This window comes from Chiloscyllium plagiosum, unplaced genomic scaffold (assembly GCF_037043375.1).
Source record: "Chiloscyllium plagiosum isolate Xiang-an unplaced genomic scaffold, Cpla_swu_hap1 HiC_scaffold_151, whole genome shotgun sequence".
Classification (NCBI taxonomy): Eukaryota; Metazoa; Chordata; class Chondrichthyes; order Orectolobiformes; family Hemiscylliidae; genus Chiloscyllium; species Chiloscyllium plagiosum.
The window spans coordinates 206,336-350,514 of record NW_028270290.1 but is presented as its reverse complement, the minus strand read 5'-3'; the positions used below and the strand labels follow the sequence as shown (position 1 = coordinate 350,514).

At 44.2% G+C, this 144,179-nt stretch overlaps 1 protein-coding gene and 1 pseudogene across 1 annotated transcript; one reads left to right on the top strand and one right to left on the bottom strand.

Annotated features, from left to right (window-relative positions):
* The first annotated feature begins 36,724 nt into the window (after positions 1–36,724).
* On the top strand, positions 36,725–80,060 carry LOC148133972 (NACHT, LRR and PYD domains-containing protein 3-like). The gene is made up of 7 exons (XM_087985716.1): positions 36,725–38,025; positions 45,072–45,238; positions 49,874–49,944; positions 56,779–56,872; positions 58,264–58,338; positions 78,619–78,710; positions 79,953–80,060. Exons 1-7 carry the CDS (start codon positions 36,725–36,727, stop codon positions 80,058–80,060), a joined length of 1,908 nt encoding a protein of 635 aa, XP_087841842.1.
* Positions 80,061–99,126: 19,066 nt separating this feature from the next.
* Positions 99,127–140,599, bottom strand: LOC148133971 (beta-1,3-galactosyl-O-glycosyl-glycoprotein beta-1,6-N-acetylglucosaminyltransferase 3-like; annotated as a pseudogene).
* Positions 140,600–144,179: the final 3,580 nt, after the last annotated feature.

Genomic DNA, 144,179 nt, shown 5'->3' with positions numbered 1-144,179 from the left:
TGTGCAATTCTCATCCCCCTGTTATAGGAAGGATATTATTAAACTAGAAAGGGTTCAGTAAAGATTTACTAAGATGTTGCCAAGAATAGGGGGCTTGAGATATAAAAATGGGCTATTGCATTGGAAGGTGAGGGGTGATCTTATTGATGTTTAAAAAATCACGTGGGGCATAGATCAGGTGAATGACAAGGGTCTTTTCTCTCGGGTGAGGAGTTCAAACCAGGGGGGTATATTTTTAAGGTGCGAGGAGAAAGATTGAAAAGAAGATGAGGGGCATCGTTTTGACTAGTTCATGTGTGGAATGAACTACCAGAGGAAGTGATGGATGTAAGTACAGTTACAATGTTGAAAATACATTTGGATAAGTTCATGAATAGGAATGTTTGGCGGGATATGGGCCAAGCACAGGAATGTGGGAATAGTTTATGTTTTGGAACATGGTCAGTGTGACCTGGTTGGTCTGAAGGGTCTGTCTCCGTGCTATATGACTCAATGACTACATGACATTATGGTAGGCAGTCAAAAGACACGTTAGTCTCTGCACATGCTCACGGACACATCAGGGGGAAGGGTGTGTTGTCTACCTAACATCAATTGTTACAGCTAACCTGAGAATGCAACTTTTAAAAAAACGTTTTGTGATTTACACATGAGAGAAGTGAAACTCAGCTCCCTCTATCCGGGAATTAACTCCCCCAGGGATGGAGCATAGCCAGAGTCACCACAGTGGGATTAGAGGGATGGGGGGAGGAAGGGAGGGTGGAGGTGTGAGAGGATGCAGCAGGTAAACAGTTTTATCCAGTCTGCCTTTGTCTACTCCAACTTTGCATTTTATCATCTTGGAATGAAAGCCAAATGTATTTTCAAACTGATCAAATTCCTTTTGTCTTTGGGGTTTACTCCTGATCAATGTGAAAGGCTCAGCTTGAGATTGCCAGGAATCAACACAAGGAAGAGAAAGGAAACAAAGTAAATTATTATTGAAAATAAATGTGCAATCAAAACACACATAACTCTTACAGTATGTTCTTTCCTCTTTCCAACAGGAAACTACTCATGTGTTTTAATTTGCCCAGATGTGTTGCTCAGAGTATTCAGTGAGGAAGAGTGGACAGTCATTCCTGTTGTTCATTTCCCTCTCTGGCCTGCAGTGAACGATTACACCTAACACCATACCATTTATTTTTCTCCCCACTTCACTCACTGAGAATGGATTACTTGGGATAAATATAGCATTTGTGTACATTTAATTTCTCTTTTGGTTTTGCTTTTGTTGTCCCACTTCCTACGAAATTTTTGCAATTTGCAATTTGCAAACAGCACTTTACACTGGCTTTACCCCTCCAATCTCATTCACTTTGCTCCTCAGATGGAGTCATTCCTTGCCCATGAGGAAAGGAGTGTTATCATGTTGCTGCTCCTCCTTCTCCTTTCGGTCCATTCGTCACGTGGACTCCTCGTTCTGTTACCTGCTGCACCTAATGTTGGATTGATTCATCAATTGAATTATTGTTCTAACTGGATACGTCATGGCGTACTTTAACTGGTCTCTGAAATGTTTCTGTGTCACCACATAAATAAGGGCATTTGTGCAGCAACTTAAGTTCCTCAGCATGTATCCAATCTGAACAAAAAGACGAAAAGAAACAGAATCCAAGAAATAACCAGCATTAAAGAAATATAAAATATGCAACAACCAGAGAAGTATGAAGCTGGCAGATATGGCAAAGAGTACAATCACAGAATTCTTCCTGCTCTCTACCTCTGGATCATTCTCTGTTTTTCTCTGACCTCTCAGTTCCTTCCGCATCTTAATGGCCTCGAAGATGTGTCTGACAGTCAGAATGTTGATAAAGCCAATAAAAATGAATGGGAACATTGGTGTTAAAAAAGTCTCCAAATATTTAAAACTTGTCCACCGAGGGTCGTTATAATAACCAGGCCTGAAATAACAGTACCATGGAACATTGTTGACCATCTTTCCAGGTCTATACACAAAGGAGTTGGGAATATTCTTCAAACAAAAGAAGATGCAGATTGTTGCTAGAACCCTGGTTGCAGTTTTCCCTGTGCAGTACTTAGTTTTCATCTCATGGAAACAAATGGCGACAAATCGATCAAAGGAAAAAGCAACGGTGAACCACGCAGAACAATCAATGCTCAAGTGGCTGAGGACATAGAGAACGGTACAAACAGGAGTGATTTGCAGGAAACACGGTGGATAATAATAAAGTTGAAATCGGCGAAGGATGATATAAACAACAATGAACAGTAGATCTGACGTTGTCATGGCCACCAGATAGCGAGTGCTGCATGTAGAAAGGCCACATTTGCCCCGAGCTAAGATTACAATCACCACTAGACTAACTGTAAGAGAAAGAAAAAAGGGACTTGAGGTTATTAATCAAACATTCTCTTTGCCTGAGCCCAGACTGTAAGTAATGACACAAAGATAATTGTTGTTCCATGTTATATGAAGTTTAAAGAATCTGAACCATATCATCGCATTCTCTCTAAATGAATCATTTGCACATTTAAAGGACATAGGGAAGAACATGAGCAGCAGATTACTCACAGAAACATAGTCATATACTCAAGGTGTTTTTGGTTCAGCAGCAGTCAATTTCATCTGCTTTCCGGGTTACTCTGACTGGCTGGCATTACCCATAAGCCCATAGCACCCACACAAAGACACCAGGGATCAGTAAAACAGAATAGCAGACACCTAATATGGACATTGATCACAACATTCCTCTATTTGGTTTTGGAATCTCCACAGTTCAGTTTACATCCAGAATTCGATATCCACACTTTATGAACCATAGGGCTGGGCATTTAATCACAATATGGATGAACAAATGATAGGGTATTGAGTCCCTTTCCCATGAAGGTATTCAGCAGTGAATCCAATCACCATGCCCCAGGTTGGATATCCACTTTAATCAGAAAAACTGCAACATTTGTCCAAGATAGTACAGCACAGCCCTCATGCAAATAAAATCTGAATCCCCACAACACTGGTCATGGTAACACTCTGGTTTAAAAAGCAGACACTTTATCTGGGATGAAGCAAAGCTTCCTGCCTGATGTCGAGGCCTATGCTCCCAAGCTTCTCTCCTCAGCCCTCTCCTAGTGAATGGAGATTCCCCCTCTCAGATTCGGAGTGAATCCTGGGGCTAGAATACCCCACAGTTTACCCAGCATTCTCCATGGAGTTCACTAGACTTGTACCCACAGCTGTGGATTGCAGACTAATAAATACTTATCAAAATTGATAGTCAAAGACAAAATAACATTCTCAAATGAATGCACCTTCACAAAGACCATTATTGTTTGGGGAACATCAAAGTGTAACAGCAACAAAGGGCAATGAAGGAAATATCCTGTGGACAAAGTTGTTTGATCCTCTGTGGGAAATCTGCTGCCACAACACTCCAGACCTTAGAGTCTGTCCTATTAGACACTGTACCACGGTACTGTGCATCATTTTACAAACGGCACACTGACATGTCTGTTCAACAATCAAAGAATTCAACAATACACTTCATAATTGGCCTCCAGTTCTCAACAACCCTCCCAGTGATCTGTCCTCACAAATACGATGCCGTCACACATCCACTGACTGATGAAAACACACAAGACTGTCAAACTCATCCTTGCTGACCATCACTTATCACTCCTGATGACTTGAGTTGATACGGCATGATGCTGGAAAAGGTACAGCAGGTCACGCAGCATCCCAGGAGCAAGAAAGTCCATATTTTGGGCATGACTTCCCCCACCCCACCCCCCAACCTGCCCACAATGGAATAGCACCTCCCGCAAATAAAATCTGAATCCATGCAACATTGGTCACTTTAACTGTCCTGAAGAAGGGTCCTGCCCAAAACCTTGACTCTATTGTTCCTCGGATGTTGCCTGACCTGCTGTGCCTTTTCCATCACCATGGTCTATCTGCAGCCCCCATTGTCTCCTCATTTCTAATGACCTGTTGAACCCACCCATTACCCTGCTGTATCTGAGCTCCCATTTGGAGCGAACTGCCTGATCAAGATCCACCAACACAATCCCTTTCCATCAAGGAATGGGAAATACTAAGTGTCACTGAGAGGTGGGTTGTTACAAAACCCATCTGACTTATAGCAGGCTGTGAACTACCACAGAGAGAGGGTGGTCTTCCAAAACACTTTCTAGACCAGCCAGGGCTGGTGCTCAGCCAAGCTGCATCAATGTGGCCTCAGTGTAAACCCATTCTGCACAGTATAGGGAAACACACAATGCTGCACATTACTGTGGAGCCTCCGAACTGACAATCTATTCACTTTAAACTCACTAAATGAGGATACTATTGTCTGCCATCAGGATTTGCTTTGTTAAATGGAAATATAATAATTTATCAGTTGTCGGTAGAAATCAGGATAATTCAATGCAGAGGTTTATGTAAGTTAAGTTGTTGCAAGACCTACCAGGAACACCAACGACAGCGAGGATGGTCTCGTACACTCTATAGATCCTTTCCCTGAGAAGATGCATTTCGTTGTGTGTGGTACAACCTTTCCCTTCCTGCTGCCCGCTATGTTCGAAATCAGAGAATTCTCTCAGAGATGGAGCTGACACAGTTCCAGAGACTTTATTTTATATTGTGAGGTATCTCCACTGGGAAACTGTGATTACACCTTCAATTTTTTTCACATAATTTTGAACAAACAAATTATGACAACAGGTTTATTTTAATGATGTGATAGCATTGAGATTTACGTCTGTATTCGAATTCCCCAAAGACTGGATTAGTCTGATCCTGTTAATTCTCAGGGAATCTACTTTGGCTTCAAGCAACAGTTCTTGCAAATTTCACTCACCATCAGTCCCATCAATATCTAGCTACCTTTTGATGATGACCTTCATTCTACTCAGACATTCAATACCTCGTGTTGGAGAGCTTTTGGAGAGCTGTTCCACTGCACACTGTTATCCCACTAATTTCCTTGTTAATTCAGTTATACGACTGATTTGGGAAATTCTCTCTGTGAATGAGCACTCTAATACAGAACCTGAAGCTGGTACCGACCACACCAACAGCTGGAACTTCCACTCAGTCACATTTACTCAAAACAAATTATTACATCCAGATCAAATTCATAGAATGATGACATCATACAGGACTGACATGGCCCTTCGCTCCATCGAGTCTGTATCTCTCAAATCACACTCAAAGCTATACATGGCTGGAAAATGGGAAGCCTTCACAAATGAGATAACGAGAGTCCAGAGAGAATGTGTTCCTGTTCGGGTGAAAGGCAAGGCTGGTAGGTGTAGGGAATGCTGGATGACGGGAGAAATTGAGATGTTGGTTAAGAAAGAAAAAAGAGACATATGTCAGGTTTGGACAGCAGAGACCATGTAGGCATATATTTAAGAGGGAAATCAGGAGGGCCAAAAGGGGACATGAGAAAGCATTGGCAAATAAGGTCATAGAGTCATAGAGATGTACAGCATGGAAACAGACCCTTCGGTTCAACCTATCCATGCCGACCAGATATCCCATCCCAATCTAGTCCCACCTGCCAGCACCCGACGCATATCCCTCCAAACCCTTCCTATTCATATACCCATTCTAACACCTCTTAAATGCTGCAATTGTACCAGCCTCCACCACTTCCTGTGACAGCTCATTCCATTCACATACCACCCTCTGTGTGAAAAAGTTGCCCCTTAGGTCTCTTTTATATCTTTCCCCTCTCACCTTAAACCTATGCTCTCCAGTTCTGGACTCCCCGACTCCAGGGAAAAGACTTTGTCTATTTATCTTATCCATACCCCTCATAATTTTGGAAACCACTATAAGGTCACCCTTTCACCTCCGAAGTTTCAGGGAAAACAGCCCCAGCCTGTTCAGCCTCTCCCAATAGCTCAAATCCTCCAACCCTGGCAACATCCTTGTAAATCTTTTTGGAACCCTTTCAAAAGGGTTCCGATAGGAAGGAGACCAGAATTGCATGCAATATTCCAACAGTGGCCTAACCAATGTCCTGTACAGCCGCAATATGGCCTCCCAACTCCTGTACTCAATACTCTGACCAATAAAGGAAAGCATACCAAACACCTCCTTCACTAGCCTATCTGCCTGCAACTCCACTTTCAAGGAGCTATGAACCTGCACTCCAAGGTCCCCTTGTTCAGCAACAATCCCTGGGACCTTACCATTTAGTGTACAAGTCCTGCTAAGATTTGCTTTCCCAAAATACACCACCTTGCATTTATCTGAATTTAAGGAGAATCCAAAGGGATTCTATAAATACATTAATGAAAAAGAGTAAATGGGGGAGAATTTGTCCCCTCAAAGATCAAGCAAAGCAGCCTATGTGTGCCCACAGGAGATTGGGGAGATACTACACAAATATTTTGCATCAGTGTTTACTGTGGAGAAGGACATGGAAGATATACAATGTGGGGAAAGAGATGGTAACAGCTTGAAAAATATTCATATTACAGCAGAGGATGTCTTAAAATGCGCAAAGGTGGATAAATCCCCAGGATGTGATCAGGTGTAACCTAGGAGTTTGTGGGAAGCTAATGAAGTGATTGCTGGGCCCCTTGCTCAGGTACTTGTATCATTGATAGTTACAGGTGTGGTGCTGGAAGACTGAGGATTGGCTAATGTTTAAGAAAGGTGTTAAGGAAAAGCCAGGGACTATAGACCGATGAGCCTGATCGATCATGGGCAGGTTGTTGGATGGAATCCAGACGAACAGGATTTACATTTATTTGGAAAGGCAAGGACTGTTTAGGGATAGTCAACATGGCTTTGTGGATGTGAAGAGGATTGATCAGGGCAGAGCAGTGGATGTGATCTACATGATCTACTTCAGTAAGGCATTTGACAAGGTTCCTCATGGTGCACTGATTAGCAAGGCTAGGTCTCATGGAAATCAAGAAAAACTAGCCATTTGGATACAGTACTGGCTTAAAGGTAGAAGACAGAGGATGTTGGTGGAGGGTTGCCTTTCTGACTGGAAGCTTGTGACCAGCGATGTGCCACAAGGATCAGTGCTGGGTCCTTTGTTTTTCATCATTTATATAAATGATTTAGATATGAACCTGGGACATATAGTTTGTAAGTTTGCAGATGAAATCAAAATTGGAGGTTACCTCAGCATACACATGATCTTGTTCAGATGGGTCAATGGGCCAAGGAGTGGCAGATCGAGTTTAATTTAAATAAATGTGAGGTGCTATAATTAAGAAAGACAAATCAGAGCAGGACTTATACATTAATGGTAAGGTCTTGGGGAGTATTGCTGAACAAAGAGACCTTGGAGCGCAGGTTCATAGCTCCTTGAAAGCCGAGTTACATGTCGTGAAGAAGGCATTTGGTATGCTTTCCTTTGTTGGTCAGATTATTGAGTATCATAGTTGGAAGATCATGTTATGGCTGTACATGACATTGGTTAGGCCACTTTTGGAGTACTGTAAGGAAATCTGGTCTCCCTTCTATCGGAAGGATATTGTGAAACTTGAAAGGGTTCCAAAAATATCTACAAGGTTGAAAGATTTGAGTTACAGGGAGAGGCTAAATAGGCTGAGGTTGTTTTTCCTGGAGCATTGGATGTTGAGGGGTGACCTTATAGAGGTTTACAAAATCATGAGAGACATGGATAGGATAAATGGACAAGGAATTTTCCTGGGGTTGGTGGAGAGATTTCAAAGAGACCTAATGGGCAACGTTTTCATGCAGAGGGTAGTGTGAGTTTGGAAGGAGCTGCCAGAGGAAGTGGTGGATACTGGTACAATTACAACATTTACAAGGTATCCGGATGGATATATGTACAGTAACGGTTTAGAGGGATATGGCCAAGTGCTGGAAAATGGCACTAGATTAATTTAGAATGTCTGGATGAGATGGACCAAGGGGTATATATCTGTGTTGTACATCTTTATGGTTTTCTCTCTCTCTCACACACACACACGTAAATAATGTTTCTGCTTTTCTCCATAATACCTTCCTTTGCATGGGAAAACAGCTCACTCCGCTCATCTGTAGTTCATTTAAACTTGGTACTGAGCGAATTCACTCACCGATCTCAAACTGGGTGATGTCACAATCGTTCAGGTAGGATTCAAGTTCATGGAGTTGACAGCCCTCACTCAGTCAGTCTGTATTCATATTTTCTCGAGACCAAACAGAAGCAAACTAATATTACACTCAATGAGAAATAATAAAACTTAAATATTTATTTCATAATTGGGACAAAAATGTCAAGTTGAATTCTAAATCAGCCAGGAGGCCATCCATCGAACTGGCTCATATTCAGATACATCCCAAATCTTATCGTGGACCCGGGTCAAATCCTATCAATGACAGATGTCAGAACTTCAATTTAATAAACATGTGGAATTATGACTCTAATGATGATCACAAAACCCTCGTCAATTGTTGTTAAAACCCATATGGTTCTCTAATGCCCTTTAGGGATTAGGGCTGTCCTTGTCTTGTCTGGGCTAAATGTGACTCCAGACCCACAACAATTGGTGCGGTTGGTGGAGGTCAGCCATCTAAGCTCCAGGCCCTCACAGCAGGAGGTCCTCAAGATTGTATCCTAGCCCTAACTATCTTTAGTGACTGTGTAACTGACCTTCCCTCAGGCAGAATGTCATGGGTCAGAGGGTTCGCTAATACTCACACAATGTTCAGCAGCATTCTTCCCTTCTCAGATACTGAAGCACTCCATGTGGCTCTGCAGCAAGATCCTGGCAACTTCAGCTCCTCGGAAACGGTGTTAGGGAAGTGGAGCCGGAGCTGGATGAACTTCGGATCAATTGGGAGGCTGAGGGAGTAATTGAGAGGAGTTACAGGGAGGTAGTCATACCTCAGGTTAGGGGAATGGTAGGTGGATTACAGTCAGGAGCCGGAAAGGGAACCGGCAGACAGTGCAGGGACCCCCTGTGGCCATTCCCCTCAATAGCAAGTATACTGTTTTGGATACTGCTGGGGGGGATGACTTACCAGGAGTAACACATGGGGTAGAGGACTCTGGCGTGGCGTATGTCCCTGGTGCTCAGAAGGGAAGGGGGAGGAGGAGCAGAACATTAGTCATTGGGGACTTCATAATTAGGGGGAATGATAGAAGGTTCTGTGGGAACGAGAGAGACTGACGGTTGATGTGTTGCCTCCCAAGTGCCAGGGTCCATGATGTTTCTGATCGTGTTTTCGGTATCCCTTAAGTGGGAGGAGGAGCGGCCCCAAGTCGTGCTCCACATAGGCACCAACAACATATGTAGGAAACGGGAGGGGGATTTCAGGCAGAAATTCAGGGAGCTAGGGTGGAAGCTTAGTGCTAGAGCAAACAGAATTGATGTCTCTGGTTTGTTACCCATGTCACATGCTCGTGAGGTGAGGAATAAGGTGACAGAGTATTTGAACATGTGGTTATAGGGATGTTATAGGAGGGAGGGTTTCAGATACCCGGATAATTGGGGCTCATTCTGGGGTAAGTGGGACATCTACAAACAGCATGGTCTACACCTGAACCAGGGCACAGGATTATTCACACACAGCATTGACTAGCACATGGCCACAGGATTAATGAACACACTGTCTTCAACATTTGCAAGTCACAGGATTAGTCCCACATTGTATTGACCATTCTCAGGCCGCAGGATTATTCACACACCGTATTGAACATCCTCAGGCCGCAGGATTATTCACACATAGTATTGACCAGCATACAGCCACAGGATTAATGAACACACTGTCTTGACCATTTACAGGTCACAGGATTATTCCCAACAGTATTGACAATCCTCAGGCCACAGGATTGTTCACACACAATATTGACAATCCTCAGGCCACAGGATTATTCACACACTGTATTGAACATCCTCAGGCCACTGGATTATTTACACATAGTATTGGCAGTATACAGACCGCAGGATTACTCACACACAGTATTCACAATTCACAGGCCACAGGATTACTCAGACACTGTATTCACAATCCTCAAGCCACAAGATAATTTGCACACAGTATTGAACATTCTCAGGCCACAGGATTACTCACGCACTGTATTCACAATCCTCAGGCCACAGGATAATTCGCACACTGCATTGAACATCCTCAGGCCACTGGATTATTCACACACAGTACTGACCATCCTTAGGACACACGAGTATTCACACACAATATTCAATATTCCCAGCCCACAGCATTATTCACACACAGTATTGATTGGAACACGGCCACAGGATTAATAAACACACTGTCTTAACCATTTACATGGTCACAGAATTACTTCCACACAATATTAACTATCTTCAAGAAACAGGATTGTTCACACACAGTATTGAACATCCTGAGACCACAGGAGTATTCACACACTGTATTGACCATTCTCAGGCCACAGGATTATTCCCACAAAGTATTGACCATTCTCAGGCCGCAGGATTATTCACACACAGTACTGACCAGCATACGGCCACAGGATTAATGAACACACTGTCTTGACCATTTACAGGTCACAGAAATATTTGCACCCAATATTGACCATCCCCAAGCCATAGGATTGTTCACACTCAGTATTGACCGTCCTCAGACCACAGAATTATTCTCACACCGTATTGACCATCCTCAGACCACAGAATTATTCTCACACAGTATTGACTATCCTCGGGTCACAGGATTGTTCACACTCAGCATTGACCGTCCTCAGACCACAGAATTATTCTCACACAGTACTGACCATCCTCAGACCACAGGATTCTTCACACACAGTATTGCCCATTCTCAGGCCACAGGAGTAATCACACACGCTATTGACTATCCTCAGGGCACATGATTATTTTCACACTGTATTGACCATCATCAGGCTACAGGAATATTCACTCACAGTAGTGACAATTCTCAAATTGCAGGATTGTTCACACGCAGTATTGATGATTCACAGGCCAGAGCATTATGCATACATGGCATTGATCATTCACTGTCCAAAGGATTATTCCCACACAGTATTAACCATCCTCAGGCCAAAGGAATATTCACACACAGTATTGACGAGTCACAGGCCACAGGATTATTCCCATACATTATTGACTATTCTAAAGCCATAGGATTATTCACACACAGTATGGCTGTCCTCCGGCAACGTAATTTTTCACACAATGTATGGAGCATTCTCAGGCCACAGGATTATTCCCTCACTGTATTGAATATCCTCGGGCAGCAGAATATTTCACACACACAGTATTGACTATCCTTCGGTCCAACGGTTATTCCTACACAGTATTGACCATTTTCAGTCCACAGGATTATTCACACACAGCATTGACCACCATAAGGCCAGAGTATTAATGAACGCACTGTCTGAATCATTTACACATCACATGATTATTTCCACGCAGTATTAACGATTCTCAGGCCACAGCAATGTTCACACACAGTATTGACCATTCACAGGGTACTGGATTATTCACACACAGTATTGACTAGCACACGGCCACAGGATTAATGAACACTCAGTCTTCAACTTTTGCAGGTCACAGGATTGTTCCAACATAGAATTCACAATCCTCAGGCTACATGATTATTCACACACAGTATTGACCAGCCTACGGCCACAGGAGTAATGAGCACACAGTCTGATCATTTACAGGTCACAGGATTATTCCCACACAGTATTGACCATCCTCATGGAAGAGGAAAATTTACACAAAGTATCACCATCCTCAGGCCATGGATCATTCACACACAGTATTGACAATCCTCAAGCCACAGGATTTTTCCTACACAGTATTGACCATCCACAGGCACCAGGATTATTCTCACACTGTATTGACCATTCTCAGGCCACAGGATTATTCACACTCAGTATTGACAATTCTACGTCTACAGGATTACTCACACATAGTATTAACCATTCACAATCCACAGGATTATTCACACACATTATTGACCAACCTCAGGCCACAGGATTATTTACACACTGTGTTGACTGTACAGAGGCCACAGGAGTATTCACACACAATATTCAACATTCCCAGCCCACAGGATTATTCCTACACAGTATTGACAAACATACGGCCACAGGATTAATAAACACATTGCATTGACCATGCAGTACAAACAGTACTGAACATGCACAGGCCACAGTTTATTAACACCCAGTATTGACCATCCACAGGCCACAGTTTTATCATCACACAGCATTGACCATCCACAGGCCACAGGATTATTATCACACAGCATTGACCATCCACAGGCCACAGGATTATTATGACACAGCATTGACCATCCACGGGCCACAGGATTATTATCACACAGCATTGAGCATCCACAGGCTACAGGATTACTATCACACAGCATTGACCATCCACAGGCCACAGTTTTATCATCACACAGCATTGACCATCCACAGGCCACAGGATTATTATCACACAGCATTGAGCATCCACAGGCCACAGGATTACTATCACACAGCATTAACCATCCACAGCCCACATTATTATTCACTCACAGTATTGACCATCCTTAGGCAAAGGGTTATACACACACAGTACTGACGATTCACAGCCCATAGCATTATTCACACACAGTATTGACTGCCCTCAGGCCCCATTATTATTCACCATCCTCCGTCCACAGGATCAATACTCTCACACAGTATTGATCATCCTCAGGTCAAGGGTTATTCATACACAGTATTGACCATCCTAAGACCATAAGATCATTCGCACACTATATTGACCAACCGGAGGCCACAGGTTTAATAAACACATTCTCTTTACCAATTAACAGGTCACAGGAATATTCCCACACAGTACTGACAATCCACAGGCCACAGGATTATTCACACACAGTATTGACCAGCATATGGACACAGGATTAACGAACACACTGTCTTGACCATTCACAGGGTACATGATTATTCCCACACAGTATTGACTATCCTCAAGCCACGGGATTGTTCACACACAGTATTGACCATCGTCAGGCCATAGGATTATTCACACACAGTGAAGACCATCCTCTGGCCACAGGATTGTTCATACACAGTATTTACCATCCTAAAATCATAGGATTATTCACACAGAGTATTGACCAATCACAGTCGACAGCAATATGCACACACACCATTGACCATTCACAGTCTACAGGATTATTATCACACTGCATTGACCATCCACAGGCGGAAGGATTATTCACACTGTGCATTGACCATTTACAGTCCAAAGGATTATTCACACACAATATTGACCATCCTTAGGCCAATGGTTATTCACACACAGTATTTACAATTCACAGGCCATAGTATTATTTACGCACAGTATTGACTGCCCTCAGGCCACAGGATTATTCACACTGTGTTGAATATTCACAGTGCACAGGATTATTCACACAGAGTACTGAATAATCTCAGGCAACAGGATTAATTACACACAGTATTGACTATCCTCAGACCAAGGGTTATTCACACACAGTATTGACCATCCTCAGGCCACAGGATTATTCACACACTGTATTGATCAGCCTACGTCCACAGGATTTTTGAACCTACTGCTTTGTCAGTTTACAGGTCACAGGATTACAGTTTACAGGTCAAAGTATTGAATATCCTCAGGCCACAGGATTATTCCCACACAGCATTGATCATTCTCAGGCCATGGATTATTCACACACAGTATTGACAATCCTCAAGCCACAGGATTATTCCTACACAGTATTGACCATCCTCAGGCCACAGGATTATTCACACACAATATTGATGATTCATAGGCCACAGCATTATTCACACAGTGTATTGACCACTCACAGTCCAAAGAATTATTCACACACAGTATTGACCATCCTTAGGCCAAGGGTTATTCACACACAGTATTTACGATTCATGGGCCATAGGATTATTCACACACTTTATTGAGAATTCACAGTGCACAGGATTATTCACACACTGTATTCACAATTCTCAGGCCACAGGTTAATTCACACACTGTATTGACCATTCTCCATCCACAGGATTACTCACACAGTATTGACCATTCACAGTCCACAGGTTTACTCACATGCAATATTGACCATTCACAGTCCACAGCATTTCTCACACATACTATTGACCATTCTCAGGCCAGAGGACTATTCACACAGTATTTACCATCCTCAGGCAACATACGTTTTCACACACCGTATTGACCAACCTCAGGCCACAGGATGATTCCCACAGAGTCTTGACCATTCACAGGCCACAGGATTATTCACACACAGTATTGACCGTCCTCAGTCAACAGGATTTTCCCCAGACAGAATATGACCACACTCAGGCCACAGGATTATTCACACAAAGTATTGAACATCCTCAGGCCACAGGATTATTCCCACACAGCATTGATCGTTCTCAGGCCACAGGTTATTCCCATAAATGAATGATCATTCTCAGGCCACAGGATTATTCCCACACAGCATTGATCGTTCTCAGGCCACAGGTTATTCCCATACATGAATGACCATTCTCAGGCCACAGGATTATTCACACACAGTATTGACCACCATTCGGCCACATCATTAATGAACACACTGTCTTGAACATTTACACGTCACAGGATTATTTCCACGCAGTATTGACGATTATCAGGCCACAGCAATATTCACACACAGTATTGATCATTCACAGGGCACAGGATTATTCACACAGTATTGACTAGCATAAGGCACAGGATTAATGAACACTTTGTCTTGATCATTTACAGGTCACAGGATTGTTCCTACACAGGATTGACCATCCTCAAGCCATGGATTATTCATGATTATCCTCAGGCCACAGGATTGTTCACACACAGTATTGACCATCCTCAGGCCACAGGATTGTTCACACACAGTATTGCCCATCCTCAGGCCACAGGATTGTTCACACACAGTATTGCCCATCCTCAGGCCACAGGAGTAATCACACACGCTATTGACTATCCTCAGGGCACATGATTATTTTCAGACAGTATTGACCATCATCAGGCTACAGGAATATTCACTCACAGTAGTGGCCATTCTCAAATTACAGGATTGTTCACACGCAGTATTGGCGATTCACAGGCCACTTTTACAGGTCACAGGATTGTTCCTACACAGGATTGACCATCCTCAGGCCAAGGGTTATTCACACACAGTATTGACCATTCACAGGCCAAAGGATCATTCACAAACTGTGTTGACCAATCTCAAGCCACAGGGGTATTCACACACAATATTCAACATTCTGAGCCCACACGATTATGCACACACTTTATTGACCAGCATGTGGCCACAGGATTATTCACACACTGTATTGATCATTCTCAGGCCACAGGATTATTCACACATTGTATTGACATATGTCAAACCACAAGATTATTCTCACACAGTATGGACCACCCTCAGGCCAAAGGATTATTCACACACAGAATTGATCATCCTCAGGCCACAGGATTATTCTCACACAGATTGACTATCCTCAGGCCACAGGATTACTTACACACAGAATTGACCAACCGCAGACCACAGGATTATTCTCACACAGTATTGACCATCCTCTGGCCACAGGATTATTCACATACCATATTGTCCATCCACATGCCAAGGGTTATTCACACACTGTACTGGCCCCACAAAGTGGGAGTGTTAGAGGTGCTCGGAGAAGCAAACAGAGATGTGGAGTGTTGTTGCGACTGGAAAAGGGTCTGAAAAGGATTTTACAGTGACAGGGTGGACTCTAGTTATTGCGAAAAACTACAGAAATAGTGATTATTGTACTGAGTGTGGGATGAGATTATTGAGATTCGGCATGTTATCAAGATTGGAGCAATTTACAAATAGGAAGAATCATCAGTATTGGAGTAGGGATCAAATTAATCGTGGGATTGTGGGCGGGGTTAAGGTGACAGAAGTAAGAACTTTTCTGGGAATTACAAGCATTCAAGGCCCTGGCACAGATGAGTTGGACCGAAAGGTATGTTTCCTTGCTGAATGACTCCATCCCATGACAAAAGTCAACGTGATAGGGGGAAATATAGAACAGAAAGATCCCAGGATTCAAAACCATCTCCTTGGGGGAGGCCTGCTTTCCCCTCTGTTGTACTGATCCTCACTAAGACAGCACAGGCCTGGATTGTTAATTGTTAACTTCCTATATTGACATAGGAAGGCTCAATACAGCAGAGATGAAAGTAAACAAGAGAGTGGGGATTGAGCCTGGGACCATCACACTCTGTGTTCACCCTTCAACTCTGCATCTATGTCATGTCCTCCATACCAAAGATCGATCACTGAAATGCTCTCTGCTCTGTTCACTGGGAGTGGTCCTATCTCGCTGCAGGATTTCTTGAAGGCTCCAGGTCTCTCTTCCCTCTGAATGAAATGTATCCCAATCTGCTTTGGGAGGTAAGGGAGGAGATTGCTGGGGCCCTGGTGGATATATTTAATACATTGCTGACCACGGATGAAATGCCGAATGACTGGAGGATCGCAAATGTGGTTCCTTTGTTCAAGAAGGGCAGCAGGGATAGGCCAGGAAATTACAGAGCAGATAGGTCACCCCATTAGAGGAACGATGTGTAAGATTTGGAAAGGGTTCAGTGGAGATTTACAAAGATGTTACCTGATATGGAGGGAATGTGATATGAGGAACTTGAAGCTGTTTTTGTTTGATAGAAGACGTTTGAGATGAATTATTTGAGACATGAAGATAATCAGAAAGTGAAATGGATTGGACAGCGAGAGCCTTTTTCCTCAGATGGTGATCTGAGGGCGGATAGCTTTAAATTGAGGGTGAAAGATATATGACAGATGTCAGAGATAGTTTCTTTACTCAGAGTAATAGGGGCATGGAACAAACTGCCTGCAACAGGAGTCGATCTGCTAACCTTAAGGGCATTTAAACGGTCATTGGATAGTCACATGGACGAGAATGGAATAGTGTTGGCTACTTGGGCTTCACATTGGTTCCACAGGTTGGCACAACATCGAGAGCCGAAGGGCCGGTACTGTGCCGCCATGTTCTATGTTCTAGAGGGAATAAACATAAGGTGAGAGGGGAAAGACTTAAAAGGAATTGGAGGAGAACATTTTTCACACAGAGGATGGTGCAGGTGGTAGAGAAAAGAACAATAACAACATGTAAAAAAGATTTGGGCAGAAACATGGAGAGGAGAAGGTTTGAAGGGATTTGGGTCAAATGCAGGGAAACGCGACTCGGTCAGGGACTCTGGTCAACATGGACTAGTTGGATCGAAGGAACTATTTTCGTGCTGCATGACTCAGTCTCCTCCTCCAATAACTGGAGACAACCGAGATAAGGCATGTTGTAGACACTGGAGCAAATTACAGCGATAGGGATAGTAATCTGGAATGCAGTACGTTTCAAAAACGTGGAGTGACTGTTGGGATAGGAGGAGGTTACAGAGATACAAACTGTTATCGGAGTTAAACATTATTGAAGACACCAGTCCACAAGACATGCCATAGGTGCAGTGTTGGAGTGTAGGACGTTTTAGTACAACAGAACTTAAAGTAGGGGTGGGGATTGTGCGTGGGGTGGGCCTGTACTGTATTCCCCCTCCAGATCTGTATCGATGTCATGTCTTGTTAACAGAGGTTTGGAGCCTTCTCATTCCTCTCTTCTCGGTTATCGAGACTGGATGAAGTTATCAGTACTGAGGGTTGCAGAGTTATCAAGGACTCTTCAGACTGGCCACGGTTACCGGCAGAGAGAGTTGTTCAGACTGGAAGAGGTGACAGTCATCAATAGGATGGTACACATTCACGGATGATTTTAGTGACTGCAGGAGGTTACAGAGTTAAGAAGGCTAGTAGTGATGGGAGGAGGTCACAGAGATAGATAAGATTGCAGAGATTGGCCGGGGTTACAGATCTGGGGAACGGTCACGTGGCTTCATAATTTACACAAAGGGGATGGGCAGGAAAGACAGTGGGAGCTGGAGGGGTTTATACAGATAAGGAGGTTTATAGGGATGGTAGAAGGTTGATGGGAGTGAGGTGCTGTAGGATAGGATGGAGGAGTGCTGTGGGGATTGGAGAAGTTTGCAGTGATATCATATGATGGAAAGGCATGAGGAAGGTACACAGATGGGGCGATTGGTAAGGGCTGGAGGATATTAAAGAGACAGGGTGGGCTGTAGGTACTGGACATTTTGACAGAGATAAGGATAAGGTAGTGTTTGGGGATAATGACCATAATTCTATATGTTTTGAAGTCATGATGGAAAGAGCTAAGGATCATGCAGAAGTTGTGTGTGTAAATTTGGGGAATGACACTTATCATTTCATTATCACTATCACTGATCATTATTACTAGCATTAGACAGGATTTGAAAAATATAGACTCAGAGGAACTATTTGCAGTCGAGCCTCCAATTGGAAAAAGGGAGTATTTTCAAATGATACAGTTAGAATTCAGGGCCAGCGTGTACCATGAACAGTGAATGACAAAGGCACCAAGTTCAGCGAATACTAATCAAGTGATGTTGTGAGTTTGGTAAAGAAAATACAGTGCAATAAAACCAGGAGAAGCCCTTCAACAACTATAGAGAGTGCAAGGGGATCCTTAAAAATGAGGGGCACTCAATGGCCATGAAACCTCCTTGGCAGACACTAGTAAGGAAAAGCTACAAGTTATTTTATGATGAGAATCAGAGTAAGAAGATTCCCAGCTACAGAGTGCGGCCTGTTGGAAACCAAAGGGACGATCTGCGCATGGAGCCAGAGGAAGTAGCTGAGGTCTTCAATGTATGCTTCCCATCTGTATTCACACAGGAGAAAGATACTGTAGCCAGGGAATTCAGTCGGGATGTGAGACTCGAGAACATGTTCAGATCATAAGGAGGTATTAACTGCTTTCACAGGCATAAAGGGGGAGAAATCCCCAGTGCCCAATGAAATGTATTGCAGGCTGCAGTGGGAGGTAAGGGAGGAGATTACTGGGGCCCTCGTGGATCTATTTAAAACTTTGCTGGCCACAGGGATATTAGGTAAAAATTGGGAACAATTCTGAGGGACAAGATGTATCAACATTGAAAAGGAAGGAATAGATTCAGGACAGATTTTGTAAAGGAAAACCCTGTCTGATGAATTCAATTGAGTTTTTTTGAAAAGTTATCTAGAAATATTTATGTGAGCAGTGCAGATGATGTGGTTATCATGGTGTTCGGTAAGGCCTTTGATAAGGTCTCAGCCCAACTGGAGAAAGGAGCGAAACCTGACATCCCCTTGGGAAACAAGGTAGGGAATAGGACTGAGGTGTTAGTGAGGGAGCACTTTGGCAAAGTGACCGCTATTGTATTAGTTTGAAAATAGCTTTGCTGAAAGACAGGCCTGGTCCAAAAGTTAAAGTTATAAAATGTGGCAAGACAAATCTCGATAGTATTAGACATGAACCTTTTGAAAAAGTTGATTACAGAGTTTATTTGCAGGAAAACGGAATTCTGGCAATTGGGAATATTTTAAACGTGAGATAAAAGGACCGTTCAGCACCAGCATGTTCCTGTTAGTGTGCAGCTCAATGCTAGCAGCTTTCGGAAACACTGGCGGTCTACTGAGACTCTGGTCAAAGAAAAGGGGGCACATGTCAGGTATAGCCAGCTGGATCAAGGGAATCCCTGAGGAGCATAGGGGCTGTAGGAATACTCCTCGGATGGAAATCAGGAATGCAGAAAGGGGACATGAAATAACTTTGACAGATAAAGTTAAGGAGAATCCAAAGATATTCTACAAGTGTATTAAGAGCAAAAGAAGAGCTGGGGACAAAACCAGTTTTCTTTATGATCAACAAATCCAACGATGTGTGAAACTATAAGATCCTAAACAAATATTTCACTTTGGAGCTTACTGTGGATAAGGTCGGGGGCGGTCAGGGAACTAAACATTGTTTGGCCAGACCACTATTGGAATATTGTGTGCAATTCTGGTCTCAATGCCATCGGAAAGATGTTGTGGAACTTGAAAAGGTTCAGAAGAAATGAATAAGGATGTTGCCAGGATTGGCAGGTTTGCGCTACAGAGAAAAGCTGAATAGACTGGGATTATTTTTACTTTAACATGGGACGCTGAGGAGTTATCTTAGAAAGGTTTCATAAAATCATGATGAGCATGGATAGGGTCAATAGATAAGGGACTTTTCTCCAGTCGTGGGGGGGTGGGAGGAGGGGGGTGAGTCCAAACCTAAAAGACATAGCTTTAAGTTGAGAGGAAAAGATATAGAAGGGACCAAAGGGACAGCTGGTTCCTGCAGAGGTTGGTATATGTATGATATAAGCTGCCAGAAGAAATAGTGGAGGCTGACAGAAATATATTTAGCAGACATCTGGATGTGTATATAAATCGGAAGATTTTAGAGGGATATTGGCAAAGTTCTGGCAAATGGGATGAAAAACGTCATGGTGGAGTTGGACCAAAGGGTGAGTTTCCGTGTTGTACATCTCAATGACTCCATGTCCTGAAATGAGTCCACATTATAGAAGAGGCGGTGTTGGAAGTTTTAAAACATAGAGGTAGATAAATCCCCAGGACCTGATCAAGTGTATCTCAGAACATTGTGGGAAGCTGGGGAAGAAATTGTAGGGGCCTGAGCAGTGATATTTGTGGCATTCTGGGCAGTGATGGAGATTTTCTGAGATTACAAAGGGATCTCGATGAAATGCGTGAATGGCTGAAAAACTGCAGATGGAGTTCAATTCGGGTAAATGCGAGGTAATGCATTTAGGTTACAACAAACAAGGGGTCGAGCTTTCACAATTAATGGTAGGGTCTTCAGTAGTGTTGTACGCCTTGGGGTTCAGGTACGTAGTTCTTTGAAGTTTGCCACAAGGAGAGACAGGATGGTTATAAATGGTACTTGCCTTCAGTGCTCAATCATTCGAGTTTAGGAGTTTGGGAAGTCATGTGTAGATTGTACAGGACATTGGTAAGGCCTGTTCTGGAATACTCTGCCCAGTTATAGGAAGGATATTAAGCTGGAGAGGGTTCAGATCACATTTACCAGAATGGTGATGGGTATAGAAGGTTTCAGTTATAAAGGAAGGTTGTACAGTCTGGGACGTTTTTCACTTGAGCCTGGAGGCTGAGAGGTGACCGTATAGAAGTCTACAAAATAAGAAGCGGTATAGATAGAGTTAATGTGACTTGTCTTGTCCAAATAGCAGGTCATTTTAGGACTAGGGGCTACATTTCTTAAGGTTAGAAGGGAGAGATTTAAAATCAGAAAACATGAGGAGCAAACTGTTACAGAGTGTGTTTTGTGTGTGGAATGAAATTTCCAAGGAAGGGGTGAATGTGTGTACAATTACAATGCTTAAAATATTAGTACAGGAATAGGAAAGGTTTGAAGGGATGTGATCCAGGAACAGGCAGGAGGGACAAGGTTAGTTTAAGATTATGGTCGGCATCAACCGAACAGCTAAATTCCATGCTGTATGACTACATGATGATGAAAATAATGCTGTGGCCTTATTTAAGAAAGACTGCAAGGGGAAGCCAAGGAACTGCAGACTGAGCAGACAGAAATCAAGGATCGGTAAGGTGTTGGAGATCATTCTGAGATGTAGGATTTACATGCATTTGGATAGACAAGGATTGATTACAGACAGTTAGAGTGGCTTTGTGCGTGGGAAAACATGACTCACAAACTTGATTGATTTTGTTAAATATGTGACCAAAATAGACAGATGAAGTCAGAGCAATAGACATTGTTTATGACTTCAGCAAGGCCTTTGACAGGGTTGAGCAGGGTACACTGGTTAGTAAGGTTAGATCACATGGGATCAGCAAGAGCTAGCCAACTGGATACACAATGGGTTTGATAGGAGGAGGCAGAGGATTGTTGTTCAGACTGGAGGCCTCTGACCAGCAGTGTGCTGTAAGGATTGATGCTGGGGCCACTGTTGTGCATCAACTACATAGACAATTTGGGTGAAAATATCGGAGTCACTGTTGTTATGCTTGTGGATACCAAAATTTGTGGTCTCCTGTGCAGTAAATACAGTTATCAAAGGGGATCATGATCAACAGGGCCAATGGGCTAAGGAATGAAAGATGGAGTTGAATTCAGGTGTTGGGTTTTGTTTCAGCAAACCAGGGTAGGGCCTTGGGCAGTGTTGTCGGACAGAGAGAGACCAAGGGCTGCAGTTACATTGTTCCTGGGAAGTGACATCACAGGTGGACAGGGAGGGGAAAGCACTCTTTTTTGGCACACTTGCTGTCATTGGACAGCGCTTTGTTCCACACATTGGACAAAGCACCGAGTGAAGAATTGAAGCTATTTTACAAGATGATTAGGGGGTTAGATAGGGTAGACAGTGTGAACCTTTTCCCACGTATGGAGTCGGGTATTACAAGGGGGCATAGCTTTAAATTAAGGGGGGGGTAGATATAGGACTGATGTTGGGGGTAAGTTCTTCACTCAGCGAGTCGTAAGTTCATGGAATGCCCTGCCAGTAACAGTGGTGGACTCTCCCTCTTTATGGGCATTTAAGCGGGCATTGGATAGGTATATGGAGGATAGTGGGTTAGTGTAGTTTAGGTGGGCTTGGATCGGCGCAACATCGAGGGCCCAAGGGCCTGTACTGCGCTGTATTCTTCTATGTTCTATGTTCTATGTAATATTGCCCTCAATATTTGTCTTGGACATAGGAGGCAATGGGTGACCTTATCAAAGGTTTGTAAAACCATGGAATGTGAATAGGCAAGGGTAGGTGAGCCCAAAACTGGAGGGTATAAGCAGGAGGTGGCAGAGCAAAGATTTAAAGAGGGAGTGGAGGGACAACATGATCCACAGAGGAAGGTGCAGAGACAGAACAGACTGCCAGAGGGAATGGTAGAAACAAGTACAATTACAACATGGAAAAGACACTTGGGCAAGTACATAGAGAGTAGACGGTTTGAAGAGACATGGGCCAAACGCAGTCAAACCCGACTCGTTTAGTTTCGGAAACCTGGTTAGCATAGACAGGTTGGGCTGAAGGGTCTGATTCCATGCTGCCTGACTCTATGTCTCCAGTTATTGGAGGAGGAGACAATCTCGACAAGGCATGTTGTGGAGACTGAAGCAAGTTACAGAGATAGGGATGGTAGTCTGGAATGCAGTACGTTTCAATTATGGGAAGGGACTGTAGACAGGGGAGGAGATGACAGAGCTAAGAGCTGTTATAGGAGTTAAAACTTATTGAAGACACTGGTCCACAAGAAATGCCATAGATATAGTGTTGGGGGAAAATACACAACAGAGAAATCCCAGGCAGCATTCCCACCCTCTCTTGGGAGGCCTGCTTTCCCCTCTGTTGCCCAGGTGCTCACAAAGACTGCACAGGTCTGGACTGATAACTGAGACATTCCCGACACTGTCTCAGTACAACAAAACTTACAATTGGATGTGATTAAGCCTAAGGTGTGTCTGTACTGTACTCCCCCTCCAGCACTGTATCTCTGTCATGTGTTCTTAGCCAATCTTTGGAGCCCTCTCATTGCTCTCTGCTCTGTGCACCGTGAGTGATCTCACCTCAGTGCAGGATTTATTGAAGGCTCCTGATCTCCCTTCCTTTTGCCTCTCTGGCTGACCAACCATCTTCAATGAGGTGATGGATGAGACACCCAGCAGTTGGGAAGTCTACTGAGTCAGGAACTTCCTAAATACCTACAGGAGACAGAGAAATAGACAGACTCTGAAATTAGGGTGATGGAAACAGATGGAGAATGGTAATAATTGTCAAACTGAAAATCTCGGTCTCCATCATTGTGAAGAGTCTGCTAGCAGGGGGACGGCAGTGGGAAGTGGATTCATTGTCAGGGTTTAATGACACGATAGGAACAGGGAGAGGTAAAGGTGCTGGAGGTGGTGAGAGAGTTCCAGAGAGTGGCCAGGACCTGAATGGTGTTACAAAGCCAGTAAGGATTGCTGCAGCTGTGAGGTGTGTCAGAGGTAAGGAGGGACATATGTATTTTTATTTATTCTGTCATGCGATGTGGGTGTCATTGCCTAGACCAGCATTCTTTGACCCCATGCTAATTACCCAGAGATTGCTGGGGCCCTGGTGGATATATTTAATACTTTGCTGGCCACAGGTGAAGTGCTGAATGACTGAGGATAGCTAATGTGGTTCCTTTGTTCAAGAAGGGCAGCAGGGATAGGCCAGGTAATTACAGAGTAGATAGTCTAACAGCAGGGGGAGGGAAATTATTGGAAACAACTGTGAGGATGAATCAACACTTGCAAAGGTAAGGATCAACTTGGTTTAGTCATCACGGATTTGGCAGAGGTTGATACTGTCTGAGGAATTCAGTTCAGTTTTTTTTTGAAATGGTGCTTAAGTATATTGATGAGGGCTGTGCAAATGATGTGGTTTACATGGACTTGACTAAGTCCTTAAACAAGATCCAACATGGAAAGCTGGTCCAAAAGGACTGAGTTCCAAGACAAGTTGGCAAATTGGATGCAAAATTGGTGGATAGCATACTTTCACCAGTGGATGTACCACAGGGATCTGTGCAGGAACCATTGCTGGGTATTCTGTCAAATAATAACTTTGAAGTGAAAGCAGACAGTATCAAGAGTAGGTTTGCAGATGACATGAAAGGTAAGGGTGTTGTTCACAGTGAGGAGGATGGTCTCCGTCTGCAGTCCGATGTCAATCGGATGATAATCTAAGCAGAATTTAGTTCTGATTGAAGTGAGGTACGATAAGCGAAGAACAGACATAATGAACGGTAGGTCCTTGCGGAGTACTGAGGAATTCAGGGACCTTGGTGGACAAGTCCATAGATCCCTGAAGGTGTCAGCACAGGGAGAGAGGGTGGGAAGGGCATCTCAACTGGGAGCAGGAGAGGGACCCATATCCTGGTGGAGTGAATTGATAGAGCTGCTTGAGAGGACATAACCTAGTCTGGCAGGGTGTTGGACCTTAAACAGCCGTCAGGTCAGAAAGAAGATGGTACACAAGTTAAAGAGAGTGATTTCAAAAGACAAGGCAGGCAAGAACATAGCAGGAAATGGAGGAAAACTGGTTATTAAACTACATGTATTTCAATGCAAGGGACCTGACAGCTAAGGAAGATGAACTCAGGGCATGGACTCGAACATCAGACTGGGAGATTATAGTTATCACAGAAACACAGCTGAGGGAGGGGCAGGACTGGCAACTCATTGTCAGGGATTGCAGGAAGCATCGAAGGGGAGGCAAGAGAGGATGTGTGGTGGTGGGTTTTGATTACATGAATCATCACAGCAGTACTTAGAGAGGATATTCCTGTGGGAATTCCCAGTGAAGCTATGTTAGTGGAACTGAGAAACAAGAATGGGTCATCACTTTGACACGACCATACTGCTGACGCCTAATAATCAGTGGGAGACTGAGGAACAAATATGAGAAACTGAGGAGCTTAAAAATGGTCTGAGGAGAGCCAGGAGGGGGCACGAGAAAGGCTTGGCAGAACAGATTAGGGAGAACACAAGTACATTTTACACTTAGGTGAGGAATAAGAGAATGGTCAAAGAAAGAGTAGGGCCGATCAGGGATAGCATAGGGAATTTGTGTGTGGAGTCTGAGAAAGTTGGGGAAGCCCTAAATGAGTTTTTTGCTTCTGTCTTTACGAAAGAAACAAACTTTGTAGTGAATGAAACCTTTGAAGAGCAGGTGCGCACGTTGGAATGGACAGAGATAGAGGAAGCTGATGTGCTGAAAATTTTGTCAAACATTAAGATTGACAAGTTGCCAGGCCTGGACAAGTTGCCAGATTTGTCCTCGACTGCTTTGGAGAATGAGAAATTCAATTGCTTCGCCACTTACGAAGATCTTTGCATCCTCGCTCTCCACTGGAGTCGTACCTGAGGACTGGAGAGAAGCAAATGTAATTCCTCTCTTAAGAAAGGAAATAGGGAAATTCCCGACAATTACAGACCAGTAAGTCTCACATCTGTCATCTGCAAGGTGTTATAAAGGATTCTGAGGGATAGGATTTATGACCATCTAGAAGAGCATGGCTTGATTAAATGCAGTAAACACGGCTTTGTGAGGGATAGGTCATGCCTCACAAACCTTATCGAGTTCTTTGAGGATGTGACTAGAAAAGCTGATGAGCGTCGAGCTGTGGATGTGGTGTAGGTGGACGTCAGCAAGGCATTTGATAAGGTTCCCCATGGTAGGCTCATTCAGAAGGTCAGGAGAAATGGGAGACAGGGGAACTTAGCTGTCTGGATACAGAATTGGCTGGCCAACAGCTGGGGTTATTTTCCCTGGAGCATCGGAGACTCAGTGGAAATGATTCTGCCAGTTACATGCATTTGCAAAGGCAAGGATTGATGAAAGCTAGTCAGTACAAAGTCAGGTCTCACTAACTTGATTGCTTTTGTTGAAGTGGTGACCATACATTGTCTACACTAAAGTCAGCAGGACCTTTGACAGGGTTTAGCATGATATACTGGTTCAGAAGGTAAGGTATAACACTTTACCTTTGTGTTATAAAGCTTCTATCACCACCTCTTCTATAACATGCACTCTTTTCAAGTCATAGAGATGTACAGCATGGAAACAGACCCTTCGGTCCCAGTCGTCCATGCTGACCAGAAGATCTAAACAAATCCATCTCATTTACCAGCATTTGGCCCATGTACCACTAAACCATTACAATTCATATTCCCATCCAGATATCTTTTAAATGTTGTCATAGTATCAATATCTGTTCTCTCTCAGTTCATTTCATACATGCATCACCTTATGCATGAAAAAACTGTTCCTTCGGTCCCTTTTAAATCTTTCCCCTCTAAACTTAAACTTATGCCCTCTAGGTTTGGACTACCCAATCCCTGGGAAAAGACCTTGAATGTTTACCCTATCCATACCCCTCATGTTTATATAAACGTCTGTCAGGTCACCCCTCAGTCCCAGTACCTGATTAACTGTAAGACAGCGATGCCAGGAAAGAAATTGTGGAGCCCCGAGCAAAGGTATTTGTAACATTGACAGCCACGTGAGATGGGCTGGAAGTTTGGAGGGTGGAATAATTGACAGTGAAGGAGGTTTTCTAAGATTACAAAGGGATCTTGATGAGTGAATGGGCTGAAAAACTGTAGAAGGAATTCAATTTGAATAAATGCAACCTAATAAATTTGGTAAAACAAACAAGGGTAGAGCTTATATAATTAATGTTAGGGCCTCGGTTAGTGTTTCAGAGCAGAGTAATCTCTGGGTACATAATTCTTGAAGTTTGCAACACAAGATGGATAAGGCAGAGCTTGGCATGATTGACTATTGCACAGTCCATTGAGTGTAGCATTTGGGACGTCATGTTGAGATTGTACCGATATTGGTGAGGCCTCTTCTGCAACACTCTTGTCCATTCTGGTCACCCAGTTATAGGGAGGATATTATTCTGCTGCAAGGGGTTCAGAAGAGATATACCAGATGTTGCTGGGTATGGAAGGTTTGAGATGTGAAAAATGGCAGGATATGCTGACTCGTTTTTCATAGGAGCCTGGAGATTGAGAGGTGACCTTATAGAAGTTTATAAGATAATGAGAGATATAGATAGACTTAATGGTCGCTGCATTTTCCCCAGGATGGGGGAGTCTCAAGAGAACGGGCCACATTTTTAAGGTTAGGGGAGAGAGATCTTGAAAAGAATGACATGAGGGTCAAATTGTTACACAGAGGGCGGATTGAGTGTGGAATGAACTTCTTGAGGAAGGGGTGGTACAATAACAACGTTTTTCAGACATTTTGATAAGTACGTGAATAGGACACATTTGGAGGGATATGGGCCAGCAACAGGCAGCTGGGATGGGTTTAGTTTGAGATTATATTTTCTACCAACTGTAGGGTCTGTTTCCATGCTGTACAACTATGACAAGAATATAGTTTTGGTCATTTTTTGGGAAACGCGTTGATGGAATGCGAGGGAACTAAAGACCAATTAGCCAGATGTCAGTGATAGTAGGTTGTGGAAATGATTCTGCCAGTTACATGCTTTTGCAAAGGCAAGGATTGATGAAAGCTAGTCAGTACAAAGTCAGGTCTCACTAACTTGATTGCTTTTGTTGAAGTGGTGACCATACATTGTCTACACTAAAGTCAGCAGGACCTTTGACAGGGTTTAGCATGATATACTGGTTCAGAAGGTTAGATCCACATGGGATCAGGGAAAGCTAGCCAACTGGATACAAAATTGGCTTGACAGTTGGAGACAGAGGGTGGTGGAAGGGGATTGTTGCTCAGACTGGAGGCCTGTGACCAGCGGTGTGCTATAAGTGTCGGGGCTGGGTCCACTGATTTGTATCATCTACATAAACGATTTGATTGAGAATATAGGAGTCATTATTAGTAAGTTTGCAGATGATCAAATTAATAGCATCGTGCAGTGAATATGGTTATCAAAGGGACTCTTAAACAACGGAGCCAGTGGACCAAGGAATGAAAGATACAGTTGACGTATGGTGTTGGGTTTTGTTGAGACAAACCAGGGAGGGCTAACACAGTTAATGGTTTGGCCCTGGACTGTGTTGTCGAACAGAGAGAGACCAAGGGGTGCAGTTACATTGTTCCTTGGAAGTGACATTGCAGTTGGATAGGGTGGTGAAAGCAGTATTTGACGCACTTTCCTTCATTGTCCAGAGCGTTGATATGAATTGGAGACATTTGTAACATTGTCCTAAATATTTGCCTTAGGCAGAGGAGGCTACGGATTGACCTTCTAAAAAGATTTATAAAACCATACGGGGCCTCAGTAAGGTGAAAAGCCAAGGATAGGTGAGTCCAAAGCTAGAGGGTATAAACAGGGGGTGAGAGAGCAAGGATTTAAAGAGGGAGCTGAGCAGCAACATTAGTCACAGAGGATGGTGCATAGACGGAATGGGCCACCAGAGGAAATGGGAGAAACGTATATAATTACAACATGGAAAAGACATTTGGAGAGATACATGGAAAGGAGAAGGTTTGAAGAGATAAGGGTCAAACACAGGCATATGTGACACGTTTAGTATAAGAATCATGGTCAGCATTGATGAGTTGGAGTGAAGGTTCTGTTTCCGTGTGTTTTAAAAAAATTCTCAAGGTCAGGTTCGTAGGAGAGTAGTCTGACACAGAACAAACGACCAAGAGGCGAGTCTGCTAGAATATGAGCATTTTATTCCCCGCAGCGTCGCCACAACCAGGTCTCATACTTACAACGGGTCGGGCTTATACTCACTCTACATGTTACCGGAACTGGGAGCCGTCAGTTCTCGTAGAGCGGTTGCCAACAACCCACGCTCGGCGGTTAAACATAACCCCGGAGCAGACTCTCGGGTCTGGCTTATACTCACTCTACATGTTACCGGAACTGGGAGCTGTCAGTTCTCGCAGAGCGGTTGCCAACAACCCACGCTCGGCGGTTAAACGTAACCCCGGAGCAGACTCGCCTCTTGGTCGTTTGTTCTGTGTCAGACTACTCTCCTACGAACCTGACCTTGAGAATTTTTTTAAAACATTTTGGCGCTGCGAGCAGGGTCAATCGCAATTGAGGAGAGATTTTGATACAGAACAATGTTTTGGAAAAAGACTAAGAAACCAGAAGAACAAACTGTGGAGGTCCCGACCGTCCCGGGATGGCATGGACCGTGGCATGACGTGGCAGTTTGTTTGAGAAATGGTGGGGGGCGACCGGAGGAACCCCAGGGTCGCTGCTGTCCACCCTTGAGAGGATCCCAGTCCTGCCGAAGAACCCCTTGCCTGGGGTACAGCGGGGGATGTGGGCATGTGCTGCGGCTTGTAGACAACCGTCAGACAAGCGCCAAAAAGCTGAAGCGGAGTTAACAGAATTGAATGGGATTGAACTGAATTGAACTGAAGTGAATCAAATTGAAATTGAATTGAAATGAGACGGAACTGAATTGAACACAATTGAATTGAACTGAACAGACCTGAACTGAGCTGAATTGAACTACACTGAATTGACTGAACTGAAATTAACTGAAACGAATTGAACTGAATTAAGCATAATGTAACACATGTATTGGGCCAAGCAGTGGAATGTGGTGAAAGGGTTAAAATTATGTCCCAATACATGTGTGAATCTAACCGGAATGGAAGGTGTTGCTTAGTCCCGTGTGAATCTTATTACACTCCTTCCGGTGTGAATCTTCTTATCTGTATGTAACCAGAATGGAATGTGTTTTTTAGCCTTGCTCTGCTGTTCACATGAATGTTTAGATCTCGAAAAGAGTATATCAGCTGGAAAGGTCTCCAGTTCGGTTGAGTCTGCTCCGGGGTTGCGTTTAACCGCCGAGCGTGGGTTGTTGGCAACCGCTCTACGAGAACTGACGGCTCCCAGTTCCGGTAACACGTAGAGTGAGTATAAACCAGACCCGTTGTAAGTACGAGACCTGGTTGTGGCGACGCTGCGGGGAATAAAACACTTATATTCTAGCAGACTCGCCTCTTGGCTGTTTGTTCTGTGTCAGACTACTTTCCTGCGAGCCTGGTCCTTGACCTTGAGAATTTTTAAAACACCGTGCTACATGACTCTGTATCCAGTTAAAGAGGGGGAGAATACTGAGATAAGGCATGTTGTAGGCACTGAAGCAAGCTACAGCGATAGAGATGGTAGGCTGGAATGCAGTACGTTTCAAATTAGTGAAGTGACTATAAGGAAGAGAGGAGGTTACAAAGATAGCAACTGTTATAGGATTAAAAAAATTATTGAAGACATTGGTCACCAAGATATGACATAGATTCAGTGTTGCAGTGTAGTTAGTCTTAGTACAACAGACCTTAAATTATGGGCAGTGATTGAGCCTGGGGTATGTCTGTATTGTGCTCCCCCTCCAGCACTATATCTATGTCATGTCCTGTTAGCTGATGTTTGGAGGCCTCTCATTGCTCTCTGCCCTGTGCACTGTGAGTAATCTTACCTCACTCCAGGATGTATTGAAGGTTCCAGATCCCCCTGTTCTTTGTCTCTCTGGCTGACCAACCATCTTCAATGTGATGATTGACGAGACACCCAGTAGTTGGGAAGTCTATTGAGTCAGGACCTTCCTGAGTATGTGTAGGAGACAGACAGAATGGGAAATTAGACTAATGCTGTGAGGGTTACACATGGAAAATGGCACTGTATCACACAGAGATCTGGAAAATCTCAGTTTCCATCCCTGGCCTGTGCTGCTGCATCTCTCTGGAGTGGAGAATTCTGTTGGCTCAGTATCTGGAGATCCTGAGCGAGAGACACTGACAGAGGCAGCAATTAGACCCACACAGTGAGGAATACCACATGGAGAGAGACTGAGTGATATCACCAGAGTGCAGCAAGTTATCAAGATCAAACAATTGTGTTGGAAGAACGGGTTTAGCTTCATGATGCACTGGTGTCAGTGTTCAGGGATGGGCAACCATCGAGCAGGTGAAGTGATGGCCGAGTGGTATAACTGCTCGAGCATGAATCCAAAACCTCAGCTAATGTACAGGGGAGAAAGGTTTGAATCCCACCATCAGAAATGGTAGAATTTGAAATCAATAATGTTAAAAATAGTAATTAACAATCCACATGTAAGTATGAGACCATTGCTGATGTACAAAAACCCAAACACTTGTCCTTCAGAGATGGACATCTACACATCCTGACGTGGTCTGCACTACATAACCATTCCATCGAAACAGACAAAACCTCAACAAGAAACTGACTCCTGTCCCTCACTCAGGACAAAATGGATCATATTAGATTATGAGGCAAACAAGATCAGCAAAACGTGCTTAAAATCCAGAAGTGAGAGCGGGCTTTAAGAGTAAGTTTTAAAGGAATCGCAAAGGGTCTGCTCGCAGGAGGAGGGCAGGTGGAACGTGAATCATTGTCAGGGTTTAATGACGTGACAGGAACAGGAAGAGATGAAGGTGCTGGAGGTGGTGAGAGTGTTACAGAGAGTGGCCAGGACCTGAACGGTGTTACAAAGCCAGTACGGATTGCTGCAGCTGGAGTGGTTTACAAAGATAGGGAAATTGGAGGGAGAGGATCAACCAGCTGCTCATCCAAAATCAAGAAGACATACAGTATGCTTGCCTTCATTGGACGGGGTATTGAATATAAGAGCTGGCAAGTCATGTTAAAATTATACAAGACATTGGTTTGGCCACATTTAGAATACTGTGTACAGTTCTGGTTGCCACATTACCAAAAAGATGTGGACACTTTGGAGAGGTTGCAGGGAAGTTTTACGAGGGCGTTGTCTGGTCTGAAAGGTTCTAGCTATGAAGGGAGGTTGAGTAGGTTAGGTTTATTTTCATTAGAAAAAAGGAGATTGAGGGGGTGCCTGATTGAGGTTTACAAAATCATAAAGGATATAGACAGGGTGGATAGAGATAAGCTTTTACCCAGGGTGAAGGATTCAATAACAAGAGGTCACGCTTTCAAGGTGAGAGATGGAAGGGTTAATGGGGATACACGCGGTAAGTACTTCACACAGAGGGTGGTGGGTGTCTGGAGCACGTTGCCGGCAGAGGTGGTAGAGGCAGGCACAGTAGATTTATTTAACTTGCATCTAGACAGATGCATGAGTAGGTGGGGAGCAGAGGGATACAGATGCTAGGAATTGGGCGACAGGTTTAGACAGTACATTTGGATCGGCTTAGGCTTGGAGGGCTGAAGGGCCTGTTCCTGGACTGTAAATTCTCTTTGTTCTTTGGAAGCACACACGTTGAAAAGGCAACACTTCATGCAGTTGCAGTGATGTTAATATTGTGTCTGTTGGTGAGCTGAAGGATATTTATGACTTCAATTATTGGAGTTTCATGATGTTATCAGAACTAGTTACCCAAATTGCCCCAAATACCATAATGACCATTGATATCCTTTCAATTCTTACTGCAATAAAATCCTAGCAATTACAAACTTTTCAATGTTTCCTACAAAATTTCTAATCTATTGTTTTGGATTTCCTTTTTGTTTCTTTGGATATAGCAGTGAAACTAGTCCACTTTTAATGTCGGAATTCATCGAAGGTGTTGTGGTTCTAGCATCAAAGGCAATACACAACAAGCTATTAAAGTGACAACATGGATCTCATGTTCACATCATAGTTCAAGTGTTATGGATTCAAACCCAAACCCCAAAACTTCCAATATTGTAGAGTCCAATTTTGTTTATCACATGACTTGTTAACTGCAAGTTTCATGTCACATCCAATAGATTCCTCTATTCCTGAAGAAAGGCTTTTGCCCAAGACATCGATTTTCCTGCTTCTTGGATGCTGCCTGAACTGCTGTGCTTTTCCAGCACCACTCTAATCTAGAATCTGGTTTTCAGCATCTGCAGCCCTTGTTTTTGCCTACTACTAATGTCTCCCTCATAGTTCTTCTTCACAAGTGGAGGCAAGGTCACATCAGTGTGCTGAGATGAATATTCTTCACCAATCGAACATCACAATTACGACACTGCTGTTTATCATTTTCTCTCTTTCATTGTTTTCCTTTCTATTTCTTCTTTTTCTTGTTTCTTTCTGGTTTATTTCATTGTTCTTCCTTTGTTTCTTTCTTTCCCATCTTTCTTTTTCCCTCATTTCCTTCTTCAATTCATTCTTCCATTCCGTTCCTTCATCTATTGTTTCCCTTTTCCCATTTCCCTTTCTATTTTACCTGTTCTTCTCTTTTATTCCAGTATATCCATAATCTGTCAGAGCATCAACAGAGAAAGGAAGCAACAAAACATCTTCTGAACACAGTGACCAAAACCAATGGCTGCAGAGAATGAATATTTTGGGAAACATTGGTGAAAATGCAAGAATGAAAGCCAAAACTGAAACTCATTCTGAAAGAAATTCAGAGCAGAGGTATTGTACAGTCCAAGTATTTCTAGCAATCAAACATTGTTGCCTCTTTAATGGTGAGGCTGCCACACACTACTAATGAAATGAAACATCTTTCCCAGGTTTTGACTTGCTTTATAATGCACACATCGGAGAGATGGAAGGAGAGCTATCAGATCACCTCAAAAGTAAGTTAAAATAAAAGTAATCGTTAATCATAAAAACGTACCGCATTAATTAAGTTCTAACATTTTATTTGTGTCTCACAATTCATCACTGAAAGGAAACAAATTCTCCAAATTATTACTATGAACTGTTTCTATAAAATACAATCCAAGTTACAACACGAAGCAAATCAACTGGAACTTGGGCATGGACAGTGTTCCATCTGCCACAAATTATATGCCACATGTGTGATATTGAGCTTTGTCAGAAATTGCTGAATGCTCATTTTGATTTTCCCAGCTGCTTTGGAGCAGACTGAACCCAACCTTCCAGTTTTAGATGCTGAACCACAAAGTCACATTCAGTTTTGCAATTCAGTTGGTTTCAAAATCTTCCCTGGTACTTTGTCAGGCCATTATTTCTTTTCCCTTCAGTCACATCAGGGTCTGAAAAGAAGTCTTGCTTTTACTGTCAATACAAGGCCGTCGGGTGCCTTAATGCAAATCTAAATCTCAATATCGCCAGAGTCTCGGAGTCTACAAAGTCTGTATTGGGCTGGAGTCACATAGAGCTCCAGACCCAGTTAAAGCTTAAATCAAATACATGACAGACTGAGTAAAGATGATGTCATTTATAGGATCACAATTGGTTCTAGACTAGTTACTGATGAAGTCAGATCTGATGAATACAGAAGTTAGAGTGTGGTCCCATAGTGTGGATAGACTGAACTGATATGTATGTACTGGTTGAAGAAGGTCTTGAATCATATGTCGGCTCCACCTTGGGCAATGACTTGAAATGCACATTGACCTAAAGAAGGTGAGGATATGGGTCACGTATAGAAACAGAATCTTTAAACATTCAAGTGTCATATTTCTACCGACTGCATATGTACTAGAGTTCAACATGTATCAGATTGCACACATGTTGTTTGGGCATTGAATGAAGGCACAAATAGGGCTACAATGATATTAGCTTGACCTAATTGATCAACCAAGACTAGATAAGGAATTGTTTTTCAATAAGTCACATATCCCAGAAACACATTTCTACACACAGTGCTGAAACATTGGATTTGTGAAGAGCCCATATTTAAAATCTTACTAACGTAGAGTGGCTGTGTCAAAGACTGTACTCAATTGTCTTGCCAGGCAATTAGTTGACTTGGAAACATATTTAGGCTCATATCGAGATAAGATTTGCTTCGTCTATGTCTCAAACTTGTTAAAACATGAAATCAAAAAAGGGGTCAAGCTGGGTACAGGTAGATTCACATGAAGATTCAGAATAGACAGGGAGTCCATTCACATACAGTCTTAGTCTGTACAAGGAGAGGTTTCAGCTTTCGCACTGAAATGGACAATGAGTTGATAAAATTGGTGGAAGATCCCAATGTGATCCTTATTCATCGGCAGTGTTATTTTATAATTATAGTTCACATAGCACATTTAATTGTATCACTGGTTTGTCATCCTGTTCCCAACATTAAGCATTGAAAAAGTGAGTGTTATGCACACTCCCTATTCAGCCAGTGGGCCATACGTTTACATTAGGTATAAATTGTCTGAGATTGAAGCTGAGATTGAATTGTCTGAGATTTGTGGGCGGCACGGTGGCACAGTGGTTAGCACTGCTGCCTCACAGCGCCAGAGACCCGGGTTCAATTCCCGCCTCAGGCGACTGACTGTGTGGAGTTTGCACGTTCTCCCCGTGTCTGCGTGGGTTTCCTCCGGGTGCTCCGGTTTCCTCCCACAGTCCAAAGATGTGCAGGGTCAGGTGAATTGGCCATAATAAATTGCCCGTAGTGTTAGATAAGGGGTAAATGTAGGGGTATGGGTGGGTTTCGCTTCGGCGGGTCGGTGTGGACTTGTTGGGCCGAAGGGCCTGTTTCCACACTCTAATCTAATCTAATCAGATATCAATCTTATAAACACTCTGATACTATCTCCACTGGGGACAACAGACAAAACAAAAATGAATACAGTAAATAATAATAAATGAACAATGTGATAATATTTGGCTTCTCACATGTTCCAATGTTAAATTCTCCTCAAATGGAGATGGAGATGATGATAGAGTGGAGGGGCTTGTCTGTTATAATGTAAAATCTACTATAATCCATCTGATTCTCCCCAATTTATATTTAATTTAATTCAATATTTATTCGGCAAGATTAATTTCTAGCATGGCATAGTAAAATTTGGATTCGACTCACATTTTATATTGCTACCCAACTCAAACTCCTCCTTGCTTCTCGTTAATTGTTTTAATGTAGTTAATTAACAAATAAGAACAATACCAACATAATTTTGATCATTGTCATGAAAGGTATACAAGATCAACACAAGCAACACCTCCTCCACCAAACCGAGCATGTGGTCAAACACACCATCAAAGGAGACAGCAAAATAACGACCATTTCCCTCGCTGATCGATATACAGAGCTTATCATTATTTTCACTCTGCGTGAACGGAGACTAGTGGAACATGAGCTCCTTTCCAGAGGCAGGGAACATGAAGAATGGCAGCGGAAGTACGTCACCAGTGAACTTGAAAAAATCCGGATTGATTAATTATTCAGGAGCCGTTTTGGCCACTCCAGCCTGTCTAGCACCACGGTGGTTAGCAGAGTGGCTGGCATTGGTAAGACAACAATGGTGCAGAGGATGGTCCATGAATGGGCAGCAGGAAACCTCGATCCTCAGTTCCAATTTGTTCTACATTTCACATTTTGAAATCTTAATGCCATCAACAGAGCCGTTTCTCTGACTGAAATGGTATTGGATCAGTACCCTTATTTAGAAAAGATAATTGAAGATATCTGGATGAAACCTGAATATCTTCTCTTGGTTTTTGATGGATTAGATGAGTACAAACACCAGATTGATTTCACTGGCCGTGTGGCTGGTGATGTCTCTGCGAATGACTGTGTTGCGCCTGACTGCAGATGTGAAGTTTTTGAAATGGTGCACTCCCTGGTACAGCAACAGCTGCTCAGAGGTTGTTCTGTGCTGGTTACCAGCCGGCCGACTGCCCTTGACTCATTGGAAAAGGCCAATGTCAACCTTTGGGCTGAGATCCTGGGCTTTCTTGCTGATGAAAGAAAAGAATTTTCCAGAAAGTTTTTTGGCAGTGAGCAACTTGCTACCAATGTTTTCAAACACATAGAGGAGAATGAGATCATGTACACCACGTGCTACAACCCTTCATATTTTTGGATCATTTGCTCAACCTTAGGTCCACTCTTTACACAGCTGAAGTGCAAGCAATCTCTTCCCAAAACCATCACTCAACTTTTCTCCATCTACCTTTCCAATCTGTTGGACAACCACAAGCGAGATGTTGAGGACCAGCGGATGGTTTTACAGCGACTCGGGGAGTTGGCTTACCAGGGAGTTTCGAAAAGGAGAATTGTTTTTAATGAGAATCACTTCATTCAGCATCAGCTGCAGTCCAGCAAATTCAATTCAGGATTCATGATGGAGATCTTGGAAAGGGATGACACAGCTAAAAACATTGTGTACACATTTCTACACTTTACCATCCAGGAATTCTTGGCTGCCCTGGCGCAGTATTTGAGTCCAAAGCATCAGAACGTGGTGGAAATGCTTCACTGTGCCTTTAAGAAGGATGATGGTTGGTTTGAGATTTTTATTCGATTTTTAGTTGGTCTTTCAACACCCACTTCATCCCGAAATCTGGAACCATTCCTGGGTCCGCTGTCTCATTACACGACCTGTCAGGTGATAGACTGGCTGCAGGCCAATGTTCAGGCAGAAATCAAAAACATGGACAGAGTCACTGGAAAGAGGAAACTGCTGAACACATTCCATTATTTGTCAGAGTCTCAGAATAGAGCTTTCGTCCAGAAGACCATTGGATCTGTGGAACGTTTGAACTTTGGGGACTCCAATCCAAAGAATGCACTGAGATTGAACCCAATGGACTGTTTTGTAATGTCTCATGTTGTACAACTTTGTGAATCAGTGATGGAGTTGAATTTGGAGAAATGTTATATTCAGGAGGAGGGGATCAAACGATTGGCCTCTGCAATCCACAAGTGCAAAGTTCTAAGGTATGTATTGATCCGGGTGAAATTAGATAACATGTCTGCAATGACCCATTGATTTTCTCTTATAAATTCCACCTGATATGAATTTCATAGAATCTCTACAGAGCAAAAAACGGTCATTTGGACCATCTAGTCTGCAACAACCCTCTGAAGTGCATCCCATCCAGACCCCTCCCCTATCCCTGCATTTCCCAAGGGACATGAAAGGCTACAGAAAAGATTTAGAAGGATGTTGCCAGGGTTGGAGCGTTTGACCTATAGGGAGAGGCTGAATGGACTGGGACTGTTTTCCCTGGAGCATTGAAGGCTGAGGGTGACCTTATATATAGAGTTTATAAAGTCATGAGGAACATGTTTAGGGTAAATAGGCAAGGTCTTTTCCTTGGGATCTGGGAGTGAGAGGGAAAAGATTTAAAAGCTACTTAAGGAGCAACTTCTTCACACAAAGGATGGTGTGGGTATGGAATGAGCTGCCAGAGGAAGAAGTGGTGGAGGCTGGTGCAATTACAACATTTAAAAGGCATCTGGATGGGTATATGAATAGAAATCATTCAGAGGGATATGGGCCAAATGCTGGCAAATGTGATTAGATTAATTAAGGATATCTGGGCGACATGGATGAGTTGGACCAAAGGGTCTGTTTCCTTGTTGTACATCTCTATGACTCTATAACCCATCTAGTCTGCACATCCCTGGAAACTATGGGCAATTTAGCATGATCAGTCCATCTAACCTGCACATAGTTGACTGTGGGAGGAAACTGGAGTACCCAGAAGCAACCCCCGCAGACACTGGACGAATGTGCAAACTCCACACAGTCATCCAGGGGTGGAATCAAACCCAGATCCCTGGTGCCTCGAGGAAACAATGCTAACTGTTGAGCCACTTATCACTATAGTAGCTGAATCACAATTACTATTCGTTTTTTTTTGAGAGTCAAGGAGTTTTCCATGCTTTTTATTTATTTTTAACACTACTACTGCATTGACCTTGATACTGAGTGCTCTAACTATAACAAAAAAAAGCACCAGGCTGACTTAGTTGGTCTTACACTGTGAGACATTCAAAGCCACAAGGAGTCTGGCAGAGTCTTTAACTAGTGCTATGACAAGGAAACAAAGAACCGAGCCAAATCATCGTACCTCTGTGTTCACAACAGAGTAAAATTAAAACCTTCAAAGATTTTAACCTCAGCAATTCCTAACCAGGCTTTATAACCAATCGCAGACTCTGTTGATAATGAAACCTAGATGGTAGGTTAATAACTGAAACAACAAAAAAAAGTAATTTATTACCAATATAGGAACTTTAGCAGAGCAAACTTAAACAACAACGTTTGAAACCAATAACCTTGTTTTCAGGGCAATTCACACAAAAGACAGACAGACAGACAAATAAACACAGTGAAGGGATAATTAAAATAAAGTAACAAAACTGGCCAGATTAAGTGGTTTTCATATCTGACTCTCAATGTATATTTGATGGTTTCTTTGTTAATTTTCTGAAGATATCGATCTGTGCCACCTTTGAATTCACTCTGAGGACTGAAATTCTGAAATAAAGTGGAAGGTTAGGCAGGGAGCATTTAAATCTTCATGCTGTAACATCAATAGCTAAATTCATTCTCTCAAAAACACAGTCCCAAACACCAATTTAAACTGTGATCTATGCCTATGTTTGATCATTTCGTTCCCTCCCAGAAACAAATGGAAATTGCTGTTCTGAGGAAAGCTCATTGGACCGAAATATATCTATCCACAGATGCTGCCAGACCTGCTGCACATTTCCCTCAATTTTTGTTTTTGTTTCTGTTTCTTATGTCCAGTATCCACAGTTCTTTTGATTTTATGTTGTATCCCAGGCTTGTTCACAACAATTCCCAGGTACTGGCCTGGTCAATTCCCAAACATTTCTTATCTGGTTCAATGTGCTGCTCTCCCACTGTGCTGAAACATCTACAGGATCCTATTGATCAAGAGCTAACCTGCCATTAACTGTGAGACCCCACCTCTGAACAAAGAGCAGCTTGTTTGTTGTGCTGAAACACAAGTTGCTGTTCCCAATCCAAAGATCATTTCCAGCTCATTGCAAGTTCACAGCTACAAAAGTTGGCGAAGGTTTGAACACTAATCCTAAGAGGCCCTCAATTAAATGAATAGACCTGGCGTGTGACTGAACACAGTTCACTGACAGAGAATAGCAATGGAGATCAGGTGGCAAATCAAACTGTTGAACCCAACCTCTGTCACCAATTGTGTGCCATTGCAGAGATGAATATCATCCTTTGTAGTTTACTTTTACAAACCAAAGCTAATCTGATAATGTATTTGACCCAACCATTCACTAGATAAATAGTAAGTGAATGCTGTACCTAGTTCAATGCAGAATACGTTGCTAACACAGCAAGGCTGCCATTCATGTATCTGAAACTGTTACGGGTGAGGTCAGGGTGGGTTTGAAATAGAGGTTCAACAGTCTGTGATTTACAGGAGGCATGATCTGCCCTTTGTGGTAGCACAAAATTCACCATTCACCTCAGCAGCAGGGAGATTGGGCAGCTCATCACCACATATTTTATATGACTGTTGGGATGAACGATTATCCATTCTGCTTGGAACTGAAAACATGGCTTGTGTATTGGTAAATGCATCAGAGAAGCAGGAATTTATTGATTGATTGATGTCTATAAGTCTTTTTCTTTGTTGTGTTATCCAAGCAGGGCAATAATGCCTCACAATTAACCAATGCTTTTACTCTTTGCTGGATTACATATGGATGAGTTCAATGGAATATAATTGCACAAATGTTTTTAAAAATTGGATATAAGACAATCAATTTTCTGTCTTGCGTTCAACTTGTCATAGAGTCAAATAACATGGAAACAGACCCTTTGGTCCAACCAGTCTATGCTGAACATAATCCCAAACTAAACTAGTCCCACCTTCCTGCTCCAGGCCCATATCCCACCGAACCTTTCCTTCTCATGTATTTATCGAAATATCTTTTAGAGTCATAGAGTCGTAAAGATGTACAGCACGGAAACAGACCCTTCGGTCCAACCTGTCCACGCCAACCAGATATCCCAATCCAACCTAGTCCCACCTGCCAGCGCCCAGCCCATATCCCTCCAAACCCTTCCTATTCATATACCCATCCAAATGCCTCTTAAATGTTGCAATTGTACCAGCCTCCACCACATCCTCTGGCAGCTCATTCCATACACGTACCACCTTCTGTGTGAAAAAGTTGCCCCTTAGGTCTCTTTTATATCTTTCCCCTCTCACCCTAAACCTATGCCCTCTAGTTCTGGACTACTGAACCCCAGGGAAAAGACTTTGTCTATTTAGCCTATTTATGCCCCTCAATTTTGTAAACCTCTATAAGGTCTCCCCACAGCCTCCAATGCTCCAGGGAAAACAGCCCCAGCCTGTTCAGCCTCTCCCTATAGCTCAGATCCTCCAGCCCTGGCAACATCTTTGTAAATCTTTTCTGACCCTTTCAAGTTTCACAACATCTTTCCAATAGGAAGGAGACCAGAATTGCACACAATATTCCAATAGTGGCCTAACCAATGTCTGGTACAGCCGCAACATGACCTCCCAACTCCTGTACTCAATACTCTGACCAAAAAAAGAAAATCATACCAAACGCCGCCTTCATTATCCTATCTACCTGTGACTCCACTTTCAAGGAGCTATGAACCTGCACACCAAGATCTCTTTGTTCAGACACACTCCCTAGGACCTTACCATTAAGTGTATAAGTCCTGCTAAGATTTGCTTTCCCAAAATGCAGCAACTCGCATTTATCTGAATTAAACTCCATCTGCCACTAATTGCACCCATATCCACCACTTCCTCAGGAACTACCCTCTGAGTTTAAAAAAATTTCTTCTTGTGACTTTTTTAACTCTTTCTCCTCTCACCTTAAAAATGTGCCCCTCGTCTTGAAATCCCCCATCCTCGGGAAAAGACACCTACCATTTAGCCTTTTTATACCGCTGATGATTTTATCACCCTCTGAGGTCACCTCTCAACCTCTTATGCTCCAGTGGGAAAAAATCCCAGTCTATCCAGCCTCTCCTTATAACTCAAACCTGCCATATCAAAGCTTCCTGGTAAATCTTTTCTGAACCTTCTCCACCTTAACAATATTCTTCTTTTACCTAAGTGACTATAACTGGACACGGTATTCCAGAAGAGGCCTACCAATGCAAACTTCAAAGAATTATGTACCTGAATCCTAAGCTCCCTCTGTTGTACAACACTGTCCAAAGCCCTCCCATTAACTGATTAACCTCTCCCCAAGTTTGTTGTATCAAAATGCATTTATCTAGATTGAACTCCATCTGCCATTTCTCAACCCATTGACCCATTTTGTCAAAATCCCTTAGAAAATCCTCTTCTTTACTATGCCACCAATTTTGATATCATTTGCAAACTTACTAACCATGCCTTCTGTATTTTCATCCAAATCGTTTCTATAAGTGACAAACAAAAGACAAGCCAGAACCGATCGCCGTGGAACATCAGTGGTGACAGGCCTCCAAGTCTGAAAAACAACCCTCCATTTTGTTTCCTGCTGTTCAGCTAATTTTGTATCCAATTGGCAAGCTCTCCCTGAATCCCATGTGTCCAGTTTTGGGTTAAAATATATATTCTATTTCCAGGTCATAAAATAGGTAGTGAATAATGAGGCCATCTGGCCAATTATGTCTGCACTGGCTCCTTAAATGGCCTACACACTTCATCCTATTCCCTTCCTCTTCCCTCAAAGCTATCACGTTTTCTCCTTCAGGTATATATCAAATTCCTCTTTTCAGAGTTGTGCTGGGTTGTGCTGTCAATAGCCTTTCAGTTGGTGAACGAGTAACAGCAATTTACTGAGTAAAATATATGATAACTATACACCTCTCATTTTTCACCATTCAAGCAATTAATTTACTGTTTGAAATATATGTTTACTGGTCACCAACTAATTCAGTGAGAATAGTTATGCAAGATTTAAATCTGCTTTCTAATACTGCACAACACTATTCTATCTGCCCATGCCTCAGTGTGTCAATGAGAAACAATTGGATGGAGTTTCTGTAAGGTGAAGTTTATGTTATGTTAATCGGAGAGATTTCCCACTTCTTGATTGTTTTTTTTTCTTGGCTGTTAGGCTGAATGACAATAACATTGGAGATACAGGAGTCAACATTTTGTCTGCATCAGTGGCGCATTCGGAATGCAAAACAAAGCGATTGGAGTAGATAATCTTCCCAACATTAACCCCAAATTTTATGTGCAATGATTTGTGGCAAGTCAGGAATTTGCTGTATCTTTGGCATGACCACTGTTGAAAATAAAGGGGAAGGTGAGGACTGCAGATGCTGGAGATCAGAGTCAAGAGTGTGGTACTGGAAAAGCACAGCCAGTCAGGCAGCATGCGAAGAGCAGAATCGATGTTTTGAACATAAACCTTTCATTAGGACTCCTGATGAAGGGTTTATGTTCAAAATGTCGATTTTCCTGCTCCTCGGATGCTGCCTGACCGGCTATGCTTTTCCAGCACCACATTCTTCGATCTTGCTAGACTGCACCTGGAGTATTCTGTTCTGTTCTACACAACAAGTATATATTAGACTGCAATCAAATTTCAACAGGAAGATATTAGGGAGAAATTGAATCAGAATCTTTTTGTGGAAACTACGGTCACATGGTAACCAATGGAGATGTTTAAAATGCTGAATGATGGGACAGGGTCGTTAGCTAAAAAATCAAGGAAAGAGCATTATTTTAAAGTTACAGTTAAGCCATTCATTCAGGAGCCAGTTCAAACAACACTTCTTCCAACTAGAGAAGCACAATTTTCAGATTCTCAACAAAAAGAGTTGTTAAGTTTCAGAGAAGAAAGTAAAAAAGTTGTTATTTTTTTTGTTCAATTAATACAATTTGGCCTAAGCTGATGTGTTTACATCTCACGTTGTTACAATGCTTGAGGAGAGATGCAGGGCATCGAAGAAAAGAAGAAATGTCTCATGAAAAGGATTACATGGATCATGAACATAAGGTCTGAAGATAGATTGCAAACATTGGATCTGTCTCCATTAAGGAAAGGAAGCTGTGATGTAATTTGAATGAAGTATTAAAAATGATAATGACAGTGGAAAGAGTCGGTAGCAATAAATTGTTCACTGCCATGAAATGGTCAAGTATGTCAGCACAAAAATTCAAGAAATTGCCAAAAGAAGCAAGAACAATGTGAGATAATCTTTTCTGCACAGTGACTGGTTAAGGTTGGAATGTTGTACCTCACTCACCTCATGGCAGAGGCCGGTTCAACTGAAGTGTTCAAAAAGGAATTAAACTTTGGTCTGGAAAGGCCCAGTGCACAGGGATACGGAATACAGAGTGGCAGGAAGTGAATTGCTCATTCGGAGCCTCGAATCACCTCCTCCTGCACTGTACCCTGTTTGGTTCTGTGAGGCTGTAGGTACGCATATTCTTTTCAAAATTAAGAGCGATGTCTTTCAATTAAGGAATAATAGTGTTAAAGACTAAAAGCATTAAAGTTAATTGATTATTAGTTCGTCATTACTGAGTCAAATAAAATGAAAAGGAGGCTGATGGTTCAAGAGCTTTCTCACTTTTAGATTAGATGAGATTACTTACAGTGTGGAAACAGGCCCTTCGCCCAACAAGTCCACACCAACCCGCCGAAGCGCAACAGACCCTTACCCCTACATTTACACTTTACTAATACTATGGGCAATTTAGCATGGACAATTCACCTGACCCGCACATCTTTGGACTGTGGGAGGAAACCGGAGCACCCGGAGGAAACCCACGCAGACACAGGGAGAATGTGCAAACTTCACACAGTCAGTCGCCTGAGGCGGGAATTGAACCCGGGTTTCTGGCGCTGTGAGGCAGTAGTGCTAACTACTGTGCTACTGTGCAGCCCACTTTGTTATGATGATCCAATTATTGCTCTTCCTTCTCAGTAGAATTTCTTTTATCTTTTCGAGCTATGTTGAAAACTGATTTGTAATTATCAATCTTTAGTTTGCTGGATAACAATCTGACATTTGCTTGCATTGAAGACCGGAGGATGGCATTTAGTCAGAGCGAATCATTGTCAATGTTATATCTGGATGTAAATAAATTCACAGATGATTGCATTCCGAAAATGAGAAACTTCATCATCAACTGCAAGAATTTGGAGCTATTCAGTGAGTGCATATGTTAAAACATTAAACATTTCCATTGTATTGTAAACAATAATTTCCTTAAGTCATGTCCACAGCAAGTTCTTCAGGTGTGCTTAACATATTAATTCACCGGAACATAAAAAATCAGAGCAGCAGCAGGCCATTCAGCCCATAGACCTTGATCTATCATTATATATACCAATGGATAATTATCCAACTTTGAACCCGATTCCTGTTTTCTCCTGGATATCCTTGACCCCTTTAACCCTTAAGAACTTTATTTGCCTGGCGTTATAGAGATGTTCAGCATGGAAACAGGCCCTTTTGTCTTACTGTCCATGTCAAACAGATACCCCAAATTAATCTAGTTCAGATGGAGTTTAATTTAGATAAATGTGAGGTGCTACATTTTGGAAAGGCAAATCAGGGCATGACTTATACACTTATTGGGAAGGTCCTGGGGACTGTGCTGAACAAACAGACCTTGAAGTGCAGGTTCATAGTTCCTTGCAAGTGGATTCACAGGTAGATAGGATAGTGAAGAAGGCATTTGGTATGCTTTCCTTTATTGGTCAGACGACTGAGTATAGGAGTTGGGAGGTCATGTTGAAGCTGTACATGACATTGGTTAGGCCACTTTTGGAATATTCTGTGCAATTCTCGTCTCTCTCCTAGAGGAGAGATGTTGTGAAACTTGGAAGGGTTCAGAAAAGATTTACTGTTGTCAGTGTTGGAGGCTTTGGGCTGTATGGAGAGGCTGAATAAACTGTTTTCTCTGGAGCGTCAGAGGTTGAGGGGTGACCTTATAGAGGTTTATAAAATAATGAGTACCAAGGTTAGGGTAAGTAGACAAGGTCTTTCTCTGGGATGGGGGAGTCCAGAACTAGAGGGTGTAGGTTTAGGGTGAGAGGGGAAACATTGAAAAGGGACCTAAGGGGCAACCTCTTCATGCAGAGGGTGGTGCGTGTATGGAATGAGCTGCCAGAGAAATGGTGGAGGCTGGTACAATTATGACGTTTAAAAGGCATCTGGGTGGGCACAAGAATAGGAAGGAAATGGGACAAGCGCTGGCAAATGGAACTAGATTAGGTTAGGATGTGGAGCTGCCAGTGTTGGACTGGGGTATACAGAGTTAAAAATTACTCAACGCTATGTTGTAGTCCAACAGGTTTAATTGGGAGCACTAGTTTTCGGAGCACTGTTCCGGACAACCACCTGATGAAGGAGCAGTGCTCCGAAAGCTAGTGCTTCCAATTAAATCTGTTGGACTATAACCTGGTGTTGAATGATTTTTGGATTAGGTTCGGATATCTGGTCAGCATGGACGAGTTGGACCGAAGGATCTGTTTCTGTGCTGTACATGTCTCTGACTTGTTATGGACCGGGCCAGACGCCCTCAAAACATTTCAAGAAAGTAGTCCAGACACTAACATTGCTCGTTGTTTTAAGAAGGTGTAAAGTGGATATTCCAGGAGAGGTGCCACTGGTCAAACCACTTCATTTTAAACAAAACCAAATTTATTTACAAGATTACCCAATGAAATAGAAGCAAAAGAGAACCGAATGCAGAATAACCTCACCTATCCAAAAACCAAACAGACTTTACCTGTTGTTCCCTATACTTGCAACAATCCCCATAAAAACCTCATTGCACAAAAGGTAGCATCAAACACAGGGTCTTACAGGAGAGAGATGTCAGACAGAGAGGATCAGCACAAACCTGCTTCTTTCATGTAACTGTTTCTTGGATCAGCAGCCTCAAAACGCTACCTGTCTGCTTTCAGTGAATAGCCAAACTTCCAAAACCAAATCAAACCAGAGAAAAGCTGAGCTGGTGAAAGTGACCATTCTCCTTTCATTGCACAAATGTCTTTTAAAAATAAAACTTTTTGCTGGAGGCAGTATCTGTAGCTATAATTAAACTCACCGTAAAACTCTTCAAAACCCAAACCTTTTGGAACTTGTGTCTTTTACGATCTCTCTGGGGGGGGGAACAAAATCAAGTACAACAGAACCTTGTTAAAGGAGCAACATCATCACAGACTCTATTTGACAGCATTTGGCCCTAATCCCCCTCAACCCTTCGCATTCATGAACCCATCCAGAGGCTTTTTATATGCTGTAATTGTACCAGCTTCCACCACTTCCTCTGGCAGCTCACTCCAATCTCATACCATCCCTCTGTGTGAAAAAGTTGCCCCTTAGGACCCTTTTAAATCTTGCGCCCTCAACTTAACCCTATGCCCCCTAGTTTTGGTCTCCCCCAACCCTGGGGAAAACATCTTGTCTATTTGACCATACATGCCCCTCATTGTTTTATGAACCTCAATAAGGTCACCCCTCAGCCTCCCATGCTTCAGGGTTAACAGCCCGAGCCTATTCAGTCTCTCCCTCAAGATCAAACCCTCCAACCCCACCAACACCCTTGTAAATCCTTTCTGAACCATTTCAACTTTCACAGCATCCTTCCTATAGCAAGAAGCCCAGAGCTGCATGCAGCATTTCAAAAGTGGCCAAAGCAATGGCCTGCACAGCCACAACATGACGGACTAAAGCAAAGAAATACAGATAGTAGAAACCTGAAACAAAAGCCAAAATTGCTGAAGAAACTCAACAGGCCTGACAGCATCTGTGGAGAGAAAGTAAAATTAATGTTTCAAGTCCAGTGATTCTTCTTCACAGCTGACTCTGTTTCTCTCTCTGTAAACCTGCTGAGTTTCACCAGAAATTTCTGTTCTTTTTGAGAACAATATTTAACTTTTTCTTTCCAACCATTCAGTGTTTTAGCCAACAAACACTCTCTCTGACAGGGAATTTCACAGACTCACCTCAATCTGAGTGAAGACATTTATCCTCAGCTCAGCTCGAAATAGCCTACCCCAGATCCTTAGACATTGACCCTTGGTTCTGGACCGTGGGAACACCCTTCCTGTGTTTACCCTGACCTTTCCTGTTAGAATTTTGTAGGTTTCTAAAAAGTGCCCCATATTATTCTAACCTAAGTGAAAATAGTCCTAACTGATCCAGTCTCTCTTCATTCATCAGTCCTGCTATCCCACGAGTCAGTCTGGAAAACCTTTGTCGTATTCCTTCTATGCATGAATGTCCTTCCTTAGATAAGGGACAAAAACTATACACATGACTTCAGGTGTGGTCTCACCAAGGCACTGCATGTAGGCAACTAGACAGTCCTGTTCCTGTCGTTGAATCCTCTTTTTTTTCCCCTCTTTTTCTATCTCTCTCTCTCTCTGTCGCTCTCTCTCTCTCTCTCTCTCTCTCCCTCTGCCTCTCTCACACCCAGACACTCTTTGCCTCAGCATGCTATTCTCTAAGGGGTTGTGGGTGGGGGGGGGGGGGAGAGAGAGAGAGAGAGAGAGACTGTCACACATCTCCTTCTGGAATTTGTCTTTGCAAAAGAAGTCTGGATAAAGATGCAGTGGCCTTTGTCAAGGTTCGTCCTGAGCAGCTCCATGACACAAGACTCTGTGCTATACAGTCTGTTCCCCGGGAGCACAACGAGACAAACATCAACTGCTTCTGGAGGACCATCACCTTGCTGAAAGACACTCTTTGTTCTGCCTTAAAGTTGTTGATTATTAGTTCCCACCTGAATCACACACACTGCTGTTCACCCTCCCTTTCCAGGAGTTAATCCAGCTGTTCTTTGACACTGAATACTCAGCAATCTCCTTCCCTGTTCTAGTGATTCAACTCCCAGAATTTTCCTCAGTCACTTCTCACTACCACCCTCTGGTGGATGCTCTTCCTCCTGCTGAGCCCCATGGCCTCTGCGATTCCCTTCTCATTAAGTTGAAACAAGTTGTTATCTCTTATTGGTTCCCTTTGCGCGAGTTTCAGGTCTAGGCTGGTTGACAATGTCCTCATGAATTAACGAATTTGGTCCCATATGTTGCTACTGAGAATCTGATGCTCCCCAGTCGGAATCTATTCCTGAAGAAGGGCTCATGCCCGAAACGTCAATTCTCCTGCTCCTTGGATGCTGCCTGACCTGCTGCGCTTTTCCAGCAACACATTTTCAGCTCTGATCTCCAGTATCTGCAGTCCTCACTTTCTCCCTGTAAATATTAGTGCCAAAGTTGAAACCAGATATCCATCCCATTTTCATTCCATATTCATATCTGAAACATACATCTGTAACCACACATTATATATATCAATCAGTCAGAACTATTTAATGTCTTCTGAAAATATCTCTGGGCCAGACCAGGTAAGATTCCCAGATTCCCTTTGGTGATGGACATGAGTAAAGCAGTATTTACAGCAATTACTGATTTGGTTCTGCAATGGTGACTATGAAACTAACTTTCAATTCCAGATGGATTAATTATTTGAGATAAAATTCAGCCAGTTGCTGGTATTTGTACTCTAGGTCACTGCATTACAAGTCCAATGCGATTTCCCCCAGTCCAACTACATCCTCAACTTACATCATTCCCCAGTTTCTTAGTTTCTTACAGCACTGTGTGTGCAGCAGCTCATTAGATTCTCTCTCCCCCACCACTTACACCCATTTGTTACTATGTAGCTGCTCACAGTTTGATATCAAAATGTGTTTCCCAACTGGAAAATTATGAATGATTCTGTCATTTTAACTTGATTAATTGGTTGGTTCTTAATCATTAATTTCTTTCTTAGATTATGGAGGAATCAGTTCAGATGGAAAGAAGCAGCTCCGATCACTGAGAGATTGCAGGGCTGGTGTCCGAGTATTTGTGTGATCAAAGGATCAAGAACTTGCCAACTATTTGGACTTGATATTACTGAGAGGTGTATTTCTCTCACCTCTATCAAGTGAAACACATGAGATATTACATTGGCTCAAGAAAAACAATTCCTGGAATTCTGAAATAGAATGGGAATGATGTGGAGTATTCAGTAGCAGCTGGTGAGTGTTGGTGTGTGGGTGATATTCACCGTCGAGCACAGGGAGATGGAGCTGTGACTGTGAAGCATTTATAAAAGAGTCCGAGAGATCGCCATCATAGAAACAGGCCTTTCGGCCAATGTGCCCAAGCTGTCCAGTTTTCACCGTTAAACTGGTCCCTTTTGCTTGTGTTTGGTCCATGTATCCCCGTATCGAACCGTGTGTAAATGTTTTTTAAATGATGAAATTGCACTCACTTCCACCACCTCTGGCAGCCCATTCCAGACACTCACCATCCTCAGTGTAAAGGTAAGTGCCTCTCTATACCCTTTTGTATCTCTCCCCTTAAACATGCACCCCAGAGTTTTAGACTCCCTTGGGGAAAAGCTGCAGGCTACCTACCTTATCTATGCCTCTCATGATTTTATATTTTTCTGTATAAGGTCACCTCTGAATATCCTACGCTCCAGGGAAAAATGTTCCATCCTATCACATCTCTTCTTGCAGCTCAAACCTTCCAGTCCAGGTAACATCCTAGTAAATCCTTTCTGTCCTCTTTCTAGTTTAATAGTTACTTTCTATAGTAGAGCGACTAGAACTGGGCACAGTATTCCAAATGTAACCTCACTCATGTCAGAGTCATAAAGTCATAGAGATGTACAGCATGGAAACAGACCCTTCAGTCCAACCTGTCCATGCAGAGCAGATATCCCAACCCAATCTAGTCCCACCTGCCAGCACCGGCCCATATCCCTCCAAACCCTTCCTATTCATATACCCATCCAAATGCCTCTTAAACGTTGCAATTGTACTATCCTTCACCACTTCCTCTGGCAGCTCATTCCATACACGTACCACCCTCTGCATGAAAATGTTGTCCCTCAGGTCTCTTTTATATCTTTCCCCTCTCATCCTAAACCTATGCCTTCTAGTTCTGGATTCCCCGACCCCAGGGAAAAGACTTTGCCTACCTACCCTATCCATGCCCCTCATAATTTTGTAAACCTCTATACGGTCACCCCTCAGCCTCCGACGCTCCAAGGAAATCAGTCCGAGCCTTTTCAGTCTCTCCCTATAGCTCAACTCCTCCACCCCAGGCAACATCCTTGTAAATCTTTTCTTAACCCTTTCAAGTTTCACAACATCTTTCCAAAAAGGAGACTAGAATTGCATACAATATTTCAACAGTGGCCTAATCAATGTCCTGCACAGCTGCAACATGACCTCCCAACTGCTATCCTCAATACTCTGACCAATAAAGGAAAGCATACCAAACGCCTTCTTCACTATCTACCTGCGACTCCACTTTCAAGGAGCTATGAACCTGCACTCCAAGGTCTCTTTTTTCAGCAACGCTACCTGTGACCTTACCATTAAGTATATAAGTCCTGCTAAGATTTGCTTTCCCAAAATGTAGCACCTGACATTTGTCTGAATTAAATTCCATCTGCCACTTCTCAGCCCATTAGCCCATCTGGTCCAGATCCTTTTGTAATCGGAGGTAACCCTCTTCGCTGTCCACTGCACCTTCAATTTTGGTGTCATTTGAAAGCTTACTAACTGTACCTCTTATGCTCACATCCAAATTATTTATGTAAATGACAAAAAGTAGAGGATCCTTGTGGCACTCCAGTGGTCACAGGCCTCCAGTCTGAAAAACAACCCTCCACCACCACTCTCTGTCTTCTACCTTTGAGCCAGTTCTGTATCCAAATGGCTAGTTTTTCCTGTATTCCATGAGACCTAACCTTGCTAATCAGTCTCCCATGGGGAACCTTCTCAAAGCCTTACTGAAGTGCATATAGATCACATCTACTGCTCTGTCCTCATCAATCCTCTTTGTTACTTCTTCAAAGAATTCTTATACACCTGCAACAAGGCATTCCAACTCCTGTACTCCATGCTCTGCAATTTGTTCAATTGTACAATAAACCTGTTAGTTATTAATTATTTATTATTACCTGACTTCAGTTGTACATAAAGCTATATTCAATTTGTCATAAACATATGTTTATTACACAAACAACCATATGTTCAAGTGTGTGATTATTCCCAGCGTTAGACTTGATGACAGTCTGTTTGATACTGGGACAGAGATTGGTCAGCGCTGTAACTGTTCCCCTGTGGAAATGATAGGGTGTGCATTAACAGTGTGTGTAAAATCAGTCAGGATCAGGTCATATTTTGGAACCAGTGACCATCTGCACCTGTGCCTGTCCCACTCCCATCAAATATGCTGGAGATTCCGACACGAGCAGAGACCCCGCTAACAAAACTCTGAAAGAAATCACATTTGTAAGGGAAGATTAATTAAGTAATCTCCCTCCTAGCCCCTAAAAGGCCATTTTTTGATGCTCCCACTGCATTCACTGTAATTTCACTTTGACCATCTCTGGTTCCCTATCTCATGTCGGGCTGCAGGGTCGGGTCAACTTGTCAGTGTCCAACGGCCATTTTGTCGATTTGTCTGTTAAATATTTGCCTCTAACACAGATCTCCACAAGGCTCCATTCAGTCTTAGAGTTCAACAAATGGTGCATCGTCCAATGGTAAAGACTGGAAAGAACCCAGCACCTCATTGTGCACCCGTGTGTTCAATTCAGGCTGCACTCAGCTAAATATTCAAATATCAGTCCCCCACACTGTTGACTATGTATTACTGTAGACAATACAAACGTGCACTCTGCTAACTGTCCACATGTCATTGTCACACACTGTAGACAGCAATCACTGTTGGAAGTTCACACTTTGCACATTACAGAATGTCCGTATATTAGTTATCAAATATTACAGATGTTGCATTACTGTAGATATTGTATTACTGTAGACAGTACATACGTTGCACACTGTGGACTGTCCACACATCAGTTATCTCATACTGTAGACATTGTATTCCACGTCAGCACTGTAGCTGTACTGGCACACCTTTATTAGGCATGTGACAATTTTTAGAGACTGATGTTGTCAGGATGCACAACCTTTGCAGTATACAGTGCGACCAGTCAGGTGATGGCAGCTTAGTGGAACAGGGAGGGTTGAACCAAGACTCAGTGTGGGATATCCAGTGACCAGGACCCAGTCCGTGCCATCCCCACATCCACACACAAACGTCTTTCTCTGTCAGACTGACTTGTTAGAACCAGCCGAGATTGCTGCAGATCTGTTCCAGTCCCAGAGTCACAGCTTCTTGATGCTGTTCAGACTGAGCTGGAGGGAAAGGAATTGCTGGACCCTTCCCTATTCCAGCAATTATTTCACACAATTCCCACGGGATCGACACAAGGTATGAATGAGACTGACATGAACTTGTAAAGTCAGCAAGTTTTACTTTTTGATTGAGTTTCTGAGGGTAAACATCAATCCTTTTCACAGACGGCTATCCAGTGATTACACAGATCTGTTATACAAGTCTGTTAATTGTACAAATGACCATGAGATTCAGCTCTTCCTTGACAACAAGCTAAGGGACACTGAGGTAATGCCAATGGTTCTGCAACATTATACAATATTGGGGTGAAGATATAGCCACAACTACTCCTTTGTTTTCATTGATTTGGTTCCAGTTTCTTCCATAGATACGACGTGTCCATGAAATGTATGTACCTATCAGGCAGGAAAGAAATGGTCGTGTGAGGGAGCCTTGGTTGACGAGAGAGGTTGAATGTCTGGTAAAGAGGAAGAAGGAGGCTTACATAAGGTTGAGGAAACAGGATTCGGACAGAGCAGTGGAGGGATACAGGATAGCCAGAAGGGATCTGAAGAAAGGGATTAGGAGAGCTAAGAGAGGGCATGAAAAATCCTTGGCGGATAGGATCAAGGATAACCCCAAGGCATTTTATGCGTATGTGAGAAACCTGAGAATGACGAGAACGAGGGTGGGTCTGATCAAGGACAATAGTGGGAGACTGTGTATTGAGTCGGAAGAGATAGGAGAGGTCTTGAACAAGTACTTCTCTTCAGTATTTACGAACGAGAGGGACCATATTGTAGAAGAGGAGAGTGTGAAATGGACTGGTAAGCTAGAAGAGATACCTGTTAGGAAGGAAGATGTGTTGGACATTTTGAACAACTTGAGGATAGACAGGTCCCCTGGGCCTGACGGGATATATCCTAGGATTATGTGGGAAGCAAGAGAGGAAATTGCAGTACCGTTGGCAAAGATCTTCCCGTCTTCACTGGCAACGGGGGTGGTACCAGGGGACTGGAGAGTAGCGAATGTTGTGCCCCTGTTCAAAAAAGGGAATAGGGATAACCCCGGGAATTACAGGCCTGTTAGTCTTACTTCTGTGGTAGGCAAAGTAATGGAAAGGGTACTGAGGGTATCTGGAAAGACACTGCTTGATTAGGGAATGCCAGCACGGATTTGTGAAGGGTAGGTCTTGCCTTACAAGTCTTATTGAATTCTTCGAGAAGGTGACCAAGCATGTGGATGAGGGTAGAGCAGTGGATGTAGTGTACATGGATTTTAGTAAGGCATTTGATAAGGTTCCCCACGGTAGGCTTATGCAGAAAGTCAGGAGGCATGGGATAGAGGGAAATTTGGCCAATTGGATAGAAAACTGGCTAACCGGTCGAAGGCAGAGAGTGGTGGTAGATGGTAAATATTTAGCCTGGAGCCCAGTTACAAGTGGAGTTCCGCAGGGATCAGTTCTGGGTCCTCTGCTGTTTGTAATTTTTATTAATGACTTAGATGAGGGAGTCGAAGGGTGGGTCAATAAATTTGCAGATGATACGAAGATAGGTGGAGTTGTGGACAGTGAGGAGGGCTGTTGTCGGCTGCAGAGGGACTTAGATATGATGCAGAGCTGGGCTGAGGAGTGGCAGATGGAGTTCAACCCTGCCAAGTGTGAGGTTGTCCATTTTGGAAGAACAAATAAGAATGCGGAATACAGGGTTAATGGTAGGGCTCTTTGTCAGGTGGAGGAACAGAGGGATCTTGGGGTCTATGTACATAGATCTTTGAAGGTTGCCACTCAGGTGGATAGAGTTTGTAAGAAGCCCTATGGAGTATTATCGTTCATTAGCAGAGGGATTGAATTCAAGAGTCGTGAAGTGATGTTGCAGCTGTACAGGACTTTGGTTAGGCCACAGTTGGAGTACTGTGTGCAGTTCTGGTCGCCTCACTTTAGGAAAGATGTGGAAGCTTTGGAGAGGGTGCAGAGAAGATTTACCAGGATGTTGCCTGGAATGGAGAGGAAGTCGTACGAGGATAGGTTGAGAGTTCTCGGCTTTTTCTCGTTGGAACGACGAAGGATGAGGGATGACTTGATAGAGGTTTACAAGATGATCAGAGGAATAGATAGAGTAGACAGTCAGAAACTTTTTCCCCGGGTACAACAGAGTGTTACAAGGGGACATAAATTTAAGGTGAGGGGTGGAAGGTATAGGGGAGAGATCAGGGGTGGGTTCTTTACCCAGAGAGTGGTGGGGACATGGAATGCGCTGCCCGTGGGAGTGGTAGAGTCAGAATCATTGGCGACCTTTAAGCGGCATTTGGATAGGTACATGGATGGGTACTTAATCTAGGTTAGAAGTTCGGCACAACATCGTGGGCCGAAGGGCTTGTTCTGTGCTGTATTGTTCTATGTTCTATGTTCTGTGGGAAAGTTGGCATGATGGCTCAGTGGTTAGCATGACTGCTTCAAAGTGTCAGGGACCAGGGTTTAATTCCACCCCCTGTCTGTGTAGAGTTTGCATGTTCTCCCTGTATCCATATGGGTTTCCTCCTTCAGTCCAAAGATGTAGAGGTTAGGTGGATTCACTGTGCAGTAGTGTCCAGGGGTGTACAATGCTAGGAGAATTGATCATGGTAAATTGGGGTTACAGTGGTAGGGTGATGCACCAAGTTTAGGTGGGATGCTGTTTGAAGGGTTAGGACAGACCCGATGGTCCAAATCACCACCTTCTGCATTGTCGGGATTCTATGATTTAGACAGATTGGGCAAAGAGAATGAATGAGCAATTGACTTCCAAAACAGGCTGCATAAGGATAATAACAGAGCACAATTTCACACAGAATTACCACCATCTGAAATAGGAAATAGGAAATTCAGTCTCCTCACTTCAGGGGTTGATTCTGAGCTGGCTACCCACAGCCAGTGTACTGTGCACATGTAGATAAAAGGTGAACTGATATTGGGATACCAGCTCTGTGCAGTTTTTTTCAGAATCACAATTATTTTACCATCTACAACACTACCTGCATCCCCCTGCACACCATTCCCCAGCAGCATCTCATTTATCCACCCACAAAATCAGCTACTAGAGATATGCAAATGTCAAGTTAAGATATTAATAAACCTTCCATGCTTTGGAAACACTAGGATCTGTATTTGGACACTCTATGCTGTTCTATTTGTTCATTACAATGCTGATTTATGTAAAAGAACATTTCACTGCTTTCTTGATCTGGTGCCTGAATTTGGACTGTGTTGCCCCACAAATAAATGCAACCACTTAAATTCACCAAAATAACTCCGACTTGTTCAAATACGTGTAAAGAATGATTTCCATCGATGGGATCAGTTCAAGGAATAGTATTGCAAATGAAATTTATCACATATGTGGATCACAAAATAACAAAGCTGCCAGAAATGGTAGAGAGTAAAATTATAGACCTCCTTCTGCTCTCCATCTCTGGATCACTGTGAATCTCTTCTTTGTTCTGACCCCTCAGTCCTTTATGGACTCGACTGGCTACTATAATGTGTCTGACTGTCAGAGCGTTGAGCAGCAGAATAAGATCAAATGGCAACAATGGATTAAGAACTGTAAGGAACCATTTAAATCCCACTCAGCTGGGATTCACTATAATAGCTCAACTTTGAAATACAAAACCACGATAGGTTGTTATTAGAACTACAACAGCATTTCTCTTTGTGCAATATTTAGTTTTTCATTTTCTGGAAGCTAATAGTGACAAAACGATCAAAGCTAAAACTAACAATGAACCAACCAGAGCAAGAAGTGGCTGTTATTGACAGGATGTAATTTATGCTTCACACAGGAGTTTTATCCAAGAAAGATAAAGGGATAAATAAACATTGATCTGCCTTGGTATGACCTCAGTGATAACAACCATCAGATCAGATGCTGCCATGGCCACCAGGTAGCAAGAAGTGCAGGAAGACAGGCCACACTTTTCAGAGACAAAATATTAAGTGCCACTAAATTAACTTGCTAGGAAGAGAAAAGAAAATAGACTAAAATAGTTTGAAGCAAACATACTGTCCAAGTCCAGGCTATCATATTTGTATTTTGATACAAAAAGACATAGACTTTGAATTAAGCAAATGGTTAAACATCACAACTGTGATCTCATTTAATCTCAGACATGCCTATTCCAAAGTTTAATACACAGAGAGTTTATGGGATAAACCTTAGTCCACTTCCTGAAAGCTGATTGACATCTTTCTAAGTTTCAATGAGATTTTTGAACCTTGATTTAACTGATTTTGCAGTTTGAGCATTTCCCAGCCTGGTGTGGGAATTCAGGAAGCTGAAAGGAGGTAAACCCAGAATCAGTGAAAATGTAAGCACACTTCTTATCAGGCTGGACAAAGTTCTTTGATTAAGCTCACCTATTTTGGAGTCACGAGAAGCTAAAGCTGCACAATGTTGAAGATCGGATCCCATTCCGATTGTATCTTCAGATCATACTGGGATTTGGTCAATTTAAGTTTGGTCAGACATTTCTAATTTTAGACATTACCCGGACCAGATTCCACCACATTACCCCATTTCCCATCACACCTCTGGATGATGAGTTGAGTGGCCTCTTGCAGATGAGTAACAGAAGATCCAAATACGAGGATGAAGTCCTGTATGGAAGAGTTATCTTCTGACCAAAGTTTAAACACGTTGCCAAATAACCATGTCATGAGCAGTGACCTCAGTTACCAAAGTGAACCAAATGCAGCTGGACCTCAGTTTGCTCTGGATTCCCCATTTGGGTAGGGGTGGGAGCAGGAGAGCAAGATGAGCTGGGATGATGAAGCAAATAGAAACAAAGGCAAAGCTTTTGGAACAGATTCAATTCTGTAGAAGGATCACCAGGCTCAAAACGTTGACTTTGCTTTCTCTCCACAGAAGCTGCCAGACCTGCAGAGTTTCTCCAGCAATTTCTGTTTCTGATTTGATAATATAAAATTTTCTTTTGCAGGCATCGCTGGTTTAGATATCATTGTACTAAACAGTCATGCCAACTACAATCAGAACCTCACTTGTATCCGAGGCAGTAAATCAAAACTCCAGAGTGAATTGAGACCAACCGACCAGTTTGAAAATATATGATAAAAAGTGACCTGGTATCTGCAGAAAGACGGTCAGCAGTATCAGTCCCACAGTAAAACCAGCATATTTACACAGTTTCTGCACAAACTCACTTACCCGGAATACCAATGATGGCCAGGATCATGTCACATATTTTGTTGACATTGCGAATAATTCCGTGCATTTTCGGACTGCATTACTCTGCCTCGAACAACCCGACTGAATTAAACTGAGTAAATGAAGCCAATTATCTATATTCTCTGGAAATCTCCAGAGGGACATTCAGATTGCAGCATTTTCAAAGATTTTGTGTATAGTTTGGGTAAACAAATTCTGGCAGCTATCCAGGTTAGAACACTGATGAGGTAGGATATGATGATACTGAATTGTTAAGTAATATAACTGGATAATTTATGTGAATCAATGATTTTTTTTTGTTGCAAAGGTATGCAGCATTTTATGAAATAATATGTGCAATACACTCCATTAAAGTCCATTTCAAATCATACAGAACAGAAAAGGCAAAGTGACTATCGTCCTGATCTCTCATTAGACAGAGGTCACTGGTGGTGGTGGTGGTTTAACCTGAAGATCACGACATCTCAGACAAAGGGAAAGGTTGAGAAGGAGAGTCCTTCTTGGTAAACTCAGCCAGGGTGCCATTTGAACTTCTGCTATTAGTATTACAAGCCAGCTGCCCTGCCAACTGAGCTAACCAATGGCTCATAGTGGTAAAAACAATGACTGCAGATGCTGGAAACCAGATTCTGGATCAATGGTGCTGGAAGAGCACAGCCGTTCAGGCAGCATCGAGGAGCTTCAGCAAAATCGACGTTTCGGGCAAAAGCCCTTCATCAGGAATAAAGGCAGAGAGCCTGAAGCATGGAGAGTTAAGCTAGAGGAGGGTGGGGGTGGGGAGAGAGTAGCATAGAGTACAATAGGTCAGTGGGGGAGGAGATAAAGGTGATAGGTCAGGGAAGAGGGGTGCAGTGGATAGGTGGAAAAGGAGCTGGGCAGGTCGGACAAGTCGAGTTGCAGGAGGTTAGAAGCTAGGATGAGGTGGGGGAAGGGGAAATGAGGAAACTGTTGAAGTCCACATTGATGCCCTGGGGTTGAAGTGTTCTGAGGCAGAAGATGAGGCGTTCTTCCTCCAGGCGTCTGGTGGTGAGGGAGCGGCGGTGGAGGAGCCCAGCACCTCCATATCCTCGGCAGAGTGGGAGGGGGAGTTGAAATGTTGAGCCACTGGGCGATTTGGTTGATTGATGCGGGTGTCTCTGAGATGTTCCCTAAAGCTCTCTGCTCGGAGGCGCCCAGTCTCCCCAATGTAGAGGAGACCGCATCGGGAGCAACGGATACAATAGATGATATTAGTGGATGTGCAGGTAAAACTTTGATGGATGTGGAAGGCTCCTTTAGGGCCTTGGATGGAGGTGAGGGAGGAGGTGTGGGCACAGGTTTTACAGTTCCTGCGGTGGCAGGGGAAAGTGCCAGGATGGGAAGGTGGGTCGTAGGGGGGCGTGGACCTGACCAGGTAGTCACGGAGGGAACGGTCTTTGCGGAAGGCGGAGAGGGTTGGGGAGGGAAATATATCCCTGGTGGTGGGGTCTGTTTGGAGGTGGCGGAAATGTCGGCGGATGATTTGGTTTATGCGAAGGTTGGTAGGGTGGAAGGTGAGCACCAGGGGTGTTCTGTCCTTGTTGCGGTTGGAGGGGTTGGGTCTGAGGGCGGAGGTGCGGGATGTGGATGAGATGCGTTGGAAGGCATCTTTAACCACGTGGGAAGGGAAATTGCGGTCTCTAAAGAAGGAGGCCATCTGGTGTGTTCTATGGTGGAACCGCTCCTCCTGGGAGCAGATACGGCGGAGGCGGAGGAATTGGGAATACGGGATGGCATTTTTGCAAGAGGTAGGGTGGGAAGAGGTGTAATCCAGGTAGCTGTGGGAGTCGGTGGGTTTGTAGAAAATGTCAGTGTCAAGTCGGTCGTCACTGATGGAGATGGAGAGGTCCAGGAAGGGGAGGGAGGTGTCAGAGATGGTCCAGGTAAATTTAAGGTCAGGGTGGAATGTGTTGGTGAAGTTGATGAATTGCTCAACCTCCTCGCGGGAGCACGAGGTGGCGCCAATGCAGTCATCAATGTAGCGGAGGAAGAGTGGGGAGTGGTGCCGGTGTAATTACGGAAGATCAACTGCTCTACGTAGCCAACAAAGAGAATGGCTCATAGTGTTCAGGGCTGTGCAGGTTAGCTGCATTAGATTGGGGTAAACGTAGAGTAGTAGGGTAGGGGAATGGGTCTGGGTGGGTTACTCTTCAGAGGCTCAGTGTGGACTTGTTGGGCCAGAGGGCCTGTTTCCACATTGTAGGGATTCCGGAAAAAAAAGACAATTGTGATTGTTAGCCCTTATTTCAAGGAGGTTGGAATATAAGAGTAGGGAGGTCTTCCTGTAATTGGAAAAGGTGCTGGTGAGACTACATCTGGAGTAGTGTTAATAGTTTCAGTCCCTTTATTTAAGGAAAGGCATCATTCCATTGCAGGCAGTTCAGTGAAGATTCGCTCGGAGGGTCCCGAGAATGGATGGATTGTCTTATGAACAAACATTAAACAGTTTGGGACTGTACTCACTGGGATTCAGAAGAATGAGCCGTGATCTCATTGAAACATAGGCTTTGACAGGGAAAATGCAGGGAGGATGTTTCCTCTCATGGGAGGCTTGGCCAGTTCACCGAACCTGCACATCTTTGGATGTGGGAGGAAACTGGAGCATCCTGAAGAAACCCACACAGAACACAAGGAGAATATGCAAACTCCACACAAACAGTATCCAGAACAGTTTGTTGATGGCGTGTGGAGGTGGCAGAAATGGGGCTTATGCAGTGTAGAGATCCTAACTCACATCTGGTTTTCTTCCATTGACCAGTCCCTTCCCACTTACATCTATAATTTCTCTGATACTTTACGTCAGTTTCAGAATTTTCAGTTTGCAGGCTCTAGCCACCTCCCCTTTACCATGGACAAGCAATCCTTTCCCCATCAGGGTGGTCTCAGGGCTCTCTGCTTCTTCCTGGAAAAATAGCCTGATGGGCCCTACCCACCACCACCCTCCTCCACCTGGCTGAGCTTATCCTCACCTGAACAGCTTCTCTTAATGGCACTCACCTTCTTCAGGTCAGAGAGGTGGCCGTGGATACCCACATAGAGCCCAATTATGTTGTCTCTTTGTGGGGTATGTGGACAAGGGAAGAAAAGCAGAACTGAGTTAGGTCTCTCTACACTCCATAAGCCCCATTTCTGCCACCTCCAAATGTCATCAGCAAATATGTCCTCCCATCTCCTCCCCTCCCGTGTCAGCCTTCTGCAAGGACCATTCTCTCTGGGAGACTCTGGTGCACTCCTCCTTCATTCTGCAACCCCAGAAGGTGGAATATCTGCCCATTTACTTCCTCCATCATCAATATCTCAGCGGCTAAACACACCTTCTAGATGAAGTCATGCTTAATCTATACTTCACTCAATTTAGTTTACTGCAATCCCTGCTCAAAATGTGGTCTCTACTAAACTGGGGAAACAAAGCATAGACTGGGTGACTGCTTTGCAGAACATCCATGTTGTGTGTGCAAAAAAATGTCCCTGAGCTTCCAGTTGCTTGAAACTTCAGCATCCCATCTTGCTCTCTGGCCTACATCACTGTGTCAGGCTTGCTGCATTGTTCCAGAACAGTGCCTCATTTTCTATTTGAGAGCTCTAGAGCCTTCTAGACTCGTTGAGTTCAACAATTTTAGAACTTGAAAAACCTTCTCCCATTCCTTGCCCCAACCCCAAGCCTTGTCCTTGCCTGGTCTGCTATTACATACCAACCCATTATTAGCCATTAATTTATCCCCCTATTAGCTATTTGATTTCCCAGGCTGCTCCACTTCTCCATCTGCCCAACTGTTTATCTCTCTCTCTGGGCTCCATCTCCATTTTACTCCTTCCCTCCCCCACCCCCAACCAACTCTATCTTCTGCATGAAGAAAAAAGCTTTCCTCGTGACTAGCAGCTCTGTGGAAGAGTCACTGGACCCAAAATGTTAAATCTTGATTTCTCTCCACAGCCACTGCCAACTTGCTCAAGTCTTCCAGTAAATTCTGTTTTTGTTGGTGATATTAAATTAGATTACTTACAGGGTAGAAACGGGCCCGTCGGCCCAACAAGTCCACACCGACCCACCCGGACCCATTCCCCCCCCACTTCACCTAACACTACAGGCAATTTAACATGGCCAATTCACCTAACCTGCACATTTTTGGACTGTGGGAGGAAACCAGAGCAAACCCACACAGACATAGGGAGAATGTGCAAACTTCACACAGACAGTCGCCTGAGGCAGGAATTGAACCTGGGTCTCTGGCGCTGTGAGGCAACAGTGCTAACCACTGTACCACCCAGACTTGCTAAAGTCTTCCAGCAAATTCTGTTTTTGTTGGTGATATGTTGTGATTTGCTTAATTAAATGCTGATTGGAAGCTGCTGCTGTTCCAGACCAATCATGTGATGCTGAGTGACCGAGGGGCATCGCGATTTGCTGAAACACTGGGGTTTCCCAAAGTCCCAACGGAGGCTTTGATTACAGAACGTTTAGGGGATTGATGGCAGCGAAACCTCCAAGCAGCTTCCACCCCAGTGGATTCGCAAATGGAAGTGTATTTAATTCTATCTTATTTTGTTCATTAAACTATACATTGTACAGAATCGTGTACAATGATTTTTATTGACCTCAGTATCATTATGGTTATGGGGTTTTAGTGAGGGCTCATTTAATACAATTAGCATTTCTTACAATATGGTACTTGTTTGAATCAAGTTGCCTGTTACCTTCCCTGTTTTACTATGGTGTTAGATGTGGGGGCTGGAGTTGAGCATGATTTTCTGAATTCCCATATCTGCAGAATCTAAGCCAAAATGTAGAAAGAAGCACGAGCCTGGGTTATGGCCAGAGGTACTTTTACACTTGGATGTTATTCATTCACCCTGCATTTGCCTAAAATAGTCAAATTCGCAATAGTGTTTATCACATTGTACACAGATCCTCAGAACACGGTCACCGGGCATGTGATATCAGAGTTAATCACTTATACTTGTGTTAACCAGCAGTTTCCTTCTGCTATGTTAAAGTTTTAGGTGAAAGTGAGGACTGCAGATGCTGGAGATCAGAGTCAAGATTAGAGTGGTGCTGGAAAAGCACAGCAAGTCAGGCAGCATCCGAAGAGCAGGAAAATCGATGTTTCGGGTAAGAGCCCTTCATCAGGAATGAGGCTGGGAGCCTCCGGGGTGGAGAGATAAATGGGAGGGTTGTGGGGATGGGGAGAAGGTAGCTAAGTGTACAATAGGTCAGAGAGGAGGGTGGAGTGGATAGGCAGAAAGGAAGATTGGCAGGTGGGAGAGGTCATGAGGAAGGTGCTGAGCTGGAAGTCTGGAACTGGGGTAAGGTGGGGGAGGGGAAATGAGGAAATGGTGAAGCCCAAATTGACGCCCGGGGATTGAAGTGTTCCAAGACGGAAGATGAGGTATTCTTCCTCCAGGCGTTGGGGGGTGAGGGAGTGGCGGTAGAGGAGGCCCAGGACCTGCATGACCTTGTCAGAGTGGGAGAGGAAGTTCAATTTCTGCCGTCACTCATAAAAGACTTTATCTTTGTGACTAAGGCTGTGCAGAAACATGAGCATAACTTCAGTACACCATGCACTAACTTCATGTCCTGAAGTTTGACTATTTGCGAACAATATTATGTCATTATTGGAGCATTAACACTTGCTTCAGTTCAAGTGGACAAGTAGAGGTCATTTTAACCTCGTTGCTGTGATTAATTGGTTAAAGTAGTTTAATACTGAAGGGCTGTGCACTGATACTTTATTTCTGATTTCCTATTTCTTAAGTTTCATTTTTAGCTAACATAGTGACCATTTGCTATTGCATTAGATAGTTTTGGGAATGTAGCCTGTGCCACCTCCACTGGAGGCCTAACCAACACCTTGGTTGGCAGGATTGGTGATAGCCCCTGCATAGCTAAGCAATTCCTGTTGTTGCTTGCATGGTATTCCTCACTTCTCTGCTTTTGCACATTCTATCCATGCAGTCACAGAGCAAGAGAAACCAACTTCCATTCACTGAGGGTGGAGCAAATAGGACGTTGGAGGGCTTGAGGGAGACTGGGGGGAGATGTGGAGGTCAAGGAACTATAGGAAGCAGGGGAAATGGAAGGATTGGTGAATGGGGGGAGAATAGGGAACGGGGCTGAATTCTGCCTGGGGAAAAGGTAAATGGAGATGGAGAAGAGGGACACTTGGAGGGAAGTCCCATGTGGAACCAAACCACCTTTTATCAACTATCATTCCACCATCAAATACATCCACTGTCCATTCATCTTGCTGTCAGTGGAGTCTGTTTCTTTTTATATAAATAGTTTCTATCAAATCTTCCCTTCACCTACTCAGCTGTAAGAAGAATATTCCTAGCTTCTCTTGGTTCCAACTATTCTTGCTATCATCCTTTATCCTCAATACCATTTCAGTGAATCCCCTTTTTGTGCGTTGCCATTCGTTCTATATTATGTTGCCCAGTGTTGAGCAGAGTTCTCTGACTGGGATTTAACTAATGATTTTTTAAAATCGGGAGAAAATCTTTTGCTTTATTGTAATTGTAGGGGGTAGTGTAATTTTTAAACGTTTAGCTGCATTTTAGTCTATTCTACCTTATAGTAAACACAAGCAGACACTCAACTGTTGCTGGACCTCCCCCTGTTTTTAATGAATGAAACAATTGTAACAGTCTTCCTCGATAGTTGAGAGACCGCCCTTAACCACAGTTATACAACATCATCCATATAAGGAAAGAACAGGGATCTCGAACACTGATTGGCCAAGTGAATAACAAAATAATCGCAGGCACCAGAACCCAAATAAGGAAACCAGTGGGGAACCCTAGCACTCATTGGTCAAGACAGCAGTAAGAGACCCAGCCCACATATACATGTATATAATGCGTGGAGATTACTATGCTCGTATGTGTACCCACGGGAACAACACCCGACTTTGCAAATTTGAATGAAAAAGTTTTGGACAGACTCCTCCGTGTCTTTGTTCCTGGGAAGGGAAATAAAAGTGCCGGAGATGGGGCCGGACAGCCGCTTATCTTGCACAACTGGGGGCTCCTCAGGGATGAAATAATTATTGCCGGGGGGGGGGGGGGGGAAGAGTCTCTTCGGCTCACGGATCAAGCCTGATCACAACAAAGACATGTCTAGTACATATTTATACTTCTCATTGATCAGCTTGGTCCGTCGGCCGTCGGCCAAGAGAGGATGTGACCCGGCTCATTTAAAAATAATTTTGAATCCTGGAAAAAGGAACACACGGACGAGTGCTGGGACGACCGGTTAGTGACTATACACGGGGGGTACACACATTTAAAAAGGCCAGACAACTCCATGCACGGATCAAGGTTCGAGAGTTTCTTTTGTTCTTCCTTGTTGGCCGCGTGGTTTTGACGGTCATCTGTGAAAATGTTTTAGGCGTTTAAGACCAGGACCGAAGATAGACCATGGGAAATCAGACTTCTAGATTTACTAAGGAGAAGTCAGGGAAGACTGCAAATGGGAAAGAAATACCCCCCGATAGTCCACTAGGTCGGAAGTTAAGTCTATGGATGGACAGTAGTAGAACGAAGGACTTAAAGAAAGAGACCATGATAAAATATTGTTGTTTTATATGGACCAAAGAACCAATCCGCGCCCCCTCGGTAGTTTGGCCCGAGTATGGGTCTGATGAAGACTGGGTGTGTCAAATCCTAAATGTATATGTTAACAGAAAACAACCGTTTGACCCAGAAGAGAGCAAATGCTCCACCTGGTTGGCGGGCGACGGCGAGAGTCCCACGCGTCTCTATCCTCTGATTCCCCAAACAGACCCGAGGAAGCCCCAGAAATCTTGGGACATCCTCACCGACGGTTTGCCACTGTCTGCCCCGCCCCCGTATATACCACCCGCGCACGACCAGGCGTCCAGCGCAGACCTCCCTCCTGCGATGGATAAATCCAATTCCCAGCAGGCTATGACCAGTGAGGCAGGGACTGCTGGGGGGGGGGCACAGGAGGGGACGCAGAACCCACCCCAGGCACTAGGAAATCAGTCCGACTCGAGATGCGGAGAGACCGAGAAGAGGGATTGAGAGCTGGGAGGAGTGACAATATTGAACAGCTGAACCCCTTACGAGAGGCGCCATTTGGGAACGAACGGACCGGGTTCGTAGTACAACCTTTAAATTCTGGGGATATCCGGCAACTCCGTAATGAACTACCCCGTCTACTGGACGACCCCGTCAGTGTGGGAATACAACTGGACCAATTTCTGGGGCCCAGTATATACACATGGGCTGAACTGCAGGCCATGATGAGAATACTATTTAATTACGATGAAATTGTTATGATCCGGAATAGTGCAATGGCCATTTGGGATAGGGAGCATCAGGACGACCCTCAGCGTGGAGAGCAGAAGTAACCCTTAGAGGACCCCCGGTGGGATCATTTCGACGCGGGGGGACGGGCCAATATGACAGATCTCAGAAGCCTTATAATCAGGGGGATCCAAACCTGCGTGCCCAAACAGCGGAATTTAGCGAAAGCATTCGAAGTTGGACAGAAAAAGGATGAATCCCCGAGTGAGTTTTTAGACCGTTTGCGGGAGTCCATGCGAAAGTATTCAGGTTTGGACCCCGATGGGGAAATAGGCAAGGGCATGCTTAAGGTGCACTTTGTGACTAAGTCATGGCCTGACATTCAGAAGAAATTACAGAAAGTGGAGGATTGGGCTGAAAAGGATGTTGCAGAATTATTATGGGAAGCACAGAAGGTGTACTTTCAGAGGGATGTAATAAGGGAGAAACATAAGACAAAAATGATGGTGGCAGCCGTACGGGAAGCTTGTAAGTCCACCGGAATGGGGGAGGGAGGTTATGGGGTGGAAAGAGGAATGTCGAAGAAAAGTTGGAGAGGGAGAGAAGCGAGTCAGGGCAGAAGTGAGAGAGGAGGATCTTATGGAATTGAGCGGCCTCAGGAGGCCGGATGTTACATTGCGGGAAACTTCAAAAGGGATTGTCCTGAGTTTAAAAGGGAAAGAGAAGGGATGTATGAAATGGAGCGTGAACAAATGGATTAGGGAAGTCAGGGGAGGATCGAAACATGGACCTACCAAGAAGCCCTGGTAAATTTACGGGTGGGCCCATTTAGACAAGATGTTACCTTCTTAGTTGACACAGGAGCCGACAGATCCTCAATTCCCGAAAACATTAAACATTTCAGGAGTTAAGGGTGGGGTTTTTAAGTGCGAAAATATTCGAACCACAACCCTTGCGGCTGGAGGAGGAGGAGCTCCAGGTGGAACTCCTTCACCTCCCCCATCTTCCCTATGGGTTGTTGGGACGGGATTTGATAGTCCGTTTCAGATTACAAATAGAAGTGGGAGAAGAGGATGAATTAGCCGTTACCATGTCATACCTTAGTGAGTCCCGATTGACAGAGATAGACTCTAGGGTTTGGGTCGCCAAAGGGAACCGGGGAGGACTCGCAATTCGACCTGTGGAGGTAAACTTAAAGCCCCAGAGCCCCGACGTCAGAGTGCGCCAATACCCCATCTCTTGGGAAGGGAGGCGGGGCCTGAAGACAGTTATGGAAGACCCAGTAAAAGATGGATTGTTAGAGCCCTGTATGTCACGATACAATTCCCCCATCCTGCCGGTCCGGAAGTCGGACAGGAGCTACCGAATGGTCCAAGACCCAAGGGAAGTAAATAAAATTGTCCAAGTACGGCACCCTGTGGTACCGAACCCATACACTCTTCTGGGGCGAATACCCCCGGACCACGGCTGGTTTAGTGTTATAGACTTAAAGGATGCCTTCTGTGCGTGTCCCCTGGACAAGGACAGTAGGGATCTTTTTGCTTTCGAATGGGAGGATCCTGATACTGGCAGAAAACAGCAGTACAGGTGGACCGTGCTCCCCCAAGGATTCACTGAGTCCCTGACTCTGTTCGGGCAGATTCTGGAACAATTATTGGAGGGACTAACCTTGTCCCCGGCCCTTAAGCTTATATAATACGTGGATGATCTCCTTTTATCCGGACCCGCGGAGGAGGACGTCCTACTTGGGACTAATGCCCTGTTAAATTACCTAGCTGAGAAGGGGTTAACAGTGAGTCAGAAGAAGCTCCAATATGTCGAGAAAGAGGTTAAGTACCTGGGACACTTGATAAGCCAGGGACAGAAACGAATAAGTCCGGAACGATTGCTGGCAATAATCGAACTAGGCCTCCCAATGACCAAGAGAAAATGAGGTCTGCAGATGCTGGAGATCAGAGATGGAAATGTGTTGCCGGAGAAGCGCAGCAGGTCAGGCAGCATCTAGGGAACAGGAGAATCGACGTTTCGGGCATTAGCCCTTCTTCAGGAATGAGGACAGTTTGTCCAGCAGGCTAAGATAAAAGATAGGGAGGAGGGACTTGGGGGAGGGGCGTCGGAAATGTGATAGTTGGAAAAAGGTCAAGGTGAGGGTGATAGGACAGATTGGGGTGGGGGCGGAGAGGTCGGGAAAAAGATTGCAGGTTAGGGAGGCGGTGCTGAATTTGATGGATTTGACTGAGACAGGCTGGGGGGAGGGGAAATGAAGAAACTGGTGAAATCCGAGTTCATCCCTTGTGGTTGGAGGGTTCCTAGCCGGAAGATGAGGCGTTCTTCCTCCAACCGTCGTTTCGCTGTGGTCTGACGATGGAGGAGTCCAAAGACCTGCATATCCTTGGTGGAGTGGGAGGGGGAATTGAAATGTTAAGCTACAGGGTGATTGGGTTGGTTGGTCCGGGTGTCCCAGAGGTGTTCTCTGAAACGCTCCGCAAGTAGCCGGCCTGTCTCCCCAATATAGAGGAGGCCACATCGGGTACAGAGGATGCAATAGATGATGTGTGTGGAGGTACAGGTGAATCTGTGGCGGATATGGAAGTTTCCTTTGGGGCCTTGGAGGGAGGTGAGAGGGGAGGTGTGGGCGCAAGTCTTGCACCTCCTGCGGTTGCAGGGGAAGGTGCCGGGAGTGGAGGTTGGGTTGGTGGGGGGTGTGGATCTGACGAGGGAGTCACGGAAGGAGTGATCTTTACGGAATGCTGATAGGGGAGGGGAGGGAAATATATCCTTGGTGGTGGGGTCCGTTTGGAGGTGGCGGAAATGACGGCGGATGATGCGCTGTACATGGAGGTTAGTGGGGTGGTCGGTGAGGACCAGTGGGGTTCTGTCCTGGTGGCGGTTGGAGGGGCGGGGCTCAAGGGCGGAGGATCGGGAAGTGGAAGAGATGCGGTGGAGGGCATCGTCGATCACGTCGGGGGGGAAATTGCAGTCCTTGAAGAAGGAGGCCATCTGGGATGTGCGTTTTTGGAACTGGTCCTCCTGGGAGCAGATGCGGCAGAGTCGAAGGAATTGGGAATATGGGATGGCATTTTTACAGGGGGCAGGGTGGGAGGAGGTGTAGTCTAGGTAGCTGTGGGAGTCGGTCGGTTTGTAGTAGATGTCCGTGTTGATTCGGTCGCCTGAGATGGAAATAGAAAGGTCGAGGAAGGGGAGGGAGGAATCTGAGACTGTCCAGGTGAATTTGAGGTTGGCGTGGAAGGTGTTGGTGAAGTGGATGAACTGTTCCACCTCCTCGTGGGAGCACGAGGCGGCGCCGATACAGTCATCGATGTAGCGGAGGAAAAGGTGGGGGGTGGGGCCAGTGTAGTTGCGGAAGATGGATTGTTCCACATATCCTACGAAGAGGCAGACATAGCTGGGCCAAGACCAGCTCCCAACGACCAAGAGGGAGTTGCGGAAGTTCTTGGGACTCTTAGGCTATTGTCGGTTATGGATAGATGACTATGCCCCCTTTACTAAAGACTTGTACCTAAAACTCATTGAGGAGGCACCCAACAGAATAAAATGGGAGGAGGAGGAGAAAAAGTTAATTGGAATCCTAAAAGAAAAATTGATGACCACACCTGTTTTAAGCTTGCCGGATTTTAGTAAGACATTTCATCTCTTTGTGAACTCCAGAAAGGGAGCCGCTTTTGGAGTATTGGGGGGGGGGGGGGGGGGGGCTTTCCTGTCAAAAATTCTGGATCCAGTCTCCCGAGGGTGGCCGGAGTGTGTCCAAGCGGTGGCAGCCACGGCAAAGCTGGTAGAGGAAAGCAGGAAGTTGACTTTCGGGGCCCCCTTGACAGTCACTACTCCCCACCAGGTTAGAACTATCCTGAATCAGAAGGCTGGGAGGTGGCTGACTGACTCAAGAATTCTGAAATATGAAGCCATATTGTTAGACCGAGAAGACCTCCGAATAGAAGTCGGGGGCTGCCAGAACCCGGCGGACTTTCTTTGGAAAGGGGAAGGGGAGGAGGAACTGGAACACTGCTGTTCAGACATAAAAGAGTACCAGAGTAAAGTGAGGGAAGATCTGAGGGATACCCCCTTACATGCAGGAAGGCGGTGGTACATTGACGGGTCCGCTCGAGTCATAGATGGGAAGAGACACAATGGTTAAATAGTCATTAGTGAGACTGGTTGGGAATTAGTGGAAAGTGGACGGCTACCGAATGCCTGGTCCACACAAATGTGCTAAGTGTATGCCTTGCACCGGGCTCTGAGGAATTTAAAGGGAATAGCCGGGACAATCTACACTGACTCTAAGTATGCCATTTGGGGTAGTACACACCTTTGGGAAGATCTGGAAGGAAAGGCGAATGATAAATAATAGAGGAAAGGAGTTGGTGCATGAGAAACTAATAGCCATGATCTTGGAGGATTTGTTGCTGCCACAAGAGATTGCTGTAGTACATGTGAAAGGGCACCAGAAAGACGATAAAATAGAGACCCTGGGGAATCAATTGGCAGAAGAACAGGCAAAATTGGCCAGGATGAGGAAGGAAGTAATAAACTGCCTGGTAAGGATTCCCCAGATATCCGAAATTACCGAAGTGCCCACGTTTACTGACAAAGAAGAAACTCTTCTTGCATCTCTGGGGGGTACAAAGGATAGGGAAGGGAAGTGGACCTTACCCGATGGCCGCCAGCTACTAAATCAACCGTTGACGCGGGACATTATTGCCCGTCTACACCAAGGGGGTCACTGGGGCGCCCAGGCACTGTGTGATGTCTTCCTGCGCCGATATGCTCACCCTGGTCTGTACACGGTAGCCAAGCAGGTCACAGGAGATTGCATAACATGTCGAAAGATTAACAAAAGAGGGCTGCGGCAGCATGCAAGACAAGGAGGTAGGAGTCCGGCCTATAGGCCGTTTGAGTATGTCCAGGTAGATTACACTGAGCTCTCCCCCATAGGTCGCTTGAAGTATCTATTAGTAATAGTAGATCACCTGACAGGATGGGTGGAAGCTTTCCCCACTGCCATGGCAATGGCAACTCAGGTTAGCAAAATTCTACTCGAACAAATCATCCCACGATTTGGGCTGCCCCGCGCTATTGACTCTGACCAGGGGAGCCACTTCACCTTGACCGTCCTCCAGAATGTAGTGCAAGCAATGGGGATTGACTGGCATTTGCACACCCCCTGGCATCCCCCCTCCTCGGGCAAGGTCGAAAGAATGAACCAGACCATCAAAAAGCAGCTAACCAAACTCACTAGTGAAATCGGCCTGCCTTGGACCAAGTGCCTACCCCTTGCCCTATTGCAAATTCGCACCCAGCCAAGGCGGGATTTGGCCGTCTCCCCTTTCGAAATGCTGTTTGGCCTCCCGTTCCATGGGCCGAAGGGGGAACCTCCTGTATTCGAGTCTCGGGATATGTTTGTGCAAAAATATGTGGTGGCTCTGGGGTCTGCTCTATCTCGTTTGCGCCAACAGGGACTTTTGGCACAGACGCAGCCCCTCGAGTTTGCGGTGCACACCGTCAAGCCGGGTCAGTGGGTCCTGATTAAAAGCTGGAAGCAACGTACCCTCGAACCAACTTGGGACGGTCCCTTCCTGGTACTTTTGATGACCGAAACGGCTGTCCGTACGGCCGAAAAGGGCTGGACACATTACGCTCGAGTCAAGGGACCAGTGCCACAACCGACGGAGGACGAACGAACGTCTCTGACAAAGGCATCTAAGGAACAGAGACCCCGAGAACAAACTAATCGGACTTTGGCGAGTCTAAAGGAACTGTGCCCTCTGGCTACAGGTGTCGCGACAAAATGCGGTCAATCGTATTGTTAACTTGCTATGCCATTATCCTTGGGCTGGGTCATAGTGTGCGTGTTACCCAATTTGGCCTCCGGAAAAAACAAGCAGAGGACCGTCAGTGGTTCTCCATCTCAGTGCTTGCCAACAAGCCAACACAGACATTTAGCTTAGACCTACGTGGGTTGGTGCCCTGTAGGACCAAAAGTGAACTGAATCAAACTAAGCGGAACCTAGAGAGAGAAAGGGGATTCCAGGGTCAGACATTAGTATTACAATTGCATGGTAGGGAAGGCATAAATATGCCTCCAGCCCCCAGGGTCCAGCTATGGTGTCAGTTGTCTGTGATCCCATCACCCCTGGACGGGATTGTGGGCAGAATCAATGCAATCCGCTCTATCTGACCATAAAGAACTTGGGAAACAATGGGGCGAGCCTTAATGGAACAATACTGGGTATTAGGGTTGGGAGCCAGGCAGGACAGGAGGGGTTGCAGCTGTGCTGCATGTATATCACGGTCATTGAAGCTGAGTCTGGGGGCTCATCCGCCACCGATGAGCAGGAAAAGATTAGAATAATTGAGGTGACGGATTTGGAAAAGACCTTTGAAATAGAAACGGGATATGGGGAGGCAAATGCCTGGATGGAATGGGTCAAATATATTGTGAGGAGCATGAAAAAGAGTGATTGCTACGCATGCACGAGTGCCCACCCTAACCCTCAGGTGGTCCCATTCCTGCTGGGATGGGAGAAACACCCATGAGCCTTGGACTGCATGATAAGGCTGTACCAGGACCGAGAGGCCTGGAACGATTTCACTTGTCGATCCTTGAGTTTGAAGTTTCCCCCCGTCAGGTCAGAGGGGGCGCCCCGCCCGCCATCATTCTCAGGGGTAACGGGTACGCATCAGGCCTGCGTCTCTCGGATGGGACTACAGTGGGACAACGATGTGGGGACATTTGACAAGTGCAGCGGATCAATTCGGCTGGTCAATGAAACTACCGGGGGCGGGAATTACTCCCACATTCATGTGGCTAGGTCAGACCTCTGGTGGTACTGTGGTGGGAGAGTTCTGCGACCGACCCTGCCCCAAAAATGGACGAGCACTTGTGCAATCGTTCAATTGGCCATCCCATTCACCCTGGCATTCGAAAAACAAGAGCAACCCCGTTCCAGTGGAAGAACTGAGAGCTTTGGAGACCTCTTTCGATGATAACATATTTAGATGCCATAGGGGTCCCCAGGGGTGTTCCTGACGAATACAAGGCTAGGAACCAGATAGCGGCGGGTTTTGAGTCGTCACTGTTCTGGTGGGTGACCATCAATAAGAACGTGGATTGGATTAATTATATTTAATACAATCAGCAGAGGTTCATTAATTGTACCTGGGATGCAGTGAAAGGAATAGCAGAACAACTGGGCGCCACTAGTAGGATGGCGTGGGAAAATAGGTTGGCCTTAGACATGATGTTGGCAGAGAAGGGGGTGTTTGTGTCATGATAGGCACTCAGTGCTGCACTTTCATCCACAACAACACAGCCCCTGATGGGTCCATCACCCGCGCCCTGGATGGACTCACCACATTGGTGGACGAACTGGCCGAAAACTCGGGCAGACTCTGGCCTCACGGACTGGTTGGAAGCTTGGTTCGGTAAATGGACGGGAGTGGTCGTTTCCTTTCTTGTCTCATGTATAGTGGTGGCAGAGGTACTCACTGCCCTTGGGTGTTGCGTTATTCCCTGCGTCCGGGGATTAACTCAACGACTGATCGAAACCGCCCTTACTAAGAGGGATGTTCCCTATGGGCAGGTTGAAGGAATGAATCTCGAGATGGAACAAAGTGAATCCCTCTTGGGCGGGGGTAGTATTAGAGACGGGCAGTTTGATGAACAAGCTCGGGAGTTATTAAACGCCCTGGAGAAGAAACTTACGGTTTAAAAATTACAGGCCGTAAGAAAAGACTTGGGGGATTTGTAGTGTAATTTTTAAACGGTTAGCAGCATTTTAGTCTTTTCTACCTTATAGTAAACACAAGCAGACACTCGAAACTGTTGCCGGACCTCCCCCATGTTTTTAATGAATGAAACAATTGTAACAGCTTTCCTCGATAGTTGAGAGGCCGCCCTTAACCACAGTTGTACAACATCATCCATATAAGGAAAGAAAGGGGAGCTCGAACACTGATTGGCCAAGTGAATAACAAAATAATCGCAGGCACCAGAACCCAAATAAGGAAAACGGTGGGGAACCCTAGCACTCATTGGTCAAGACAGCAGTAGGAGACCCAGCCCACATATACGTGTATATAATGCGTGGAGATTACTATGCTTGTGTGTGTACCAACGGGAACAACACCCGACTTTGCAAAGTTGAATGAAAAAGTTTTGGACAGACCCCTCTGTATCTTTGTTCCTGGGAAGGGAAATAAAAGTGCCGGAGATGGGGCCGGACAGCCGCTTATCTCGCACATAATCTTTGCATCTATTTGCTCCTTCATAATGTCAGAGATGAGAATATTTACTGATGACCGTACAATGTTCAGCACCATGTGCAGCTCCTGTCCTTACTGTATCCTGGAGCCACTTGTCAAGCTGTTGCTTCCAATTCTGGAATCTCCATCATTGAAAAAGAAAGTTGACAGGTGCATTCACATTCGTGTCCTACCTTAATTTGGAACTAGATTGGTATTCCTGCATTGTCACTGAATCAAAGTCATGGAAGTCCCTGCCTAACATCAGTATAGATGCATCTTCACCGGATAGACCAGTTGTTCAAGTCGGCAACTCACCAGCACTGTCTCAATGGAAGTGAATGACAAGCCTTGCTAGTGTTGGCCCTGTTGCTAAACTGTAAGTTAAAAACAAGATTGCTGGAAAATCATGTATCCATAACCTCTCAAGACAAATGGAGCTCCATTTCAGGTGCATTGTTTGTAGATATGTTCTATGTTCAAAGTTATTGCACAGCTCTGGAGCAGGTGGGATTTGATTCCAGGCCTCCTTGACAAGACACACGGATTTTACCATAAGAGACCTTCAAATTATGGATTTATGAGGTGCAATTTTGGATTGATTTATCAATCAATTTTGGATTGATTAGACACTCGGTCTCTAGATGTGCTATTTAGTTCCTGTAGAGGGAAGTAAACGTTTTGCCTTGGGAGCAGAGCATGATAATTGGAGCTGTTCTGGGAACGTCCTTAAAACAGGTAAACATCTTACAACTCCGACAACTTTTCATAAGACACAACAGGTTTCAAAAATAAATTGGTTGGTCAGCTTGTCTGAAACATCCTACAAAAGCAATAAAAATCATACTAAATATGAAACCTTTCAGGCATGAGCCCTTCTTCAGGAATGGACACACTTTCAGCTCTGATCTCAAGCATCTTTCTCCGAGATGATGTAAAAATGTCCTGTACTAAAATCTTTTTAAATTGATTAATGGTTTTGCTGCTTATAGTTTAGAATTTTCCAGACACATCAATGTCAGCAGCGCTTCCACTGACTGCCTGATTTTACAATATCATCTCAAAGGTCTCTTCTGTTTTGAGCAACTGACTATGCAGTGATTGGGAGAAAAAAAAATGATGTTTTGCAATGTCCTTCCTGAGTGACTTCTGGATTCTCACCAGAAGGGAAATTCATTTTGAGTATATTCCGTCTTCATTTAGATCTCCATCTAACCTGCATCTTTATGTCCAAGGCCTTTCCAAATGCTTGTTTCTTTTCAAAAACCTTTGAGCAAAGAGAGTTTTAACTACTTCAAGTTAAAGTAACAGTGGTGCAATATAGTTCGTATTTTGAAATACTTCCATTGGAAGCTTTGACGAAAGAAAGAGTAACAGGGATTTTAATGCTTGGCTTTTTTTTAAAACTGAAGACAATTCTTTGAGATATCTAATCTAAAAATAAAGTGACAAAGTTGATTGATGAGGGAAGGGCTGTAGATGTCATACTCATGGACTTCAGTAAGGCATTTGATAAGGTTCCCCAAGACAGGCTGATAGAGAAAGTGAAGTTTCTGGGGCTCCAGGGTGTATTAGCTAGATGGATGCAGATCTGGCTGGGCAACAGGAGACAGAGTAGCAGTGAAGGGAGTTTCTCAAAATGGAGAACTGTGACCAGTGGTGTTCCATAGGGATCCGTGTTGAGACCACTGTTGTTTGTTATTTACATCAATGATCTGGAGTGATGTACAGGTGGTCTGATTTGCAGATGACACGGAGATTGGTGGGTTAGCAGATGATGAAGGGGACTGTCAGAGAATGCAGCAGAACATAAATAGATTGGAGATTTGGGCAGAGAAATGGCAGATGTAGTTCAATCCGGGCAAATGTGAGATGATGCATTTTGGAAGATCCAATTCGAGAGCGAACTACACGGTAAATGGAAATGCCCTTGGGAAAATTGACGTACAGAATGTTCAGGCCCTGAAGGTGGCAATGCAGGTCGACCAAGTGATCAAGAAGGCATACGGATTGCTTTTCTTCATCGGACGGTGTTGAAGAAAATCTCAGATGCAGACCTTGAATTGACCAATCTTATTACATCTCATAATATGTCATGGGTAGCAGCCAGTCCATAAAACAAATGGATCACGACTGTGTCGAAAAGCTCCAGTTCAGTAGGGATTCATAAATGGCCCAACGACAATTTGCTTAACTAGACTCAGTACTAAAAATTAGCCACGAGATGGCTGACTTACACTTGCATGCAGCAGAGTTGAGACCTTGCCAAGAGTGGGTATTAATGGTGCATTGTTCTCAGGACTTGGGTCAATACTCTGTATTCACATGCTCATTAGCGACAGTCTCCAGATAAGGCAGTTCATGAGTCATGCGAGAAAGCATACTATCTCATAGGTAAGGCAAGTCTATTTCTAGAGCAAATTATACAATGATGGAAGAGAAAGTTAAAAATCAGACAACACCAGGTTATAGTCGAACAGGTTTATTTGGAAGCTCTAGCTTTTGGAGTGCTGCACCTTCATCAGGTGGTTGTGGAGTATCAGATTATAAGATACAGGTCTTTTTCAATATATCATTTCAGTTACATCACACTGTAAACTTTTGCTATAAATTCTATGTCTTTCGATTTTATATTCCACGACCATCGAAAGCACTGCAAAGGCTACTGCTTCTAAATAAACATGTCGGACTATAACCTGGTGTGTGATTTTTTTTTAAACTTTGAACCAAATGCAATATTCTACATATGGCCTAGCCAATGTCATATGCAGCTGCAAAATGACATCCTGACTCTTGGACTCAATGTCCTGACCAAGACTGGAAGTATGACACACACCTTCTTAACACCCTATCTACATGTGTGGCCACTTTCAGGGAGCTACAAACTTGAACCCTAATATCCCGCTGTACATCGATATGTTCAGGGTTCTGTCCTTAACTGTATACTTTTCCTTAACATTTGATCTCCTAAAGAGTAGCACCTCACACTTAGACAGATTAAATGCCATCTGCCACTTCTCCGCCCATTTCTGCAACTGATCTATATGCTGCTGCATCCTTTCACAACCTTCTACAATATCCACAACTCTACTGATCTTTGCATCATCTACAAACTTACTAACCCATCCATCTACAACTCCATCCAAGTCATTTATATCTGTTACAAAGGCAGAGGTCCCAGTATGATTCCCTGCGGAACACCACTAGTCACCATTCTCCAGCCAGAAAAACACCCTTCCACAACTACTCTATGCCTTCTATGGGCAAACCAATTCTGAATCCATGCGGCCAAGTTACTGTGGATCCCATGCATTATACTCTTCTGGATGAGCCTACCATGAGGGACCTTGTCAAAAGCCTTACTAAAATCCATGGAGACAATATCCATCTGCTGTACCCTCATCGATCACCTCCTCAAAAAATTCAACCAAGTAAATTCGACACAACCTGCCCTACACAAAGCCATGCTTAAATCCGATCCTGGAGAATTCTGTCAATAGCTTCCCAACGAATGATGAAAGACTCACCAGTTTATAACTTCCTGGATTATCTCTAATTGCAGTCTTGAACAGAGGAAAAACATTAGCTGCTTGCCAGTCCTCCGGTATCTCTCCAGTGGCTAGTGAAGATACAAATGTATTGGTCAAGGTCCCGGTAATCTCCACTCTTGCCTTACTGAAAAACTTGGTGGAGATAGCATCAAGCCCTTGCGACTTAGCAACTTTAATGCTCTTCAAAAAACCCAATACCACTTCTTTCTTGATCTCAAAATGCCCTTGCATATTAGCATGCTCCACACTAATCTCACTATCCTCTAAATCCTTCTTCTGGGTCAATACTGACACAAAGTACTCATTTAGGATTTTGCAAGCCTCCAAGCACAAGTTCCTCCTTTATTCTCAAATGGTTCTACCTTCTCCCTCATTATCCTCTTGTTTTTATTTTTTAATGTATGCCTAGAATGCCTTGGAATTCTCTTTAAACCTATTTGTCAATTTCATGGTCCCTTCTTGCTCTACTAATTCCCTGCTTGAATTCTTTCCTGCTTTCTTTATAATCTTTACAGTCCTTGTCCAATTTTAGCTTCCTAAACCTTCCATTTGCTTTTTTTTTTCTTTTTGAATAAATTCACAACCTCCCTCTTTGTCCAAGATTCCCTTACCTTGCTATCCTTATCCTTTCTCCTTACTGGAACATGCCAGTCCCAATATTGACCCGTTGGGAACTCCACTCCAAATCTTCCTCCAGCCAGAAAAATATCCACTGACCACTGACTCTCTCTTTCCTATCACTCAGTTAATGTTGTATCCATGTTGCCGTACCTCTTGTGCCATGACTTATAATCTGCACAATTTGTTGTATGCTATCTTCTGGAAATCCATGTTAATCACATTAGTAACATTGCCCTCATTGACCCTTTCTGTTAAGTCATCAGAAAACTTCAGCAAGATAGTTTTACACAATTCCCCTTGACATTTTTTAACCAACCCACCTTTATCCATGTGATTATCAGTTTTATCCCAATAGTTGTTTCCTGAAGCTCTCCCAACAACAGTGTTAAACTGACAAGGCTGTCAATTCCAGGATTAATTTACAAGTCTTCACAGAACAAGGTCATAATGTTGATAACCCTCCAGTCTCCTGACACCTCCTCTCAGTCCAGAGGAGACTGTGATGTTGTGGCCAGTGCCCCTCTCACTTCAGAATCCTTGGATGGATCTCATCCTGATCTGGTGTCCTGTTAACCCCGAGCGCCAACGTCATTTGGACAGGTAACTGGATAGAAAAACTTTCCTCCTCAGTGTATCCACACATTAACAGTTTACTGATTAGTATCATACCTGTTTTCTCACCTTCATTTGAAAGACTTAAAAATAAACTCTTATTTCTCTCCAGCGCGAGGCCCCAGTCCGCGAGCTCGCGCAGAGTCGGTTAAACGGCCGCGCCTCGAGACCCCGCGTGAGCCCTCAGGGCGGACCTTTACTCTCATCCAGCTCTGATTGATCAGACCATCTGTCAATCTCGTGCTTATAGCCAATAGAAGTGCGGTCCCGCGTTGGGAACGTCATCTGGAAGTGGATGTGGATGAAAAGAGAAATCGCTGGAGAAACTCGGCAGGTTTGGCAGCTTCTGTGGAGTTAAAACAAAGGTAACGTTTCAGATTCAGTGACCCTTCATCACTCAAAGTAGCTCGGAAAAAAAGTGCAGTTAGTGGCTCTCACTCCTGCAATAGGTGGAGATGGAGCCCAGAAAGAGAGAGAAGAGACGCAGATAAAGGGGATGGATAATTGTGAGGCAGGGAGAAATAAAAGCTGATACAGGGGAAAATGTAGGAGCAGATTACTGCAGATACTGGAATCTATTGAAACCAAGTCACATTCTTGATGAAAGGCTTATTTCCGAAATGTAGATGGCACATCATTTCTGTGTTTTGGGGTTTCGTTTGAGGGAAGGAGAGGATTGATAAATCAATGGCTGAAAAGGTGGTGCAATGTGCAGGGATTCAGTTTCTTGGATCATTGGGATTTTTTCTGGGAAATAAAAGATCTGTTCAAAAAAGATGGGTTTCACCTGAACTGGAAAGGGACCAATATCCGACTGGGGAGATTTGCTAGTTCTAGTTTCGGATCCTGCCAACATTTTTAGAGTGGTGAGGTGGGAGCTTCTAAGTAACAGTGCATAGACAGAAATATGAGGATGGTTCTGAATCAGAAAAGAGCAAGTTAATTCGAAAAGACAGACATGAGCGGTCAGAGAATGATTTAACTTTCAGGTAAGGCTGATAAGCTCAGCGCATGTATGGGAATGTGGGTTTGGGATGTCAAAGCTACTACAGGAGCTTGGCTGAGGAATTGACAAGAGAGGCAGCTCAACATTCCAGGCTTTAGGTGTTATAGGAGGGATAGTAAGAGAGGAGAGGAAATGGCATATTTAATTAAGGAATACATTACTACTGCAATTAGAATAAAATTAAAAATCACACAACACCAGGTTATAGTCCAACAGGTTTAATTAGAAGCACACTAGCTTTCGGAGCGACGCTCCTTCATCAGGTGATTGTGGAGGGCTCAATCGTAACACAGAATTTATAGCAAAAATTTACAGTGTGAGGTAACTGAAATTATACATTGAAAATTGATCGTTTGTTAAGCCTTTCATCCGTTAGAATACAGTGATAGTTTCACTTCTTTCATGTGTAAATCACAAAACGTTTTTTTAAAAGTTGCATTCTTGGGTTAGCTGTTAACAATGGTGATAGCTAGACAAAATGTTGAAGATGTTAGCCCCCTGTGTTCTCTGTCTATGACCTGATGTTTAGATTGATTCTAATCTAAAAAATGAGATAACAAGTTTTACATAAATTCATGCAGTTTTTGAGCTCAGAGTTCTACATGACTGTATGCAGTTTTTGAGCAAAGTGCAATATAACTCTGCAAGTACAAATTCACCCCACAAAATATATATGTGCATGTGGGTCTTTGTCTGTCTCTGTGTGTGTGTGTGTGTCTGTCTGGGGTGGGGGTTGTGAGTGTGAGAAAGTGTGTGTGTGTGTAGGAATATCTGTGTGTGTGTGTGTGTGTGTGTGTAGTGCAATAGTGATCACCTGTATTGTGACATGAACCCAAAGTCCTGGTTGAGGCCCTCCCTATGGTTACCGAACTTAGCTATTAGCCTCTGCTCGGCCACTTTCCTCTGCTGCCTGTTCCGAAGTCCACCTTGGAGGATGGTCACCCGGAGATCCGACCACCAGTCTCGGACATTTGCCATAAATTTTTGCTATAAATTCTGTGTTAGGATTGAGCTCTCCACTATCACCTGATGAAGGAGCTTTGCTCCGAAAGCTAGTGTGTTTCCAATTAAACCTGTTGGCCTATAACCTGGTGTTGTGTGATTTCTAACTTTGTACAGCCCAGTCCAACACCAGCATGTCCAAAATGATGGCAATTAGAATAGATATTTCTGAGGGACTGTCATAGTGTTAAAGTTTTGGTTGGTGAAGTATTTGTTAAATGTGTTTCAGAAAATTTTCTTTATCAATATATAAATGTTCTGTGGAGAATGAGCAAAACTTGAATATCTTTTGCAAAATAAGGCAGAGTAAGTGGCTGGAACTAGTGATTATAATGCTGTTAGTTTTAAAATAGCTATGGAAAAGGATAAATCTTCCAAAAAAAGTTAAAGCTCTTAATTGGAATCAGGCAAAATTTAAGAGAATGATTTCAAAAGTTGATTAGAGCAGACCGTTTACAGGTAAAAGTATGACTGACAAATGGGAGTCTTTAAAAGTGTGATAATGAGTGTTTAGAAGCATATGGTCCTGTTGGTTGAAGGGTATAAAGAGGGTAGGAACATGCTTAAAAAGGAAATCAGAAAAGCAAAAATGGAAAATTAGATTTAAGATAACCCAAAAAAGATTCTATAAACACTTCAAGAGCAGGAGAGCATTGAGAGAGAAAGAGTAAGACCCTTTAAAGATCAACAATGTTGTCTTTGTGTTGAACCTCAGGAGGTGAGAGAGATGGCAACTGAATATTTCACATCAATTTTTACTGTTGAAAAAGAAATGGGGGCTCGAGAACTCCAGGAAATAAATATTGATATTTTGAAAACAGTCCACATTACAGAAGAGGAAGAACTGGAGGTCTTAGAAAACATAAAGATAGATAACCCCCCAGTACCTGATTATATGTGTCTCAGGATGTTGTGGGAAGGTGGGTAGGAAATTGCGGGGCACCTAGTAGAAATATTTGTTTATCTATATGTTGGGGAAAAGTTAACATTATTTGCCCAGAAGCCATTTTCCTGATTTGGCTGAGAGTTCCATTTTGTGTCCCCAGCCAGAACTTTGCTGGCTATGCATTCCTTACTATGAGGTAATGTGAAAGGTTATCCTTATCTTCCTTCTCAAGATAGCATCTCCTCCCTTTGCTGAATGATCAGCGCAGGCTGTAGAACTAGTCAAGTTGACATAGACTTTCCAATTCATCCCCCTTCCTTCTCTAGTTATTGCCTCTTCATGGTCATTCAGCCAATTCGGATATCTCTGTTTAGTGTTAACTGGAGCAGGTGGTGATACCATTTCATCTGTCCACTTATAGAATGCATAATAGTGCTTTAGTTTTGAACTTAATGACTAACCTCTAATTTAGTACCAACTTGTAAGCATGCCAAACTGTGTAATTAACGATCAGCTCCTTTCTCTATATAATCCTGTAGTATCCTGATGTACTTCGGAATAACACTGAGCCACAGTTAGGATGGTGAATTCCCATGATATATTGTGTCATAAACTAATCAGTTTGCAAGGTCCAAGTCTCGAGAGTTTTCTTCAACACTATGAGCATGGGTGAAGAACCGAAGAACTGGAATTTGGCTAATATTGTGCTATTGTTTAAGAAAGGGTGTGAGGAGAAGCCTGGGAACTATAGACCTGTGGGTCTAACTTTAGTGGTGGGTAAGTTGTTGGTGATGATTCTGAAAGATAGGCTTTATATGCTTTTAGAGAGGCAAGGATTGAGTAGAGATAGCATGGATTTTTTGCAAGGAACATCGTACCTCACAAACTTGCTTGAGTTTTTTGAGGAAGTAATCAAAAAGATTGAGGGCAGAAGAAGTTGTTTGCTTGGATTTTAGTGCAGCCTTTGACAAGGTTCTGCATGGTTGACTGGTTAGTAAAGTTAGATCACACGGGATTCAGGGTGGGTTTGCCAATTTGTTACAAAATTGGCTTTGGAGTAGGAGACAGAGGATGGTGGTGGAGGTTTGTTTATCGGACTGGAGGCCTCTGACCAGTGGTGCTCCACAGAATTTGGTGCTAGGTCCACTACTTTTTATCATTTTACATAAATGATTTGGATGTAAATATAGGAGGTATGGTTAGCAAGTTTGCAATAAGTTTGCTTCGTCCTAAGATGGCAGCACCATATGGCAGGATGGTTCTTCTGCCAGAACTCATTTGCTCCGACCACTTTTCTCTTTCTTTCTTTTGCTTCTCTGTTTTTTATTTCTCTTCTTGACCTTGTCCTGAGTTTGGACAGTACCATGGCAGCAAGTGTCCAATACAGGGAAGAGTGAGCCCAGGACACACCTCGAGTGAGCAGCTACTTACTTTTCCAAAGCATGCACAGGACCTAAAATCAATGTCTGTCATATCGGTGGAGACGACATCAGCGAGATCAACCCAGCGGCAAAAGATCATGCCTGAGGTTTGGTGACTTTGTTGTTGGTTGGGTCCAGCACTAGCGGCAGTGCAGTGGCGGAAAGGCATGATGGCAACATCGATGAGGTGAGTCTACCGGTGAGAAATACAGCTCTGACGTTGGTTGGTTTGGCGCAGCCATTGGCTCGCAATGGTTGAGCAGTATATGTCTAGGGATCAGCAACTTCAGTGTTGGCTGGGTCCACTGCATATGGTGGTGAAGTGGTGATGGAAAAAGAGTGATGGCATAGGCATTGATGACAGTGTTTAACTGGCTCAGCTTTAGCCATATCTTTCCATTTTTCCTTATTCTTAAATTATTCAAAATAGTGCTGTGTCATTGTGACAAATGAAATGTTTTCACTGTATTTTATTGTACTTTTTTATGTAAAATGCATGTGACAATAAAATAATAATCAAAATCAAATCACACCAAAATTGATGGTGTAGTGGACAGTACAGATAGTTATGTCAGAGTACAATGGAATCGTCATCATATGGGCCAATGTGCCAAGGATGGCAGATGGAGTTTAATTCAGATAAGCATGTGGTGTTGCATTTTGGTATGGCAAATCAGGAAAGGACCAATACACTTAATGGGAAGTGTTGACAAATAAAGAGACCTTGGGGTGCAGGTTCATTGTTCCTTGAAAGTGAAGTCGCAGGTAGACAGGGTAGTGAAGTAGGCTTTTAGTGTGCTTGCCTTTATTGTTCAGTGTGTTGAGTATGAGAGTTAGAAAGTCATGTTGCGGCTATACAGGACTTTGGTTAGACCTTTTGGAATGCTGTGCGCAATTCTGGGCTCCCTATTGTAGGAAAGATGTTAAACTTGAAAAGTTTCAGGAAAGATTTACGAGGATGTTGCCAGGGTTGGAAGGTTTGAGCTATAGGGGGAAGTTGAATAGGCTGAGGCAATTTTTCCTGGAGTATTGGAGGCTGAGGTGTGACCTTATAGAGGTTAATAAAATCATGAGGGGCATGGATAGGGTGAATCACCAAGGTCTATTTCCCAGGGGAGAGAAGTGCAAAACTAGAGGGTATAGGTTTAGGAGACGGAGTTGGATAATCAGAAGGACTTAGAGAAAGAATCACAACAGAACAGCTAACACTTTCGTAGAGATTTTACAAAATGTGATTCATGCCTGTCCAAGAAAGCAAATAAATTAATGATGAACATGGAACATTTTGAATACAGGTAAACAGGTGAGAATGTAAATTCGAGAAATTAGAGGACAACATGCTCCATTATAAAGATTAAATCACATACTTTTTTAAAAATCTGTGCCTTTTGATTGCAAATGTATTTTCAGCAATACTTTACTTGGTTTGTTTCCATTCAGTTCATCCTGGCCTGATGCTGATGTACCCACTTTTATCATGACAAATTAAATCAAGTTAATTTTGACCTATCAAGCATGCAGGTACAGCAGGCAGTGAAGAAAGCTAATAGCTTGTTGGCCTTCATAACAAGAGGAATTGAGTATAGAAGCAAAGAAAATCCAAGTACCCACGTCCACGAGATCTCCCTTATCTATTCTCTGAGATAATACCAACTTAACAGAATTATTTGAGGAAGTGACAAAGTTGATTGATGAGAGAAGGGCTGTAGATGTCATATACGTGGACTTCAATAAGGCATTTGATAAGGTTCCCCAAGGCAGGCTGATGGAGAAAGTGAAGTTGCATGGGATCCAGGGTGTACTAGCTAGATGGATAGAGAATTGGCTGGACAACAGCAGGCTGTGAGTAATAGTGGAACAGAGTTTCTCAAAATGAAGAACTGTGATCAGTGGTGGAGTAGCAGTTGGTGAAGGGGACTGTCAGAGAATGCAGCAGAAAAGGATAGATTGGAGAGTTGGGCAGAGGAATGGCAGATGGAGTTCAGTCTAGGCAAATGCAAGGTGATGCATTTTGGAAGACCCAGTTCTCAAGGAAACTATTCAGTAAATTAGAATCCCTAGAGTGTGGAAACAGGCTGAGGCCATTTTGCCCAACAAATCCACACCAACCCAGTCCCCTACACCAATTTGTCTAGACTTCCCCTATCTAATGCACCTTGCTTACATATCCCCGAATACGATGGGTAATTTAGCAAGGTCAATTCACCTAAACTGCATATCTTTGGACTTAAGCCCTGGGGAAATTGACATACGGAGAGATCTGCGTGGTCAGGCCCATATTTCCCTGAAGGTGGCAATGCAGGTCAATAGAATGGTCAAGAAGGCATACGGCATGCTTTCCTACATCGGACAGGGTATTGAGTACAGGATTTGCCAGGTCATGTTATAGTTGTATAGGACTTTGGTTTGGCCACATTTGAAACACAGCATACAGTTTTGGTTGCTATGTTATCAGAAGGATGTGGATGCTTTGGAGAGGGTGCAGAGGGGATTCACCAGAATGTTGCCTAGTATGGAGGGTGCTAGCTATTAAGAGAGGTTGAGTAGAATAAGATTATTTTCATTAAAAAGGTGGAGTCTGAGGGGGCAATCCTGACTGAGGTCGACAAATTCATGAGAGGTATAGACAGGGTGGATATCAAGAAGCTTTTTTTATACCAGACTGGGGGACTTAATTACGAGGGGTCACAAATTCAAGGTGAGATGGGAAAGGGTTAAGGGAAATATGCGTGGAAAGTTCATTATGCAGAGAGGAGGTAGAGATGGACATGAAGGCATCGGTTAAGATGTATCTAGACAGCTACATGAATGGCCAGGGCACAGAGGGATACAGATCCTTGGAAAATAGGCGCCGGGTTTTAATTGAGGATCTGGATCAGCAGAGGCTTGGAGGGCTGAAAGGCCTGTTCCTGTGCTGTAATTTTCTTTGTTCTTTTTTGTTAGCATGGTTTTGTCAGAGAGACAAAATGCATCACAAGTGTGGTGAAATTTTTCGAGGAAGTCACCAGGTCTTTGGATGAGAGTAGGGCAATTGATGTAGTTTATATGGATTTTAGCAAAGCCTTTGACAAGATTATATTCAATTCCCTACAGTATAGAAACAGGCCATGCAGGCCAACAAGTCCACACTCACCCTCCAAAGGTTAACCCACCTAGACCCATTCCCCTACCTTTACCCCTGCATAATGCACCTATCTCTATGGGCAATTTAACATGGCCAATTCACCTAACCTGAACACCTTTGGACTGTGGGAGGAAACATGCACCCAGAGGAAATCTGCACAGACATAGGGAGAATGTATAAACTCCACACAGACAGTCACCCAAGTCTGGAATCGAACCCAGGGCTCTGGTGCTGTGAGGCAGTAGTGCTAAGCACTGAGTCACTGAACTGTCCCAAAGCCACACATAGGAGATTAACAACTAAAGTAAAAACACATGAAATTCAGAATAAATTAGCAAATTGACTCAGTCAGAGGAAGCAGAGGCAAAGCTGAAAGAAGGCTGTTAGTGTAATTAGAGACTGGTATCCAGTGGGATCAATTTTGGATCTTTTATTGTTTGTGATATTCGTAAATGATGATAAAGAGTGTATGTGTATTTGTGTGAGTGTGTGTACGTCTGCGTGTGTGTGTGTTCATGTATGTGGGTGAATGTGTGTGTTGTTGGGGGGTGGCGGTGGTTGGGGATACTAAGTAAGTTTGTGATGACACAAATATTGACTGGGTGGTTGGCAGTGAGGAAAATATTCTTAGGCTACAAACAAAAGTAGGTAGATTGGAAAAACAGGCAGATCAACGGCAGATAAAATTTAATCCTGATAAACCCTGACGTGATACATTTTACATTTTACCAGAAGTTGCAAGACAAGGCAGTACCCAGTGAATGGTAGGACACCAGGGTTCCATTTATGATGTGTATTGTTGAATTATTTGTTTGTCAAAAAGACGTGTGAGTTATGCTATTTGTAGAAAGAGGCATAGTGCTGTGGTGTACATTTTAACAGGACAAACACTGAGATCTGGAGTGTTGTGGTAGCAACTGTCCCAGAGAGGATCGAACAACTTTGTCAAACAGGACGCTTCCCATCTTGCCCTTTGTTGCTGTTATCCTTTGAAGTTCCCAAACGATAATGGTCTATGTGAAGATACTCCCATGTACATTTGCTTGGGATTGTTATTTCATTTTAGGGTATTAATTTGCGTAAGTATTTATTATTGCTATTATTATTTTGTTGGTACTGACATTTTAGAGATAAATGCCCAGATATATTTTTAGACCAATTCACTGTGAGGCCATAGTGTTACACCTTGATGCAGTACTCCATCAACTTTGTGAAATCTCTGTTATTGGACCTGGTCCAGAGGCCTCACCACTGTGGAAATTGGTTGGTCCAAAAGGATTTTTCACAGATGAAAGCCAAGTTGGTTTATGGTGACTGACGTGTGATTTAGGATATTTGATATTTTTGTGCTGCTCCAAGGCTCCAATCAGGATCAAGAACATTTGGCCCGACAGAGTGAAAGTCAGTGCTGCTATTGTTTATTCCTGATGAAGAGCTTTTGCTCAAAATGTCGATTCTCCTGCTCCCCGGATGCTGCTTGACCTGCTGTGCTTTTCCAGCACCACACTCTTTAATTTTAATCTCCAGCATCTGCAGTGCTTTCTCTCTGTTGTGCCCTCCAGTTGAACTGAAATTCAACATTGAGAGACTCGTGAGTTGGAAACTGTAAATGGATCATCAGTTGATTCATAGTCCATCAGCAGCACACTGCTAAAAGAATATGAATCATCTGTCAACCGTGATTTACAAGATGCTCTTTGCATTATGGTGTGGGACATCGATTGTCACATGGGATGTCTGTCCAAGCAGTGATGGTGATTCACACCACAGAGAGGCAGATTTATATAGACATATAAATTCCAACCGTTATAATTGCTGTAGTACAAGTCAGTTCAAGATCTTGCTGAGCAATTTTAGCCAATCTACTTCTTAGAATTTTTATTGCATCTTCCTTGCATTCTGGGTGGTTGGAAAGGAGGAGAGTGGGAATGACTGCTCGCCTGTGTTCACTTTATGGGTAGTTGTTCATGACGAGACCCTTTGCTGGTTGGGGATGGCTATTCAGGGAACTGACCTCACATAGGGCAGTTTAGTATGTTCAGCTCCTGTTTGGATGACAGTTCTGAGGTAGGGTCACTGAAATTGAAACATTACCTCTGATTTCTCTCCACCAATGCTGCCAGACCTGCTGAGCTTTTCCAGCAACTTATGTTTTTGTTTTTGATTTACAACATCCACAGTTCTTTCAGTTTTTATTTGTCATTTTTCATGTTGTTCGAATCACTGTGTGAAAGTGAGGTGATTTATTGAATATCACATTTAGGGTGCTGAATAACCCCAGATTGCTTTGTGGTTATTGATGATTGGAAAGTATATCAGGGTGGGAGTAAGGTAATATTGAAGGGAATTGTTGTTGCCAGCTAACAATTGAAAGTTTATAAATGTTTGCAGTAACAACAACACTGAGCTCAACATTCCTCCAGTACATTGTATATGTCAGGGCAGCTGCTGGCACAGCATGTTTTACATCAAGGGAATAATGCAGTGCATCAGACTTTTTGATGGAATAACAACCTGTTACTTCAATTCCAAAAAAGTTCACTCGAAGGAAATGCTGTTGATGCTTGTGCAGTAGCATGGGGTGTTCAGCAGAGGGTATCATTTTAAACACGAGAGAGAGAGAGAGAGAGAGAGAGAGAGAAAGAGGGAATTAACCCCCAAAACAAAAGACACTCCATTGGACAGAGACACAGACACAGAGATTACTCACAAATATACAACACACTGATACATTCCCAGGCTGAAGCAAACCTCATGGGAGAGAGGGAATATGAGAAACCATCAAGAGAGCTGGGACTAACTGGAATATGAGTATCACCACTTCAGTCTGTCCATGTCTTAACTTCTGTTTTTCCCTGTCTGACTTTTCCTCTTCTCTCTCTCTCTGTCCTTTTGTCTGCCTCCCTCTTTCTATCTCCCTCTCACTGTCCTTCTCTTTCTCTCTGTCTCCATCTTTCTCTTTCTCTCTCTCTCTTCCCTTTCTCTCCCTTTGCCCTTCTCTCTCTCCCTCTCTGAGATTCTCTAGTTCTCTCTGTCTCTGTTCTTCGCTTGCTCTCCTCCTCCTCGACCTCTCTGTTCTCTGTCTGTTCCTGTTTCTTAATCCCCACTCTTCCTCTCTTCTCTCTGTCACTTATTCTCTCTGTCTCTTTCTCTCATGCTCTCTCACCCTGTCTTTTTCTCTTAGATTTAAAATTGCCCACACAATATTGCATCCCCCTATTCTATTCCCATTGTACTCCGCTCCCAAATATTTGCCCTTCTCCAATTATTTTGCCCTCCCAAATATACATCTCACCAAATGTGTACCCTCACAAATGTTTTGCTGTCCCCCATATCATGCTGAGCCCCACTCCCTGGCAAAGAGATTAATGAGTTTGTCTGGACTAATTGGCCTGTAACTGACAGCTTTTGTGCACAGCAAGATCCCAGTCCCAGAATTATGGAAGCTTCACATTACACAGATAATCCTTTCAGCCCATCATGCGTCCCTACCACCACAACCACCAACAACCCTCCATCCCCCCCCCCCCCACACACACACACCCCATTAAATGATCCTGGTGCTGTCCAGCTACTCAGGCCTTACCCTGAATGGCATTATTACTCCCCTACCTGGGGAGACCGCTCTTCTGCTCTGTCTCATACTCTGCCTTTTTGTCCTCTCACCCCTCCATCTCTCTCCCTCTCTCTTTCCTCCAACCCTCTCTCCCTCAAGCCCCACCAAACACTCTCCCTCTCCCTGGCTCTCTCTCACCACCTCCTTGCTTCCCATTCCTCCGCTCAAGAACTCAGGGGCATGGCTACTCCACCTACCCTCAAAGACTCACAACCCCTGGGCTGAAGGACATGAAGAGTATGTTCAGAGACTTACTGGTCTTTTGACTGACTGCTGTAATGCACAGCAAGATTCCAGTCTGCAGCCAACCGATCACACACACAATGAGAAAGGTGCTATATGCCCCTTCCACTCATCCCTGCACCCCCTGGCCCGGTTTGGACAACAGTGAGGGTAAAACCCGGGAGAGATAGGGGAAATGTGTATCCTACTGCATTAACTGTACAGCAACATGTGGCACTAAGTCCAAATCTTCCCAATCCCCCTTCCCTGCCATGGGACAGAGCAGAGGGCCCAGGGAGAAAGAGGGAGAGAAAATGCATTGAGAGAAAAAGAGAAGAACCAACAGAGAATGAGATAGTGACAGTCAGAGGGAGGGAATGAGAAAAAGAGAGTTCAAGGAAGGAAGAGATTGCAAGTGAAAATCCCAAGGACAGAAACAAGATGTCAGGCTAATAAAAGCAAGTATATTATCTCCATTCTTTATCTACCTTCAGAGACTGGTGTACATTCACCACAAATCTCTCTAATTGTCAATGCTTCCCAGGGTCCTATTGTTCATCGTGTATTTCCCTGTCTTGTTTGTCCTGCCCACATGCATTACATCATCTCACCTCATTACTGCTGTTTCCTCGACATGAAGGATTACTTTCTGTTTAGAGATTTATTGTTAAGTTTCACCATTTTAGCATGAAATTCAGTGGCACTGCTATTACTGAGTCCCCTTTATCCATATTCTCTGAGAGTGAGGGTCAACTGGGGGGGGGGGGGGGGGTGGGTATATGGGCCAAACACAGGCAAATGGGACTATTTAACAGTGAAAACTGAGTGGCATCGTCAAATTGGGCCAAAAAGCCTGTTTCCATGCTGTAGACATCTAGGACTCTATAAAACCTTCACAATCACAGCTCCATCTCCCTGTGCTTGACAGTGACTATAACTCACAACCCAACGCTCACCAGCTGCTGCTGAAATTTTCTACTGAGTCTTGTTGAAACAAAGAAGACTCCACTTTGCTCCCATTTTATTTCAGAATTCCAGGAATTGCTTTTCTTGAGTCAGTGTAATGTCTCATGTGTTTTGCTTTATCCTTTATAGAGGTGAGAGAAATACACCACACTGTAATCTCGAGTCCAAATAGTTGGCAACTTCTTGATCCTTTGATCACACAAATACTCAGACACCAGCCCTGCATTATCTCAGTGATTAGAGCTACCTCTTTCCATCTGAAATGAACTGATTACTCCATAATCTAAGAATGAAATAAATGATTAATAACCAACCAATTAATAAAGTTAAAATTACAGAATCATTTGTATTTTTCCAACTGAAATGCATGCATTTTGAAATTAAACTGTAGCAGGTACACAGTAACAAATGGTGTAAATGGTGGGGGAGAGAGAATTGAATGAGCTGCTGCACACACAGATAGTGCTGTAGGAAACTAAGGTGTTGATATTTGGGGAATAATGTAAATTGTGATGTAGTTGGACTGGGGAACCTCACTGGATTTTTAATGCAGTAACCCAGGATACAAATACCAGCAATTGACAGAATTTAATCTCAAATAATTAATCCATCTGGAATTGAAAGTTAGTTTCAATTGCAATAAACACCAATTGCTATAAATACACCAATATAACCAAACACCAATTGCTATAAATACACATCTGCTTCACTCATGTCCTTCACCAAAGGGAGTCTGGGAATCTTACCTGGTCTGGCCCAGAAGTGTTTTCAGAAGACATGATATATCAGTCAGAACTATTTAATGTGTGATTAAAGATGTATGTTTCAGACATGAGTGAGGAATGAAAACAGGAATGCTATTCGGTTTCAGCTTCGACATTGAAATTGGCCAAACACACAATGAACACAGTAAAGTACTTCTTCCTAACAAATGAACACAGTAAAGTACTTCTTCCTAACAACTGGTAGCAAGACAGACATGATCAAGTTTGTTTTTGCTGATTATTACATCACTTCACTCCTAAATGTTGATTGCCCTTTAAACACCACCTCAAAGACGTGCTTCAAATGGCAAGGACGGAGAACAGATTCTGACTGGGAAGTATCAGATTCGCAGTAGCAATACTGGGGACCAAATTCGTCAATTTGTGAGGAGATGGACCTGAAACTCACATGAAGGGAACCAGTAAGAGAGAACAACTTACTTGTGTCCCACTCCTCCAATAGATGGAGCCCAGAAAAAGAGAGAAAAGAGCAGTCTGGCAGACAAAGGGATGAATAATTGTGAGGCAGGGAGAAAGACAAGCTGATCATGGAGCTACAGGTGAAAATGGAGTTGGCTGTGCCTGAAGCAGCCTGTGTCATGACCAGGGCCTGGGTTGTGGAGGGTCGATGCAAACTCAATGGGCCAAATGGTCTCTTTCTGCAGTGTAGGGATTCTATAATCTTTGACAAGTTGAGTGACAATCACAGATAAGTACCTAATGCAATTAATCATTAAAGCAAACATTAAAAATTAAAGCTACACAAACCCTGTTAATTGAGATAAATGTTGGAACTGGGAACTGAACTGAACTGCATTGCCAAAGAATTCATCAATCTTGGAGAGTTGGCACAGGAAGATTACCAGGAGGGTACCGGAGCTGGAGAACTTTATTTAAATTTGCTCACAAATGGGAGCATCATTGGTTGGGCCGGCATTATTGTCCATCCCCAGTTGCCTAGAGGATAGTTAAAGGTTAAGCACATTGCTGTGGGTCTGGAGTCACATGTAAGCCAGACCAGGTCAAATGGCAAATTTCCTTACCTAAAGCACATGAGTGTATCAGACGGGTTTTCACAACAATGTTTTAATGGGGAAGACTCCTTCCTTTTCCCCTGAAATGGAATTCAATTCCCACCATCTGCCACGGTAGGATTCAAACTCATGTCCCCAGAACATTTACTTGATTTTTTTCTGCCCTTGCCCAGTCCCTTCCCACTTCCATCTGTGATTCCTCTGGTTCTGGATGCTGCCAGGTTTATAGTGTTGTAAATCACAGGGACCCTGTTTCCAAAACTCATTCAACTTACACGACAGAATAATCATCTCAATCCTTGTGCTCCTCATGTTGTGGCTCAGTCTGGGAACACTTCACAGTTCCCATCTTCATATCCTGCAGTTTGACCTACACTGCTGTCCCACAGGGACAAATCACCTTTGGGTGTAGAAGGATGGACTGGGCAAAGAATGGGAATTTTAATCAGTCACTAAGTTAGTTTGGAAGTATCTGCTGACAATTATATTCCATCTGCTAATTCCTTCCTCACTCAATGAAGTTGCCCATATCTTTGGTCGTCCCCACAGCTTTCTCTCCCACCCACTGTAGGTCTTTTCAGTGAACCTGGAAACATTACATTTGTTCCTTCAGCTACTCATTGCTATCAATTACAAGTGCCTGTGTCTTTAGCAGTGACCCTTCAGGCAGCCCCACTGGGTACTAACTCGGAGAAAGTGAGGATTGCAGATGCTGGAGACTGGAGTTGAAAAGTGTGGTGCTGGAAAAGCGCAGCAGGCCAGGCAGCATCTGAGGAGCAGAAGAATCGATGTTTCGGGCATAAGTCCTTGTTCAGGAACGAGACTGGTGTGCCAAGCGGGCTGAGGTAAGAGGGGGGGGGGAGAGGAACTTGGGGGAGGGGCGCTGGGAATACGATAGGTGGAAGGAGGTGAGGGTGAAGGTGATAGTCCGGAGAGGGAGTGGAGGCGGAGAGATCGAGAAGAAGATTGCAGGTCAAGACGGCAGTGCTGAATCTGGGGTTTGGGACTGAGATAAGGTGTGGGGAGGGGAAATGAGGAAGGTGGATAAATCTACATTCATCGGGTGTGGTTGGAGGGTTCCTAGGCGGAAGATGAGGTGCTCTTCCTCCAGGTGTCGTGTGGCCAAGGTCTGGCGATGGAGGAGGCCAAGGACCTGCATGTCCTTGGTGGAGTGGGAGGGGGAGTTAAAGTGTTCAGCCACGGGGTGGTTGGGTTGGTTGGTGCGGGTGTCCCAGAGGTGTTCTTTGAAACGTTCTGCAAGTAGGCGGCCTGTCTCCCCAATGTAGAGGAGACCACATCGGGTGCAGCAGATACAGTAAATGGTGTGTGGAGATGCAGGTGAATTTGTGATGGATATGGAAGGATCCATTGGGGCCTTGGAGGGAGGTGAGGGGGGAGGTGTGGGTGCAAGTTTTTCACTTCTTGTGGTTGCAGGGGAAGGTGCTGGGAGTGGAGGGTGGGTTGGTGGGGAGTGTGGACCTGACGAGGGAGTCGCGGAGGGAGTGGTCTCTCCGGAACGCTGATAGGGGTGAGGAGGGAAATATATCCCTCGTGGTGAGGTCTGTTTGGAGGTGGCGGAAATGACGAAGAATGATACGATGTATCCGGAGGTTGGTGGGATGGAAGGTGAGGACCAGTGGGTTTCTGTCCTGGTGGCGATTGGAGGGGCAGGGTTCAAGGGAGGAGGTGCGGGAAGTGGAGGAGATGCGGTGGAGAGCGTCGTCGACTACGTCGGAGGGGAAATTGCGGTTTTTGAAGAAAGAGGCCATTTGGGTTGTTCGGTAGTGGAATTGGTCCTCCAGGGAGCAGATGCGGCGGAGGCGAAGGAATTGGGAATATGGGATGGCATTTTTACAGGGAGCAGGGTGGGAGGAGGTGTAATCTAGGTAGCTGTGGGATCAGTCAGTTTGTAGTAAATTTCTGTGTTGAGTTGGTCGCCCGAGATAGAAATGGAGAGGTCGAGGAAGGGGAGGGAGGAGTCTGAGACGGTGCAGGTAAATTTGAGGCTGGGGTGGTACTAGCTCACCAACCTGGAAATGACCTTGTTTACTGCCCACCAGCTAGCCCTCCACCCTCCAGGGCACAGCAAACACTGTGACATTCATGGTACAGTCTCTCTTAACATCGCAATGGTGTCACGAACCCACAGAAAACCCACAGAAAGCAGCGATGAGGGAGGGAGGCAGAGAAGTGAGAGGCAAAGAGAGAGAGAGAGAGAGAGAGAGATACACACAGGGAGAGAAATAGGGAGACAGAAGAGGAGAGACAAACACACTGTCTATGCCTATGAGGGAGAGAGAGCTGTGAGTGCTCACTGGGCTGAATACATCCCTAAATGATGAAACAAAATTCAGAGACAGATCTATAGTCAATGACCATGTGGAGATGGCATTTCAAACCCATAGCCAAAGGAACAATCATGGGAACAATGTTGAAGTGAGTTCTTCCTCTGTACCTAACACCATTCTGTCTCTGTCCTGGGAGTGTTTGATGAGGATGGAGTGGAGGGAGATTTACTCTTATCAATCCCAGGATTGTTCCTACCCTGGATGTATACAGATGGCATTACATGTGGCATCACAGTGGCAGCATTTCTCTTTGTATAGCTTCTGCTGTCATTGCTCTGTCAATTTTGGTGGGAGATGGATAAAATGGAGAGTCCTTGAAATATGAAGCAAGCTCCATTAAACAATCCCTGAATGTTAGATTAACACGGGACATTCACACACATAGGTCAGCTTCCGTCATTTGTACAGAAACCACCCTGAACCCCTTGATTAGATTCCAGTCTGAAACCCACTCCCGCATATCTGGTATTCTTTATACAAACCCCCACGAAACCCTCACTTAGATGTGGACATTATTGCAGTGTTCTGATTTCTGTTCATTAAACAGCCATAATCATTCTCACTCAGTCCCATTTAGTTCCCATTTCTACAAGTAGATTCTATCTCATTTGTTTTCTTTTTGACTGTTTTCATTTCCGGTGTTAGTGTCTATAGTTAACACAGCTGACATTGCAATGTCCAGCATTACACTGTCCAGGGTCACAGTCTGGTCTCGCAGTATCTAGTGATAGTGTCCAGAGTGACAGTGTTGGAACCAGAGTGACAGTGTCAAGCGTTGGAGTGTCAGGACTGACAATGTCATACAGGGAGTGACAATGTCCAGAGTTATTGTGCCCAGAGGTACAGTGTCCGGAGTGACACAGGAAAATGAAGCTGAACCAAAACCAACCTCCCGATCACTGGATTTGCAACACAGTGACATTCAACCATTCAATGACCCTCAAGATCGTTCAATTGTTCCTAACCAGAATTTACAAATAACAGATCTTGGATATCAAGTTTATAACTTAAACAGAAATTAACAATTTATTATGTCAATCTAGCATAACACAGATGATCATAAACCCATGCACCCCCCCCCCCCCCAATTCGCACACCAGTAGACAGTTAAGAGATAAACTTGTTCAAAAATTTTAATTTGCCAGTTGATAACAGTTTCAATGATCAATAGTAGGCCATCATGAAATCCTTTGATGCTGGGTTGTATTACAGTCACAAGAACTGTACACCATGTTTGAACTTAAAGTCACCAGCCAATGCGAACAAATTCTGCAGACCTGTGGAGACTAACACTCATTCCCGAAGACTCACATTCTCATCTCTGACCTTTTGACAAGTTGACAACTGGGGAAATAACTAGACAAAGTCAAACCAAAAAGAAGACCAGACCAGTCCAGCAGCTTCCAAAGAAGCACATCCACCAAGCCCAAAATCCAGTCAGAGCGAGGTCACTCATGGTTTTTGCTTTTTTCTCACCATTCTCTGTGGTTACCTGCCTGGCAGCATTCCTCTTACTGACTGACCCATTCAATATCCATCCAGCTGTCAGTTCCTGAGCAGAACTATATCTCGGTGCTGAAATGTCTGCTGTGTTCAGAGAGCAGTAATTCACCTGAATTGCCTTTCCTGGCCAGATCCTATCAGTCTTTTGTCTCTCCAGTTTTTTTTAAAGAAGAACTAGCCACTGTTCAAAGTTCAATTCTCAATTTGGACTCAATTCCAAACCAAAATGATAAAAATAAAAAAATAGTGATGGTCACAGCACTGATCTTGCAGTGTCCAGCTGTACAGTGCCCACTCGTGCAGTGTTCCAGTAATGCAGTGCCCACTAGTGCAGTGTTCCAGTAATGCAGTGCCCACTCGTGCAGTGTTCCAGTAATGCAGTGCCCACTCGTGCAGTGTTGAGTATTATTGGTGGATGTGTCCCTGTGAGACTGGGCACAAATAACCCCATTGACTTGTGCCCAACCACTTCAACTTCCCCTCCCACTCCACAATGACACTTCCTGCACCACCAAATCCAAGCTATCTGACAACTGGAGGAAGAACACCTCATCTTCTGCCTTGGGACCCTCAACCACATGGCATCAACATTGACGTCACTAGTTTCCAAATCTCTCCTCTCCCCCCACCTCATCCCAGATCCAACCCTCCAAGTCAGCTCTCCCCTCTTGACCTGTCCATCTTCCTTCCCAACTATATGTTCCACCTTCTGGATCAAAGGTGCTGGAAGAGCAAGCAGTTCAGGCAGCATTCAAGGAGCTTCAGCAAAATCGACGTTTCGGGCAAAAGCCCTTCATCAGGAATCTGAAACGTCGATTTTGCTGAAGCTCTTCGGATGCTGCCTGAACTGCTGTGCTCTTCCAGCACCATTGATCCAGAATCTGGTTTCCAGCATCTGCAGTCATTGTTTTTACCTATATGTTCCACCTTCCCCACCAACCAATCACAATCACCCCATCAGCTGGATTTACCAAGCACCTTCCCAGCTACCTTCCCCAAAAGCCCCACCGCACCCTAATTATCTCTCAACCCCCTTACTCCCCCACATTATTGATGAACCTGAAACATCGGTTCTCCTGCTCCTCGGATGCTGCCTGACTTGCCATGCTTTTCCAGCACCACACAGTTTGACCCTCACAGTAACTAATGTTACAGTGCTAAGTCTCAGTGCCCAGTGTTACAGTGGATAGTATTAAGATATCCAATCTCCATAGTGCCCAGCCTCACACTGCCTCGTGTTACAGTGGCCATGTGACAGCATGCAGTCTCACAGTGCCTGGCCTCCACAGCAGCCAGTGGTATCGTATACAGTCTCACAGTGCCCAGTTTCACAGCGCCCAGTCTCTCAGTGTTTCCGATGTCTCACCCACCACCCCTACCACCATCGCCGAGGTTTACTCTGTCCCAACCTCCAACACAGCCCCAGTTTTACCAAGTGTCCTGTTTTGGAGATATTCCTCCATGCACTATATTGCCATGTTGTCCATGTCGGGGTCAAACTTCTTTGCAAAAAAACGTCTTTGATGGACCACCCACTGTAGATTTCCTGCCCCTCCTGTGCAGGGAGGGTACAGAGCACCCTTCGCAATGTCACCAGCCTCAAAGGACCATTTTACTGCCCGGCCAAGTGTCCTGGTGACTCCTTGGGTGTACGGGATGGAGCCGAGTACATTGGCATTCTGTGCAGGGTAGCCCACACATGCTCGTCCGGGCTGTAGGTGTCCTCCGACCACTTGAGGAAGGCCTGGATCTCGGCACTGGCAAACTCATGGCCGACAAACTCTCTGGAAGCCACGAAGTAGGCGCTGCCCACAAAGATGGAGGTGCTGATGTTTGGCTGGTCTTTCAGTTGCACCGTCAAGACAGCATGGTCAAAGGTATCGTGGTGGTATTGCCAACGTTTCTAAAAGGCAAGCGCAAGAGAGGGTGAGAGAGAGACGAGAAAGTAGAAATGATAGCTTTTCAACTTTGCCTGTGGCTTTTTCCCTCCCCAACTCCTCTGCACTCTCCTCGCCCCCAGCTCCAGCAAGATCCATGCACATTCCTTCTCTCAGTTACTCACCTTACAGTGGAGAACAAGGCCATTCAGCCCCTCAGGTTTTTCTCACTCCTATTGCCTAGTGCCAGTCACCTGTCTATTTCCCCATATCCGTCTTCCAAACCATCTCCCAATGCTCATTCGCTGAGCAAACATAAAACTCATCCTCAAACTCTCCCAGTGCATCTAGCTCCCAAAGTACACTTCAAGCTGTGGCCTCTGGTCATAAAGGTTGAGAGCACCACAAAAATAGATCCTTCAGCCCACCATGTCTGCGCTGGCAAAAACCAGGCTCCTTGCTACTCCAGTCTCATTTCCCAGCACTGGGAACATCATCTTTCATGCCTCACTAGTGCAATGGAACACCTTCCTGTGGTCATCAATTCCTGGAGTGGGACTTGAACACAGAGCTTTTGTCTCAGAGAGAAGGATACAGTGTGCAGGGATATAGTTCTTTGAAAGTTGCATTGCAGATAGACAGGGTGGTGAAGTAGGTGTTTGATGCCTTTACCTCCATTGGTCAGTGCATTGAGTATAGGAGTTGGGATGTAATGTTGCAGCTGTAACAGAGATGGATAGAGCTCTGAAAGAAAGTGGAATCAAGGGTTATGGGGATAAGGCAGGAACAGGATACTGATTGTGGATGATCAGCCATGATCATAACGAATGGTGGTGCTGGCTCGAAGGGTCGAATGGCCTATTCCCGCACCTATTGTCTATTATCTATTGTCTGTAGAGGACATGATGAGGCCACTTTTAAAATACTGCATACAATTCTGGTCGCCCTTCGAAAGAAAGGATGTTGTTAAACTTGAGAGGGTGCAGAAAAGATTTACCAGGATATTGCTGGGATTGGAGGGTTTGAGCTACAGTAAGAGGTTGAATAGGTTGGGGCTATTTTCCCTGGTGCGTTTGACGCTGAGGGGTATCTTTACAGAATTTTATAAAATCAGGAGGGGCATGGATAGATGTTGAAATGATCAGCCGGATGATAGTACACTTCACACAGCTTCCTTTATCACATACATGCAAGAAGACTCAATCTGCCAGGTCAAAGACCACCTTTGCCTGGAGAGTCTGAAACAGGCAGTTGCAATCACACCTTTATACACAAATCAGCGTTCCCCTTTCATGAATTACGTTTTGATTCCAAGCCTTATCAACACAACTGATCAATCAGATCCTGATCTAGGTACATGATGTTAGATCATTGACCTTAAACTTCTACAACACCTATTGAGTGTTGTTTCAGTCTTCCTGCCTTCTCACTTAACTGGAGCCAGTTTCAGTAAGCTAGCTAGCTTGCAAACAGGCTTGGCTGCACTTTTCTGTTGCTGCTCAGAATTGTTTAGCTGACCTCCTTTTCTGTTCTTGCCCCATTTTGATTCCTTCCACGTCGGCTGCATAGCTAAAGGTCTTTTCCCAAGGGTGGGGGAGTCCAAAACTAGAAGCATAGGTTTAAGGTGAGAGGGGAAAGACCTGAGGGATTACCTTTTCATGCAGTGGGTGATGTGTGCTTGGAATGAGCTACCAAGAGGTGGTGGAGGCGGCTGGTACAATGACAATATTTAAAAGGCATCCAGATGTGTACATGACTAGGAATAGATTCGAGAGATATGTGCCAAAGGCTGGCAAATGGGACTTGGTCAGATCGGGATGACTGGTCAGTGCGGATAGATTGGACTGAAGGGTCTGTTCTATACTGTATGATGCTATGACTCCGTGCTCTTTGGTTATTGAGGTTTAGAGCACCAAAATAATAAGTTGCCCTTCAGCCCATTGTGTCTGCACTGGTCAAAAAGACAAGCTCCGAACTATTCTCATCCCATTTTGCAGCACTTGGCTCATACCCTTGGGTGTCTCACAATAGCAATGAAGACACCTTCCTATGGCCATCAGCTCCTGGAGTAGGACTTGAATCCAAAGCTCCTCCCTCAGAGTGAAGGACACCACACATTAGATTCTCTACAGTGTGGAAACAGCCCATTTGGCCCAACAAGTCCACACCAATCCTCTGAAGATCAACCCACCCACACCCATTACCCTATCCGATATTTACCCCTGACTAATGCACCAAACACTATGGGCAATTTAGCACGACAAATTCACCTAACCTGCACATCTTTGGACTCTGGCAGGAAACCAGAGCACCCGGAGGAAACCCACGCTGACATGGGGAGAATGTGCAATCTCCACAGTCGCCCAAGGCTGGAATCGAATCCAGGTGCCTGGCACTGTGAGGCAACAGTGCTAACTACTGAGCCACTGTGCCACCCCTTCTGCAAGACACAAGATACTTTATTCACATTGTGTCAAAAGATATCTTTTATTCTCGGTGCTTGTGGCATCATGCATGGGAGATGTAGATCCTTGGTTACCAAGGTGGGGATAGATTATTGATGGTATGCAGGAATGTCGATGGTGGAACAGGATCAAAAGGGCCAATGGCCTACTCTTGTTCCTTGTATGTATGGGAGCAGATCTTTTTTTTTTATCCAACTTACATCAGAGCTTGCCATAATCTCGTACAAATGTTGTTTAGGCTTCATTTGTGTTTCAATTCCTCAGATCTCCCCACCATGCCTCTAACCCAAAATCTCACATCTGCATTCCATTGCACTTGTACAATCGGTGAACAGTGAAGTATATTTCCTTGTCTTCATTACCTCCTGCTCATCCTGTACCCATTGAATAAACCTCACCCCAATATCCTTTGTTCCAATGGGAGCATCGTTAACCTTTCCAATTGAGCCATCCAACTTAAACCCTGGCACCATTCTGCGAAATCTCCTCTTCTCCCTGTCCTGAGGGCTATCAAATTGTTTTGTAGTGACCAGAAATGACCACAACAATCCAACTGGGGCTAAACCAATTCTACATGCAGCATAACTCAACCATTTATTGGCATCAATGCCTCTACTTATGAAGCCTTCTGCTTTTCTACCCTCTTACGGCTTCCTCCACCTTCTAATGTTGATGAATGTTTATCGCCAGATCCCTCTATTCCTGCGCACTCTTTACAATTGTGCCATTACATTTCTATTACCTCTCCACATCCTTCTCCCAAAACATATCACCTTATACTCTTCTGTATTCACCTCTGACTGGATGCCATCTGTTCATTCTGGTAGCTCTGGACAATTCACGTCATCCTCACCATTTGCCAATCTTCCAGGTTTATCACTGCCCTGAATATAAGCATTTTGCCACAAACTCCAAGATTGATATCACTGACATATTGAATAAAAGCAGTCATCTATTTAGGGCTGAGATGTGGAAACATTTCTTACTTATAGAATAGTGAAGTTATGGAATTCTGTACCACAGAAAGCTGTGGAGATTGAGTCATTGAATATATCCAAGAATGCGATTGACAAATGTTTAGGTTTCAAAAGCATCAAAGGCATGGGAGAAAGTCTTAGTATGGCATTGAGATAGAGGGTTAGCCATGATCATATAGCATGGTGGGTCTGATGTAGGGCCAAATCATCTTCTTCTGCTTCGGGTCTTGATGTTTATATGTCCCAGCTGTGTGGAACGTTCCCACCTCCCAACCTCCCGTCCAAAACAAGATCCATGAATTAGGGCTTGTGTTGTCAATTTTGTTGTCCAGCTGTTTTTATCTAGTTTTTGGATTAGTGGTGCTGGAAGAGCACAGCAGTTCAGGCAGCATCCAAGGTGCAGCAAAACCGACGTTTCGGGCAAAAGCCCTTCATCAGGAAGGTTTTTACCCTGTTTTTATCGAGTGCCTAGTGAAATACTTCATTGAATCCAGTTCAGACAATATTCTCTGCATTCAAATTCTACTTCATTCTACTTCATCAATGTAATTTGGAAAAAACATAGAGACCTGATCCCATACGTACAAGGAACAAGAGCAGGCCATTGGCCCTTTTGAACCTGTTCCACTATCCACATTTCTGCATCCCCTTTATAAACTATCTCCCCCTTTGTAACCAAGGATCCATATCTCTTAAGCAAGTTGAAGACTTACCTTTCGCAAACCTGCACTGGCTTCGCTTCATTAATTTGATCTAAGGCAGGTTGGTGCGAATTGCAGTCATAACTACCAGCATCAATGGCAAGTGCACAACATAAAGTGAACCAGGACCCATGCGGTGTGAACCTCGGAGACCCAGGTTCAAGTCCCTTCTGCTCCAGAGTTGTGCGATAACATCTTTGAACAGGTTCATCAGTAAATGTAAAATCATTAACAAGTCGGGACAGGAGTCAGCTATTTGGTCCCTTAAGCCAGCTTTACTAGAATCATGACTGATTCAACATTCCTCAAGTCCAAGTTCTTGCCCTATCCCCGTAACACGTACTTCCCCAACTGAACAAGAATCTATCCATCTGAGCCTTAAATATATACAAGGACAGCTCTCTGTGGCAAGGAATTTCAAAAATTCACAACCTTCTGAGAGAGGAAATTCCACCTCATCTCAGTCTTAAACTGGTGCCCCTTTATTCTGAGACAATACCCCCCCTGGTCCTGGACTCTCCCATGAGGAGAATCATCCTTTCAGCATTTACCCAGTCAAGCCCCTTAATCCTGTCCATATCAATGAGGTCACCTCTCATTCTTCTAAACTCCAGTGAGTAGAATCCTGTTTAGCCTTTTGTTTTTAAGACAATCCCTCCATAATGGGGGCCATCCTAGTGAATATTCTCTTAACTTCCTCCAATGAAACAACATGTTTTCTTAAAGAAGGTAACCAAAACTGTTCACAGTACTTCGGATGTGCTCTCCAAGCACCTTGCACAGTTGCAATAAGACTTCCTGACTTTTATGCTCCAATCCCCCTTCAAATAAGGGCAAACATTCCACTTCAGTTCTGAAGAAAGGTCACCAGACTCAAAACATTGACTCTATTTCCTCTCCACGAATACTACCCGAGCTGCTGAGTCTCTCCAGAAATTTCTGTTTTCATCCAATATTCCATTAGTCTTCCCAATTACCTGCTGACCCCGTGTGCAAGCTTTCCATGTTTCATTCACAAGTTCCCCCAAGCCCCTTTGTGTTGCAGCTTTCCAAAACTTTCTCCATTTAAATAATATTCTATTCTTTTGGTTTCCCTTCCAAATGAACAACTTCACATTTTCCCACATTGCACTCCATTTGCCAACATTTTTGCCAACTTAACCTATCAATATCTGTCTGTAAAGCACATAAGACAACATTTTTTTACTGTAACTCAATATATATGATAGTAATATATCAGCAAGGTTTGAGAAGATTTGTAGTTCAGGTTCTAGATCTGGTCCAGAGCGTGTTGCAATCTGAGGTAACCCTCTTCGTTGTCCACTACACCTCCAATTTTGGTGTCACCTGCAAACTTACTAACTGTGCCTCTTATGTTCGCATCCAAATCATTTATGTAAATGACAAAAAGTAGAGGGCCCAGCACCGATCCTTGTGGCACTCCACTGATCACAGGCCTCCAGTCTGAAAAACAACCTTCCACCACCACCACCACCACCCTGTGTCTTCTGCCTTTTGAGCCAGTTCTGTATCCAATTGGCTAGTTCTCCCTGTATTCCATGAGATCTAACCTTGCTAATCAGTCTCCCACGGGGAACCTTGTTGAATACCTTACTGAAGTCCATATAGATCATATCTACCGCTCTGCCCTCATCAAACCTCTTTGTTACTTCTTCAAAAAACTCAACCGAGTTTGTGAGACTATTTCACTATCAACCACAGAACAATCCTTTACATGCTCTGAACCGAACTTACTTTCTTTTGTTCACTCTTAACTCTTAAGGGGTAGCCATGGGCACCCGCATGGGCCCCAACTATGCCTGCCTCTACATCCATCAGCACCATTCCCCACCTTTTCCTCCACTACATCAATGACTGGATTGGCACTATCTTGTATTTGCATGGTTGAAAAGTTCATTAATTCTGCCAACACCTTCCAACCTGACCTCAAATTCACCCAAACAATCTTGGACATCACCTTCTCCTTCCTGGAACTCTCCGTCTCCAACTCTGGCAAACGACTAACCACGGACATCTACTACAAACTCACCATCTCCCACAGCTACCTGGACTCCACCCCCTCCCACCCTGCTCCCTGTAAAAACACTATCCCTTATTTCCAATTTCTCTGCCTCTGCTGCATCTGTTCCCAGGAGGACGAATTCCACCACAGAACATCCCGGATGGGATCCTACCTCAAAGACCACAATTTCCTCTCCCACATGGTTGACAATGCCCTCCAGTGCATCTGCTCCATTTCCTGTACCTTCACCCTTGAACCACACCCCTCCCAACGCAACAGGACAGAACCCCTCGGTCCTCACCTTCTATCCCACCAACGTCTGGATACATTGCGTCATTCTCCATCACTTCTGCCACTTACAAACAGACCGCACCATTAGGGACATATTTCCCTCTGCACTCCATCTGCATTTGAGAGACCATTCCCTCTGCAACTCCCTTGTCAGATCCACACCCCCCACCAACCCACCCTCCCCTCCTGGCACCTTCCCTTGCCACTGAAAGAAGTGCAAAACCTGTACCCACACCTCCCCCCTCACCTCCGTCCAAGGTCCTTGCATAGGATTTTATACACTACATTGGTTTTGCTCATGCAAGGACTGCACAAAACACTACGTAGGACAAACAGGAAGACAGCTAACGATCCGCATCCATAAGCATCAACTAGCCACGAAATGACATATTCTTAGTAGCCACACACGCAGATGACAAGCAACATGAATTCGACTGCGACAACACTACTATTATAGGACAAGCCAAACAGAACAGCCAGGGAATTCCTAGAGGCATGGCACTCATCCACAGATTCAATCGATAAGCACATCGACCTGGACCCAATATATCGACCACTGCAGTGGACAACTGGAACTGACAACCAGAAGCGACACATTCAAACCACTATAAATGCCGGAGGAAAGATCACAGAAGTGCTTCACAGGAGGCTCCCAAGCACTGAGGATGTCACCTAGACAGGGGACGAAACATCTGCAACACAAATTCCCAGCTCGGCGAACACAACCACAACAATGATCCTTCCACATCTGACAGAAATTTACTTGTACATCCATCAATGTCATCTAGTGCATCCATTGCACCAAATGTGGTCTCCTGTGCATCGGGGAGATAGGACACTTACTTGTAGATTGTTTCAGAGAACATCTCTGGGACACCCACACCAACCAACCCCACCGCCCCGTGGCTGAACACTTTAACTCCCCCTCCCACCAAGGGCATGCAGGTCCTGGGCCTCCTCCATCACCAAACCCTTACCAGCTGTCGTCTGGATATTCCACCTTGGAACCCTACAACCATGCAGATCAATGTCGATTTCACTAGTTTCCTCATTTCCCCACCCCAACTTATCAAATCCCAAGCCTCCAACTCAGCACCACCCTCCTGACCTGTCCATCTTCCTTCCCATCTATCACTCCATCCTCCTCTCTGACCCATCACCCGACCCCTCACCTTCATCTACCCATCATATTCCCAGCTACCTCCCCCCACCCCCCCACCGCCCCTCCAGCCCCACACACCTCCCACTTATCTCTCAGCCCTCTGGTCCACAAGCCTCATTCCTGATGAAGGGCTTATGTCCGAAACATTGATTCTTCTGCTCCTCAGATATTGCCTGACTTGCTGTGCTTTTCCAGTGCCACACTCTTATCTCTGATCTCCAGCATCTGTAGTCCTCACTTTCTCCTACACTCTTAACCTACCTACATTTCTGTATACTCTCGTAATCAGTCTATATCCCTATATCCCTCCTCATCCCAGGCCCAGCCCTCTATTTCCACCCCATCCCTTTCACCTGACCATCTTCCTTTCCACCCATCTACACCACCCCACTCACTGACCAATCACAGCCACCTCCTCCCTGCATCCACCTATCGCCATCACACCCACCTTTCCCCAGCCCCCCCCACCCCAATTTATTCTGCAGCCCCTTCCTCTCCCTCCATTCTGATGAAAGTTTCTGACCTGAAATGTCAATTGCCCTTCTACTCTGTTTGCAGCTCAACTCTCCATCCACTTTATATTCCTTTGTACATTCTGAACCTCCCTGCCTTTGAACAGTTTTAACAACCCTGTCTCTCTTTGTACAGTCGGGAGTGAAGGACTGGAGGGGGTAGAGAGAGAGAGAGAGAGAGAGAGAGAGAGATGAGAGAGAGGTATCGGGAAGTCTGTGGTGAGTGGTGTTCCACAGAGCTCTGTCCTTGGGCCTCTACTGTTTGTAATTTTTATTAATGACTTGGATGAGAGGATTGAAGGATGGGTCAGCACGTTTGCTGACGACACAAAGGTTGGAGGTGTCGTTGACAGTATAGAGAGCTGTTGTAGGTTGCAGCGGGACATTGACAGGATGCAGAGATGGGCTGAGAGGTGGCAGATGGAGTTCAACCTGGATAAATGAGAGGTGATGCATTTTGGAAGGTCAAATTTGAAAGCTGAGTACAGAATTAAGGATAGGATTCTTGGCAGTGTGGAGGAACAGAGGGATCTTGGTCTGCAGGTACATAGATCCCTTAAAATGGCTACCCAAGTGGACAGGGTTGTTAAGAAAGCATATGGTCTTTTGGCTTTCATTAACAGAGGGATTGAGTTTAAGAGTTGTGAGATCTTGTTGCAGCTCCATAAAACTTTGGTTAGACCGCACTTTGAATACTGCGTCCAGTTCTGGTCGCCCTATAATAGGAAAGATGTGGATGCTTAGGAGAGGGTTGACAGGAGGTTTACCAGAATGCTGCCTGGAAGGCTTATCTTATGAAGATAGATTGACTGAGCTCGGACTTTTTTCATTGGAGAAAAGGAGGAGGAGAGGGGACCTAATTGAGGTATACAAGATAATGAGAGGCATAGATAGAGTCGATAGCCAGAGACTATTTCCCAGGGCAGAAATGACTAACATGAGGGGTCATAGTTTTAAGCTGGTTGGAGGAAAGTATAGAGGGGATGTCAGAGGCAGGTTCTTTACACAGAGAGTTGTGAGAGCATGGAGTGCATTGCCAGCAGCAGTTGTGGAGGCAGGATCATTGGAGACATTTAAGAGACTGCTGGACATGCATATAGTCACAGAAATTTGAGGGTGCATGCATGAGGATCAGTGGGTGGCACAACATCATGGGCTGAAGGACCTGTTCTGTGCTGTACTGTTCTATGTTCTATGATGGAGGGAGGGAGGCTGGAAAACACTTGGATGAAGAGAGGTCCAGCAGACAGGAAGGCGGTTACCTTTTTGAACCCTGGTGCAGGATCCAACTCAATCACGTTGGAGCCTTCAGAGCTCTGAGGCTGCGGACTATCTCCCGGTTGGTCTTCAGGGGGAAGTCTTGGCCACACACATTGATGAAGTACCTCCAGGGGACAGGACTCTCCAGCAGCTCCTTCATGCAGTTGAGATCTGCCTGAACTCTGCTCCAGCCAGCATAGGTGACCCACTCAGCTTGGCTGCGACAAAGACATTGTGGAAACACGAAGTGATTGACCAAACGGCCGCATGAAATTGACTTGGGGATTTGCAGTCCACGTGGATACAGTAGACGTTCTGTGGGGTGTAAATGCTCCGTAGAAGCCTCTCGAACATCTCAATGCTCTGGTGGATGACCATGGAGTAAGCCAAGGGGAAGTGTTCCTCCTCAGGGCTCAGGGGGACAGTGATAAACTTGCGGGCCCTCACAAACGATCTGCAATTTCGGGTCATATTCAGATAATCTCCCTAGTGATGGCTTGGTGCTTGAGGGAGACAGTAATGGAGTTGAAGAGGGCCCTTTCCACCTCCTGAGGGTCAGCCGGCCCCCTCCTCTCTGGACCAGCAGCCATTGACACAACAAGACCACACTGAGCACACACAGCGCTGATCTGAGGCACAACCAGCGGGTACAACGCTGGCTCAGCTTGGGCATGACACTTTCTAGAGGGCAGTGTCCCCAGCCTATTGGCGATAGGCAAATGCAGAATGGATGCTTTCTGTGCTGGGCAGCATTACCTCCACCAGGCCTTAGGGAAGGAGTGACTGCAATTTGCTGGAGAGGTCGCAGCAGCCAGTCCCCTCTCTTTGTTAGACTCTTATCTTCCCTTTTCCCCAAGATTCAACGAATGACTCCAACTTTCACTCCCTCTCCCCCCGGAACTACTCTCCCTCTGGAATTCCTCTCCCACTTTAATACCTCTCCCTCTCTCCGTTACCCCTTTGTAACCCCTCTCCCTCTATACCCCCTTTTCCTTTTGTAATCCCTCTCCTCCACTAACTCATCCCTCTCCCTCAGTAACTCCTCTCCTCCCTCTCCCTCTATAACTCCTCTCTCGTTCCTCTCTCTCTATAACTCCCTCTGTCTGTAATTCCTCTCTCTCACACACACACTAACCCCTCTCTCTCTCTCTCTCGGTAACTCCTCTCTCCCTCTCTCCGTCTCTCTCTGTAACTCCTCCCTCTCCGTCTGTCCCTCAGTAACTCCTCTCCTCCCCCTCTCGGTAACTCTCTCTCTCTCTCGGTAACTCCTCCCGCCCTCCTCTGGATGAAACCCAGCCAATGTTCCGTTGTTTCTCTCTCGGAGTCCGGGCTCCTCTCGCTCCTGTCTGCCTGCCTGGCTACAGGCGTTTCCTTCCCCGGTCTCTGCTTCTCTTCAGCCGTTCCTGGACCGGTGTTGCCGGGTGAAGTAAACGAGAGGATCGCGATGGTGTGCAGTCTGGATCAGAGAACCTACAACCAGAGAGAACACAGAGCCAGCCAAGCCCAATAACCCACGTCCCAGCCTGGGCTGAGATGCTCTTTCAGGAAGGAACCTGCCATCGAGCCCACAACAATGTGGGTGGGGTAACCCTTGGATGAAGAGAGGACCAGGAGACGGGAAGGTGGTTACCTGTTTGTATTGTGACTCTTAACTGCCCTCTGGGCTATTAGGGATGGCCAATAAACACTGGCCTGGCCAACGGTGCCCCCCATCCCATGAATTTATTTGGAAAAAAGTGACAATTAGATTAGATTAGATTAGATTATTTACAGTGTGGAAACAGGCCCTTCGGCCCAACAAGTCCACACCGACCCGCCAAAGCGCAACCCACCCATACCCCTACATTTACCCCTTTAAACTAATACTACGGGCAATTTAGCATGGCCAATTCACTTGACCCGCACGTTTTTGGATTGTGGGAGGAAACCGGAGCACCCGGAGGAAACCCACGCAGACACGGGGAGAATGTGCAAACTCCACACAGTCAGTCGCCTGAGTCGGGAATTGAACCCAGGTCTCTGGTGCTGTGAGGCAGCAGTGCTAGCCACCGTGCCGCCCAATAGTAAATCAAATTAAATCAAACTTCACCACCCATCATCTCTCTCTCTGATGTGAAATTGGAATTATGGTGATTTGACCATTCATTATAAAGCTGTGAATCTGAGCACAGCAAGTTGATATGAATCCAAAAATAATTCCCCTGGCCGAGAATGGCTCAGAGGTTAGCATTGCTGGAGCATAGTGCCAGGAACCAGAGTTTGATTCCAGCCTTGGGTGGCTCTGTGGAGTTTTCATGTTGTCTGCTTGGGTACACTTCGGATGCTCTGATTTCAAAGATGTTCAAGTTAGGTGGATTGGCCATGCTGAATTGCCCGTAATGTCCAGGGATTTGCAGACTGGGTGGGTTACCATAGCCACACAGACACACACACACAGCAGAACACTCCTGCAGGTTTAGGCAATGCTCAATCTAATGCAACATCCTGGTGGATCTCCTTTGCCCCCCAATCTAATGCAACATCCTGGTGGATCTCCTTTGCCCCCCACTCCAGTACAATCACATCCTTCCTATAATGTGATGCCCAGAACTGCGCACACTACTCCAGCTGTGGTCTCACCAAAATCCTGTAAAACTCCAACATGACACCTCCCTGCTCACATATTCAGTGGCTTTGATCCTTCTTAACTCCCTTACCTGCCAATCCTGCTGCCTTCACGGATGGCTGGACACACAAACCAGGATCTGTCTAATCTTCTGTGCTTGCCAGGGTCCTCCTATTTAACGTGTACTCCATTGCCATGTTAGTCCTCCAGAAATGCATGTCACAGAAATTTGGGCATTCAGTAGCACAGAATGGAGAATAAAAAATGACTGGCATCAAGAGCTGGCATCTTTTAAACATTGTAACTGTGCCCACATACATTACTTCATCTGGAAGTTCATTCCATCACAAACCACTCTGGGGAAAAAATAGCTCCTCATTCTTTAAATCTTTTTCCTCTGACATTACAAACACGGCCCTGAGTCTGAACTCCCCCACACTTGAGAAAAGACCCTTGTCATTCACCTTATCAATCACTGTCATGATTTTGTAAACCTGAACAAGGTCACCCTCAATTTCCTATGCTGCAGTGAAAAACACGTACAGTGCTGATCACCACCCAACCAGAAGGATGTGGATCCTTTAGAGAGGGGACAGAAAATGTTTACCAGGTCGTTGCCTGGAATGGGGGATTTTACCTGTGAAGAAAGATTGGATAGACTGGGTTTGTTTCCACTAGAATGCAGGAGGTTGAGGAGCGACCTTATAGAAGTTTATAAGATTGTGAATGGCATGGATACCGTGGAAAGTATGAAGCCTTTTCTCAGGGTGGAAGAGTCAGTTACTCGGGGACACAGGTTCAAGGTGCAGGGGTCAGGGGATGTTTAAAAGAGATGTGCGAGGCATGTTTATCATGGAGAGGGTGGTGAGTTCATGGAACACACTGCCACAACAGACAATGGAAGCAGACACAATTGTACTTTCAAGAAGCATCCAGCAGCAGGCATGAATAGGAAGGGAACTGGGGAATACGGATCCTGTAAGTGAAGACAGTTTTAATATGGAAGGCAAAATGTGTCAGTGTAGGCTTGGAGTGTTGAAAGGCCTGTTCCTGTGCCGTAATGTTCTTTGTAAAATGTCTCCAGCCTCTCAGTCTATTTTTATATCTCAAACCCTGCACTCCTGGCAACATCCTGGTGAATCTTTTCTGAACCGTCTGCAATTTAATAATATCCTTCCTATAGCAGCTTGAGCAGAACAGGACACAGACTCCCAGAACTGGCCTTACCAACTTCCTGTCCAACCTCAGCACACCATCCCAACTCCAATATTCAGAGACCTGAACAATGAAGGTCATCACACTCCAGCAGGCATTGTTTCACCCTGACTCCCCTTGTAACTGTCCACATCTCGCTGGGACACTGATGTGAAACATCTTGGCTCTTTGACTGATTCGACCAAGTCTCATTTCCTACTGTTCCTATGTATCCCTCAGAACAGGAATGTAATGTGCATTCCCATGGCAACATCACAATGATATACTTGTTTGTGGATTCACATGAAGTGGGCATCACTGACTGGGACAGCCTTGTTACCCATCCCCCTAATCTCTACGGCATCAATGATAAGGAACTCTCCTCTTTAGCTCCACTGTCCTTGTGTTTTAAGATTACCCTGACCACAAATGCAAAGTCACATGGGAGAGAGTTCCAGGATTCTGTCCCAGAAAAACTGAAGGAAGAATGATTAATTTCAAAATTGGGATTAAGGGTGAAGTGGAGAGTAACTGCAGAAGGAGTAGTGTTGCGTCATATTGCTGGCCTTGTCTTCAAGGTGATATTGATGTTGGATTTACAAGGTGCTGTTGAGGGACCCTTCCTGAATTACTCTAGTAAATCCACAACAGGTATAGGAGAAAGTGAGATCTGCAGATGCTAGAGATCAGAGCTGAAAATGTGTTGCTGGAAAAGCGCAGCAGGTCAGGCAGCATCCAGGGAACAGGAGAATCGACGTTTCGGGCAAAAGCCCTTCTTCATTCCTGAAGAAGGGCTTATGCCCAAAACGCGATTCTCCTGTTCCCTGGATGCTGCCTGACCTGCTGCGCTTTTCCAGCAACACATTTTCAGCCACAACAGGTATAACATTATTTCCAGGAAAAAATGGACAGGATTCATCAGAGAAGGGAAATGCAAATTGCTCAAAGTCTTATGAGATGATAACATGGAGGGCCCAAGCAGCTGAAGGCCGGTGGAGTGATGGAATTAGGGGATGGTCAAGAGGCTGGAATCGCAGGAGGGCTGACATCATGGAGTGATAATGAGCATTGATGTTACAGCTAAGAGAGGGTTATTAGGACTGGAAGAGGTCTCAGAGATAGGGTGGGGTGTAGGGGGTGTAGGAGGTTCTGGAGATAGAGAAGGTGTCAGGGCTGGATGAGGTTACAGAGATAGGGAGGAGTGTACTGGGTGGAGGGGGTTACAGAGTCATAGAGATGTACAACGCAGAAACAGTCCCATCAATCCAACTCGTCCATGCCGACCAGTTCTCCTAACCTAATCTTGACTCAATTGCTCGCACTTGGCCCATATCCCTCTGCACCTTTCCTCATTATATACCAATCCAAATGCTGTAATTGTACCAGCCTCCACCACTTCCTCTGGCAGGTCATTCCATACATACACCACTCCTCAGTCCATTGGCCCATCTCATCAAGATCCTGTTGTACTCTGAGATAACCTTCTTTGCCATCCACTACACCTCTAGTTTTGGTGTCATCTGCAAACTTACTAACTGTATCCCCTATGTTCACATCCAAATCATTATATAAATGATGAAAAGCAGTGGACCCAGTACTGATCCATGTGGCACACCACTGTCACAGGCCTCGAGTCTGAAAAGCAACTCTCCGCCACCGCCCTCTGTCTTTTACCTTCAAAGCCAGTTCTGTATCCAAATGGCTAGTTCTGCTTGTACTCCATGAGATCTAACCTTGCAAACCAGTCTACCATGGGGATCCTTGTCAAACGCCTTACTGATAGATTTCGTCTATCGTTCTGCTCTCATTAATATTCTTTGTTACTTCTCTGAACAAACTCAGTCAAGTTAGTGAGACATGATTTCCCACACACAAAGCCATGTTGACTATTCCTAATCAGTCCTTGCCTTTCCAAATACATAGGAGACAGTGAGGACTACAGATGCTAGAGATTAGAGCTTAAAAATGTGTTGCTGGAAAAGCGCAGCATGTTAGGCAGCATCAAAGGAGCAGGAGAATCGATGTTTCGGGCATCCCTGAAGAAGGGTTTAGGCCTGAAATGTCGATTCTCCTGCTCCTTTGATGCTGCCTGACCTGCTGCGCTTTTCCAGCAACACATTTTTAAGCTTTCCAAATACTTGTAAATCCTGTCCGTCAGGATTCCCTCTAACAACTTGCCCGCCACCAGTGTCAGGCTTACCAGTCTATAGCTTCTCTCAGCTTTAAAGCATCACCTTTTCATTTTGAGGCTATGTCCTCTGGTTCTAGTCTCTCCTACTTGTGGAAACACCTTTCCATACCCAGCCTACCACGGGGTTTCAGTATTCTGTAAGTTTCAATCAGATCTCCCTCACTCTTCTGAACTCCAGTGAGTCCAGACCCAGAGTCCTCAGCCACTCCTCATGTGACAAATCTTTCATTCCTGGGATCATTCTTATAAAATGCCTCAGGAATGCTCTTAACCTACTATTGTGAGAGATGACATTACACTGAATTACATATTTTGACTGCAGGCTATAAAACTCACCGAACTTTAGCAGCAAGCTATGTTAGTGTCCCTTTCTCACTGACTGCTGCTATCTCCTCAATAATTTGGAGGGTCTATGATGTGTAGATACTAGACAGTACAAACTGAGCATACACATCTCTCTGTAATGAGAACAACCCATGGTCGACTCAGACTATGTGGACTTTACCTTTACCTTCACCAAGCATACATTAATATGATTAAGAAAACATTTACTCAACAATATTCAGAATAAGTATATTCTTATTTAACCAAGAGACTTTAAAGGGAGGACTTTCTGTGTTTGACTGAAAAAGTTGAAGAAACCGTCCAACTTGAGGATATTGCAAAGCTGGGTGGCAAGTCAGATGATTGATTAGAAAATAAAGTATGGCAGAGAAAAAGGTTAATTAGAAGGAGGAAATTGGGATCTCAGAACCCAACTCAAAATCTTAAAAACAACAAAGCAAGAATTTCCATGGGTATTTAAAAACAAAACATCTACGCAATGTGAGTGTCACTCCTCTGGGGAGTGAGAATATGGAGTTATTGGTAGATGATAGGGGGCAAAAAGTGCAAAGCTGGAAAAGCACATCAGGTCAGACAGCATCCAAGGAGCAGGAGAATCGATGTTTCAGGCATAAAACCTTCATCCATAGATGTTAAGGAAATGGCGAATTAAATGAATAAGTACTTGGCTTCTATCTTCACTATAGAAGATACAAAAAGCATTTCAGTAATAGTGGTAAGACACTGTTTTGCTGACATTGAAACTTCAGGCCAACTGTGTCTGCATGCTGACTCAGAACTGAGCACGTGCACAGTTCCAGACTGTCTGCATCATCATCCCAATCTCCCTCACCCTCTCCCCTCCTCTCTGAATCTGAACATCACCAACATTCTCCGCACCATCTCCACCAGCCCCAAACACCATCAGACTGGACATTAATCTCTCTCTTCTCCAGGTCACAATCTCTCTCTCACCCTCAGACTTTCTCTCCCACCCCCACTCTATCCCTCCTAATCTCAACATCCAGTGAAACTGAGCAGACATGGAAAGAAGATGCATGATTGAAACACTTCAACCAATCGCATTCACCCATGCATGAGCAAGCATCTCCCGAGACAATACTGCATTTACTCTTCAGGGTCAACCCAACTGTAAGTCAGGAAGTAGGAGGGAGGGATGAACACAATGTAATTACAGTCACTAAGGAGGCTGGACTCAGCAAATTGATAATAGGTCTCATCACCTTCTGTCTTCATCCCAGAGTCTTAAAAGAGGTTGTTAATTTGGTTGTAGATGCATTAATGCAAATTCCTTGAATTTCCCAAGATTCATTAGACTTCACTCAGTCAGAGATCATTTAGTCTGTCAATGTTTTGCCCCATCCCTTGTCAGTGACCATTGCCTCCCTGCCTCTAAACTTCTTCTGGCCCCAAGGCCTATCTGGAATGACTTGATGGCACTAACTGCTGTTTGTAGACTCTTGCTGACACTAACCTCGAGGATGCATAAGGTTCACTTGGTACAAGGTTCATTAATTGAAACCTGCTGTTTTTCTATTACTACAGTATAATAATGTCTATTTAACCCTGACCGTATAATTCACTTCAACAGTCCCTTATTTTGAAAGAGGATGTAAATGCATTAAAGACAGTTCAGAGGAGGTTTACTCGATGAATACTTTGAATGAGTGGCTTGTGCAATCGGGATAGGTACTCAGACTGGGTTTGTTTCTGCTGGAGTTTAGACGGGTTAAGAGTGATCAAAATGTATGAAGGCTCTTAATGATCTTGGAATGGATGTTTCTTCTTGTGGGTGAGTTCAGAATTAGGGACCATGTTTATAAAATTAGTGAGGGGTCACACTTTTTGGACAGAGATGAAGATAATTCTTTTTTCGGGTGTGTAACTTTGGAATTGTCTGTCCCAGAAAGTGGGAGAGGTGAGGACAATGGATATTTTTAAGTCACAGGTAGATTTATTTCCTTGCATAACAAGAATCTAAGGTTACACTGGGTAGATGGGAACTCAAAACATAGATTTATCAGCCATAAACTTATGAAAGAGTGGAATAGGTTCAAACGAGCAAATGAATTTGTTAAATGCATTCATGAAAGTTTCCTCAAGCAGTATATAGAGGATCCTACTCAGGAAGCGGCAAACTCGACCTACTCATGGGAAATAGGGCAGGACAGGTGATGGAGATGATAGTGGGATCAGTCCTATTAATTTTAAAGTAGTTATGGAGAGGAACTGGTCCACAGGTTCATGTTCTAAATTGGAGAAAGGTGAATTTTGATGGAATTAGACAGGAGCTTGCAGGGGTTGATTGGAATAGTTTGTTTGAGGCAAAGGGACCTCCAGCAAGTGGGAGGCTTTTAAAAGTGAGATCGCTGGAGTTCAAGGTCTATATGTTCCTATGAAGGTGAAAGGCAAGGTTGACAGGAATAGGGAACCCTGAATGACAAGAGATATTGAGGCTTTGACCAGAAAACGAATGAGGTATGGCTGAGGTACCGGCAGCTGGGACCAAGGGAATCCCTGGATGTATACAGGGGATGCAGGGTTTTACTGAAGAAGAAATCAGGAAAGCAAAAAGGGGGGCATGGGATGGCCTTGGCTGAGAAGGTTAGGATGCATCCAAAGAGGTTCTTTAAGTAAAAAGGAGTAAGAATAACTATCGAAAGAATAGTTATTTCTTATTTTCTAAAGGCAAGTTAAGTCATTGTGTTCCAGAGGTAATTGGACAAATTGATAGGCTTGAAGCAAAGCGCACTTTACTCTGACACTGCAGTTAAAATAGTGATTTTAAAATAGCGACAATTCCAAGATGGAGGTGAAACAGGACACCTGAGATCGAGCTAGTCCACTCCGCCCATTTAGAGTCATCGGGTCATAGAGATGTACAGCACAGAAACAGACCCTTCGGTCCAACTCATCCAGATATCCCAACCCAATCTAGCCCCACCTGCCAGCACCCGGCCCATCTTCCTCCAAACCCGTCCTATTCATATACCCATTCAAATGATTTTTCAATGTTGCAATTGTACCAGCCTCCACCACATCATCTGGCAGCTCATTCCATAAACGTACCACCCTCTGTGTGAAAACGTTGCCCCTTAGGTCTCTTTTATATCTTTCTCCTCTTACCCTAAACCTATGTTCTCTAATTCTGGACTTCCCCACTCCATTTGTCTATTTATCATATTCATGTCCCTCATGACTTTATAAACCTCTATACAGTCACCCCATAGCCTCCGATGCTCCGGGGAAAACAGCCCCAGCCTGTTCAACCTCTCCCTGCAACTCAAATCCTCCAACCCTGGCAACATTGTTGTGAATCTTTTCTGAACCCTTTCAAGTCTCACAACATCCTTTTAAAAGGAAGGAGACCAGAATTGCACACAATATTCCAAAAGTGGCCTTACCAATGTCCTGTACAGCTGCAACTAACTCCTGTGTTCAATACTGTGACTAATAAAGGAAAGCATACCAAACGCCTTCTTCACTATCATATCCTACCTGCAACTCTACGTTCAAGGTGCAAGAACCTGCACTTCAAGGTCTCTTTGTTCCAGCACTTCAGCAGGACTTTACCATTAAGTGTATAATTCCTGCTAATATTTGCTTTCCCAAAATGGCTCCTGCCATCACTACTTTACAGTTGATAACCTTTTGTACAAAACTCCCTGAAAATTTAATTTTAAGTAGCTTTCCCATGAGTTCTTGCCCTATAGAATACAGGCCTAATGCACTTTATGGTCTCTTAAGAATGTCAATCCCTGTGTGGCAAATTCATAACTGCAGCATTGCCATGTGCCCTTGCAGATTAGAGGGATAATTAGTGATATCAGTTCAGCCTTGTTCAAAAGAGGAGAACTACTTGAATATCGAAGTAGTACGTACTATTCAAGCTCAATGAAGGAGGAACAGAATATTGGTTTGCTTCAGCATTGTCTCATATGCTGCAGATGGGAGCTCTGTGAGTATTCCTTCATTTGAAAAGGAGATTTTCAGACTAAATGAGAGAGAATAATTGTATTAGATGAAATCAATCAAGTACCATTCGCCAGCAACTGGCCCACACCCCTTCAAACCTCTCCCACTCAAATACCCATCCAGATGCCGCTGAAATGTTGCAATTGTACCAGCCTCCACCACCTCCCTCGGCAGCCCAGTCCACATACACGTACTTTTCCTTTTCAGTTTTCTCTTTTCCTTCTTCACGTTTGCATTTTTGATCTTTCTTCTCTCTTCTTTCTTCTCCTGGCTATGGGACTCCTGGCCTCAGACTGTGCACAAACTCAGCCTGACAGTCTCTCGGTCCAAGCTGAGCAATCCCTCAGTGGCCCAAGGTGCCGCTCTCTCAATGGCTGAGCAGGTGCAGTCTCTTGGCTAGGTGTGTTGATCTCTCTGCCTGACTTGGTGATCTCTTGGTCGGGTGTGGGGATCTCTCGGACGGGTGTGGGGATCTCTTGGCTGGGTGTGGGGATCTCTTGGCTGGGTGTGGGGATCTCGCAGCCCACCATGGTAATCTCTCAGCCCAGCATGATGATCTCTCAGCCCAGTTTGGTGATCTCTCGGCCCGACATGGTCAACTCTCGGCTGGGGGGATGGTGATCTTTCAGCCTGGCATCGTGATCTCTTGGCCTAATGTGACGATCTCTCGGCCCAGCGTGATGATCTCTCAGCCTGGAGTGGTGATCTCTCAGCCCAGCATGGTGATCTTTCAGCCTGATATGGTGCTCTCTCAGCTCAGTGTGGTGATCTCTCAGCCCAGGGTAGTGATCTCTCATCAAGGTATGATGATCTCTTGGCCCGGTGTGATGATCTCTCAGCCAGCTGTGGGGATCTCTCAGCCCAGTCTGATGATCTCTTGGCCTGGTGAGTGATCTCTTGGTCCAGCATGTGCAGTCTCTTGGCCAGCTATCGCTTAGCACGGACCTCTGATCTCGAGGTGATTCTTTGAAGTGTGGTCCAACTGAGATTAAGCACTTAAGAAAGACTGTAATGTTTAAACCTGCATCTTTATTCCTTTATTTTCCACTTAAAAGTAAGAAGGTCTGCAACGTGTAACTGTTAAACTTATATCATGTGTTTATGTTACATTATATTTACTTTAAAAATAAAAAGTGTTGAATTTTTAACATTGTTCTTTCTTCATATCTTCTTCTTAAGATTCTGTGCCAAGGTATTTGTCCCTAAGATGGCTCATTGTGTGTGACATTATACACTTCTCACTGTATTCCTGTACCTTTGTACTGAGTACGTGTGACAATAAAATCAAAATCAAATTACAGACAAAAGAAAGAAGAGTTGGAATAACTATTGGAAAACTTAGCAGAACAATGGGTTATTTAACTCATAAACAGCAACTGCTCCAATAGAGTAACATCCCATAAATACATCCTTGGCACAGGCAAATTCAGTAAAATAGATTGTCTCACATGCAATTCTGGACAAGGATTACAATAGAGTTGTTCAAAATTACATTTACTTTCAGTATTCTGGAAACAGTTCAATATATATTTATCCCTTTAAATCTTTCCTATTCATGTCCCTGTCCAAATGTCTCCGAAATGTTGTAATTGTACCTGCCTGGACCACTTTCTCTGGCAGCCCATTCCATACACACACCCTCTCTGCATGAAAATGTTACTCCTCAGGTCCCTTTTAAATCTTTCCCCTGTCACCTTAAACCTGTGCCATCTGGTTTTGGACTCCCCTGCCCTGGGGAAAAGGCCTTTGCTATTCATCTTGTCTCTGGCCCCTCATGATTTTATAAATTTTGCCAGTGATGATATATAAGCAGGGTAGAAGATGAAAGCCTGATTACCAGGAAACACAAAATCAGAATAAAGGCTTCAGTTTCAAACTGGTAACTAATGGAGTGTCACAGGGATCAATGCTGTGACCTCAACTATTGACAATCACGTTAAATTACTGGGTTAGGTTGAATAAATGGGAAGGAAAAGGAACGTAGAGTATAATGTGGCTGTGGCATGAGGTTGTTTGATTGACAGGAATAACAGAGAGCAGGACATTATTTAAAAGGAGAGAGATGACAGAATTCTGGAGGAGGAGAATCTGCTTGTTCTTGGAGAAGAATCACAAAAGAGTAACATACAGGTACATCAAAGAAGTAAGTAGTTAGATGGAATATTGATCTTTAACGTTAGGGAGTAATGTATAAAAGGAGGGATGTCTTGTTACAACTGCACGGTCACTGTTCAGATCACACATCGATATTGCATTCAGTTTTGGATTCCTTTATGAAAACGATATACTTGCATTGGAAGCAGTTCAGAAAACTCTCAGTTCCTTGTTTCAAAAATCCAATTAACTTGGATTAGAAACATTAACTCTCTTATCCCTCCACAGATGCTGCCAGACCTGCTGCGGTTCTCCGGTGATTTCTTTTTGGCGTGTTCCAAGAGGTTTATATTGAGAAGAATAAATACCCTGGAGTGAGTTACAGACTGGAATCTAATCAAGGGATTCGAAGTAGTGATCTGACTGGAAAGCCACTGGAATTCTGAAAATGTGATTGCACTGATATTTTTGTCTCAATAGTATCCAGCGGAGGTGTCTTTTTAAAAATAAAACTCAATATTCAAACTTCCATGTGCACTTGTCTGGGAAAGCCACATCTGGGACTGTATCCTCCAAGGTGGGTCTGTATCTCAGTGATTCAGAGTTGTTTCATAGCATCCCTGTTGCAGTGTTTTAAATGCAGGAAGAGCTCACTGAACAGAGAAGAACAAAGAACAATGCAGCTCAGGAACAGGCCCTTCGGCCCTCCAAGCCTGCGCTGACACATGTTACCCTTCCATACTAAAGACTTTGAGAGAAAGTGAGGGCTGCAGATGCTGGAGATCAGAGCTGAAAATGTGTTGCTGGAAAAGCGCAGCAGGTCAGGCAGCATCCAAGGAACAAGAGAATCGATGTTTCGGGCAAAAGCCCTGCTGCGCTTTTCCAGCAACACATTTTCAGTTTCCATACTAAAACCATCTTCATTTCCAGGATCCGTATCCCTCTATTCCCTTCCTATTTGTGTATTTGTCCAGGTATTCCCTTGAATGCTACTAATGTGTCTGCTTCTATCACCTCCTCTGGCAGTACATTCCAGGCACTCACCACCGTTTGTGTGAAACACGGGCCTTGCACATCTCTTTTAAACTTCCTTCCTTATGGTTTGAACCTGTGCCTTTCGTACTTGACCCCTCCACCCTGGGAAAAAGCCTCATATTTCCACTTCATCCAATGCCATTCACAATCTTACAAAATTCTACATTCCAATGTAAACAAATCCAGTCTATCCAAACTTTCTTCATGGCTAAAACCACTCATACTAAGGCAACACCCTGGCAAACCTTTTCTGTACCCTGTCTAAAGCATCAACGTCCTTCTCGTAGTGTGGTGATCAGAACTAGACACAATATTCCAAGTGCAGCCAAACTAAAGTTCTACAAAGCTGAAGCATAACTTGCCTATCATAGAAACCATAGAATCCTTACATTGTGGAAACAGGCCATTTGGCCAAACAAGTCCACACCGACCCTCTGAAGTGTATCCCACGCAGACCCATTCCCCTTCCCTATTATTCCACATTTCCCCTGAATAATGCGCCTACCTTACACATCCCTGAACGCTATGGGCAATCTAGCTTGGCCAATTCACCTAACCCACACATCTTTGGACTACTGTTATACTCAATGCCCATTCCAATGAAGGCAAGCATGCCATAGGTCTTTTTACTCCCTTATCCACCAGCAAGAAAGGAAGCACATGTCAGGTATAGACAGGATAGACTGAGTGCACATATCAGGTATAGACAAGATAGATCGAGTGAATCCTTAGAAGGGTATACGTAAGAGAGAAATCAGGAGGGCAAAAAGGGGACATGAGATAGCTTTGGCAAATAGAGTTAAGGAGAATCCAAAGGGTTTTTACAAATACATTAAGGACAAAAGGGTAACTGGGGAGAGAATAGGGCCCCTCAAAGATCAATAAGGCGGCCTTTGTGTGGAGCTGCAGGAGATGGGGCAGATACTAAACGAGTATTTTGCATCGGTATTTACTATGGAAAAGGACATGGAAGACATAGAATGTGGGAAATAAATGGTGACATCTTGAAATATTACAGAGAAGGAAGTGCTGAATGTCTTGAAATGCATAAAAGTGGATAAATCCCCGGTACCTGACCAGGTGTCCCCGAGAAATCTGTGGGAAATGATTGCTGGGCCTCTTACTGAGATATTTGTATCAGCGATAGTCACAAGTGAGGTGTCGGAAGACTGGAGGTTGGCTAATGTGGTGCCACTGTTTAAGAAGGGTAGTAAGGACAAGCCAGGGAACTAGAGACAGTGAGCCTGATGTCAGTGGTGGGCAAGTTGTTGGAGGTAATCCTGAGGGACAGGATGTACATGTATTTGGAAAGGCAAGGACTGATTAAGGATAGTCAATATGGCTTTGTGTGTGGGAAATCATGTCTTACAAACTTGATTGACATTTTTGAACAAGTAACAGAGGGTTGATGAGGGCAGAGCGGTAGATGTCATCTATATGGACTTCAGTAAGGCGTTCGACAAGGTTCCCCATGGGAGATTGGTGAGCAAGGTTAGATCTCATAGAAAGCAGGGAGAACGAGCCATTCGGATATAGAACTGGCTCAAAGGTAGAAGACAGATGGTGGTGGAGGAGGGTTGTTTTTCAGACTGGAGGCCTGTGACTTGTGGAGTGCCACAAGGATTGGTGCTGGGTACACTACTTTTCAACATTTATATAAATGATTTGGATGCGAGCATAAGAGGTATAGTTAGTAAGTTTGCTGAAAACACCAAAATTAGAGGTGTAGTGGACAGCGAAGATTACAACAGGATCTTGATCAGATAGATTAATGGCCTGAGGAGTGGCAAATGGAGTTTAATTTAGATAATTGTGAGGTGCTGCATTTTGGGAAAACAAATCTTAGCAGGACATACACATTAATGGTAAGGTCATAGGGAGCGTTGATGAACAAAGAGACCTTGGAGTGCAGGTTCATAGTTCTATGAAAGCATAATCTCAAGTAGATAGGTTAGTGAAGAAGGCATTTGTTATGCTTTCCTTTATTTGTCAGAGTATCGAGTACAGAAGTTGAGAGGTCATGTTGTGGCAGTACAGGACATTGGGAGAAAGTAAGGACTGCAGATGCTGGAGACCACAGTTGAAAAATGTGGTGCTGGAAAAACACAGCAGGCCAGGCAGCCTGGCCTGCTGTGTTTTAACAGCACCACATTTTTCAGTACAGGACATTAGTTAAGGCACTGCTGGAATATCGTGTGCAATTCCAGTCTCCTTCCTATCGGAATGATGTTGTGAAACTTGAAAGGGTTAAGTAAAGATTTAAAGGGATGTTGCCAGGGTTGGAGAATTTGAGCAATAGGGAGAGGTAGAATAGGCTAGGACTTCTTTCCCTGGAGCATCGGAGGCTGAGGGGTGATCTTATGGAGGTTTATAAAATCATGAGGAGCATGGATAGGATAACTAAACAAAGTCTTTTGCCTGGAGTGTGGGAGCACAGAACTAGAGGGCATACATTTAGAGTGAGGGGGAAAGATATAAAGGAGACCTAGGGAGCAACTTTTTCATTCAGAGGGTTTTATGTAAATGGAATGAGCTGCCAGAGGAAGTGGTGGTGGCTAGTACAATTGCAACATTGAAAAGGTATCTGCATGGGTATGTGAATGGGAAGGGTTTGGAGGGATATGGGCCAGGTGCTGGCAGGTGGGACTAGATTGTGTTGGGATGGCATGGACGAGTTGGATGGAAGGCTCTATTTCCATGCTGCATATCTCTATGACTCTATGACACTGTGACACTGCCACCTTTAGTGATCTGTGGGTGTGCACACCCAGATCCCTCTACATATTAATACTCCGAAGGGTTCTGCCATTCACTATATAATTGCCAGCTGTATTTGACCTTTCAAAATGCATCACCTCACATTAAACTCCATCTGCAATTTTTCTGCCCATGCCTCCAACTGATCTATGTTCTGTTGTATCCTCTGACAATCCTCCTCATTATCCGCAACTCCACCAATCTTTGTATCGTCCCAATCTTTGTATCTTCCACAAACATACTAATTAGACTCGTCACATTTTCCTCCAAATTATTTATAAAAGCCATGAACAGTAGAGGTCTCAGCTCTGATCCCTGTGGAACACCACTAGTCATAGCCCTCCATTCTGAAAAGCATCCTCCACCATCCCCTCTGTCTCCTATGATTGAGTCAGTTCTAAATTGGAAAATCCATCTGGCCAGCTCACACCGATACCATGTGACTTCACCTTTTGTACCAGTCTGCCATGAGGGGCCTTGTCAAAGGTTTTACTGAAGTCCATGTAGACAGCATCAACTGGTTTTCCCTCATCAATCATCTTCATCATCTCCTCAAAAAACGTGGTCAAGTTAGGAAGGCACAACCTCTCCCTCATAAAACTATGCTGTCTGTCACTAATGAATCCATTTTCTTCTAAATGCAAATAGATCTTGTCCGTGTGAATATTTTCCAATCATTTCCCTAACACTGACATAAGGCTCACAGCTCTGTAATTCCCAGGATTATCCCTGCTACCCTCCTTCAACAATGGGACAACATCAGCTATTCTCCAGGCCTCTGGGACCTCACCTGTGGCCAGAGAGAATACAAAGATGTCTGTCAATGCTGCAGCAATTTGTTCTCTTGTCTCCCTCAATATTCTGGGATCAATCCCATCAGGGACTTATTTACCTTAATACTTTTTAAGACACACAGAATGCTTCCGTGACTGTGTTTAACCTCATGAGGTTTCATGGGGTCTGGCATCAATGCTGAGCACTTCCAGAGTACAGCCCTCTTGACTGTATCCCACGGGGCTGTTCCCTCACCTGGCTCTGTCCTGCCAGTGGGACAGGACCTGCCCTGAGATGGTCATTGTGTTGTCTGGAACATTGTCTGTAAAGTGGGATTCTGTGAGTGTGGCTATGTTCGTGGATATGTCTGTGAGGAATGTACTGCAGGTCAGTTTTAAGTGTATTACAAGAAAGAGTTAACACCTCTTTATTTCTTTGAATTTTAAAATCAAGCAGAACTAAATTGTTTTTCTCAGTTGAAGATAATTTAGTTTTCGTTTGCTTCAATATTCAGAGTACACACCCGATTATTTCTCAATTCAGTAACTGCAGTAACCAGCTGAGTCACCTTCCCAACACACTGCCCGACCAAATACATTGAAAACGGCTTCGGAAAGGCCTGAATTCAAATATAGTGCTGCTGCACCTCACTGTCCCTCCAATAAAGTGAGTCAATGATGGGTTCTGAAATCTGTCCAGAGAGCTTCCAAACTGGGTCCAGGCAGTTATTCAAATATCCCCTCACTACAGGCAATTCAGAACTATCTCAGAGAGGGTGCAGAATATTCCCAAAGGGGAGAGGGACCAGCAGAATGTTGCTGTACACATTGGAACCCATGATACAGGATGGGAAAAGGACGAGGTTCTGAGGAGAGAAAATAGGAATTTAGGCAGGAACTTCAAAAGTCGATCCCGGAGGATAGTTGTCGGAGGGGGATGAGGGTGTGAGTCCTTTTAGGGTAGAGAATACGGGAAAGAATATCAGGCTTATATGATTTAACCAAATCAGAAATTATAGATGTACTTAATAAAAGCAGAGGGCTCAGTAAACGGATTCCCGAGACTGGGTTTTGAGATTTCACTCCCTATTGCCGGTCTCCTCCCTCATTCATTCCATTTCACGGAGGCGCGATTTGACAGTAACTTTCTTAAAGGGGACAGGGACCCCATTCAATCTGTATCTAACAGGTCCGTGCTGATGGAGACAACTTGTTTGATGTCCTGCAAGCTGTTCAAGTCCCGGTAGATGGTTCTGAGGGGGATTAGTATTCTCATCTTTTCATAGTTTCGGGTGAGATAGTGCGCTGGGGAGTGGGGAGACCACAGTTTGATGAATGACTGAATGAAATGCGGAAGGAGTAAATATCGAGTGGGTTGGCAAATAAAGGGACCTTAATATAAAAATAAAGAAATATATAGTACAATATCTCACACAACCATAGAATATGGTAGTACATGTCTCTGGTGTTACATGTCGACATAAATTGTTGGTACATGTCAAAAATCACATAGCACCAGGTTATAGTCCAACAGGTTTAATTGGAAGCACACTAGCTTTCCGAGCGACGCTCCTTCATCAGATGATTATGAAGGGCTCGATCGTAACACAGAATTTATAGCAAAAATTAATTACACTGCAAATTTTTGCTATAAATTCTGTGTTACGATTGAGCCCTCCACAATCACCTGATGAAGGAATGTCGTTCCGAAAGCTAGTGTGCTTCCAATTAAACCTGTTGGACTATAACCTGGTGCTGTGTGACTTTTAACTTTGTACACCCCAGTCCAACACCGGCATTTCCAAATCATTGGTACATGTCGGTACAAATGATGTCGGGAAGAAGAGGAGGAACATACTACAGAGGAACTTCGGAGAACTAGGAAGAAAGCTGAAAAGCAGGACGTCCAAGGTGGTTATCTCCGGTTTGCTTCCAGTTCCTCGGGCTGGTAAGGCCAGAAACAGGGAGATAATGGACTTGAACGTGTGGCTGGGGAACTGGTGCCGGAAGCAAGGATTTAAATTCTTGGATCACTGGGGTATGTTTTGTGGTAAGCATAAATTCTAGAAGAGAGATGGTTTGCACCTTAATAGGTTAGGGACCAGCATTCTGGCAGGCAGGTTTGCTACTGCAGCATGACTAATTTAAACTAAGTGGGGTTGGGGGGGGGGGGGGGGGGGGGGGGACAAACTAGATGCTTCAGAAGGAAATTGAAGGAAAAGTTAGAACAAGGGAAGTTAAGAAAGACAACTGTATCAATGAAGCAGAAAACTCAAAAAGGGATCATGCTGTAAGGCTGAGTGAAATAGGAGTTGATGGGACAGGTGAGGGCAGTAACAAATTAAAAATAGGATGGGTGAGCATGAGGATCTTTTGGAAATTGGCAGATACGATATTGTGGGGATAATTGAGACATAGCTTCAAGTGGACAGGGACTGGGAAATGAATATTCAAGGCTACAAGTGCTTTTGTAATGACAGACTGACGGGCAGAGGGGGGTGGGGTGGCTATGTTGGTAAGGGATGATATTCAGTCCCTTGCACGGGGGTCCTAGAATCAGGGGATGTAGAGTCAGTGTGGATAGAGCTGAGAAATTCTAAGGATAAAAAGACCCTCTTGGGAGTTATCTACAGGCCCCCAAACAGTAGTCTGGATGTCGGATGTAAATTGAATCAGGAGTTGAAATTGGCCTGTCGCAAGGATGTTGCTACAGTTGTAATGGGGGATTTCAACATGCAGGTTGACAGGGAAATTCAGGATGGTATTGGACCTCAAGAAAGAGACTTTGTGGAGTGCCTCAGAGATGGATTCTTAGAACAGCTTGTGCTGGAGCCTACCAGGGAGAAGGCAATTCTGGATCTGGTATTGTGCAACGAACCAGAATTGGTCAGGGACCTCGAAGTGAAGGAGCCATTGGGACATTGTGACCATAATACAATAAGCTTCAATCTGCAATTTGAGAGGGAGAGAGTACAATCGGAAGTGACAATATTTCTGTTGAATAAAGGGAACTGTGGAGCTATGAGGGAGGAGCTGGCCAAAGTTCAATGGTGCAATACCTTAGCAGGGATGACAGTGGAGGAACAATAGCAGATATTTCTGTATATAATGCAGAAGATGCAGGATCAGTTCATTCCAAAAAGGAATCTCCCTGAGGTAACAGTGGCTGAAGTATCTGAACTTAAGGGAATTTATATTTGCCAGGAATTGGTGTTGGAGAGACTGTTAGGTCTGAAGGTTGATAAGTCCCCGGGGCCTGATGGTCTACAATCCAGGGTACTAAAGGAGGTGGCTCGGGAAATCGTGGATACATTGGTGATTATTTTCCTGAGTTCCATAGATTCAGGATCAGTTCCTGTGGATTGGAGGGTGGCTAATGTTGTACTACTTTTTAAGAAAGGTGGGAGAGAGAAAGCAGGAAATTATAGACCAGTTAGTCTGACCTCAGTGATGGGAAAGATGCTGGAGTCTATTATAAAGGATGAAATTGCAGCACATCTGGATAGTAGAAACAGGATAGGTCAGATTCAGCATAGATTTATGAAGGGGAAATCATGCTTGACTAATCTTCTGGAATTTTTTGAGGATGTAACTCTGAAGATGGACGAGGGAGATCCAGTAGATGTAGTGTACCTGGACTTTCAGAAAGCTTTGATAAAGTCACATATAGGAGGTTAATGAGCAAAATTAGGGCGTTTGGCATTGGGGGCAAAGTACTAACTTGGATTGAAAGTTGGTCGGCTGACAGGAAACAAAGCATAGTGATAAATGGCTCCAGTTTGGAATGGCAGGCAGTGACTAGTGGGGTACTGCAGGGATCAGTGCTGGGACCGCAGCTTTTTACAATATATGTTAATGATATAGAAGATGGTATTAGTAATAACATTAGCAAATTTGCTGATAATACTAAGCTGGGTGGCAGGAAGAAATGTGAGGAGGATGTTAGGAGATTACAGGGTGACCTGGACAAGGTAGGTGAATGGTCAGATGCATGGCAGATACAGTTTAATGTAGATAAATGTATAGTTATCCACTTTGATGGCTAGAACAGGAAGACAGATTACTACCTCTTTGCTTCTGTACTCAATCCCTCTTGTCATGAAGGCCAGCATACTATTAGCATTCTTCATTACCTGCTGTACCTGCATGCTAGAACAGGAAGGCAGATTACTACCTCTTTGCTTCTATACTCAATCCCTCTTGTTATGAAGGCCAGCATACTATTAGCCTTCTAAAAAACAAACAAAACAAAAGAAAATGGTGACAGAGATAAGAAAGTGAGGTACTTTGTCATGTCCCCCTTCACTGTTTACAGGATGCACATTTATTCTCAGATTCTGAATGAAGTCTGTCTGTTTTCTCATCATTAACTCTCGCATAGCCAGTTATTCTCAGTTTTAAAGGATCTTGTTTCAGCAAACGGACCTGGAGTTAAGCAACCAATTCCTTGGATTTACAGAAATTCGGTTCCAGCCCAGTTTCAGTGGGAAGACACAGGGAAATGTCCTCTGGCTGTTGGTGTGATGGACCCTTCCTCTCAGATCCTGAGAACTTCGCATGAAACAAAGAGTCTGTCACTGACGAGCAATCTTTGTGCACATTACGTGTCTCCCACATGTGCACAGGACATGACAGAGACAGTTTGTGGTGAAGAGGCTGGAGGATACAGAGAGAGGGAGGGATGGAGGTGTAGGAAGAGATTACAGAGATAGGGAAGGGGGGCAGGGTCTGGAGGTAGTTACAGTGATAAGGTGGTGTTTCGGGGCAGGATGACGTCACAGAAACGTGGAGGAGTGCAGGTCCTGGAGAAGGTTATATAGATAGGGAAGCATGTTATTAATCCTGATCATCTAGCACTCCCTACACTTACAATCCTTGTCCTTCATCCTAACAGGAAATACTGTCCCTGAACTCTCACGACTCATTTTCAAAGACTTCCCATTTTCCAGCCCTCCTTTTACTTGTGAACATCTGCCCCAATCAACTTTTGAAAAGTCTTGTCTAATACCATCAAAACTGCCCTCCTCCAATTTAGAACCTCAACCTGAGCTACAAGTCTTCTCAAAATTTGGTAAATCCCTGGTGGTGGGGTCTGTTTGTCGGTGGCAGAAATGGGAGAGGTTGAGGATGTTGTATCCGAGGATGGTGGAGTACAAGGTGAGGACCGAGGGGGTTCTCTCCTTGTTGCGTTTGGAGACATGGAGTTCAAGGGCTGGGGTGTGGGAAGTGCAGGAGATGCACTGGAGGGCATCATCGAGCACGTGGGAGAGGAAACTGTGGTTCTTAAAGAAGGAGGCCATCTGGGATGTTCAATGGTGGAATTGGTCCTCCTGGGAGCGGATGCGGCTGAGGTGGAGGAATTGGGAATCAGGGAAGGTGTTTTTATAGAAGTGGGGTGGGAGGAGGTGTAGTCCAGGTAGCTGTGGGAGTCACTGGGTTTGAGGTAGATGTCCGTGTTGAGTCTGTCACCGGAAATGGCGATGGAGAGGCCCAGGAAGGAGAAAGGGGAAAGATCCCTTCCTAACATGGTGCCATTATTCAAGAAACGTGGGAGGGAAAAGCCAAGGAACTATGGACTGGTGAACCTGTTGTCAGTGGTGGGTGAGTTTTGTGGAAAAAAACTCAGTTAGAAAAGTAGATGAAGAAGGATCTTGAGCTTGTGGAGAGGCCCGAATAGGGACGGCTCGGGAGAGGTTTTTGTATCCGGACAGTGAAAGCTGAATGTTGGATTATTTGAGTAGGAATTGTTTTTTTCATTTGTTCAGTTAAGTTTTTGATTTCTTTTTAATATTTATTTTAAAAAATTTTTTTGCATGCTTCATATTAAATAAGGAAGGGAAAATAGTTCCATTTAATAAATAAGGTGCTGTTGAGAGCTTCTTCTTTGTAGGATTAATGTTACTGATGGCCTGTAAGAGATATTGAGTGTGATGACTCGTACATATAGTGAAGTGATTACACAGCAGGATCATTCAGATCGATAACTGTCCATCAGGAAGGGTATGAAGGTGGTTTAGAAATCTCCTGTGGCTATTCCTCTCTCAGACAAATATTCCATTTTGGGGATTGTTGAATGAAAAAAATAGAAGTGGTCAACAGATCATGGGCACTAACAATGAATTTTATGTTAAATGGGCTTGTCAAGATCGAAAAGATTAATTGTTTTCGGGAACTCTCCTGCGAGGGGCACAGACAGGAGATTCTGCGGTAGTGAGTGTGAATCTAGGAGAGTACTTTGCTTTTCTGATGCCAGGGTAAAGGATTTCAAAACATTTGAAGCAGATTGTCAAAGTGGAGAGTGAGAAGCTGGAAATTGTTGTATACATCGATAGGAATGACATAGTCAGGGAAAGGGTTAAGGCTTTACAGAGTGAGTATAACTGGTTAAGTATCAGGTTCATAAACAGAATATGAAAAGTAATAATTTCTGGTTTACTTCTGGTGCCAAGTTCTAATGAGGGAAGGAATAAAAGGACAGGGCAGATAAATCAATGGTTGACGAGGTGCTGCAATGTGCAGGGAGTCGCTTTCTTGGAACATTGGGATCTCTTCTGGGACACAAAAGACCTGTTTAAAAGGATGGGTTTCACCTGAACGAGACCAATATCCCGGTGGGGAGATTTGCTCGCTCTATTTCAGGAGTGTGTAAGATTTGAGAGAGGTGGGGCTGGGGCTTTCTAAACAACAGTGAAAATAGAAAGAAAGATGACAATGATTCAGAATCAGAAAACAGCACGTTATTGAGAAAAGACAAGAACAAGTCAGAGAACAAAGGAACACTGAACACTTAAACTGCATTTATTTCAATGCAAGAAGTCTCATGGATAAGGCCGATGAACTTAGGGCATGTAAGGGAACATGGGCCTGGGATATCATTGCTATCACAGAAACATGGCTGAGGAATGGAAAAGACTGGCAGCTCGATGTTGTGGCTTTTAGATGGTACAGGAAGGACAGAAAGAGGCAAGGCAGGGGAAGGACTGGCATTTTTGATTAAGGAAAATATTATGACTGTAATTAGGAAAGATATTTCTGAGGGAACATTTAGTGAAAATATATGGGATGAAATTAGAAATAAGAAAGGGATGATCACCTTAATGGGATTGTACTATTGGCTCCCCAATAGTCAGAGGCAATTGAGAAGCAAAAATGTCGAGAGATCTCAAATATATGAAAGAATAACAAGTTTGTAATAGTATGGGATTTTAATTTTCCAAATGCTGTCTTAGACTGCCATGGTGTTAAAGGTTGTGATGGTGAAGAATTTGTTCAATTGCAAGAAAATGTTCTTTTATCAATATATAAATTTTCCAACGAGAGACAGATCAAAACTTGATCTTCTCTTGGGAAATAAGGCAGGGCAAGTGACTGAGGTGTGAGTCAGGGAACACTTTTGGACCAGTAATCATTATCCTAGTAATTTTAAAATAGTTATGTAAAAGGATAAAAGGTAAAGTTCTTAATTGGGGCAAGGCAAATGGTATGAAAGGATATGAAACAAGACCTTTCAAAAGTTGATTGGAGCAGACTGATCACAGGGAAAAGGAGGACTGACAAGTGGGAGGCCTTCCAAAGTGTGACAACCAGAGTTCAGAAACATTCTGTTCCTGTTAGAGTGAAAGGCAAGGCTGGTAAGGTTAGGGAACAATGGATGAATAAAGATGTTGAAGTTCAAGTCAAGAATAAAAAATAACCATCTATTAGAGAGACAATTGGGATCAACTGAATGTCCTGAAGAGTGTAAAGAGTGTAGGGCCATTCTTTAGAAGGAAATGAGGAAGGCAAAGAGGGGACAGGGCCTTGGCAAGTAAGGTTAAAGATAATTCAAAGAGATTCTGTAAATACATTGTTTGACGGAGAGAGGTTAGAATCCCTTAAAGACTAACGAGGTTGTCTTTGTGTTGAACCTCAAGAGATGGGAGAGATATAAATGAATATTTCGAATCAGTTTTTACTGTGAGAAAGAAATGGAGGTGAGAGTAATCATGAAATAGACATTGATGTTTTGGAAACAGTTCACAGTCCAGAAGAGGAAGTGCTGGAGATCTTAAAAAATATAAAGGCAGATAAACTTCCAGGACCTGATCAAGTGTTTCCCAGGAACTTTTGGAAGTGAGGGAGAAAATTGCAGGGCCCCTAGTAGAACTATTTGTATCATCTACAAACATGGGTGAAGAATTGGAGGACGGGGGTGTGGCTAAAATGTCATTGTTTAAGAAGGGATGTGAGGAGAAGCCTGGGAACGTTCGACCTGTGAGTCTGACTTCGGTGATGGGTAGGTTTTTAGAGATGATTCTGAAAGATAGAATTTACAGAGATTGGAGAGGAAAGAATTGATTCGAAATGGTGAGTATGGTTTAGTGTGAGGAAAATCATGTCTCACACACTTGACTGGGTTTGTTTTGAGAAGTAACCAAAATGATTGATGAGGACAGAGAAGTTGATACTGTTTGTTTAGCTTTGTGTAAAGCTTTTGATGAGGCTCTGCATGGTAGACTAATTAGTAAAGTTAGATCACATGGGATTCAGGGTGGGCTTGCCTATTGGATATATAATTGGCTTTACAGTAGAAGACAGCAGGTGGTGGTGGATCATTGTTTTTCAGATGTCGGCCTGTGATCGGCAGTGTTTCACAATGATCGGTACTAGCTCCACTTCGGTCTGTCATGTATATGAAGGATTTGGATGACAATATAGGAGGCATGGTTAGTAAGTTTGTGGATGACACCAAAATGGTAAAATGGCCAGTGAAGAAGGTTAGGAGAAAGTGAGGACTGCAGATGCTGGAGATCAGAGCTGAAAATGTGTTGCTGGAAAAGCGCAGCAGGTCAGACAGCATCCAAGGAGCAGGAGAATCGACGTTTCGGGCATGAGCCCTTCTTCAGGAAGAAGGTTACCCAAGATTGCAAAGAGATATTGATCGATTGGGTTAAAGGGTTGAGGATTGGCAGATGGATTTTAACTTGGATAAAGTTGTGGTATTGCATTGTGGTAATACAAGTAAGGAAAGGACTTAATGGTAGGGCCCTGGGTAGCGTTGTAGCGCAGAGAGACCTCAGGGTTCAGGGACATAATACTTTGAAATTTGCATCATAGGCAGACAGGGTGGTTAAGAAGGTAATGAGCATGCTTGTCTTCATTGCTCAGAACTTTGAGGATCGGAGTTCTGACATTATATTGAATTTGTACAAGACAGTGATGAGGCCTCTCCTGGATTAATGTGTGCAATTCTCATCGCCCTGTTATAGGAAGGATATTATTAAACTGGAGAGGGTTCAGGAAAGATTTACCAAGATGTTGGCAGGAATGAAGGGTTTGAGATATAAAAATTGGGCTGTTGCATTGGAGGGTGAGGGATGATCTTATTGATGTTTATAAAATTATGAGGGGTATAGATAAGGTGAATGACAAGTGTCATTTCCCTTGGGTGCGGGAGTTCAAACCTGGGGGGGTGTATTTTTAAGGTGAGAGGAGAAAGATTGAAAAAGGAGATGAGGGGCAGGATTTTTAGTAGTTCATGTGTGGAATGCACTACCAGAGGAAGTGGTGGATGCAGGTACAGTTACAGTGTTTAAAATACATTTGGATAAGTTCATGAATTGGAAAGGTTTTGAGGGATATGGGCCAAGCGCAGGCAGTTGGGAATAGTTTAGTTTTGAAACATGGTCGGTGTGGCCGGGTTGGTCCGAAGGGTCTGTCTCCGTGCTGCATGACTCAATGACTCCATGAAATTATGGTATGCAGTCAAAAGACATGTCAGTCTCTTCACATGCTCACTTTGTCCTCCAGACCAGGACCTGGGACACAGCAGGGAGAAGGGTATTGTTGATGGATGGAGATACCGAGGGGCTTTTATATACAGTGGGTGTATAGTGGAGAAACTACAGAGGGGCAGTTTGGAGTAGATGAAACTGCACAGGGGAGGGCAATTAGACAGGAGCCACGGAGGGGGACAGGGGCCATGGAGGGGGACAGGGGCTAAATTTGTGTTGGGGAGAGGTTGTTCAAAATTGAAGGGGGGTGCTGATTCAGGATTGGAAGGCAGAAATAGGGAAGAAAAGGAAGGGAAAGAAAGAGAGAGAAAAAAATGAGAGAAGAAGAAAGAGCAAGAGAGTGAGAATGAACACAGAAAAAGGTAGAAAGAAGAGGCAGGAGAGAAAACTACAAAAGAAGAGGCTATCAGTAAGATAGATAGAGAGAGAGAGAGAGAGAGATAGTGTGAGAGAGAAGGTTGAGAGGGAAAGAGTGATGTAGAGTGATCCAGACAGAGGCAAAGAGAGAGACAGAGGCAAAGGGAGAGATTGAGTGAGAGAAAAGAGGCAAAATCAGATAGATGCAAACAGGTGATAAGGAAAGAGGTGATATTCACCATTCTGGTTGGTCTAAGCTCTCTGGATGGTCACTCTCACACTCACTCTCTCCCACTGAGGACTGAATCTGCTCCAGGGGCTTGCTTTCGAGATTCAACCATTCCCCACACTCTGTCACACAGAGACAGACAGAAACCCACAGATACACACTCACTGCTCAGTGCACACGGTGAGAGGGACAATGGCTGCCAGAACCCATTCGACATATCCCCAAGTCTCTCACTCAAAGCCCCTCTCTGCCCAAGTCCCAGCCCATCCAGTCAGCTCCTATCTCCCTCTACCCGGGACATATCTCCCCCAGGGATGGAGCACGGCTAGAGTCACCTCAGTGGAATTAGAGGGGCGAAGGAAGGAGGGAGGGAGGGAGGGAGTGTGAGATTATGCAGCAGGTAAACAGTTTCATCCAATCTGCCTCTGAACAAGGAGACTAAAAGAAACATAATCCAATGAATAACCAACATTAAAGAAATATAAAACATGCAACAACCAGAGAAGTATGAAGCTGGCAGATGTGGCAAAGAGTACAATCACAGAATTCTTCCTGCTCTCTTCCTTTGGATCATTCTGTGTTTTTCTCTGACCTCTCAGTTCCTTCTGCACCTTAATGGCCTCGAAGATGTGTCTGACAGTCAGAATGTTGATAAAGAGAATAAAAGAAAATGGGAACATTGGTGTTAAAAAAAGTCTGAAAATATTTAAAACTTGTCCACCAAGGGTCATAAAGGTAACTTTACATGACACAACAGTATCACCTAACATTGTTGTTCATCTTTCCAGGTTTGTGCATGAAGAAGTTGGGAATGTTCTTGAAACAAAAGAAGATGCAGATTGTTGCTAGAACCCTCATTGCAGTTTTCCCTGTGCAATACTTAGTTTTCATCTCATGTTAACAAATGGCAACAAATTGATCAAAGTAAATAGCAATGGTGACCCATGTAGAACAATCAAAGGTCAAATGGATGAGGAAATAGAGAACACCACAAACAGGAGTGATTTGCAGAAAACACAGTGGATGATAATAACGTTGAAATTGGTGAAGGATGAGATAAAAAAAACGATGAACAGTAGATCTGACACTGTCATGGCCACCAGATAGCGAGTGCTGCATGGAGAAAGGCCACATTTGCACCGAGCTAAGATTGTAATCTCTGCTAGACTTACTGTAAGAGAAAGGAAAAAAAAGAGACTTGAAGTTGTTACTCAAACATTCTCTGTGCCTGAGCCCAGACTGTAGGTAATGACACAAAGATTATGGTTGTTCCATGTCATATGAATTTTAAAGAATCTGAACCACAGCAGCAAACTCTCTGTAAATGAATCATTTGCACATTTAAAGGACATAGGAACAACATGATTAGATTAGATTAGATTAGATTAGATTACAGTGTGGAAACATGAGCAGCAGATTACTCACAGAAACACGGTCATATACTCAAGGTGGTTTTGGGTCAACAGCAGTCGATTTCACCTGCTTTTCAGGTTACTCTGACTGGCTGGCATTACCCATTAGCCCACAGCACCCACACAAAGATACCTGGGATCAGGAAAACAAGGAATAGGACACACCTAATATGGACATTGATCGCAAAATTTCTGTATTTGGTTTTGGAGTCTCCATAGTTCAATTTGCCACCAGACTTCTTTTCCCACACTGTATGAACTACAGCTCAGGGCATTGAATCACCCCACAGTATCCAGGAAGGGATGGTCGCTATGATATGGATGAGCAAATGATAGGGCATTGAGTCCCTTTCTCATGAAGGTATTCAGCAGTGGATCCATCATCATGTGCCAGATCGGATATCCACCTCAATCAGAAAAACTTCAACATTTGATACGACTCCTTCTATCTGTCCAAGATGGAACAGCACAGGCCTCACACAAATAAAATCTGAATCCCCACAACACTGGTCATGGTAACGCTCTGGTTTAGAAAGCAGACGTTTTATCTGGGTTGAAGCAAAGCTTGCTGCCTGATATCCAGGCTCATGCTCCCAAGCTGTAAGAAGAAAGAGGGTGGTGGTTGATGGGAAATGTTTATCGGGGGGTTACTGTTGGTGTACTGCAAGGATTTGTTTTGGGTCTACTGCTGTTTGTCATTTTTATAAAAGACGTGGATGAGGCTATAGAAGGATGTGTTTGCTAAATTTGCGGATGACACGAAGGTCAGTGGAGTTGTAGGTAGTGTGAAAAGATGCTGCAGGTTACATAGGTGAGCTGCAGAGCTGGAAAATAGAGTTTAATGCAGAAAAGTGTGAAGTGATTCACTTTGGAAGGAGGTACAGGAATACGGAGTACTGGGTTAATGGCAAGATTCTTGGTAGTGTGGTGAGCAAAGAGATCTCAGTGTCTTAGATTACTGACAGTGTGGAAACAGGCCCTTCAGCCCAACAAGTCCACACAGGGCCACCGAAGCGCAATCCACCCGGACCCATTCCCCTACATTTATCCCTTCACCTAACACTATGGGCAATTTAGCATGGAGAAAGTGAGGACTGCCGATGTTGGAGCTGAAGAAGCGCAGCAGGTCAGGCAGCATCAAAATCGACATTTCGGGGTTAAGCCCTTCTTCAGGCAATTTAGCGTGGCCAATTCACCTAACCGGCACATTCTTAGACTGTGGGAGGAAACCCAGGGAGAATGTGTAAACTCCACACAGTCAGTCGCCAGAGGTGGGAATTGAACCCAGGCCTCTGGTGCTGTGAGGCAGCAGTGCTAACCACTGCGCCACTGTGTCACCATATCACCATGTCTATACACATAGATCCCAGAAACTTGCGACCCATGCTGATAGGGTTATTAAGAAGGTGTACAGTGTGTTAGCTACTATTAGTAGAGGGATTGAGCTTTGGAGCCATGAGGTCATGTTGCAGCTGTACAAAACACTGGTGCAGTCGCACTTGAAATGTGGTACAGTTCTGGTCGCCATATTATAGGAAGGATGTGGAAGCATTGAAAAGGGTGCAGAGGAGATTTCCCAGGAAGTTGCCTGGTATGGAGGGAAGGACATATAAGGAAAGGCTCAGGGACTTGAAGCTGTTTTTTGTTAGAGAGAAGAAGGTTGAGAGGTGACTTTATAGAAACATACAAGATGATCAGAGGATTAGATAGGGTGGGCAGTGAGAGCCCTTTTCCTCAGATGGAGATGGCTAGCATGAGGGGACAGAGCTTTAAATTGAGGGGTGATAAATAGAGGACAGATGTCAGAGGTAGTTTCCTTCCTCAGAGAGTAGTAAGGGCATGGAATGCCCTACCTGCAACAGTAGTAGACTTGCCAACTTTGACAGCATTTAAATGGTCATTGGATAAACATATGGATGATAACGAAGTCATGTAGGTTAGATGGGCTTGAAATTGGTTTCACAAGTCGACGCAACATCGAGGGCCGAAGGGCCTGGACTGCGCTGTCATGTTCTATGTTCTATGTTCCAGGCCTAGGCTGACAAATGGCAATTAACATGCGTGCCACACAAATACAAAACAATTATCACCTCCAAGAAGAGATCACATCGATAACGCCGTGTGACATTCAAGGTTTTGCTGTTGCTGAATCCCCCACAATCAACAAGCTGGGAGTTCCCATTGAGCTGAAAATGAAATGGATTTACAATGTAAGTACTGTGGCTCCAAGAGCAGCTCAGGGGGCAGGAACACTGCAGTGAGGGATGTACCTCATGGCTCCAAAAGCCTCTCCACCATCTCCAAGGCACACGTCAGGAGTGTGATGGAATACTCCCCACTTGCCTGGATGGAAATATCTCCAAGATCCCTCAAGAAATGGGATCCCAGCATGACCAAGCAGCCATATAAAAGCACAATGTTGCAGACACTCAAAATCCCAAATGAAATCAGAAAGTGCTGGAGAAATTCAGCAAATCTGGCAACAACTGTGGAGAGAAATAGAGAGTTAACCTTTTTAGTCTAAGACTTCTTCAGAACAGTGCTGATCAGGAGTCATGTCAGACTAGAAACATTCATTCACTTTCTCTCTTCACAGGTACACCAGGCCTGCTGAGTTTCTCCAACATTTTCTCTTCTACGACAAAGTAACCAGTTTGATTAGCACCGTATTTACAAACATTCAGTCCATCCACCACCAGCGTTCAGTAGCAGCACTGAGTATCATTGACAATACACACTGCAGAGACTCACCAATGCTCCGTAGACATCATCTTCAACATCTATGACCACTACCTTCCTAAAGACAAAGACGCATGAGACCACCATGACCTGCATGTTCCCTTCCAAGCCATTCACCATCCTGACTTGGGTATATATTCCTTCAGTAAAGTCCCTGAAGTCCCAGTGGACCATAGGACTGCTCTCTCATTAGTGAGAAACAACTGGCCGTGAGTTTAACCTGAGGGTCACCGTGCCTCAGGGGAACGGTGAGGTTGGGAAGGTAGGACCTTCATGATGATCTCAGCCAGTGTGGGGATTGAACTTGTGCTGTTAACATAGAACATACTATAATACAGCATAGTACAGGCCCTTCAGCCCTCGATGTTGTGCCGACCATTTATCTGACTCTATTGTCCTCTCCTCTATGTGCCTATCCAAGAGTCGCTTAAATTGCACAAAATACGGAGGCATGGGATTGAAGGTGTTTCAGCAGTTTGGATCAGAAGTTGGCTAGTTGAAAGAAGACAGAGGGTGAAGGCTAATGGGAAATGGAGTTCGTTACTAGTGGTGTATCACAAGGATTTGTTTTGCGTCCACTGCTGTTTATCATTTTTATAAATGACCTGGATTAGGGGTAGAAAGAGGCTTTGTAAATTTGCAGATGACACTAAGGTCGGTGGAGTTGTGAATAGTGCTGAAGGATATTGCAGCTAACAGAGGGACAAAGATAAGCTGCAGATCTAGGCTGCAAAGTGAAAAATAAATTTTAATGTGGAAAAGTGTGAGGTGATTTACTTTGGAAGGAGGAACAGGAATACAGAGTACTAGGTTAATGATAAGATTCTTGTTAATGTAGATGAGCAGAGAGATCTTGATGTCCATGTACATAGATCCTGAAAGTTGCCACCCAGGCTGTTGAAGTTGAGGCTGTTTCTGTTGGAGAGAAGAAGGCTGAGAGGTGACTTAATTGAGACATAAAAGATAATCAGAGGGCTAGATAGGGTGGACAGTGAGAGCTTTTTACCTCAAATGGTGTTGGCTGGCACAAGGGGACATAGCTTTAAATTGAGGGGTGATATATATATATATATATATATAGGACAGATGTCAGGGGTAGTTTCTTTACACAGACAGTAGTAAGGGCATGGAACACTCTGCCTGCAACATTAGTAGACTCGCCAACTTTAAGGGCATTAAATGGTCATTAGATAAACATGTGGATAAAAATGGAATAGTGCAGGATAGATATGCTTCAGATTGGTTCCACAAGCCAGCATAACATCAGCGGCCGAAGGGCATGTACTGCGTTGTAATGTTCCTAATGTATCTGACTCTACTCCCACTGCTGGCAGTACATTCCACACACTCACCACTGTCTGTGTTAAGAATCTGCCTCTGACATCTCACCTAAACCTCCCTCTAATCACCTTAAAATTATGGTCCCCCCATAATGATCATTTCCGCCCAAGGAAAAAGTCTCTGTCTATTCCCTCTATCTGTGCCTTTCATCATCCTGTACACCTCTACCAAGTCAGCTCTCATCGTTCTTCACTCCAGTGGGAAAAGCCTTAGCTCCCTCAACCTTTCTTCATAAACATGCCCTCCTGTCCAGGCAGTATCCTGGTAAATTTCCTCTGCACCCTCTTGAAAGCTCCCACATCCTTCTTATAATGAGGCAACCAGAACTGAACACAATATTCCAAGTATGGTCTAACCAGGGCTCTGTAGAGCTGCAGCATAACCTCACGGCTCTTAAACTCCATCCCTCTGCTAATGAAAACAAACACACTATACGTCGTCTTAACAATTGTGGGAGGGGTGGGGTGATGACTTTGAGGGATCTATAGACATGGAAACCCAAGATCCCTCTGTCCCTCCACACTGCTAAGAATCCTGCCTTTAACCCTGCATTCTGCATTCCAATTTGACCTTCCAAAATGAATCACTTCACACTTTTCCAGCTTCAACTCCATTTGACATTTATCAGCCCAGTTCTGCATCCTAAAAAATGTGTGTTGCTGGAAAAGTGCAGGAGGTCAGGCAGCATCCAACGAGCAGGAGAATCGATGTTTTGGGCATAAGCCCTTCATCAGGAATTGGCTTATGCCCGAAATGTCAATTCTCCTGCTCCTTGGATTCTGCCTGACCTGCTGCGCTTTTCCAGCAACACATTTTTCAGCTCTGATCTCCAGCATCTGCAGTCCTCACTTTCTCCCAGTTCTGCATCCTGTCAATGTCCCGTTGTAACCTACAGCAGTCCTCCGCACTATCCACCACCCCACCAAACTTCATGTCATCGTCAAACTTACTAAACAACTTTCCACTTCCTCATCCAGGTCATTTATAAAAATCACAAAGAGCAGAGGTCCCAGAACCGATCTCTGTACAACGTCACTGATCACCAAGCTCCAGCCTGAATACTTTCCATCTATACCAGGCTCTGTCTTCTATGGACCAGCCTTTTCTGTATTCAGACAGCCAAATTTCCCTGTATCCTATGCCTCCTTACTTGTAAATGAGCCTACATTGTGGAACCTTATCAAAAGCATTGCTAAAATCCATGTGCACCACATCCACTGCTTGACTTTCCTCAATGTGTTTTGTCACATCTTCAAAGGATACAATAAGGTTTGTGAGGCATGACCTGCCCCTCACAAAGCCATGCTGACTATGTCTAACCAAGCTATGGTTTTCTAATTAATCATAAATCCTGTCTCTCAGAATCCTCTCCAATAATTTGCCCAACACAAACATAAAACTGACTGGTCTGTAATTCCCAAGATTTCATGCTGTCCTCACAAATGTAAAGTTCCTTCTTAGTAGTAAATATTGAAGGAAATTATTCATTGAGGACTGACACTACCTCCTCCGACACCAAACACAAATTCCCTGCACTCTCCCTGATCGGCCTACCCTCAGTCTGGTCATCCTCTTGTTCCTCACACAAGTGTGCAACACCTTGGGGTTTTCCTGCATCCCACCTCCTTAAGCCTTTTCATGCCCCCTCCTGGCTCTCATCAGTCCATTCTTCACCAAGGCCCACATCCTGCCTACAACAGTTAAAGACTCACCAGCCTGAAGGGCATTTGAATGGTGATTGGATAAACATATGGATTAAAATGGAATAGTGTCAAATAGATGGGCTTCAGATTTTTTCCACAGGTCAGCGCAACATCGAGGGCCGAAGGGCCTGTTCTGCGCTCTAATGTTCTATCCTCTATTTTAGTGACCAATTGATCACTAAAAGGCTGAAGGGTGAGGACAAAGGAGAGACCCGCAGAGACCCAGAGATGGAGAGCAGAAGGAAGACTGTGATTCTGCTCTTCACCATCTCTGGGAGCTTCACCCTCCCATGGTTCATCAATGTTGTAGATTTCTGATATTATGTCCTTCAAGGCATCAATCCTGATGATTACCCACCGTTTCTGTTTGTGTTCAGTGTTGTTGGTTACATGCTGCAGAGGTTACATTGTTGTACAAACAGATTTATTTATGCAGCAACGTTTTCTACGTTCAGAGGGAAGATCGGTATCACAGTAAAACCTCTGGCTACACAAATTCATTATGTTCTGAATAAATAAAACTCTTCATTGAAGCCAAAGGGATGGTCCCATTGTTCCCAGACTGTGGAATGATATTTTTCATTGACCCGTGGGATATGGGCAGCGCTGGGTGGGCCAGCGTTTTTTGCCCGTCCCTAGTTGCGCCTTGAGAAGGT

Coding starts and splice junctions, on each gene's coding strand:
- LOC148133972 (XM_087985716.1), top strand. CDS start 36,725: ATGGTATTGGATCAGTACCCTTATTTAGAAAAGATAATTGAAGATATC. Junction 45,239..49,873: donor CAAGAATTTGGAGCTATTCA/GTGAGTGCATAT, acceptor TTTCTTTCTTAG/ATTATGGAGGAATCAGTTCA. Junction 49,945..56,778: donor ATTGCAGGGCTGGTGTCCGA/GTATTTGTGTGA, acceptor CTGACCCCTCAG/TCCTTTATGGACTCGACTGG.